General features: G+C 31.8%; 1 protein-coding gene across 1 annotated transcript; it reads right to left on the minus strand.

Annotated features, from left to right (window-relative positions):
* Positions 1 to 9,871: 9,871 nt before the first annotated feature.
* LOC127732091 (exostosin-1-like) lies at positions 9,872 to 100,599 on the minus strand. Its single transcript, XM_052241145.1, has 9 exons — positions 99,548 to 100,599; positions 67,601 to 67,675; positions 66,402 to 66,528; positions 51,143 to 51,262; positions 21,979 to 22,230; positions 20,010 to 20,108; positions 19,225 to 19,314; positions 17,021 to 17,181; positions 9,872 to 16,024 (listed from the first exon to the last, which is right to left on the minus strand). The coding sequence occupies exons 1-9, from the start codon at positions 100,447 to 100,449 to the stop codon at positions 15,661 to 15,663; spliced, it is 2,190 nt and encodes a 729-aa protein (XP_052097105.1). The 5' UTR covers positions 100,450 to 100,599; the 3' UTR covers positions 9,872 to 15,660.
* Between the last annotated feature and the right edge of the window lie 5,491 nt (positions 100,600 to 106,090).

The raw sequence follows: 106,090 nt of genomic DNA on the forward strand, positions 1-106,090 counted from the left end.
TGGAATGTTGCTACATAGAAATGGAAAGTTCACAATTGGGAAGCTGAAATCATCTCTTTTGTCGTAAAGTTTTGTTTTCAACCGATCCTCATTGTCAATTTCTAGATGGAAGTCAAGATATGAGGCAGATTTAACTGTATCTGCAGTATCCTTTGTCTCAAGTTCGATGGGATAGATTCGTTCAACATAGTCACCAAATTTTGTATTATTTAGTGAGAGAACATCATCTATATAGCGGAACGTAGAGTTAAAGGATATTGCTAACTTCTTATCTTTTTTCCTAAGATCAAGATGCACAGGTTCGTATGTACTAAGAGTAAGGTTTGTGGCTTGAACACGGCCACATTTGTCAATATCTTATCATTAACCTTAAAAACAATGATATGGAAACAGGAAGGAAGCAAGGTATCACCAGCCCAGTAGTCAGCACTTCGGTGTTGGCATGAATATCAATTATATGGTCATTTTTATAAATTTCCTGTAACAAAACTTTGAATTTTTCGATAAACTAAGGATTTTCTTATCCCAGGAATAGATTACCTTAGCCGTTTTTGGCACAACTTCTGGAATTTTGGGTACTCAATGCTCTTCAACTTTGTACTTGTTTGGCTTTATAACTATTTTGATTTGAGCGTCACTGATGAGTCTTATATAGATGAAACGCGCGTCTGACGTATTAAATTATAATCCTGGTACCTTTGATAACTATTTGAATTGAAAAGACCAAATGAATTTCTATATTTGATTCACTTTAATCGGTTTGTGCAATTCTGTTGTGTGGATCACTTACGAATCTAACATCACTTATATTATGTATATGAAACTATTCATTTCCTTTTATTCTTGTAATTAAACTAGATCAAGTACATGGACAATCTTGAATTAAACCACTTTTCAATTTTTATATTCAAATTTCCCACTAAGATCAATTGAAACGATTATAAACTAAGATGCTTTTACCACATGCGATGTACAATTTTGTACAGTCTTTGTTGAAGCAAATATCCTGGGTCCGCGTTATTTGTTTATCTACAACTATGTCAGTAAATGTTCCATCTGGTCTCAGTCTACACACACCTTTATTATGAGCAAAAACGTACACAAATCCTTGATTATCTATTGCTACTCCATGCAGCCTTATGTTGTCTTGTGGTTTATATGTATATAAACAGATTTTCACCGTTGACTGCCAAACAACAAACGACCTCATTGTCGCTGTAATAGATATTTCTATCAAATAAGATGTACCACGGTGTTAGTTCTTCATTATATATTTCAATAGAACGAATGTAGCTGCCTCTGTGATCTAGTAGCGATATGTTCCCTTTCGTTCCGATAAACAAGTTTTGATTGGATGCAGCAATCCCTCCTAGTCCACTTTTCTTTAAATATACTTTATTTAAAAGTTTCTTTTGGTCAAAGTCTATAAATTGTATGCAATCTTGTAAATAAGATGTAACTACACCCATATTTTTATCTGGAATAAGAGCAATTTGCCCTCGTCGGAATTCAATGTTAAGTTGATATTTAAATTTTACCTTATTGTCATGGACCATAATTCTTGAATCAGACAAGAATGAAGAGACAGTCGTAATAAGTTCGTCTTTCTCGTTTATTATTATTCCCTTAATAACATGCCGCATATTTCCTATATCCATATCTTGCTTATGAATAAAGGATGGTAAACCGTGATGTTGTCCAAGTGGAATCTGCGGCTGGTGCATTTTTGGTTGGACAAAAGTAATTACAGACGCTTCTTCCTTTGTTTCAATTGTTCCAATAGACGTTATAGTTTCTTGAAGTATGTTTTGATTCAGTTTAATTGTAGATCGAATGGCTTGTTCTGTCATGGTAATAAGTCTTTTTGCGAAATTATCCAGAACCCTTTTGTAACCATGAACAGCAATGAACGCTTGTTTTTCAGATCCATGTTTCTCAACTATATCAAAATTATCCTTTTTTTCGTTTGTCATCCTTTCAACATCCTGTATTTCATTAAGCATTGCTTTAGCGTTTGTTACTATTTTATCTGTTTGTAGTTCCAGATCATTTAGCAGTGACTTCCCCAGGGATTCGATGTGACTGATCGCGTCTTCTCTCAATCTTATTATTTCAATTTTGACTTCATTCGCCTGTTTTTCTATCCTCTCAATTAAGGTGTGTCTGTCGTTTGAAATGGTGGATGTAGTAGTTAAAACGTGATGTATGAGTTCAATAGCCTCGTCAAATAACTGAGACTGTTTTGCACCTTTACATGCTATGTCAACTGACAAAACTTTTTGGCAGAAGCGGTGTGTTTCTACTCGGCATTCTTTGCAACTTAAAGTATCATGGTCGATACAAAAATATTCAAAAGGCAATTTGACGTGTTTTGAACAGCATTGGTCAGGGATAGTAGGATGATCTGGCTTGTTGTTAATATCAATGAGTTCGTGCTCTTGAGTTAATGTTTGGACGCGATGGTTTTCTGTACATTCTAAACACAATGCGCCTTTACATGTGACACACCAATGAGCGGACATATTATTCTTACCAAGTGCTTTACACGGTTCACATGTAGCGTCTTCCATTGTCTAAAACATAGTTATACAGTTATTAAGCAAATTGTTTATATTACTTGATCCCGAGAACAAGTTATTACCTCACCACATTGTTAATTATTTAATATCGTTTATGGCTTTTAAGAAAAAACAACTCGTAAAGGCATGGAATATTATTTTAGGTGGTAAATGTTGTATTAAAAAAGTCAAGATCAAAAGTGACCTAGACTTAAAACTTGCTCTCGCTTTTTCTCGAAAACAATTATAAATGGAAGTAGACACTTAACGGTATGAAAATAAACATTTCTTTGTTTATTCTTTCGTTAAAGGAGTAAAGTCTTGCCTTTTTCACAATTCAGATATTATTTTCTGACTTTGTATAATCCTATGTGAAAATTTTAAACACTAATGAAAAACTCAATTACCAAACTTTGGCCTCTAATCTTTAAAAAATTGCACCATTTGTCGATTCTACGACCAAGCAAAAGTTAAAGTTTAAACATTTGTCTAAACGAAAAACCATGATTTAGTCTGCAGTTAGGATGGTCAATCAAAGTTGATTATTTGTTGGCTTGGTCACTCCACTATTCAAATGATACGATCACCATTTATCAACATGAAACCGAAATTGTCTGATGACTCGTATTGATAAATGGGTATGAGTCGATATCGTAAGTAGTTTGTATCATAGTGACTTAGAATCTTCAACATAGATCCTTCTCACTACAGCCCTTGATATTCATTTAAATTTCCATCAAAGGTTATGCTCACTTTGACCTTTGAACCATTCAATTTGTTATGGGATAAGCTCGAAAACCGTGACAGTCATAGAAAAATTAGATGAAATGTTTTGCACGTTAAGCCAAAACATTGTCAAGCTTGATCCAAAAGCTACGACCCCTTCGTAAGAGAAATAATTCGAATCAAATGTTCCAAAAGTATAGTAAGTGGTCATTATTCGGAAAATATTCGTCATAAGGGCTTAGTGTCATCATTGGACCTTGATAACATCAAATTGTCAAAATCATCAGACATTACTCTACTGGACCTTTTTATGTAAAATTGTGTGTAACCGTAAAGGATTAAATGGTAGAAATAATTTGCGACCTCAATCAGAAACTTGATTTCGTTTTGACGGAAAAGGTTCAATCGACCTTTCACTCATTGAAAGTTCCATACCAAAAATGCATATATGGCCTAATGTAAACGTGTCGAGCTACATATATCGATACTTTTGCTCTCAAATTAATTAAATCGCGTTTTAAGTCTTCGAATTTGGATTTCAAAGACTTTGTATGAAGACATTACATTAATAAATACGAAAATACTTACGTATTTCTTTAAAAGAGAGGTGGATAGAGAAAATGTCTATTGAAATATATAAGTTGGAGACAAACTGACAACGCCCTGGCAACAAAACACGACAAAAAAGACAAATGCAACATAAAAAACAAAAGAACCAATCAAAAATCGGATGTGATCTTAGGTGCTCCAGATGGATAAGTAGATGAGAGAATGGTTTGCTTGAATCAGAGTGGGTTTATTTGTGTGCAAAATATGATATATCCACCCCTAAAACAAGATATTTATATCTATGTTGGCCATTCTGTTTTATGAAACAAAGTCAATTTCTAGTTGTAAGCCAAGAAATGAGGAAGATTTAATTGCATCTGTAGAATTCTTTAGTTCAAGTTTGATTCGATAGATACATTCAACATAGTCACCAACAATACTAGTGAGAGGACATTAACTATATAGCGGAACATGAAGTTTAGGTATGATGTTAGCTTCTTTTCATTTGAATTAGGTAATGTAGTAAGATGGAAAGAAGAGGTTTGTTCAAAGGGAATTTTTATTATTTGTCGTAAACACGTCCTCCAAACGTAACTTATAAGTTGTCAATGAAAAGAAATCAAGCATTTTGAATTTTGTCATTTTCAGAGAATTGTTTGCTTGAATCAGAGTAATTTTTTTCTTTTTTTTTTTTTTTTTTTTTTTTGCAAAATATGATATATCCCTCCCTAAATAGGGAATACTTATGTGAAGGGTAGAAAATCAATTTATTTTTTATACAAATGCAAGATAAAAGAGACGTAGATACTTTAACAGATTTTAGATTTCTTTTAGTATCCACATCTGATGATTCACTTAGTATCAAGAGTAGTTAGTTTAACAATAACTCTAAAGCCTGGTTTTGATGTTCTAAAAATTTATGTTAATAGTTTGAAGATATTTTTGGAGTACTTTGAAGACCCAGCTAGCAATATAACGTTGTTTGTGAGGACACTTATGTAAAAGAGGGGTCGAAAGATACCAAAGTTACATTTAAACTCATAAGTTGAAAATAACCCGAGAACGCCATGGCAAAAAACGAAAACGACCAAAAGACAAACAACAGTATATAAAATACAACACAGAAAACTAAAGACCGAGCAACACGAACCGCACCAAAAATCTAGGTATCCAATACAGGGAAAGAAGATCAAGTTCTCCACAGATAGAACAGTGTTTACCATATTTTAGAATGATTAAATCTGCCTTTGTTTTAAAGTTCTACTGGCAACAGTGAAGACATCCGATTTTATCCCGAGAATGTCTGTTTTCTTTGATAAAGTAGCAAAATGTCTTTTTTTGTGTAGGAATATCTTGTCAAACTGAACAAACTCATATCTACGACATTTGCTATTAAATGTATAAGTAAACTTAATAATTAACTCTTCAAAGAAACCTAGCATCATTGTTAGCGCTAAGAGGTACTGTAAACAACTCTTTGTGCAATTAAATATTCAAATTTTAAAAAAGCTTTCACATAGAACAATTTTGAAGGAGACTTTGTAATTTCGTGTTTACAAAAGTACCTAGTTACCAAATATTTTTTTCAGATCAAGAAGGTATATATATATGCTTTTACAAAAGACTATTCTGAACACAAAATATTTAAATATGTGAATCTATAGAGTTCATTGAACAAATATGTTTTGCAATGCTTCTGGTCTAACTAGTTCCTTCGCACGTTAACATATTAATAATAGTTAGGTTTATCATTTTGTAATTGTTTTATTTTAATATTATAGTAATACAACACATTTTCTGAAATCTGATAGTCATTAAAGATATTTCATTAGCCTACAGATCACAATTTTAGGAAACGACAAAAATATGTATAATACATAGTATACATGCGAGCGTTTGTCAAGAACATAATAGAGATATCGTTCAAGACCGAGAGTTAAAATCATTCCTCAGTAAAGGACCTAAATATCGTCCATCGTCAATTATTAATTGGAATGAGTGTCGTAATATCATCCACGACTCACTCCATACTTACTGTTTGAAATGGATAAAACGGGAAAAAGCTGACAAAAAATCTTTGGACTCTTTTTTTAATTCAGTAATGAACATAGTTGATATACGTATTCAACATTTTAAAGAACATTTTACTCTTACCAATAACCACAATAAACCTATTTCTCGTATCAAACATAAACTAAAAGAACTAGCCAAGGAATTTGTTTTTGTCCCGGCCGATAAAGCTGCTAATAATATTATTATTGTTTGACGTAAATTTTACATTGAGGTTCTGAAAAAAGAAATCACCAATTCACCAACATTCCAACTGACTCCATTTTCAGAAAACGACATCTGTAACAAACATAAACTTTTAGCTACCGCTTTACAAGCAGAACCAAATACACGAAAGTCCCAACTATGTATTGGCTTCCAAAGCTACACAAAACACCTTACAAATATAGATTTATTTCGTCTTCAAGCCATTGTTCCACTACTAAATTGTCTATTCTTCTTACCAGTACACTTGGTACAATCAAAAACCTGATAATAAATTGTTCAAATAAGGCCTTCGAAAATAGTGGAATTAATTACTTTTGGAGTGTCAAGAACTCGTTGGAAGTACTTGATAAATTACATGCATATATTGGTGATTTTGAATCTGTTCAAAGTTTTGATTTTTCTACCCTATATACCACATTGCCTCACATTCTCATTAAGAAAAAATTCACACACCTAATTAAATGGGCATTTAAAAAGTCAGAATGTGAATATATATGTTCAAACTCTTTTAGGTCATTTTTTAGTAGCAATAAACAAAAAAACTATGTCAATTGGACATGCTTTATACTATATATGCCCTTGAATTTTTACTAGATAACATTTTTGTTCGCTTTGGAGATTCCGTATATCGTCAGGTTATCGAAATAATTCCAATGGGGACTATCTGTGCACCACTTATTGCGGACCTTTTTTTGTATTGCTATGAGTTACAATTTATGACAAAAATCAGCAAAGACCCATCGAAACAACATCTGATACACAAATTTAATAATACTTTTAGATATTTGGATGATATTTTGGCTCTCAATAATGACGACTTCAGTATGTATACTAAAGAAATTTATCCTGTTGAACTTACTTTAAATAAAGCTAATACTAACAATGACCACTGCCCTTTCCTCGATCTTGATATCTATATCATTAATGGAAAGCTTAATACTAAAATATATGACAAAAGAGATGATTTTTCATTTCCTATCGTTAATTATCCATTTTTAGATGGTGACGTTACCTTGTCACCATCTTACGGTGTTTATATATCTCAACTTGTACGATTCGCTCGTGTATGTAACAATGTTTTAGATTTTAACGAGAGAAATTTATGTATTACTGAAAAATTATTACACCAGGGTTTTCGATATCACAAACTAGTCAAAACATTTACTAAATTTTATCATCGGTATAAGGACATCATTCGTAAATATAGCTCAACATGCAGACTTCTTATACGTTCAGGTATTTCATATCCAATTTTTTATGGAAATATTCTTTATAAAGCACAAAAATGTCAGTATTCACCTCTGAAGCTAACAAAACCTTTAAATAGACTTCTTAAGAAGGGATATAGTTACGATACTGTTGTCAGGTCATTAAAGATTGCATATTTTGGCGTTAATATTGATTCACTTATAGGGTCTTTGCATCGGCACTAAACACATTTATTTAAAAACCAGTTGTTGGCATGACACGGGTTATGTTCTTCTCATATATGTTATGATGGTATGATACTAAACCCCTAACGGGAAGGATTGTGCCTGATATTCATATGATGAAGACTTAATCTTTCAATCAGTTTAATTGAAGTCTGGAGCTGGCATGTCAGTTAACTGCTAGTAGTCTGTTGTTATTTATGTATTATTGTCATTTTGTTTATTTTCTTTGGTTACATCTTCTGACATCAGACTCGGACTTCTCTTGAACTGAATTTTAATGTGCGTATTGTTATGCGTTTACTTTTCTACATTGGCTAGAGGTATAGGGGGAGGGTTGAGATCTCATAAACATATTTAACCCCGCCGCATTTTTGCGCCTGTCCCAAGTCAGGAGCCTCTAGCAACAATTATAGTTTTGCTCATCCAACATGCCACTGGAGAGGACATACTCGTCTCTTACCGACAATAATAGTTTCGCTCATCCAACATGCCAGTGGTAGGGACATACCAGTCTCTGACCAAAAATAATAGTTTTGCTCATCTAACATGCCAGCAGTAGGGGACATACTAGTCTCTAACCAAAATCAATAGTTTTGGTCTACCAATATGACCATGGTAGGGGACATACTCGTCTCTATCTAAAACAGTAGTTTTGCTCATCCTACTTGCCAGTGGTAGGTTTTATACCAGTCTCTAACCAAAATCAATGTTTTTCTCATCCTACATGCCAGTGGTTGGGGACATACCAGTCTCCAACCTAAATCAGCAGTTTTGCTCATCCAACTTCCAGTGATGGGGACATACCAGTATTTAAACAAAATCAATATTTTGCTCATCCAATATGCCAGTGTTGGGGACATACCTGTCTCTGACCCAAAATAATAGTTTTGCTCATCTAATATGCCAGTAGTAGGGGGCATACTAGTATCTAACCAAAATCAATAGTTTTAGTCTACCAACATGCCTATGTTAGGGGACATACTCGTCTCTATCTACACCAACTTTTAAGTATATACTAGATTGGAAAAGTATGTGCGCACTAAGGAACAACTTTATTTTTGGTGAGATTATTTCAATATATATAATAAAGCTTCTCTTAAATTATACTGTTGTTTCTTGGCTGCACACAATGTTTCCACAATGAATATAACAACGGAAAACTACATAAATTCAGCAGATTTCTTCATTTTCATAATTGTGACGTCATTACATCAAAAATCTTATGTAATCATTTATATTTCTTAATATTTTACATTTCCAAACATAATGTGCAAATTTTAAATGCTGCATTATGTACTTACTCCATGATACTATTAAATGTATTTGGATGTCCTGCATTTATAAGACTTTACAATTTTTTCCTCCTGCTTGATCAAAATATTTCTTTCTTCAAAGTTTGGAATTTCTTTGAGAAAAACCATAACCTCAGAGTTCAATGGTCATTCCTTAACTGAAAAAAAACCCAATACGGATTGAAAAGTCATTACGTGTTTTCGATGCAGTTAGCTGTTCATCAACACAATTTTGCTATTTCATTTTAAGCATCTGGATTTTGTTTGAATGAATGCATTTATATATGTAATGTTTTCAAGCGAACAAAATACATAAAGATAAGCCCAAACACTTATAAATGCATCATATAAGCTGCATTCATGTATAATTTGGGATCTTCTTGAAAGCACTGTCACTAAGACAATTTGAAAAAAGAATATTTTTCCGATTTTTTCTATGGTTATTCTATGTAGAAATAATGAAACACATAGATTTATACACATGAAACCTACACACTGTTGTTGATTGCTGTTTGTCGTATATATTTTTTTTTCATTTTATCTTATCTTACTAAATCGTGATGTTGGTTTTGTCAATTGAATTATTTCGCATTTTGTCATGTCGGTAACTTTTACATGTTTTATAGGTTGTTATTCAGTATGAGCTTTGCTCATTGTTGAATGTCGTACAGTGACCTATGTTGCTTACACCATAGATGCATAAACACATAGATGAAGCTCAGCACCGACTACAAAGGTTCTATGTGCTTTTAATGGCTTTCAAATTAATGTGTTTTCATACATTTTTAGGTTTTAACTTTTATCACAATTGAACATTACTGAGTTGGGTCTTGAAAAACCAATTGTGTCTTATTCTGAATATAACCTAATTTATTAATTGCAAAGTTTTGTTTTGGATTTCTTCATGATAGACAATATTGGATATTCATGATTTGCTCAGTTTAATTTTTACTGAAAAGCATATTCTCATAATGCAATCTTCCTTAGTATTCCATAAAACGTGGAAAAAAATACACAAAAAAAAAACACATTAAGATATCAATATATTCCAATTTATTACTGTAAATGTTCATCACATACAAAATTTTTAATAACAATTACAATAAAATTTTAATAGTTTGTATGAAAGAAAATATTACCAAACATTAATTTAGCAAAACTGCCAAATCACAACTTAGTGTGGACAAAGTTGTGATTACTATGTCAGAACAAAACAAACATCTATTTCATTACCATGCCAATTAGAATTTGTAAGCAATAGATGCTCCTTACATAAACTTATGAATACAATAGCTTTCTCATATATCAACTCATCAAAGATACCAGGCTTAAAATTTTATACGTCAGACTGGCCTTGCGTCTACAAATATTTCATCAATGAGTGACTCTGGAATTAAAAAAGTTAATAAGGCCAAAGTATTGAGGACCCAAAATTCTGAAATTCTTTTTGGTAAATAAAATGAAGTCTGCTTAGGCAAGATTTCAGGTGAATCTAAATTACCAAAATAAAAGACCATTCTATTTTAGATTACAAAATAAAGAAGTACTTTCATGTCATTATAGCAATTCAAAAATGTTCTAAATCATTTGAAAACTATCAATCTTTACATTTAAAAAAATATTTATAGATCAGGGAAAAAAAGTAAAATTTTATCCTATTAGATTTTAGAATTCAGCGACTTAAATGTGCTTTAGAAGGGAAAAAATAAATGCCGTGCTAACAGTATCAGATTACAAAGTTCAGTGAACTGTGGAATATAGGTCAAAATACTAATTTAGCATTTATTTTTAAAAGTTCACATCATAATAAGTGTGTAATAGGTTTCAAGTTGGTGTGACCACAATTCTATGGAAAACTACCTTAAACCAAAACTTAAACCTGATACAGGACAGACAAGCCCATAGATCTGCAAACAATTCCCCCTTCTATTTTAGTTAGGGCATAATAAAAATAAAAGCATTGTTTGTTGGACTTTTAAAATCGAAAAATCCAATAATGCTATCCCTATTATCTGTAAGATACCTTCTCTACCAATAAATTATGGTGATAAAATATCGTTAAGTAAATGCTTTTTCCCCTTTATATTCAATACATTTCAATATTAGGAGGGGCTTTATACTCTCAGTAACATTTCTTGAATTCAAGTTTGAATAAAAAAAATTTAATGAACTGTATATAAATTAAATTAATAAGCATCAAATTATTTTCAATAGTATTCTAAATATGTGATAAAAAATATGACATGTTTATTTGTTCATACAATCTCAATCAAATCAAAAAAAAAAACATATTCACACTTAACTATCACAAATTTATTGAAGAAATCAACACATATGAAGTTTATAGAAGAATCAAAGATTTGAATAGTGAGACTTGTTCCTCATGATGTTTTGATTTTTCTTATTTACACTAAAATAAGAATCTTAAATAAAATCTCATAAGCAGCAAGCACAAATATGCATTATTAAAGATCTAGATATCTAATAGAAAACCCTAAATAATAAAAAAACCAAAGGATATGGGGTATCGATCCATGACACAAAATCAGTACAAATGACTGTGTAACTAAGAAGTAGCCCAAACCAGCACAATTAAAATCTTACACTAGACAGAAGATTTGGTGCATCTCAAACATAATTATTTAAAGATTCTGAATAGTTCTTGAAGAGTATTTTCCTAAAAATAGAAAGTAAAAAATAAAATTGACACATTGTTTATACTATATACTGGATTCAATCTGCTAAGTTCCTTAAATTTTATAAGATGGTGACGACAAATTCTCAGTTTCTTCTTCAACCTTAAGTAGAAACAACTTATTCTGAAGGTTAAAAAAAAAGCCTGCTTTCAGAACAGAATAATACAGAAATGTATATATTTTTAAGATTAGAAAGCATAAACAATGAAAATATAGCGCAAGTTTAGGGAATTATGGTGCCGTTTTGGTAAGTAGGCAATCGGTTAAAAAAAAGAGTTTTATATTTGTATGTATAAAGTTTTGAAAATAAAGGGTATTTGTAATCTAAATGTAAGTACTGCAGAACACTTTCAAGTAAGAACACATTTCTATACTGACCATAAATACTGATTATAAAGCTTATTAAATATTTATTGACTGTATAATACCAGTAATTTGCTATATTGTACCTTCTATTGATTTCAAAGAATTCAATTGACTGTGCTATGTCAATGCTGAATACATAGAGTCTATAAGAGTTATCTTTATTGGCATTGCCCGATATAGAAAGCATCTATTAAATTTTGGAATAATAAATAATAGATAGTTTTTAGAAACTCATGGTTTTTTTCTCTCTCCAGATATCAGATAAGTCAGTAGGATATATACATTGTACAATCCATTAGGCGATCTTATATGGTATATACACAAGTATGCTTTCATCCCATACACACTTTTTAATACATTACATACAGTCAATGACCATATAACGCTTTGTGTGCAACATAATAATATGTTTCCATAAAATCTACGACTTTTCACAGAATTTTTCCAAAATTTATAATTTCACCTGCAATATCATCTTCGGATTCATTTCAATTGAATATCAAAGAATTGCATACAATTATATACTCAGAAAAAAAGAAAGCATTGCAGTATATCAGGAATTATATTGTCACGAATATAAATTTCATTTGCACTATGTCAGAAACAGGATATAGACATGATAGATATCATGCAAGCCAAAAATTTTGTTTTCAAGATATGTATAAATAAATTCTAAAACATGTTAAAACTGTGCCAACCTAAGATAGACACCATTTATTAGGTCAACATATTTTTCTAGAACTTAAAGTTTCAAAATATACATTTTTTTTTCGAGGAACTTATAAAAATATAACAACAATCACAGGTATATTTTTTTATTATCAAACTATGCTTTCACAAAGATCACATTTAATCATATATCATATTCACTCAACATTAATCACTTATTTTCTCTCATTAACATTAAATTTATGCATAAATAATGAAATGTGATAAAAATGTTAAATCATGCAAAAATGTGAAAAATTTGTAAAATGTGTAAATGATATTATGTGAAAATAAAGAGTATAAAAATGTACTTCTATTCTACAAATATTCTCAACAATACATTTTAGAGTCAGTCTTTATTTAAATTATACTGACTAGCAATATTTTATTAACAAACATTCAATATTCAAAACAAGAATATACAATTTAAGTTTATGACCATTTCCATAGGTGGTTAAACTAGAGGTATATGACTTGAAAATTTGATACTTGTAAAATAATGTCCTATTTTGTTGAAAAAAAAATATGTGATTAAAATAAAACATGGTCAGAAAAACCAAGCAAATTACACATATTTAATCATGTGATAAGATGTACTACAAATATAAAAGTGTAAAACTTCTCATATGGGATATTTGCAAATATCTCTTCTTTATCAGAAGATAGGAATATTTGTTTTATCAAACTGTAAGGTACTTTACCAGCAAATGCTTAACTTTAGTCATTTTTTCCAACTAACTTGCTAACCAAGGGGAGATAACTTAACTTATCTCTATAAAATCCATATGCTATTTGTTTCTTTAATATTAATGGTTATTTATTTGTTGAACAAATTGAGATAAAAATACTACAAAAATTTAGTTATATTGCCACATTATAACAATACATACTTTTACAAATTTCTTGTCACAATAAATAGCTTAAGGATGTTCGCTCCTCTATTTAAAAATAACAAGCTTTTTAAATGACTGTTATAAATTGATAGTATATAAATAACTGAAATTAAAAAGCAGAAAAAAATTATAGGTCCGTGACCTTGTTTTCGAGATATAATCAATTAAAAATTTGGCGGGAAATGATTCTCTCTAGATTTTTCATACATTTAACATTGGCGCCTTTTTTCTTTCAAAAACTATGAAAAAATAACAAGGATTTTATAAGATATTCATAAATGGTTTGTCAAACTATATGTGTTAAAATTATGAACAGAAAAGTAGGGGTTAGCGGGAGTTTTTTTTTATTGTCACTACATGGTTAAAACTAGGGGATTCCGAATATCTGACAAAAAACGTCAAAAACAAGAGTAGCGAACATCCTTAACTATTAATATACAAAACTGATAAATACTGGCAATAACTATAAATCATCATCTTCTCTATTTATCAGTTCTCCTTTCAGATTTACATGGATAGTATGTTAGATAGATTTTTTTAAAGATAAATAAAAATTGATAAATATACACTGAAATATAGTTCTATCTTGAGTAAAAAAAACTTACCACACAATATTCTTGATGATAAACAAATGAATCACTGTTTTCCGAATTCTTTTATGAGTACATTAATTTCTATGTATAATTCCATTTTAAAGCATGCAAATGAATACCTTCCACAACTTGATAAAGACAGTTACCGGGGATTCACAATATAAAATAATCATTACTATTTACATACAACCTTTGTTATGAAGTGGTTTTATCACTTAGGCTAGAAAAAATGAAGTTCAAGTTTCTCATACGTACAATTTTTTTTCAGCCGAACAGCATTTTTTTCCCCTTTATTCCTTGCCATGCAAAGCATATTTTGTTGAAATAAAGGGTTTGTTTTACAATACAAAAATTGATTGTTGATGTTTAAAACCATTTTCAGCCTAATTGGCTATTTCAAGTTAGCCAGTTCTATCGGTGGAGGACCGCAGACCTAAGGCATGAAAATGGCATTCTTAGTCAATCAAGATAAAAGTGATAGCCCCTTGCAATTAGAACGGTTAGAACTCATAAACTCAGTGCAGACTTGCTAGTGGTCACAGCAGAGGACTACTTAGACTCGGACAGCAATCAATTTTAGGCAACAACAATTAATTTCTGCCTATTTGTAGAAATTACATAAAGTAAGTGTTTTAGCATTTTTTCATGTGAAAATAAAAATTGGAAACTATATTACACAAAACATAACCGTTAACTATCATCTCTTCAGGAGTAAATGGAAAATTCAGGAGATGGTTGAGAATGTTACTTAGAAATTAATTTTATCTAGCCTTATAATGTGATACTAAGAATTAGTTAAATAAAATGATTACCATATACACTATAAAATGCCCAATTGCCATTTGATGGCTCTGAGACTTTCTTTATACAAATAATTAATTCTAAATTGAAATTACAATCTATTTTGTTCTATGCATGACTATTCTTGAGATTAACTAGTTACAGAGGATAACAATTGTGTTAACTTTAAATCATGTGGCTGACATAACACAGGGATCACCACAGGCTATTTAAGGAGGGTGCTCTTTAATATTTGAATTTAGCACCATCCTTGGATTTCCAGCACCGTCTTGGATTTTTTCAGCCAAAAAAATAGATAATATCATTTAAGTTTGGAAACAAATTTTTTATCAGTATGATTTTCATTGATTTTGAAAGATTAAATTTGAGATAAAAAAAATTTTATCAGAAATTTAAGACGTTTGCATACACTTTTTAACACACACATATATGTGTACTTAAATCATTTCAAAAGCTCAACCCTCTACTATGTTTCTGTGGTGATCCTTGTAATAATTATCTAAGATTCTTTCAAATATATGGAGATGCCCTTGATTATATTAATTTTACAATACTGGGTAAAGTCTGCATTTAACAAATTGGTCAAGTTTAATTTTTTTTTGTATTAATGCTATACTGTTTTATCAATATAAATGCCTTTAGGATAATGAATTGCACCAATGGAATATGAAATGAAAATATTGAAATAAAATTCTTTAGAAGTCAATTTTTATTGGTGATATTGAAGTAATTTTAAAAAGAAGTATTAGTAATTCTAAAACCAATCTGTCATATAACTTCTATTTGACGAAATTTCTTCCGTAAGTTTGATACTGGATCCTTGAACAACACAGGGTCCATTCGAACTTTTGATCGAATGAGAGGCATATATCCAAATAACTGGACAAAGTGAGCCAAGCAAGTTTGTCTCTGTGAAAAATGTTGTTGATCTAATGAAAAGGAAGTTCTTGTCCTACCACTACTTCCCAGCATGCTTTCTTTGTAGATTTTCCTATGAGTCACTTTGATTGGTGGTTGTTTGGTCACATGACTGACTAGAAAATTCATAAGTATATCCTCACAGTTCTGAGATTGGTCCACAATTTGAGTGAATACAGTACTAAGAGAGTTTGTATATAAATAATTATAATACCTGAAAATAAAAGACAAAAATATGTAAACAGACAAAAATGATAAGCATTGTCTAAAAACCAAATAATTGTTTGTGTTTATTTTATTAAAACAATGCACAATATCAGTAAATATGCCTTAACATTGGAAAAGTCTTCCTCTATTTCTGTTATTATCAAAAATGTTTCTGTAAATATTACAATAATTAATCTCAAATTTTATTTTTGCCAGTATATGAGAATATGTGGAGAAAATGTATTTATCAAAATCATGTTGTGGGTTCAATCCCCAGCGGGGTCAAACCAAAAACTTGAAAATATGGGTTCATATTCACATTATAATAACATGTTCTTTCCTGAATATGTATTTAATTTGTCCTTGGCACATTGAACAACCAATCATCATTTTTTTCTAAACAAGGAATTTTTCAGACCTGCCAACTTTTCTGTTTTATGGGGATATACCCCATGAGAGGTGTTGATCTGACCCTTATAAAACTCTTATTATTTAGACTAAAAAGAATTCAGAGGAGTAAACAATACATTTTGAACACATGTATACTCATTCAAAACCATACTATGACATGTATAGGTATGCATAAGGTTCTCCTCATGTGCTTAAAATCCACCATGGAGATTTTGAAAAGTTGGCAGGTATGATTTTTGCTGTGTCATTAAATCTTTAAAAATAAACGATAAAGGAATTGACACTTTCCTTTACTTTTTATTTTTCAGTTAACTAATTCATCTCCCTGTGATTTCTAGCTTGTCAAGCATCAAATGAATCATGATCTAAAAAACTTATCAAAGATACCAGGAGTCAGTTTCACAAAAAACTTATGACTAAGATTGATCGTAAGTATACTGAATTGTTCATGACTTACGATCAATTTTAGTCGTAAGATTTTTAGTGAAACCGACTCCTGGCTTTTAACTATGTACTTTAGACAAGCCTTTTGCCTATATTAGACTCACCAGTGGCACACATTACATGCCAAATAAGTATAAATCTTAATTACCTATGATAAACTGCAGCACCTGTTAAAATCATTGAATATTCATTACTATATGTAGATGTGTAGCTCCAGCGATTTTTTGTTGTATCATAAAAATGTTCTCTCGCAGGATAACCAACAATTCTGTCTGGAAACTCTCTCCATACACCAAAGGCAAAGTCAATCTGTGGAAACAAAATTACAGAACTTGAGTGTTTAATTTCTATTGTTATGATCAACTAAAGTAAAATTGTTGTTTTTTATGCTGGTTTTCATCTTTTTTATCTAAAATGCTCCATCAATCTTTTCGAGGGGGAACAAATAAATCACACCACTTTTCTCTTATATGTTTTCATCTTTACTTCTTTGGTTTTTTTGTAGACAGCTCATTGAAATTTTTTTTTTCTATTTGAAACTTTCACCAAAATCAAAGAAAATTAATTACAAGACTATTCAGTATGGGTTTTCTCATTATTGAAGGCTGTACGGTAACCTATTTGCTCTTGTCATTTGAACTCCAGTCGATAGTTGTCTCATTGGCAATCATACAACATCTTCTTATTTTCAAATTGATCATTATCTCCACTTTTTGACAAAAAAATGTATGAAAATGGTGACCTATAGTTGTTAATTTATATGTCATTTGTTCTCTTGTGGAGAGTTGTCTCATTGGCAATCATACCACATCTTCTTATTTTTATATATACATGTACAATGTTTTTTTGACAGTTATAGTGATGAAGTTTTAGAGCATCAATGTACCACAACACAAGGGAAGGTTGAGATTCGGCATAAAATTCAGAAAAAGACAATCTGATGGACAGCAGCATGGTTTATTAATTCACTCGCTGGACCATGATCTAGTGGGCAGGCCCTGATAAAATTCATCTAACTGATATGTACTGATAGTATTGCAACTTTACATAAAATATCATTGATCTTTCACAAGTAGTTCTTATCAAATAGACTTAAGCAGAAAACTTAATATTGATAACTCCTAATTAATTCAAAGTCACTGGACCATGACCTAGGGGTAAGGGCCTCGAAATAGTTGTGAAACTGATGTGAACTGATAGTAATGCAACTTCATACAAAATACCATTGATCTATCACAAGTAGATCCTATCAAACTAACTTAAGCAGAAAACTTAACATTGAAAATGGCAAATTAATTCAAAGTCACTGGACCATGTCCTAGGGGGCAGGGTCTCAAAATAGTCGTCAAACTGATATGTGCAGATAGCAATGCAACTTCCTACAAAATATCATTGATCTATCACAAGTAGTTCCTATCAAACTAACTTAAGCAGAAAACTTAACATTGAAAATTGCTAATCAATTCAAAGTCCCTGGACCATGACCTAGGGAGCAGGGCCTCAAATGAACGCCAAACTGATATGTACTGATACTTTCGTCGTCGGCGAGACTAGTTTAACCCTTCATCAAATTCCTTATATATATTTTTCTTTGCCCTAAGGGAACTTAGAAGTATGTCCTAAACAATAGAGAAACATGTATATTTTGGGGAATTAAAATAACTGTCTTATTTCTTTTTCTTCTGGGAAGAGTTTGTTTATAATTTCCACATTAAAAAGTCTGTATCTTGGGAAATGCTACAATTGTCACCTACGGGAAAAACATTTATTGGGAAAACATGTATTTAGCAATTTATAACAACTAAGGGTTACAAGAAAGACCTGAATCTTCCTCGTGCTCTGGTAACAAAAACTTAAGGAGTCACTTTTAAAAAAAAATAGTTTTCACTTTAAGAAGCTCCATGAAAATAATTTATTGTCAGTATAAATGTAAGGTAAAATACTTATTAGAACGGTTTTCATTTGCATTGAAATTTTAATCAGGAAAAGTACCAAAGAATTTTAAATTATGAGTAACTTCCCTATAGTCACATAACTGGCTTTTTCACAATAATTAAGAATAGCAAAATTTGACTGTTGAAATAGATCTAACAAACAGAAAGTTTAATAGAATCTTATGAAGTAAGCTAGCGACATATTGTTAAATAAAATAAATTTTTAGGTGACATGTCAAGCAATTTTAACAGATTAATAATGAATCAGAGGATGATCTCAAAATCTAAGATTTTTTTTTATATTTTATCCAAGAGTTAAGGACTTAAATTCTATAATAAAAATCTTTTACAAGATAACTGGCCACACATTTCTTCCTTTTTGCATCAACTGAAATAATAAGTTATCCCCCTGACTTACCTCATCTGTGGTGATTAAGGCATCTTCATCTAAACTAAACACTGCATCTGTCTGTACATCTGGGAAAGCTTGAAATCTGTCACTAATTGACTGAAAAATAACAGAATCAACATCATTATGAAATTACAAATTAAATTTAACCAGGTTTAACCCACCATTTTCTTCAGAAAATGTCTGTACCAAGTCAGGAAATAGAAAGTTGTTTTCCATTCATTCTATTGGTTGATATAGTCATGCGTTTGATTTTGTCAGGTTTTATGGACTTTCCCTTTTTGCATTAACCTTGGAGTTATATATATATATATATATATATAGTGTACTTATTCTTGTCACAAATCTTCTACACATACTTCACACAACCTTATACAAATGGAACAGCACTTTCATTGACGTTCTTCATCTCAAATTCATAGTAAAGCCTTCAAAACAAGAGCCAAAGATTAATTCTAACTGCAAGTTCAAGGCCACAACTAGCACTGATTTCAATGAACGTCTTTTTTTCACTTGTTTTCAATTTCTACAAAGTTATCTACACCAGGTATGAACTTTTATCTGTTTACACATTATTTGGATGTAGTATGGATTTTTAGTTTTTTTTCCATATTGTTGTTACATTTAGAGGCTTTTGTTCTTGATGCAGCAAAATGTTTGTATTTTTGGCTCCAATACTATTGATCAAGTTAAGCATATCTGTTGAAGGTAATTCCTGAAACATGTGACAAGTGTATTAAAATCAGTCATACAATAATACTACTTTATACCATTATCTATTCACATTAATTTACCTTTATATTTCTAGTTTTGACTAGTACTGGTACACCTAAGTTTCCTGGCCATTTTTGTGCAGGCGGTGGGGCTATATCACAGTGCCATACAACTATCATCTGAAAAACAACCATTCAATGATAATAATAATATTTTATATCAGATGAGTCTACTCTAACATGTATTTAAATAAACAAACAGTTTTAAAAACAGACAGAATATAATTAGCTCACTTGACAACAGATAATTTGTTTCCAAAAAAAAAGTACATTTTCTTATCAATTATTAATAGTAACTGTGAAGAAGGTTCCTAGAGATGCTTCATCTTGTTAAGTACTGCATGTACTGCAAGTCCACAAATATTGGATAACAGAAAAAAACAAAAATTGAAGTTTACATCCACTTCATTACAACTCTGGTGAATAGTTTTTCATTGGCAATCATACCACATCTTCTTATTGTTATATTTATATATAAATTTGAGTATAATTCTCATCAATGCATTTAAGGATGTACTTATGTGAAATTAAAAAAATCAAGAATTTAAAATTGATACTATAAGTCAGAAGAGCATTATAAGTTAAGGAACAAAATAAGCTAACAATATTGATAGGTTATGGAACTCCTTTTCAAGATATTTAATTTTTTAAAATAGCAGGAAAGCTTAGGCTGACTCGGACTTTTACTTTATATTTGCATTGGTATTATTTGGGTCTCAAATCGAAAGAAATCTAGAATCTGCTTAAATTTTGGTAAATGACCTTTTATGAGCTATTGAAATCTTATATGAAAAGAAAAATGGGTGTTATGAGGCAAAATGTTTTACCCTGTCTCGTAGGAAAAAAACCAAGGAGTCCGAACATCTGACACAAATTCCTAAACCTGACCTAAGTACATCCTTAAAGGTGAAAACTGAGGAATAATTTATTAGTGATTGCAGGTAGAGAAAAGTTTGATTTGTTATTCAGAAACTGATCAAACTTCAATTTGTGTTTCTGCAAAGTACACAAATCAATCATTAATTATTAGTTCCTGTAAACAAATAAACCAATTTCCTTGTTCACATTTTCTATACACTGATTCTTTAGCAAGAGTTAAAATAATTTTGAACAATCACAATTAGTTCATTCGAATAATATGTTTTAATATCAAAGGAATTTCCAAACAATTTGGTTTGAATGAAATCTGAAATTACAAATCACTTTTTACCCATAAACCTTTAAAAGTGAAATATAAAAAAAAATGATAAAGGAATACATTTGAAAACACTATATTAACAAGCATTCTGAGAGTATTGCATGGCAATACATAGTCCCCTACCGGTTAAAAAATAATTGTATAGGAACAAAATGCTAACGTGATCTATAACTTGTCATGGTGTAACTATATAACAAATATGAAGTCAATATCTTCAAGCATGACAAAAAAAAGTGTTGAAAACTGATTATTTAAGTGAATTTTCTAAGTTCAGGGACCATAACTCTGCACTCATACCACATCTTCCTATATCTACATAATCATCAGACCTGAACAAAATTTGAACTTGATCTATAAGTTGTCATGATAAAACTAAATACCAATTATCAAATTATTATCTTCAAGCATGATGTCAGTAGGGGACTAATAAATGTTTTCTAGAGCACCACAATGTTGTCTACATTATTTCAGTGTGAAATTAACACTATAAAATTTTGACTTTATATCAGCTGTTTCTAAAAGATGATCTGAGATATGATTGTGACCTAACATTTCCCAGTGTTCCTGCCCAAGGTTGGTGGTTTTTTTTCCAGCACTATGATTTCCTCCACAAATAAAACTGGCTGCCAGGATAAAGCCCATAGCGCTTAAAGTCATGTTAAACACCAAAAATCAATCAATCAATAAAATGTGCTTACTTAAGAAATGCACACAAGTACAGAGATCATTTCTTAAAGAAAATACCTTGTTCATTTTGTATCATTGTGTCTTGTAAAAGTTAACAAACTATACCTTATGTACATATGAAGATTTAGCAACAGTTCTGATGAGACGAAACAATGGAGCAGACGACAGCATGACAGGTGATGTTGCATAGATAATGGCAGTAAACTGATGCCCAGGACTGGTCCCATTGTCAGCATAATAGAATGGGTACTGTGATTTGGAGGTTGAATATTCTTGTAGCACAGACAGAGCACCTGGGAAATTGTTCCACACAGCTAGAGATCTTGCCAAATGTTTGTTCACACGATCTTTTACAATCTGAAAATAAATAAAAATTATTTTGAAATATATCTTTCTGATTGTATATCATTATGAATTTCAGCATTTTAACATCATTTATTTTCATCTAAAATAAGGTTTTCGAAATGATACTAATATTTGTAATAAATTCCAGGGCATCTATTTGAATGCTTGTAAGGAAAGGAGATAGCTTCACAGATTTCTAACAAATTAGCAAGACTAATGAAAACTAATGTCTCACAGAAGTCTTTATATTTAGGCAAAAATCCACCAAGTTGTTATTTCAAGTATCTCATTTATTTATCAAGGTTTGTTTTACTTTTTCATTTCATAATTCTATGACATCATACCTTAAGAAGACAATTTGTTCACATAAAGATACATACATGTATATAATTAAATTTGGAAAAAAAATATCTCAGTTATGTCCCTTTGACCACTACTATCTAGATTTATGGGTTGAATATACAAATTTCAAAAACTGCTTTGGAACAATTGTAAAACTAAAATGTACAGGTGATAACATCTAACATTATAAAAAGTCTTTCAGTTTTTTTCTATTTTGTCACAGTAAAAACCTTTTCAGTAATCTCCCCCTTAGTCTCTTGTGAGGGAGGTAAAAATCTCCCTCTTAGTCTCTTGTGAGGGAGGTGAAATCTCCCCCTTGGGACTCTTGTGAGGGAGGTGAAAATCTTCAGCTTTGACAAAAAATCTATTGGTATCCTCTTCCATCATTTGAGTTGTTTAATAGTATTTTCTGAGATTGATTTTCTCTGAATTGCAAAACATTTCCTTTTTGCATCTCATCAAGAACGTTGTTTTAACTAATTATATTTACGCAAAGATAATTCACTTTTATATCCTTTTGTGCCTAAATGTAAAAAATCTTGAATAAAAAAGGTTGTTATCTCCCCTAAGTTGAGTTCCCCCATTTTTTAGTTAGAAAAGAAAAAGTTGGCAGGTTTGCATACATCATACAAATACAATACTATCAGGTGTGAAACACTTGTCCTAATTTAACCAATGTGATTTATACTGAAATATCTGCATTATAGTCATACGTCAGACATGACAATCATCTGTAACCAATTTCTTGTTTAGGATCCATAAATTCACACATTTTGTTTGAAGTTAAGTTAAAAAAACACATGTATGTACATAAATATTTGTTATGCATCAATTGTGCAATATTTGAACCAAATGTGAAATTTGTTGTATTGAATTATGTCAATATCTGTGGGTATCTTGTAAAAGTGAATTAACATCTCTCTGGAAGAACCTTTTAAAACATCAACATAAATAATACTTCAATTGCAAGATTTGCTTTTCCAATCTGTAAAATTTTGAACGCTAGTATTTGACTTTTCTACAGGGAAATCAATTGAAGGCGTATAATCAAAATTTATTCTCAGAAATGATTTTTTAATACATTATTCAGAACCTACAACAAGTCCACTCTCAGCAAAAAAGATATATAAAAACAATTTGATAAATTTCCTCATTGGTTGCCTTATTTATGACTTTCAAAAGCAATTGAGAAGCAGGCAATATGACATTGCAACTGAATTTTATTATTCAAGAACAGAGAATAACAGAATCACTTGTTAACAAAATATGACGAACCTGTTGGAGAATGTATAAATCGGCTAAGAATTGGTGAAATATATTGATGAATTAAATTGAACAGTCAAATTAAAGTTGGATCTCTTACTCACGATTTTCAATGATTCTATTCCATTATTTTGGATGTTGGGAAGCAAAGTGACATATTTGGATTTAATCAGATTGTAGATTGAATGACAGAATTTTCCCCCATTGATTGGCAAAGCTTCTTGAATTCTGTTTTGAATACAGATTTAATTTGTTATAACAATAAATTTACAAAAGCTGACAGATGTCTTCACAATATATCAAGGTCCTTAAATTGTTCTAAAATAGATAAATATTCAAAACAGAAGCTATCTGCCTCATCATTAAATTAGCAAAAAAACTTGCAAAATATGACAAACACTGACATTAAGTTTTCTCTGACTTGGGACAGGGACATAAAATATGTGGCAGGTTAACCCATCTGTTTGGTTAAGACCCATCTTTAAGAATTACAGTAGAACATAAACATACAGGAATTGGCACACATGATTCCAAATTCCCATCATCCTGTATGATACATGTTGTAAAACACTATGCATGCATCACAGTCATATCTAATACTACAGTCAAGCTTGACAGTCATATCTAATACTACAGTCAAGCTTGAAATTATTGTACAGTGAAGTGGTTATTTTTAATGAGTTTTAATTTCACCATCTCTTGGGCCAAATCAGATGCAGTGTTTACTAGCTTTAATTTTCCACTTTTCTTGTCCCTGATTCTAATGTTCAAATCAAACTTTTGGGATGGGATAGATTTGCAATTTTAATTCAATTGCGAACTAGCCAAATAAACACAAAAATTTTGGAAAGTTCCAACTTTACAGTATCTCAAATGGATGCATCCACATAAAATCTAACAAATTAAAATCCCTTTTCAAAATGTTTTCTACAGATGCCCTATGTCAATTGTTAACCTCAGTTAACCTGCTGCCTCCTTTTTTTTCTTCAAATTACCCCCTCTAAGCATTTGTATTCTAACTATCAGAATTATTTTCTAAAGATTAGTACAAAAAAATGTAATTTTTTCAACCAACAAATGCAAACAAAAATATCTCTTTAACAAAAATTATTAAAATTTTGTTGTTATTACTACAAACTTAACCCAAAACAGAATATTACCTAACTACTCTTCCTAGCTACATCAATAATAACTGTTAGATTCACATTTAAATAATGGTTTCAATTGGCATTCTTAATCGACTTCAAAATTTTTCAAAATGTCAATTTCTGTAATCTGAGCAGACTTTTCCAAGACAAGACAAATGCCAGTATAAGAAAACAATTAATCTTTCTGAAACATATAATGTTTGAATAGAGTATACTATTTGTTTGCACAAAACATTCTATTTAACAGCCATTTTAAAAGAAAAATGGGTTTCTGAGAAAACTATAACAATATTGTGCGGTCGACCCACATTTAATTCTTTTAAATATTTCTATGGACTGTAGTGAAATTTTTCCTCCTATATTATCTGTTAATATAATATTTTTTTAGTTTTCAATCATTTTTGTACTGAACTTTTCTGCAGCTCAAATCATCAAATCTCTGCCTCTTACAAAGCCCACCTTTAAACAAACAACGTGTAGAGCAGCATATAGAATCGACCTCTTTGTACTTAAAGTCAAAAACAAAGATTTTCAACTTCACATGATTAAGCAGAGCTCAAAAAAAAATCTGTCACTTATATTTTAATGGCATTCAACAAATATTAGCCTCTTTGTACTTAAATCAAAAACAAAGATTTTCAACTTCACATGATTATGCAGAGCTCAAATAAGATTCTTTAATGGCATTCAACAAATTCTGCTGTACAAAAAAACCTTTACCGTCTGTTTGATGTTTGCCTGATATCATTAATGGCAGCCATTTATTATACATAACGTTCATATGCTGATCATTACGAAACATTTAATACAAAGTAAATTGTGCCTTCTTATTTAATAACGCCATATTCAAAGTCTGGTTCCTGTCCCAAGGGCCAGCGCTGACACACGCCAATAGAGCATCAACACATAAAAACTAGGAACATCAACTTTTATCTAGTTATAACATGCAATAATAAAATCCTTCTTAAAAATCTACAATTTATTTTCAAAGATAAAACAGTTTTTCGATATGTCTATTTGTTAAAAAAGTATTCAATAGGGACATAAAATGTCTATCTGATTTTTGCTACTGAAAATTTAACTATATTCTGTCAGGAATAAATGGAAATGTGAAATACATGCCAATGATGCAGCAAACCCAAAGCATAATAAAACCCAAAAAGACATCTGGAAATAATTATATTGGTTTCCATAAAAGAAACATCTCAATTTGTGACAAAGCTTGACAGACTGATAAATATATCAATTTCTTTGTAAGTTACAAGCGACATTACTTTTGCATTTAAAACATTCAACTTTCACAAGAGCTCAACAAGGGGAACTGACACAAAAAGTATACTCGTCTAATAGATAGATCGTTTTTCATTTAACTTATTTGAGTAAGAGTTATTTCCCTTCGATGCACAAATTCCTTTATAAATCAACCAAATTTGACTTGTTCTACCAACCCCTAGACTTTAAAAAAAGTTGCTTTCTGGACAGTTTTAATTTGTTTAAACCTTGTATAACTCATTACTTACTAAGGATCTAATAAGGATCTCTAATCAGACATGCTTGAACCACATGGTTTAAATTTGTATATATATATGCCCTCCAAAATGGGAGTCAAGGAGAATTCCAATATTATATTCAAATCATGTCAATTAAAAACTACAATGTATTCATGTCAAATGTTTTGTAAGAATAACCTCCCATAAACCAACCACAAAACAACTCTAAAAAGTCTTGGTAGATTAGTTGTCTCGTTTGCAATCATACATCTCCTTATTTTTATATTGCAATCATACATCTCCTTATTTTTATATTCCAATCATACATCTCCTTATTTTTATATTCCGTAGAAACTAATAACTTTTGAAAAGTTTCATGGCATGAGAACTAAGAAGTTAAAAGGAAAAATTCAATGCATCCAAACAAAAATTTCTACACCTGCAAAAACTATTTAACCTATTGTTCAGAGAAACAAGTCTTTCTGTCTTAATTGGCTCATACACAAAGATCTCTGGCAAATTATAAAGAAGGTGTAGCTCAGGAATAAATGTCTTACAACAAACACCCAGTTTTAATTATTCTGTATCTGTATAGGATCTGGAGGGTTATAAGTCACATGTACGAGGGTCTGGATGGTGGTCCTTCATTTCTGTATTCTTTAATTTTTTTATGTCGTTTTTCTCTTTCTTTTAATATATTTTTTGCCCATTATTCTCTATTCCTTACATTTTAACACCCCATTATTCTCTACTCTCTTATAATTTTGTTTTGTCTATTTTTCTTTAATCTTTATATTTTTGACTTTTTTCTGCAGTTTGTGGTCCATTATTCTCTATTCTGTAAACCCCTATCCAGACCCTCGTAAATCACATGTATGAAGTTCCAGATGAGTACACTCTGATATAAAACATCCTTCATCTGTCAGACATGTCAAGAGAAGCATGTGAAAAAAGAATCCTCATTGAATTCTTCACACTACAATCATGCTATCCCTTGGACATTGACAGAAAGTTGATCTCTAATCTACTGTGATTATCAAGTTCAAATGAAGTTAGGAATTCAATTGTCTTTTTCTAGTTGAGGGCAATACAAAACGTAAGAAAAAACATGTGAAAACTCATTGGAATTGTTCTCTCTGTAATTCTACTATCCCTTGGATATTGACAGAAAGTTAACTTCTAATCTCCTCTGATTAGCAAATAAGGAATTTATTAGAGGGCAACGAATACAAAACATAAGAAATAACAATGTGAACACTCATTAGAATTGTTCTCTGCTGAAATCATATGTTTTTAATCTAACTAACCCTTGGTACAAATGTAAATGGCAGAAAACTGAATTTTTGTGTGATAAACTAGCAGTACAGGAATTCACAATGTCAATGATTGATGAAACTAGAGGCTCTAAAGAGCCTGTGTTGCTCACCTTGGTCTATGTGCATATTAAACAAAGGACACAGATGGATTCATGAAAAAATTGTGTTTTGGTGATGGTGATGTGTTTGTAGATCTTACTTTACTGAACATTCTTTCTGCTTACAATTATCTCTATCTATAATGAACTTGGCCCAGTAGTAACAGTGGAAAATATTTTGTAAAAATTTACAAAAATTTACAAAATTTATGAAAATTGTAAAAAATTGACTATAAAGGGCAATAACTCCTTAAGGGGTCAATTGACAATTTTGGTAATGTTGACTTATTTGAAGATCTTACTTTGCTGTACATTATTGCTGTTTACAGTTTATCTCTATCTATAATAATATTCAAGATAATAACCAAAAACAGCAAAATTTTCTTAAAATTACCAATTCAGGGTCAGCAACCCAACAACGTATTGCCTGATTGGTCTGAAAATTTCAGGGCAGATAGATCTTGACCTAATGAACAATTTTATCCTCCTCAGATTAGCTCTAAATGCTTTGGTTTCGGAGATATGAGCCAAAAACTGCATTTTACCCTATGTACTATTTTTTAGCTATGTCGGCCATCTTGGTTCGCAGGTGGGGTCATGGGACACATTTTTTTAACCTAGATACCCTAATGATGATTGTGGACAAGTTTGGTTAAATTTGTCTTAGTAGTTTCAGAGGAGAAGATTTTTGTAAAAGATTACAAAAATTTACGAAAAATTGTTAAAAATTGACTATAAAGGGCAATAACTCCTTAAGGGGTCAACTGACCATTTTGGTCAAGTTGACTAATTTGAAGATCTTACTTTGCTGGACATTATTGCTGTTTACAGTTTATCTCTATCTATAATAATATTCAAGATAATAACCAAAAACGGCAAAATTTCCTTAAAATTACCAATTCAGGGGCAGCAATCCAACAACGGGTTGTCCGATTCATCTGAAAATCTCAGGGCAGATAGATCTTGACCTGATAAACAATTTTACCCAATGTCAGATTTGCTCTAAATGCTTTGGTTTCAGAGATATAAGCCAAAATCTACATTTTACTCCTATGTTCTATTTTTAGCCATGGCGGCCATCTTGGTTGGTTGGCCGGATCACCGGACACATTTTTTAAACTAGATACCCCAATGATGATTGTGACCAAGTTTGGTTAAATTTGACCCAGTAGTTTCAGAGGAGAAGATTTTTGTAAAAGTTAACAGACAACGCCGGACGACGGACGCAAAGTGATGAGAAAAGCTCACTTGGCCCTTCGGGCCAGGTGAGCTAAAAATGAATTATTAAAATTAAGCCCGCAAAATGTTTACTTTTCTGATCAGAATCCTTCCTTCTGTGGTTTCATTTATTTTAGTGGGTACCAATTATGGTGGAATGAGGAATAAATTATAATTATAATTTGATAAGTTATATCTATCAGGAGATAAGAAGACATTGCAAATCTCACTCTTAATTGTTTGGCTCTTACAAACTAAAGCTAAAATTCCTAAAAAAATTCCATTACTGCCAACTATATTATAATACATTGTATATACCTGTTATTATTTTTTTTTTCGTTTATTTTTTTTTGGGCATAAATCTGCAGGCTGTTTAAGTTTTCTTGTTTTCTTGTTTTACATTTGTCATTTCAGGGCTTCTATAGCTTACTATGCAGTATGGGTTTTGCTCATTGTTAAAGGTCTGTATGGTGACCTATAGTTGTTATCTAATCTCCATCATTTTATCTCTGGCTGAGAGTTGACGTCCCATTGGCAATCATACCACATTTTCTTATTTTTATAGCAAAAATAGTTCAATACATTCCCTAATGGACAACAAATAACCGTTGACCACCTGAGAGATATGAGATCAATATAGTTTATACAGACCATTGGATTCTAAAGTTGGAGGAATGGCTAATCCCATATAAATCTATCATGCAGTAAGCCACAATGTCACAGAAAGTAATTAAACAAGAAAAACCTTTAATGTCTGAGAGTTGTAAAATTAATGGAGAGACTTTCAGATTCCATTACATGGATAATGTATCTTATTATTGAATCCAAGTTGTCCGATTGATCATTTTGTCACATAAGATTGGACATTGTGTCTTTTAGAAAGTCATCAATTTCATGCTCTTAGATTAGCTGTCTGGTATTCTTTGAGCAAGTCATCAATGTACTTTATAAAAGGGAAGCAAAGTTTTTCCATAGGATTGGTTTTAAATCAAAAGTACCTTGGAAGATTTTAGTCATCAATGTACTTTATAAAAGGGAAGCAAAGATTTTCCATAGGATTTGTTTAAAATAAAAAGAACCTGGAGAAATTGATCTGATCCTGTTAACCAAAGTAATAATATCTATAAGCAGATCTTAAACTGGAATCAAGAGTTTCAAAGCAAATTGACCATTGTCCAACAATCAAGAATATTCATTATACTGTAGATTCATTATTATTCGTTGGAGACCAATTTTTCTGGATTTCACAGGTACAGCCACAGTGGAACCACGAATTTAAATGTTCAATGGATTAAAAATGTTCTACAGGAATATATGCAGACTTAATGGTCAATACCACGAAATCAAATATCCACCAAAATGCAAGTTTTCATCAATGACAATCCACAAAAATTGGTACTCACGAAAATAAATGAACCCACAGTAATCTACAGAAGAGATTGAACCCATGACCTCCTGTTCTCAAGGAGAACCACAAGGTCAAATATTTGAAAAATTACAAAGTCTCTTTAGGTTTGTCAGTAGACATTGGCAAAACTATGAAATCAAATATCCAAGAAATTGCAATTTTAAACAATCCACGAAAATTGGTACCCATGAAAATAAATGAGTCCACAGTAATTCCAATTTCAATCCTTGTTTTGTCCCTTATAATCACCAAAGAATCAAGATAATTGTTCTATCTGAATTATTCAAGAAAGAAATAATTAGAGATTTCAAATGAATCTAAATATTTCCCTATACAAGACATTAGTACATCAATAAACTGTTATTACCTTGCCATGCATACAAATTAGAAAATTTATAATTTATTGTGCTAAGAATATATGACTTAATCAGATCAAAGGGCTTGACTCATGTCTGAGGATTAAAGGAAAATATCATATAAATCTTGTTGACCTCTGGCAGTAATAAAAAATATATATACTGACTTCTCTTCCTGTTTGACACACACAGAAACAGGAGACATTAAAGGACCTGTGTTCCACAAATATGGGCACACCCTTGAACTGCATCATAATTCACTAAATGTTTCAAATGTTGGAAAAGAATCTTATCATTTAATGTAAATCTCCCAATTAAGTCCTATAATTCTTTTTTCGTGTGACTAATTTGAGTCTCTGTGTAGCACTTTAAACAAACTGCAAATGAAGAGTCACAAATTTTAAATCTGGATTAGACACTAACATTATGACTGTAGAATCATATTCAATTTCCTTCATAATTATGAAATAATAACTAAAGTATTGTCTGTCATATTGAGTTTTCATACTAGAATTCTACCATAAAAAAGAAATTTCAAATATGCTGAACTGTCAATTACAATTTTAATAAAATGCTTCGCTGGGCGCAGCTTGATACGACCGCAGAGGTCGAACCCTGAACAGTTGGGGCAAGTATGGACACAACATTCAAGCTTGATACAGCTCTGAATTTGGATTGTGATTAAATATTTGACACAGCATAGGTTTCTGACACAGAAAGAATGTGGTCTAAGAACTTCAATTTTTTTAATTTACCTATTATGGTCCAATGTCCAAAATCAAAATACATGGTTAGATTCAGCATATCAAAGAACCCCATATATTCAATTTTTGTTGAAATCAAACAAAGTTTAATTTTGGACCCCAACTTGGACAAACTTGAAAACTGGTCCCATAATCAAAAATCTAAACACATGTTTAGATTCAGCATATCAAAGTACCCGAAGAATTCAATTTTTGTTAAAATCAAACTAAGTTTAATTTTGGACCCTTTGGACCTTAATGTAGACAAATTTAAAAAACGGGTACCTAAATTAAAAATCTAAAAACACAGTTAGATTTGGCATATCAAAGAACCCCAATAATTCAATTTTTGATGAAATCAAACAAAGTTTAATTTTGGACCCTTTTGACCTCAATATGAACCAATTTGATAGCGGGCCCACAAATAAAAAATCTAAATACATGGTAAGATTCAGCATATCAAAGAACCCCATATATTCAATTTTTGTTGAAATCAAACAAAGTTTAATTTTGGACCCCAATTTGGACCAACTTGAAAACTGGGCCAAAAATCTAAAATCTAAATACATGTTTAGATTCAGCATATCAAAGAACCCCATATATTCAATTTTTGTTGAAATCAAACAAAGTTTAATTTTGGACCCCAACTTGGACCAACTTGAAAACTGGGCCCATAATCAAAAATCTAAACACATGTTTAGATTCAGCATATCAAAGAACCCTAAGAATTCAATTTTTGTTAAAATCAAACTAAGTTTAATTTTGGACCCTTTGGACCTTAATGTAGACAAATTTAAAAAACGGGACCCAAAATTAAAAATCTAAATACACGGTTAGATTCGGCATATCAAAGAACCCCAATAATTTAATTTTTGATGAAATCAAACAAAGTTTAATTTTGGACCCTTTGGACCTCAATGTGGACCAATTTAAAAACGGGGCCCAAAATCCAAAAACTTAATACACGGTTAGATTCAGCATATTAAAGAACCCCAAGAATTCAAGAATAAAACCCCATTGAAATTGATCAAGAAATAAGCAATTTATACGAAGTATCTTCTTTTGCACAATACTGTGCAATTGAATATTTCTTGCTATTGCGCAATACTGTACAATTGACAATTTCTTGCTATTGCGCAATATTGTGCTATTGGATATTTCTTGCTATTGCGCAATACTGTTAAATTGAAGATTTCTTGCTATTGCGCAATACTGTGCAATTGAAGATTTCTTGCTATTGTGCAATACTGTGCAATTGAAAATTTCTTGCTATTGCACAATACTTATTATATAATAATTTACACATCCTGTTTGGTGTGTATCTCCTACCATATCATTATCATTTGCTTTTAAATATAAATCAGAAATAACCAACTTAAAATGGAAAATTTTAAAAGAAAAAAAAAAGGAAAAAAAGAAAAAAAAAAAAAAAAAAAAATCCCCCCCCCCCAATTTTTTGAACCCCCTTATGATTCATCACCCCCAAACTCAATCCCAGCCTTCCCTTTGTGGTATGGTACCTTGCAGTACAATTTCAGAGAGATCCATACACTTGAACACAAGTTATTGTCTGGAAACTAGAAAAATGCTTATTTTTGGCCCCTTTTTGGCCCCCAATTCCTAAAATTTTGAGGCAATTACCCCCAAACTCAATTCCAGCTTTCCCTTTGTGATATGGAACCTTGTAGTACAATTTCAGAAATATCCAAACACTTACACACAAGTTATTGTCATGAAACTAGAAAAATGCTTGTTTTTTGCCCCTTTTTTGGCCCCTAATTCCTAAAATTTTGAGGCAATTACCCCCAAAATCAATTACAGCCTTCCCTTTGTGATATGGAACCTTGTGGTACAATGTCAGAGAGATCCATACACTTACACACAAGTTATTGTCTGAAAGTTACAAAAATGCTTATTTTTGGCCCCTTTTTGGCCCCTAATTCCTTAACTGTTGGTACCATAACCCCCAAAATCAATCCCAACCTTCCTTTTGTGGTATTGAACCTTATGGTGAAATTTCATGGAGATCCATTCACTTAAACTAAAGTTAGAGTGCGAAAACCAATGTGTCTTCGGACGACGCCGGACGACGACGACGACGACGACGACGACAACGACGACGACGACGACGCCAACGTCATACCAATATACGACCAAAAAATTTTTAATTTTTGCGGTCGTATAAAAATTAAACTTTTCATACTCATAATTTTCTGACAGCCATTGGCATTCTGTACTACCCATTTTCAGGATGAGAATCTGCTAGGACATTTTGATGGTGAGTAAATACAACATCTTTACAGAATATTTTATATTTTGTGTACAGATAAATCCATCAAAAGATAATTTAAGGCTTAAACTTCTCATAAATAGCAGATAATTTCTAGAAATCCATGTTTTTTTTCCTAGAAAATTCTACAGAACCAGATGTATTTCTGTCAGTATGGTAAAGTTTTACTGTCGTCAGCATGCAACAGTATTTTATCTTGGAGCCTGTTTTATAAATATTGACAAGTTTATTTCAATTTTCTAACACAACTAGTTGACATGAAGGGAATTTTGAAAAAGAAAGAAAAAATAGCTACTTATGCATCAACACAACATTGCTTTTAGCCTGGGATAATAGTTCCAGTTTTAGCTGACGTTTATGAGGCACAACAGAAATCTATTTGTAACCAAAAAAAATTTCAATGAGATATCATTATGATGTAATTTTGAAGTATTGAGCCAATTTTGTGTATCCCTGTACACCTAATTTTCTATATTCAGGTTCATCAGAATTCAATGAAGCCTGAGTATTCTATATTTTTTGGTCCAATGAACCTGACTTTATCCTTTAATATTTAAATTCAAAAGCCAATCCCAGTATATTCAACAATTAGCCATTAGGCCAATTAAAATTAATTGATAGATTTTCATCCCTGCCCGCCCCTCTGAAATCGTTCCGCCCTGATTTTCTTAATTTTTACAATTTCCGGACTTTGTTCATTTCCGTTACCGGTAACCGCCGATAATTTCGCTTCATTCAAAACTTCCTGTTTCAAATTTCGGTTTTCGTATTTCTTTGAGTAATATAAGTCGACATATTCTTCTGCTCAATGATGACAACATTATCTTCTGAGAATATAGATTGATTACTAGAAGGGCATGAAATATTTGGGTTACGAGTAATAGGCGGTGTCCTTAAGAACGCTTATCGCGGTATGTCACAAATTTCAGTGAATAGAAAACCGTGGGTTTTTTTTATTTATACAATGACTTTGTGTCAGATAATTTGGACTGTACATGATATCCAAAGCGCAAGAATCATGGAACACATTGGTACAAAAACATGACTGGAATAAAGTTATTGACACAAGCACGAACATGTGCGATTTATGACTGTATATTAAGTACAAAAAGTCGGCCAACGTACAAAATGTATTATAGCAAGCACTTAGATTTACCCCAAGGCTGTGGTTTTTGTTGACAAACAGCAAACACCCTCTGTCCCCAAACCGTCAATAGAGTCATCAAAAAACTTTTTCTTTTTGGTTCAGTTCATGTTTTGAATTGTAATTATATTTGCACCTTGCAAAATAATCTTAAAAGCATCAACCCTAGTATTTTCAACACAGTTTGAGTTTTCATTTCACTCTGTACTCATAATATTTGATTGATTGTTGGTTGCTTAACGTCCAGTGGCAAATATTTCATGCATGTTCAGGACGAGAATAAATTAACAATAAATGTAATAGGTAGGTCCTGTAATAGAGGCCGTTTGGAATGAAGGTCGGGGTAAATTTGGACTGCCAAAGGAAAATGAGGGTATAATGGATAGGGGAAGAAATTTAGCCTTGCAACAGGCAACCTACAAACCCTTCAAAGAGTTGTTGCAAGGCTTCTTAACGTGCAGAGAGCATGGCACTCTCTCTACAGGAGGCATAAGATTTAACATCCCCATTCTGACGGGACGTGGCTGCCTACTTGATATATCCTGCATTATAGCCAAACTGACGCCCCACTTTGGCAAGGGTTTTACTGCCAGTCGGAAGAAGACCTGTAGTGACCATATTTCTATTCCCCAGTCACCCTTGGGGATCATATTTGGGCTGCATATCAATGCATATGCTTTATTTTATGGGCACAACAAATCATAGCTTAGAAAGCAAAACAAATTTGATCTAGGTAGTCTAAAAGAGAACATTTCTCCATGTTTTTGCTATTTACTAAAAATTGGTTTTTAAAGCGGCAATTACATGTAGGACAGTGGTTGCCAATCAGAAATATCAATTTAAGAATTTAAAAAATAATGCAGAATTCCTTATGTATACATGATACAAGCTTATTATTACCCTTGAACATGAACAACACATCACAAAAAGGTTTAGAGGGAAATAAAAATTTAAAAAATAAAATCCTCCCAACCGCCCAATTTTTTTCAAAAATATGGATGAAAATCTACTAATTAATTTTAGTTGGCCTTACCTAGTTTTGCTAAACTATATAAATCTTACGTATGGTTAATAACAGGTTTGAAAGCTTTTTCCTTATAAAGATTTATTTTTTGGGGTATTTGGTGTGAAAGAGGAATTTAATGAAATTATTATTAAAGTATGCTACAGGTGGTGGCATGCCTGGCATTTTTAACATCTGTTCCTTGATTTCCTAATCCTAGGATTAATGTATAGAAGTTTGTAGTATTGAAAAGTAAAATCATACACTGTAGAACTATCAATTTTTCTTTGTAAAGGTTGTGGCATTTAATATCCTATTTTTTAATTATTTTTCAGTGCTAAAAGGAACTTACTACACAGTAATATTATAACAACTGGGGAGTAAATTTCAAAGTTGATCAAAAGTGACACTTTACATCAAGAAAATGTCAAATTCCCCAAGACATCAATTTGTCTTGTAAATTTTTCCCTCTGAAAATAATCATTGCAATTTGTCTAATTCATGGTCCCGTCAGTTTCTTCAAAGAATTTAATACCCACCGAATGAAAAGATTATTTTTGTCCAGTTAAACAATTTTTTCCAGTGATGACTTCATTTGTTATCACCTTCTCAAACTTAATTAGGGATAGTGTGAAATGTCTTTCTGGTCTTAAACTAATACTAGTGGACATAGTAACTGGAGACCAAATCATTAATCAAAGTTATTCTTAAATAAATTATAATAAACCACAAGGGAATATGATTTCAGGGAAAAATAGATGCTGTGGTCTTGCAATTAAATACTATAGAATTAATATAATCTCCTCTATTCTCATATTTTACTTGACACATACAGCCAAAGTTGCATTTTTCTTTATTTTTGTGTCTAATTCTTGCTCTTAGGTTTTTTAAGGGCCAAGATCAAAAGCAAACAAAAATAGTTTAAGGAAAACCTTTGGAAAATCAACATTTTAAGACTTTTGATGGTGGTCGCCATCATACTCTCTATTAAAATAGAAGTCAAAGGTCGTATGGTGACCTGTTTATATCCACTTCATTTCAAGGATGTAGTTAGGTGAAATTAGAAAAATCAAGAATTTAAAATTGATACTATATGTCAGAAGAACATTATAAGTAGGAACAAAATAAGCTAAAATTATTGATAGGTTATGGAACTCCTTTTTTGAGATATTTGATTTTTTTAAAAAGGCTGACTCAGACTTTTACCTTATATTTAGCATTGGCATTATTTAGGTCAAAAATTGTAAGAAAAAAAATCTAGAATCGGCTTAAATTTTGGTAATGACCTTTTTATGAGCTATTGAAGTCTTCTATGAAAAGAAAAGTGGGTGATATGGGGCAAAATATTTTACCCTAGTGTATCTTAGGGAAAAACCGAAGGAGTCCGAACAGCTGACAAAAATTTCTAAACCTGACCTGAGTACATTCTTAACCATGGTGGATTATTGTTGTCCTATTCTATATCTAACATCTCTTTATTTTTATATTGGTGCCATTAAAAATGCCAAAAATGGTGGGCATGATCATTGTGTAACTGTCCCTATCAAAATAGATTTGACACCATTTGTTAAATAATACTGTTGAAAAGAGACTGGACAGTAGCATAATTTTACTTTACAGATACAATGTAATGGTCAAGGTAAATAGTAAGTATCAAATAGCCAAAAAACCTCACATCTAGATAAGAATTTGTCTTACTTTTCATAGTAAAATTCCAGCTGGATGATCTCTTTCATAGTTTCTTTTTTGCTGATGTTTAAATTATATCAATATTACCTAACAAACTTTTGTAAGAAAAAAAATAATGTTATAAAAGATTAGATAAACTAGACACAAAGTAAAGTCATTAATTCTTTGATCGTATGTAAAATATTCCTTTGATTCTGAAGAGAAAATCATTGATTTTTCCTTTCAAACCATCCATCTATACCATAAAATTATACATTAAAGCTGCAATCATATTTCACATTCAATTTGTCCTGAAACATTAGTCAAACCTTACTTTTTCATATAAAATAAAATGCTCACAGAACTTATTATCTAAGTAAAAATAAATTATTGTGTCTTTGTTTAGTTTTATTTAAAATATCAACTTTGTTGATATATGTTAAAGTAGACGCAGAAGTAAAGACCATGGACTTCGTCACAAACACAAATTATTTCAAACTATTTTTTTTTTTAAATGTGCTTTTATATGAAATATGTAAAGAAAAATTGTAGGTGACTGAATACAATTATGACCATGCACTGTATATTCTGGGCCAAAAAATTGTTTAATGACATCATAAACATCCATTCATTCTACATAACACAGGCAAGATGATTACAAGAAATTTCAAGGCGTTAATTAAATACTGTAGATTCATTAATTTTCCTGGATACCAATTTTCATTGATTACGGTTGATTTTGTGGTTTTTACCCAAAGTCTGCATATATAAACCCTTGGTAAATATATGTACTTTGTTGCACATTTAAATTTGTCGTTTGACAGTATACCCACGAAATCCACAAAAATTGGTATCCAATGAAATCCATAAAAATTGGTATCCCACGAATCCACAAAAACTGGCATCCCACGAAATCCACAAAAATTGGTATCCCACAAAATCCACAAAGATTGGTATTCCACGAAATCCACAAAAATTGGCATCCAATGAAATCCATAAAAATTGGTATCCCACGAATAATGATGAATCCACAGTTAACTGTTTGCCAATTTTATGTTACAATGAAAACTTTCGCAATATCATTATATATACAAAATAAGGAGATGATCAGGCATGATTGCCAATAAGACAACTAATCCACCTAAGTTCAAACAAAGTGGATGTAAGCAATTATAGGCAACCGTACAGCCTTCAACAGTGAGAAAAGCCCATACCGTATAGTCAGCTATAAACAGTACCGACATGAAAAATATGAAACAATTCAATTGAGAAAACTAACGGCCTAATTTATATAGTTCCTTTTTTTGCTCTATACAAATTATTTTATTCTGGAAACATTGTTATTTGAAAAGCATTTTCCCCAAGGTTATCGGTTCATTTCACCAAGCAATGTACAATTCTAAGTTGATGAATTAATTTTATTCTAGAAAGCCAAACAGATCAGTTCTATTTATGTAAATTTGCTCCCTTTTATTAACTCTTTTCTCTGGAGGGGTGTAAATATTGATCATCAGGTTTATGAAATTACTTTATTCTCAGCAAAACAAAAGACCAACTAGAATGGAACATATTACAAATTAATTATGAAAAATTAATAGATTACTTTTTTTAATCCTTTCTGCAGTTTTCACTTGTTTTTTATGAGTTTTTATCAATATAATGCTTATGAAAAAATGATTTTTATATCTACAGATGAAGTATGTCCATCTCACAGACAGCATCTCTGGGTATTGTAGGGGTGATAAGTTAAGTGTGCAAATTATTACACTTTGAACTCAAAGCTCCTGCTAGAAAAGGGGATAAAGACTAGGTAACAGGTAACAGATATAGCGTCAATTGGTCATCTGAAATACTTAGAGCTTTAATTTCTGGACAGATTTTTCCTACAACCTTTGTTATTTGACTGATCCAAGATATATAAGGGAGAGTACTCAGAAAACAAGTTTTTAACCTTACAGTCCTCACCTTGTATTAAGTGTCTGTCACAAATCAATAGTTTTGGGGTGGCAGTTTTGTGCATTAAGCTGTTTTGGAATTATGGGTAATTTAATTAAACAATGAGAACAAACCAATATAAAACGCACTTCAGTACATAGAGAATTAACACCAAGTCTAAATTTTGATATCAATTTTCTATTATATATAATGTAAAAATAAGAAGTGGTATGATTATCAATGAGAAAACTATTCCCCAGAGTTCAAATGATGTAAATGTTACCAAATATAGGTCACTTTTCTGCCTTCAACAATGAGCAAAAACCATACTGTAAAATAAACTATAAAAAGCCCCAGCATGACAAAACGTAAAACAATTCAAACGAAAAAGACCAACAGCTTGATTCAAGTTAGAAACAATAAACCAAGAACAAATATGACAGACAGCAACCAATGACAACAATGAAAATAAGTACGCCACAATAGGTCTAAATGTAAATCACCATTCACAGACATTTGTCCCAAGCACATTTACATATAAAAATCCTACTGAAATCTAACCCCAAATTGAATTAATTTATAGGATTTAATCTGGACTATCAATTCAAACTTATCAAACACTGGCATTGATTTTAATCAAACGTCTGCCAATATAAATGCTAAAACAAGGATTAATTCTTCCATGAATCAACCAGATGACTGATTTGAATGTATGACACATTCCAAGAATCCGCTTGCCCATTTTTTCAATATCTAATTAAATTCAGAAGTGCTAACATTATGCATAAATGCACAGCCATAGAATTCTATATTTGTTCTTGGAATTTGACTCATCCATGTTCAATCAGCTGTTTTGAAAATTACTGAAATCTATATAAGGTAACTTAAAATATCTGCAGATATGAATTTTGAAAGTAATAAATATATATACTTTCATTAATCAATCTGATATTATTTAACAGAGTAAGTAATAATATATTCATACTTTAAGATGAAGTAACAATAAAATTAAAAAGAATAAAATACTTCGCTGAGCGCAGCTGGATACGACCGCAGAGGTCCAACCCTGAACAGTTGGGGCAAAAATGGACACAATATTCGCGCTTGATACAGATCTGAATTTGGATTGTATTTAAATATTTGACACATAACAGGTTTCTGACACAGAATAACTGTAGTCAAAGAACTTAGAATTGGTTATATGATTTGAATTTATATTCAATTTTTTGCTTTTGTGCAATACACAATGCTGTTGCGTATTGACCCCCCCCCCCCCTCCTTTATTTTGCAAAAAAAAAAAAAGTATTTGAGGAAATTTTCTTTTTAATTTCTGAAATCTGAAATGAGAAAACCCCCCCCCCCCCCAAATTTCTTTTTTAACACCCCCCCCCCCCCCCCAATTTCCAATGGAGTTTGCAACCATAATTACCAATTTAAATACATCCTAAAAGTCTTAAAATAGAAAATGACATACATAATCATGGCTAAAATTAATATTCCTTTAATAGTAACTTCTAAAAGTTAATTGACAGCTAATCACCTCAAAGACAATACAACATCTTTATACATAATTTAAAAGCAATGTAAGAGAGGTAATCCAATTTTTATTTATACTTTAAATGTATTTGGATTACTTCCCTTACACTGCTTTTAAATTGTCCATTAACCAGGAAACCCTTGTTTTTTCCCCTTTTTTGCCCCTAATTCCTAAACGGTTTGAGCCATAACCCCCCAAAGTCAATCCTAACCATCCCTTTGTAGTATGGAAATTTGTGGTATAATTTCAGAGAGATTCATACACTGTTCCACAAGTTATTGTCTGGAAACTAGAAAAATGCTTATTTGGGCCCTTTTTTGGCCCCTAATTCCTTAACTGTTATTACCATAACCCCCAAAATCAATCCCCACCTTCCTTTTGTGGTATTGAACCTTATGGTAAAATTTCATAGAGATCCATTTACTTAAACTAAAGTTAGAGTGCGAAAACCAATGTGTCTTCGGACGACGCCGGACGACGCCAACGTCATACCAATATACGACCGCAAAAATTTTTTGCGGTCGTATAAAAACCACAAGCTGCATTATTTATTTTAACTGTTATATTAAAACATTTTGTTGATGCAGCAGCATGTGCATCTGACTCACTGAAGTGTTTTGAGATGCTTTGTCAGGAGGTGCAATCCAATAAAACGGAAATTACAATAGCTATTTAAGTAGTCCATTAATAGCCAATCCATGACATCTTACAATTAGTCAAGTGTCCACACTTAGGTCTGGGACAAATATAAGTACAGCAATTACAAAATCAAAGAACATCTCAAGTAAAATCCATAATCTGGGTATTTTTGTAATCTTTTTATTCCTTATTTTGTTTGATGCAATAATGAATTGTTTGATCAAAAGTGTCATTTAGATCCACACAGACATGAGGAATTACTGCTACTATTATAGACCTACAAGAACATTTATATAGTGTCCTACATATAAAATAAATGTGCAAAAGGAAACAGAATTATGATTTCAAATATCAAATAAAATGTCACAATGTAATTTCCAGCTTTTAAAATACCCTTCATCTCCCATCAAACTGTTTATTTTTCTGAATACTTTTTTTTTAATGTTTAACATTTTGAAAGTTTATGAGAATATCATATTCTAATACAATTAGTTTGGAAAGATAATTTTTATTGGACGTTGACAAATATTTTTGAGGGTTCAGATTTATCGTTCTACCAGTCCATAACTACGGAAAGCCACCATTTAGAATTCCATTTTTTGGTATGTAATTTCTCAAAAAATAAACAAATAAGTCACATTTTGTGCCTCAAAATCTATCAAAACAATTCAGAAGTGTACGAAAAGTGTAAATACCTCTAGTGTTTATGTTTGACATTGGGAGTATACCTATGACGTCACATTGTTTAGATGCCAAAGACGATGTAATAGTTTCACAGATTTTTTCATTTAATTTACAGTTGATACTGGTAGACTCAATTTGTGACAGTAAAATCTACGTTTTACGAAGGTCAAGCTTAAAATACAATACAGTTATCTCCTAATTTTACAAAGATGAAAAAGAATTACAAAAAATTAAAGCAATTTGCCTCATGTATGGGTCAAGCCTTTGAGTAAAATTATTAAGAACAATTCATTTTCATACTCTGAATGAAAGTTTTCTCTAAATCTTAAAGAGATGGCAAAATTACCAGTTTTAACATTGATAAGTGAGGGTCACTTAATTCCATGAAAATGCAATACACCTTACAACTAGGAATACTAAATTTCAATCAATGTGATGTAAAGTTGCTGAATACCTGCAGGAAAAAAATTCAATATATGACAGTTCTATAGGTAAATCATTGATGGCAGATACTCAGATTATCCAGGAAAGATAAGGAAAGCCATTAAATCTTTCAACTCACCAAATGCCACATTTCCAATCATTGTGATACGCTGAGAATCATAGAAAAATTGTTTCAGAATGAAGGGTGATCTCAGTATGTTGAGAAATAAATGATTAATTCTCCGTACTCATGTTTTACATTGAACAAATATCTTTTTACTAATTTGTCACCTGAATACAGAAAGAATACAAAACTCCTCAGGATCTTTTCCTTTATTTGTGTAACAAGATTTGACAATGAAAGTAGTGTGTTTGTCGGTATCAATGTCTGAGGTATTACTATTCTTTTTAAATCACCCACAATTGTGAAAATAAGAGAGCTACCATTTGATTTTTATGTGGGGGGGGGGGGGGGGGTTAGGATGAAAAATGTTGTCCTGCATTTTTTTTTAGTTGTAATCACTGTCCTGCCTTTTTATTTTTCACTCTATTCGGTCCTGCCTATTTTTTTATTAATTTATCCTGACTTTTTTTACATAAATTGTCATCCTGCCTTTTTTTTTGCCAAGTTGCTCATCCTGCCTTTTTTTTTTTACTCAAAACTCCTGTCCAGCCTTTTTTTTCAAATTTCATCCTAGCCCCCCATAAAAATCAAATGGTAGCTCCCTAAGTGTACATGGAAAAATACAGATCAGATGATTGAAAAACATTTGAAAATAATTTCCTTCAATTAATTTGTCGTCCTAACTAAACTGCAATACATATATATATATACATATCTGTTCTGTTTTTCTTTTATTTCCTTTTACAACTTTTCAATGTAAACTTCATATTTAATGTTTAGAATATGATCAAGAAAAATGTCAAAACAACATACGAGAATTTTAACAAGTAGAAACCATATCAGAACTGATCTTAAATTTCTTTTACAACAGGAGGAAACCATATAAATAACTAATTTAGAATTCTGTAAGGCTTTTTATATTTTATATGTTCACTATAAACAGATTTAAAGCATTTTTCTTGTATAATTTCACAGGTTGGTAAGCTGACCTAAATTATACATATTGATTCCCATATAATTTCAACAGTTTGAACAAAAACAGTGTTCTTTTTCTAATTTTTATCCATTTATAGACATCAATTAAATCTGTTACAAGTACACATGAAAACTTCCACTGAATTTAATACATATCTAAGTATGTAAGTCTATTGAAAAGCTCCTTTGGGGTAAAATTAAGTAGCTTTTTTGCAAAGCAAGATTTCTGACCAAATACATTCTCATTGTGGAGGGGCAACCTAAATTGCAAGCTCTTCTCCACCCACTATTGTACATGCAACAAAAATAGATCTATACTGTAATATTTATTGTAGTAGATTAAATAGGAGGAAAAGATAAGGAAATAGGAGATAAAGAAAGGAAAAGTTTTACTGCAACAAGTACAGATCTATACTGTCATATTTATTGTAGTAGAATGTCAATAATCTGGAAGGAAAAGATTAGGAAATAGGAGATAAAGAAAGGAAAAGTTTTACTTGATAGTCTACACTTCTTTAAACTTCATGGAAGGGTCTTTAATAGGTTCACTTCATAATTTCTGAGTGGAAAGAGTCAAACATACCTACCACATGCTTGGTATATTCAACTGTCTTCATGAAAACCATGCATATTTTTTATGCCACTATTACTTGGTCAGAAATCTTCAGCTTTGCAACCAATTGTTATCAAATACCTCAATGGATGGTTATGGATCTACTGTGATTTTTTAAGTAGAAAGAGAAAAACATAGCTACCATGTTCTTGCTATTAAATTTTCTCCACGAAGACCATAAAAATTTCTTATGCCAAGTTGCACCCTTTTATCACTGAATGGAATTTGTAAACATTAAAAGTGAGGCACTATTATAAAACTGGTAGTTGTTTTTGTACAGGGCATGAATTCAATTTATCTTTAAGTAAAATCTACAAACTATAATCTTCCTTTCCCTTCATAAGAATTTAAGCCTCTTTTTTTTTATCTCCTGCACAAATAAACCAAGCATTATTCTCCAGGTGTGGAAATCATTCACCAAGTTATGCAATGTGTTTAGCTTGCATTTCAAAGTCAATTACCTGAAAGTTGGAATAATAAACACAGCATGTGTTCACACTTTAAAATCTTCACAGTAGTTTGAACATGGATGTCGTTTATCTTAAGTACTTGGCTTTGATAATGTAAATAGTTTGTAGGAGATTGGAATTCTTTTTCTAAATAAAGGACAGGTGTTTAAATTTATTTAAATTAAAGTACAGCTGACCTTCTGAACACTAAGTTAGTAGTTTGTCTATATAAGGCCAAGACCATTAGAAATTCAGGCTCAGCAAAAATTTAACAAGAGGCTGTCAGAGTGACAGCAAACCGGATTTCCTGCAGAGGTCAAACCCTGAATAGCTGAGCTAGTATAGACACTACATTTAAGCTTAAAACAGCTCTGAATTTGGATTGTGATTGAATTTTTGACACAGCATAGGTTTGTGACACAAAATGAATGTGGTCAAAGAACTGAAAAATTTGAAATTGGACATTTACCTATTATGGTCAAATATCCAAAATTTAAGTACATTGTTAGAATCAGCATATCAAAGAACCCCAAAAATTCAATTTTTGATGAAATCAAACAAATGTTTAATTTAGGACCCTTTGGACCTCAATGTGGACCAATTTGATAAAGGAGCCCAAAATCCAAAATCTCTAAATACACGATAAGATTCAGCATTTCAAAAAAAAACCCATAAATTCAATTTTTGTTGAAATCAAACAAAGTTTAATTTTGGACCCTGATTTGGACCAACTTGAAAACTGGGCCCAAAAAATCCAATATTTAAATACTGATTTAGATTCAGCATTTGAAAGAACCCTATATATATTTTTAATTTATGTTGAAATGAAACACAGTTTAATGTTATCCATATACTTATTAATTTTCTGTTCAAAGGGAAATAACTCAAACTGAATAAATGATAAACAAATAGTTCTCTAAAATTAGATATGATGTAACCATTAAAAAACAGTTCTATAAAATTAGATATGATGTTATATATTTTCAAATTATAATCAATAAAATTAGATATGATTTAACCACTAAAACATTGTTAGAATCAGCATATCAAAGAACACCAAGAATTCAATTTTTGATGAAATTAAACCAAAATCAATTTACCAAAGAAAAGAAAAAAAAAATCCAAAATGTCATTTATCATAAATACAATGTCTTTTAAAAATCTATGAAACTTATCTGTTTGTGTAATCAAACTTTATATATATAATTAACCATTTCTGTTCAAAGGGAAATAACTCAATCACATAATAAGTACCACTTTTGACTATTGGAAAGGGATATAACTCAACAACGAGAAAAGCTAAAATCCTGAAAATTGAACTTGACCTTATAATTTAGTCACAGGAAATTTGAAAAAAATTTGTCAAAGCATTTTCATGATAATGAACGGACACTGTTTGGCAGCTGCCCGCCCGCCGTACATCCCAAATCAATAACAGATTTTTCCTTCGAAAATCCTATTAAAACTCTGGCAAAAAAACTGCATTACCTTCAGACATACAACAATTTCTAATCTTCACATATAAGTATAAAGAACGTATTTCAAGGATGCTTTTTTAGATATTTGTAACAATTTATTTTTGTACTATTCTTCTACCTGCAAAATCACTCATCAGAATAAGTTGGTTAACTGTTGAGTATATATTTCAGCACTGTCAGAATATACACTTATCAATTTCAACAAAAAATTCAACTAATTTGTTAACTGACACTGAAAAGAATTTTTACCACGTCAACTTGTTTTATTTTTTATCATAACAATTAAATAATATAAAAAATAAGCATAAATAATTTTCCTTTTTATTTGGATAAAGCTATTTATTTTGAGAAGATTTATAAATATATACAGCTGGTTATGTCATTAGAGATTCAGATTGATCACTGATTTCTACCATGATGAGCTAATTGAATGAAAAGATTTACTTGGCATCTCATCAAAGAAAATTGTTATAGTAAAAAAAATCATCATTTGACTTTACAAACACTTAAATTCCAAATGCCAAATGATTAATTACAGCTAAATGCTTCAATACTTTCAGTACAGAATTTCACTATACTGCAGGCTTAACCAAGGTCTTTTCAATCTGGTACCAGGCTGCTTAAACTTTACAACAGTAACATTTACATTGCTTATAGAATTTCAAAGTTTTAAAATGTTGGTATATTGCAAAATAGTCAGGTTTTTCTACTAATTAAATTTATTGCTTATCAAATAGAAGCTCTATTTATGATGATATATTTGTTTGTGCATGTAATCAGGTTATTGCCAATATAATTCATTAATTGTGGTTTGCTTAGTTAACTTCCAGTGGCAAATATTTCATGCAAGTTGAATAACTCAAATGTGGATTGACTGGGATTAAATGTGGACTGCCACTGAAAAATGAAGGCATGTTGGATAGGTACAGACATTTTGCATTGCAACAGGCCACTAGTTCTTAGGACATCTCATAGAGCTCTTGTAAGTGTTCCTTAACTTGCAGAGAGCATTGCAATCTTCTCTTCAATAGGTATCAGGTTTTACACAGTGGATTCAAGGATCGGAAAAAATATCATTTTTTAGCTTGAAATCTTCACAAAAAATGTTGTCTTTCTCATTTGCCTGTATTTCCCCCTATTTTTAACAATTACGGCCACTTTTCTCAGACCAGTGGATCTGCCCCTGTTACATTCCCATTCAGACTAGTAGCGTATTTACATATCCTCCAGGATCAAATGGACACCCTTTTGATGAAAAGTTGCACTGTTAGTCAGAAAACTGAGTCAAATTTCTACACTCTGAGTACCCTGCTAAATTTAACTTGCAGAATCATTTTTGGATGAATCAGCATATATATTTGGAATATTATACTCAGAATTTCTTTTACCAAATCATTAGAGAAATAAGTCTTACATTTTCACTCAATTAATGATGACATTTATCCATTTACAAAAGTTAAATTTTGAAATTCATCTATCATTGGTAGGTCATAACCAGATGTATTTTGGTACATCTGTATGTGCTAATTTTTGTACCATATCTAAGCTAATTATTCACAAAAACCATGTCTTTCAAATAAATTACATAATTTCTAGATTTTTGTTCAATGTCTACCTGTTACAGATATCACCATTATTCAAATTAAGGTAACTCTTTGTAGTAAATTAATAGATGATTAACAAATGGTACCAGGAACTTAAATCAGACATTTCAAAAATAGGACTATTTCCTGAAATTAAGAAATAATTGAGCTGTTAAAACAATTATTTTTATAATTCGTTAAGTCGTGAGACAAAAATTGTTTTAGACATGAAATCATCTGAGATCACTTCCATGTATTATTACTTTTCATCTACTCAAAGTATTATATAATACGTGTACGTTGAATCATATAATTTTGAATTGACTCTTTTCAGCAATTTCATGTTTACCAATTTGTTATTACATAATGAGATACATGTAGTATATATAAAGCTTATTTTTCTTGAAAAACATTTTTAACGGTAGTAGGTTACTAAAAATGCCATTGGTTTTTTTTCAGCTGAAAATAAGTGAATTTTTAATCATATAATTATGCTCTTTCATTTTCAGGGATAAAATAAATGAAGATTTTCTCCTCTAATTATTGATACTTTCTGGTAAAAAGTATGAAAAAAACTAATACATGTTTTTTACCTATAGTAAATACATTTACCAAATATTCCTTTTAACATTTTAACTATATCTATTCTCTCATTAAATAATTCAAAATTTAGTGACTATGTTGAATGCCTCTATCCCATGGAACTTGAGATAAAGGATACAACAGATACAGTTAAGTCTTCCTCATATCTTGATTTACATCTAGAAATTGACAATGAGGGTCAGTTGAAAACAAAACTTTATGACAAAAGAGATGATTTCAGCTTTGCAATTGTGAACTTTCCATTTCTATGTAGCAACATTCCAGCAGCTCCTGCATACAGAGTATATATCTCCCAGTTGATACGATATTCCAGGGCTTGTATTTCCTATCATGATTTCCTTGATAGAGGGTTGCTGCTCACGAGGAAGCTACTAAACCAATGATAGCAGATATGTTCCTAATGTCGTAACTACAATCCCGTCCCCTTTTTCTGGAATGTTACCTACCAAATTAGACTTATTACCGGGTTTGTACTAACATGAGCAACACGACAGGTGCCACATGTGGAGCAGGATCTGCTTACCCTTCCAGAGCACCTGAGACCTCCCCCAGTTTTTGATGGAGTTTGTGTTGCTTAGTCTTTAGTTTTCTATGTTGTGTTTTGTGTACTACTGTTTTTGTCTGTTGGTCTTTTTCTTTTTTAGCGATGGCCTTGTCAGTTTACTTTCGACTTATGAGTTTGAATGTCCCTCTGGTATCTTTCGCCTCTCCTTTATATATGTCTTTAACTCGAAGTTTTTTAATCATTTTAATTACAGTAATGAATAAATTTATTTTCATTGTATAAACATGAATATGTTTACTAACTCTTTTTTTTAATCTAATCTTATTACATGTAATCAAAAGGAACCTAATAGAACAATTTATGACTTCACAATCTTCCTGTAAATAATCCAATGATTAAAGAAGATTAATTAAATCATCACAACTCAATAGTCAATGTGTGTGGCTCTGACAAGGGTTACAACTGCCAATTAAAAACAAATGTCTGGCATCCCCAGGTTTCTGTCTTAACATACTACTGTAAATTCAGAAATTATTGGGTGCATTTATTATTGTGAATTTTGAAGAATAGACATAAATGCGAGATTAATTATTGCAGGATTTCAGGAAAATCTGCATACAGATATATGGATCAGCAAATCGCATTATTCACATTCTTAAAAACCTCACAATTATTTCTGAATTTACAGTAACTTGTAACACCATAAAAAGCCAAAAAGCTGACTTAATAATATGCAACATAGATATTTTTTTAGACTATTAAGAATTCAAGTCAAATTTATATTATTTTATTTTTTGTTTGCCCTACTACTATTATCTTTTATCTAAAATATATGTAAAAAAAAAAACAAAGAATAAAAACCACACACAATTAAAAACAACCAGACAATTTTAATATACCTGGATTACAAATATGAGAAAATATTTTCAAATACTTAATTCAATGGCTACAACAAGCAGACATTTATTGAATTACAAATATATTTATCAAACATTTATCAAACTTCAAAAGTTTTAATTATGACATAAATTGCAATGCTTCATAATCGTCTGCAGTTAAATTATATGACAGCTAAAAACGAACATCTATATATTCACATCATATTAGTTTTGTCTGCATTTCATTTTTTCTTTGAGCTATTAAACCTTTAAAAAGATATTAAACCTTAAATATCTTTTTAACTGACAACAAGCTGAGATCATAAAAACTTTAATACCTCTTTAACTGCCAACATGAAGACTTCTCTGACAAATAAATCAACCTCATGTGTGTAGAACCTTTTGTGCAAAAAGTGCAGATGACCTCCAATAATGCATAACAAGTTTACTCAATTTTTAGTGAGAAAAGTTTATTCAGCAATTTCTGCTTTCCTGCTGTCAGAATTTATTCCACATCTAGGTTGGACATACAGTGATTTGTAAACGGGACCAGTAAAATTCAGATATGGTCTAGCATACCTGAGTCTTATCAGTCGCTCTGTGCTGTGTATTTGTTGTTATTCGAGAGATATTAAATTTCTTAGATTTCAACTGTATAGGTGTACAACTAATTTAAATGAACAGCAAGTTACAAATTTTCTTTAGACTTGTGTTCAGACTTTGGCTAATCCACCAAAATCACCCCCACCCCCCAAAAAAAAAATGTTTCCTCTAACCACGAAAAAAGGGTTTCCACAAAAAAAAATCAACTAACACTAAAAAAGTTTGTATTAAAGTCAAAAAATGATAAATGTTTTTACATTTGTAATACATGTACTTCTTATAGCTAATATTCAACGTCGCAAACAAGTAATGTCCTGGAAAAGGGTCAAAAGTTTGTTTCAAAACTGAATTCTAGCTTCGGGAAAAGACTTTCACTGAAGAGATATATCAAAGTATATATTTACAAACCTGTAACACAGTGTTTACAATTTTTTCAACAGAAGAGAAATACGTCTCCCATAGGAACTGTGTTTGTTGTTTCAGCGCCAGAATCTCTGGAACAGACAAGGATCGTACAATGGATGGAACCTGAAAAACATGTAAAACGATTAAATAATATTTGCTTTTCATGTGACTACTATCTAACTGATATATAAGGGAGATAACTCTAAGTTTTTCACCGATAAAAATACTTCACTATCTCCCATGAAGAGCAATGTACTTGCATAAAAATTTCTAAAGGTTACAATACTGCCAATCTAAACATCACCTAAAAACAAATGTATCTCAGTGTGCAAGTCTTTGAATATTAGCTCAACCACCCAAGGTTAAGATAAGAACTGCTCTGAGTAAAACATACAACGGGTATTGACAGGAAAATTTCTCACAGAGGTTATTTTTGCTTATTTCAAGATCATATAAAATGATTATCCTCTTCATGCAAATCAACAATATTAATGTGAAGTCATTTTCTTTTTCTTTTTCTTTTTCTTTCTAACTGATATAAAAATAAGAAGGTATGGTATGTTTTTTATTGAGACAACTCTCCACCAGAGACCAAATGACTTAGAAGTTAGCAACTAAAGGTCACCATAGGGCCTTCAACAATGTGCAAAACCCATACTGCATAGCAAGCTATTTTTACTGAAAACTGTCATAATACTGGTTGTCAAAAGACATTATCTGCCCTTGGCTCTGCAGGTGTCAATATAATGACAAACAATTAGTTATAGTAGTAAATTTGAGAAAGAGGTTACAATTTTTTTTTTAAATTATTAGGAATAGACATGTACAAATGTAGCTAGTCTAAAATTACATGTATATGTATCATCTTCCATAATTTTTTGGGGAAAATTCAGAGATTTTATATTATCATTTTCCAACTGTAATAAATCTTATGAAATGGGACATTCCTGTAGTTTAACCTTCCATCAACTAAATAAATAATATACTTGAACCACCCCCAACTTTTAACTACAGGTAATTAAACTTAATCAAAAGTAACTGCTACAATTGTCCATCCATATAATTGACCGAATTAAAAGGTTAAGAACTTACTCTATTGTACTAGTAGACCAAATCATTACATTAATTATCAAAACTAAACTGGGAGTTTACTGACGGAATGGAATGCTTTTCTAAGCAAGATTAATATACCAAACATGAAAGAATTTAACGTGTAGGGCATTAAGGCGGTTTACCTTTCAGTCCTTTTATCAAAAGATCAAATATGAAAATTGGCCTAAAAAGATATCTATTACCATTATTAGAATTTACATAAATAAAAATTGTATCTGATGAAATTAAAAGTTATATGAATGCAGATACATCTACTTATTATTTCTCTTTTCATTTTTTTGCTTTTTTTTGGGGTTGCTGTCCCTTTGATGAAATTTCCCAGATCTCAATTTATCTAAATGTAAATATCAAGAGAATAGTTTAAATAAAACACCTAAGAATCTGATTTTTCTACTTATCAATGAATACAATTCTTTTGAAATTTTCCTCTTTGAAATGCAAGAATTATTAAAAATTCTACCAATCTTCAAATAATTTTTCTTACAACGATCCCTGACAAAAAAACTTATCTCAAATGACAACAAAAGCAAAATGACCATTATAGGTCCATGGATCAATTGATAAAAAATCTTCATTAACTGAAGGTTGAAATCATCTACAATAACAAAGTTTTCACAAAAAAAATCAACCAAAAATCTCAAACTAAAACAGCTTTCAATTTAGGACAGAGAAATTACAAAACAACAATTTATCTTCTCGTATCTGTTGATTTGGAAGTTTCAATTACTAAGGATAATTAAAATAAAAAAACAAAAATTGATAATACAGGGAATTCATAATTATTTATATGTAAAACCTAAACATTTCTTATATTTTCTTGCTCTATAATATACTTTATTTTGAAATCCGAATAAATTAACACATTTTAACAGTACGTACACTGGTCCTCAAAGTTGTACAAGTACTTAAAATTTGACCATTTTTTTGTCAATTCATCATCATTGTGTCTGACCTACATGTAGTTATAAGTCCTATACTTATCTATTTAATGTGAGGATATTTTAATGTCAAAGTCTACCTGTTTCTAAAGCCCTATACTTAAATTCTGTCAAAGGCGTGGGTAATAAAATAAGTATGTAATCGTCTGGTCATTATGACATGTTCTCAAGAGTATAATGTCACCAGTCTCCAGAGCGGTGCCTGACCCTTGACTCAAGTACTTGTTCAAGTAGTATAAGGAAAAGCTGCTCCTTGTGATAACATAAAGAAGATAAATAATTGAATTTCTCCAATTGGTGGACACTTTTATACAACCCTCAGATGCTTAAAAGTAATATACATGTTCCTGATGAGTCTCAAATTGTCTCGTGCCAGATTTCAAGTGATGACTAATGGGTAACTACTTATCAATGATGTCATAATATTGGTAACTAATTAATTATTATGTCATATTATTGGTAACTTATTAATTATTATGTCATAATATTGGTAACTAATTAATTATTATGTCATGCTATTGGTTACTAAGCTTCTAAATTCATTATAAAAACAGTGTCCTTCATATCATTGGGGTTTTGAAATAGTATTCATAACATTCTTTAAGTACCTGTCCTAACCCAAACCAAAATCACCAAAAATAATTTCAATTTAAGCAGCCAGGAGCTTGTTTATTATCTAGCTTCAGTCTGCCAGTATTGTTTATAACTTTCTCTCTATCTGTTATAGTTTTCAATATAACCTGAGCAAAACTAAGAAATTGTTAAATATCATTTAAGGCAATAAATGTTGACCTCTGGACTATAATTTCTGTCATGTTGACTTAATTTTTAGATCATTACAAAAAGACAACATTTTGACAAAGTAACATAAAATGCGACAGCAACCAAACAGCTCATGAAATACAAATCAAATATATTGGTAAACAAACTATCACCCTAATACCTCAGTTAAAACAATCAAAAGATATGTGTTGTCAACATAAAATTCCTTAATGGACAAAAAACACTTAGATTGTAAACAACCACTGCTGAAAATTATGACTACAAACCTGTGGTGGGGTTAAACCTGAGCTATAAGCTTAAAGAAATTAGGCCTTCTAAAATGGTCATTAATTTTCATTACTACAGCCCCCACAGCAGGGTGTTTAACAGGTGTGATCTTTAACTTAATAATTTATTAGATCCTCCTTCTGGGTAATATGACAATGTACAGGTGTTAAATACAGGTATATATGTCACATTATCAATCAGTATGTATCATTACTTACAAAGTACTCAAGAAGTACAATTAAAATTAGTGTAGGTCCGAGGTCCTGGACCTCTCTTTTCTGGTAGATTTTTTTGAATTAAAAAAGTCAAGGACCTTCAATTCTTTACACTGATGCTTTATACATGACCTTTGACTTTCTTAAGGAGGACCTTTCTCTTAAAAATTCAAGTGGTCCACCTTTCATTATTTAAAGCAAAATTTGAACCCCTGTACAATTGTATATTGGCAGATTGATTGATTATTGCTTGCTTAATGTCCAGTGGCAATTATTTCATACATATTCAAAACCACTATATAAATAACAAATAGCTGAGAGGGTGATAGAGCAGACTGTTACCCCGAAAAAACATCGTTAACAGCGGAGAAGCCAAGGTTGACAATGTCGTTTCGAGGGGTAACAATCTGCTCTATCACCCTTTCAGCTTTGTGTTATTTACTTTATTATACTGAATGTTCTGTTATTGCTGTCTGTTGAATTTCAAATTCAAAGCAATAAACTATGACCTCTTGTACATAACAATCATCCCTATTTAGTAAAGCGCACAAATGATCAATCGTCTCCGTGAAGGGTAATAGAGTATTTGCCATGGGATAGAGTAAATTGTCTCTCTCATATTAACCAATCAGAATCCTCCATTTTTACATGAAGTATAATAAAACAAATTATCAACTAATCCAACAGTTACGTTTGAAAGGTAATTTTGACTCCTACTCAGTCTCCTGGAAAACAAGGGTATGTTGGATAGGGGCAAAAAATTTGCCCTGCGACAGGTCACCTATGGACCTATCAGAGTGTTGTTGCAAGGAATCTTTCACTAGCAGAGAGTGTGACACTTGCTACACATAAGGCATGGAATTTAATGTCCCTATTCCTACTGGATGTTGCTGCAAAGTTCATTATAATTCCTTATATAAACAGTCAAACAAATTCCCTGATTTAGTAAGGGTGTTACTGCCCAAAATGGGAGAGATCAAGGGATTTACCATATTTCTATACCCCAGTCAACCCTTGGCATTTGTTGCTGATAAAAGAGTACATGCAATACAAGTATGATAAGACATCGTTCAACTAGTCATGAGGACTTCAAAAACTTTAGACTTTTATTCAAAAATGTTAGCCTTCCCTTATTCAGATATGAGCAATGTTTTACTGCAGAAATATTTAAATTCTTGGAATTCAAATTTTGTGGTTTTGTCTCTAAATCTTATCTATTTGGGATTAATTTTTCCTACTTTCCAGTTTGCGAAAGTAATATGCTTTATAGGTTAAAATTTTGTTTGGTTTATAATTTCCTGGATAACGAAATTAAAATCCTGAAACAAATGTTTGCCTCTGTCTGTTTTTGTCATCTGTGTATACCTATGTTATACAGTAAGGTTCTTTTCCAAACATTTTTTTATTATATGATGTTTTATGTTCTATGTAAAGAGACAAAATAGGTCCTTCATGTTGATAACAGTCATCAATGCCCTCATTTAAGTGTCAAAATTAACCCCCAGTACAATGGACCATTTGATTTAAGGGTCATCTCAAAATACACAAGGTAATACAAATTAATTTAGATAAATAGTATTAAACTTGAAAGTAGACATCTGTAAACAGCTATCTCAGTTAACCTATAGATAATGATCTCTTTGATTATATAACACATTATGAGAAAGAATGATCTTTTAATTAAGTATGTAATAAAAATGAACAGCTTGGGTGATTAGTGTAGGAATTGAACCCTCACCTGAACCCGAATCACAAATCTGGATTAGGTGTCCTACAAATAATTGCAGATGTTCAAAAAATAAAAGTCTGCATTAAATATAGCTCCAAAAGGGCACCTCTGAATTGAATAACAAGGGGATGTGGTATGATTGCCAATGAGACAACAATTTTAAGAGGTGGATGTAGGCAACTTCCATATATCCATAAACTGATCAAATAACCATTGTCTCCAGCTAAGTTCAAATTAAAAATGGCATTTGCTGCTTTTGAAATTATCATTTGTTAATCTCAAAACTGTATCAGTGGTTTATTAATGAGAAGACATAATGATCTATGAATTTGGCAGTCTTTGAATTTTCAAATATTATGTAAAAATCATAGCCACTATCAATTCATGGCTAGTGGCAAATATTTCATGCATATATATGTCAAAGATAAAAAATTTTAAAAACTTCAGCATTGAAAGTTTACACATCATTGTTCCATTCAAGAAATGGATGCATTTTTTTCCTTTATTAGTGTCAGAATTTCTCAAAGATTTCCGTGAGAGAAAGGTTTCACATAGAGATAGACATCACAATTTATAATGTACTTGACACATGCCATGGGTTAATGCTATTGTTTTGGTCTGGTGAAAAAATAACATGGAGAACTGATATGCTTCAATACATAACACATATATGCTGATTCTGCTATTCCTCTTTAGTTTCCACCAACAGTGATTTAATACCCTTTCAACACTCCTTTCTCAAATCCATCTAAGCTTTAGCCTTAAAACATCAAACTGGAGGCTCCATGCATATTGCATGTATGAAATAGTAATGAGGCCTAGTAAGGGTCTGATTAATAAGCCCAGTAAGTTTAGTTCAAAATTTTAATACATTTTCATACAAGGTCCAGTCCTGTGTATAATGCTTCACAATATCATGCATAAACTATCTGTGAAAAACATGACTATAGATACATTTCAAATGAAATAAATTGATCAAGAGTTCCTTCCCTTTCATCGGCATGTTGGAGGGCTAAGTGTCCGCATTCCTTCTCAAGTCAGCTAAAATTCAACTTCCTAAACAATGACGGCTACACTTTAGACAAAGGTCTTTTATGAACAATTTATATTTCGTTATGCCTTACTTAATTTATCATTACAACCTTAAGTATGGATATCTTGTCAAATTTTTATATCACATGTTTCAATTTGGTTTACTCAAATTAGAAATCAACCATTTATCCCTCCAAAATGGTGACAAGGGGAAGTAACTTAAACTCAAATTACGTCATTCAAAACCAATCTATATATTGTCAAGTGAGCTACTCATAAACTGTTTACACAGAGGTATTATGAATAGAATATTTTTTTTTTTTTTTTTTGTGTGATGTAATCATAACCTGTAACAATTGTTTATGCCCTTGCCACAGGAAATGCATTACCATTTAGTCATGCATCTGTGACAAGGAAGACAAAAAACAGATTGCTACAAATATAGGAAATAAATCACTGGTAGCGTTGTGAAGCTTCCCCTTTTGTCAGTTCAAATCAGCTGCTTTACATAAGGAATTATATGATAGACATTGACTTGTGGAAAACCCATTGTGTGTAAAAAAAATATAATATTGAAAATTTCCTGCAGTTCTCAAGATTTAACTATGGGATAGTAGATAAGGCCCCAATTCTAAAGACTTAGGAACAGGTGACCCCTAAATCCATTAAATCTACCCCTATTTTTTTGCATTCCTCTTCAACTATTTGAAGTTTCCATGAGAAAGTTTAACAGTGTGTAACAGATATATTTGCACATTCTTACTACACCAACAACATGGCCATCTTTATGCAACAGTATCACATATATTTGTGCAACAGACAAGATAATACAGATAAAATCATTAGCATCACAAAAATGTAGGCTGAGATTTCTAACTATGATAAAACACAGACAAACTAAATGCTAGCTATTTTATTGTTTTGAATGCTTCACATTTAATCATTTATCATATTATATTTAAAGTTTGGGGAGATTTACCATCTGGTAAAAATAATTGATCATAATGATATAACATGTAAACTTTACATTCTTTTTTAAGTATAACTTTAACTGCAGAACCTTGACATCCAATCCATTATCCAATCCCAATCCAGACAAGGTACCAGTAATACCTCAATCCAGACATTGTACCAGCAATCCTTCAAGCAAGACAAGGTACCAGCATTTTTCTTATTTTTTCACTACTATTTCAGATTTAAGTTGCACAAGACAAAAATGCCATGAAATTTTGGAAAATAACCATGACTCCAAAATTATCCTTTAATATGTTGGTTCATTAATGTTTCTTGGTCCACTGAAAAAAAGTACGGGTTATATAGAAATGTCCACACAGCCAAAACCTAGAGACTGTACCCTCATGTAACTTGTAAAGAGTAATTGACTGGACTTTTAAAGTCAAACACAAAATGAGTCATACGGTCCCGCAATACCCTAATCCAGACAAGGTACCAGTTATACCTCAACCCAGAAAAGGTACCGGTAATACCCCAATGCAGAAATGGTATCAGCAATACAACAATCCAAACAAGGTACCAGTAATACCTCAATCCAGACAAGGTACCAGTAATACCTCAACCCAGAAAAGGTACCGGTAATACCCCAATGCGGAAAAGGTATCAGCAATACCACAATCCAAACAAGGTAACGGTAATACCTAAATCCAGGCAAGGTACCAGCAATTCCTCGATCAAGACAAGGTAACAGCAATACATAAAACCTGATAAAGAACCAGTAATACCTCAATCCAAACAAGGAACCAGTAATACCTCAATTCAGACAAGGTACCAGTAAATAATGCCTTAATCCAGACAAGGTACCAGTAATGCCTCAATCCAGACATGGTATCAGTAATACTTCTATCCAGACAAGGTATCAGTCATACCTCAATCCAGACAAGGTACCAGTAATGCCTCAATCCAGACATGGTATCAGTAGTACCTCTATCCAGACAAGGTATCAGTAATACCTCAATCCAGACATGGTACCAGTAACATCTCAATCCAGACATGGTACCAGTAACATCTCAATCCAGACAAGGTAACAGTAAAACAAACAGACTACATTACCAATCCATTAAATTTTGTTAAAACATATAATTAAGCTATTTCAAGTATTCTCTGATGCATCTTCATTTTAACTGGTTACATAAGTAAGCTATTACATAATCACGAATAAATGAATTTTTCGTAAGTTTGTCCCGACAGTTAAATTACCTTTCCATGATCAAAGAAGTCACCGCAGACATACACATCCTGTCTCTTGTATCAACATTAAAACGCAACCATTTACTTCTAAAGAAACTACATATAAAATATGATATATATGTACACCTGCTTAACTGATATTATTGAAATATAAGCGTTTTTATGTCATAAAATATTATATAAATGTGAGTGTTTAACTGTTAATTTTTGAAAAAAAACAGCATTTTTATGTCTTAACATATTTAAGGTTTTACCTATTATGTTAAAGTATGAGCATTTTTGTTTCATAACATACCACACACATGACACACAAACAGTTTATTTTTTTTTCCCTATAGTCAGGGTTTTACATAACCCTTTTAGCACCAAACTGACCATGGTGTCATAGGGTTTTAAGAAATATAACGGCAAAAGGCTATTCTTTTATAATTATGGAATGAAAAAAAAATATAAATCTTTTGAAAATCTCTTTTAATGATAATGTCTGATTCTCTTCTTCTCTCTCATAACTCTATTCTTTTTCACAATCTCTTTATAAAGCTAAATATTTATAGACATTGAATAGGAAAGAAAGATGAAGATTTACATGTACTGTGTATATATTGCATGTTGTTTGCTCTGTTTACATAAATAAGTCAATTTCATATATGTTTAAATACAATATGGTTATATTCTTAGACTACCATTCAGGATAAATAATTTGTAAAGGGGCCAAAGTTTTTAAAGTGCAAAAACCCTGTTGTATTTTCTTGCCATATATAATTCTGCAAATTCAAACATGTATATATGTAAATCACTCAAAAACTTACATTTTTTAATGAATAAATATTGTGTTATTCAAATATGCAAAACTCAGAAATCATGAAATATTGTTAACAATAAAAGGCCCTGGGAGGCAACAAATTTATACATGTATAATATATAATGGTAAATTCAGTTAACTTACTCCTCTTTTTTGTCATATTATTTGGGTCCAGGAGTATTTATAATTAAGTCTGATCGATAATGTGAAAATCTATTTATTTCTATTGTTAAAAGATAGATGGTGAATTTAAATGGATGAAATAAATAAGACAATAAATAGTCCATCAAGATTTTACTAAACTGAACCTATGACCTGTGGATTGTTATACATAGTTGCTACAGCAGTATACTTTTTGGTCTAAAAATGCATTATGAAATAAACGGAGTAATTAAGGAAAATGGCCAGACATAACATGTTTTTTTTTTCATGTTTACAGTTGGACCACAGGTTTTAGTCTCCCCTGTTTGGGATATTAAGTTATAAATATCCAAGGCACATCTCACTGTATTATGATTGGTGACTAATAATTAGCTCAAGGTCAAAAGAAAATATGCATTGATTGATTCATTGTTTAGCTGTTTGCTTAATGTCCAGTGGCAAATATTTCCTGCATGTTCAGAACAATAGATAAGATAGTTAAGAATCTTTAATTAGAATCTTCTCAAAATCTATCAGGCAAAAAACTTATAATTTGCAAAATGGAATTCTCTTTCTTCACGTACAATTAAAAAGCTCAGAAATATCTCTTTTTAAAGTGTATCTACATGAAAATAAATTTACATATTGGCCTATATTTTAATATTCTAGGTCACTACCAGTAAGTTAATTGAGATGTAACCTACAGACAAAATCAAACAACTAAATGATATGCAGAACTTGAAATAAGATATGCCCAAGGACAAAAGTACTATTATTACACAATCTACCTGATACATAAAAAAAAACAAAACATGACAGAATGATTTCATTGAGTAAGACACATTTTGCAAGTCATTTTAGCATGGTAAGTGTGGTTTCTCATCATAATGTATGTAGTGTTAACTTCTTGCCCACATATACAGTATGTGTGGTTTCTCATCATAATGTATGTAGTGTTAACTTCTTGCCCACATATACAGTATGTGTGGTTTCTCATCATAATATGTGTTGTGTTAACTTCTTGCCCCATACATCAAGGGATAATGAACCTTTTATGTCACTTATGATTTTTTATGAATAAAATGAGATGTTAGGAATATTTCATTGTGACAGCAACCTAATCACTGAAACAACTGAAAGACATTTTCAGAGCTGTCTATATTCTGGAAAACAATGATATTTTCTAATAAAAATAAAATGGGACAAAAAAAACATTACAATTTAGGATACAATATATGAAGATTTCTTACTCTGCCAATAAAACATTAAAAGAATATGTGTTCTATAGGTCATTAAGACGGCAACTGGTTGTTGAGATCAATATATAACGCAAGCAAAAATGTATCTATGATTCATGTCTACATGTATGTATCTACCAAATTTAAGTCAAATGATATTTTATATTTAATCCTCGGAAGATATATGTCTGGACAAGGGCTACTTTCAACATTCAAGGTCTTTGGAATTGAATGCTCAGTATTATATCGTCCTTTGGTACAAAACATTCAATGTTCCATAGGCTAGGGTTATCTGTTCATGAAATAGCCTCCCTGCGGTCAGGACACATTAATCACCCCTTAGATGTTTGCTTAAAATCTATATGAAATAAAATAACTTTACTTTTCATAAAGTTGAAAGGATAAATTAATTCTCTAGTTCAGGTCCATAAAGCTGTAGTTATGTCTTTGTCATATTGCCAAATGATTTTTTAATCCATTCATACCAAATTGTCAACATTTAACCGCCCCTTTTTTTCCTTATCTAAACATCACAATGATAAATTTGTGTTTTATTGTTCATATTGAGTTAAAATTTGATTCCTCAGATTTAACATATAATTTTGTTAGATTATATTTTAAAGAATGCTTGAAATATTATTTGCCAAGCTGTTTTCTTAGCGATCAAGTCCAAGTGACAAATTTGAATTTAACCTCTGAACAAGCAAGATAAAAATCATTCAAAAATTAGATCTTATTCAATTACTGGTAATTCAGGGTATAAGTTTACATTAGCAAATTGTATTTTACACTTTGATTACACACTCACCAGATTGCTCAAATTAGCAGAAAATTTAAGGACAGAATTACTACTGTAAGAAGAATTATGTAAATGTCTGTAATCAAGAGGTCCACAACAGTCAAATGTTTATCAACTTTACTAAGGAAAAGGAGGCACTTTTATATGTAGCCATCTTCACTAACCAAGGGTTATGATCCAGTCCTAGCCAAGATGATCTGTAGCCTAAATGTCACAATGGTTTTCCAGAAAAAAATTTAAGAAGGCACCAAGAAGCCCAGGCTACTTAATTTTAGAGGGGGGGGGGGGGGCGTAGATTTGAGCTGAAAGTGCCCAGAGAGCTGAACATAAATTTTCACATTGTGGCAGGTTGCACTTGCATTTCAGTGTTGTATTTTATCTCTAGACAGTACTTCTGGATGTTATATATGTCGCTTGGCTACAGAACTGTTTTTTCCTTAAGGATTTTTATTGGATGTTGATTAAAGAAATCTACCCTACAAGGGTAACACCTAATCTATGACAACAGACTCATGGACTGAAATTATTCTATTCTGCGAGTAAGAGCCTGAAACATATATACTATACATGCAACCATATTTTGCAATCAAATAACTTTTCCCCTAAGACACCTCACCTAATTCTGTAATGACTGCACAATTTAACTGCATTTTAAAAAGAATATCTGTACTGTTTGATTCCGATCAAAGTAACTTTAATGGTGGGTTAACCTTACATTGTAACATGACGTTATCTGAGAATCTAGAATAAATTTAGATCTCAAGATTATGCAGAGTATGCACAATTATTCACGTAAAAATAGATAAGTTTCCTCTTTTTAATAGCTATAACTTAAGCTTTTTTAAATTTAACAAATAATATTTGAATTCTGATGTAACACTGTATATTGTATTCATTTTGATTGAATCAATTCCATTCATGACTGATGGTCTGGAATTGGGCTTGGTTAAAATAAGGTTTTTTAAATTCAAGAAATAAAATTTTAATTCTTATGCAACATGTGCGCACTGTCAATAGTATAACATTCATTATGATCAGATCAATTCTTTGCAATTTGTCTGAGTCATTTGGTCTCTGGTGGAGAGTTGTCTCATTGGCAATCATAACACATCTTATTTTTATATGCAAGCACAGGCCTTGTGTAAATTATTTTAAATTGTATGTGTTTCATTTTCATTATAACTGAGATAACACTATTGAATTTGAAGATTTGTTGACGTCAATTATTCATTTGTTGACCAGTAGCAAATATCTGGCTCCATTTTTGCCTCACCAGCTACTTCATATTTGGGACCATGAAATCATTAACATTTTAAAAAATATATTGGAAGAATAACAACATACATACATGTATTACCCTCCAAACCTTTTGTAACTAACTTTTATTTTGTAACTTTTCCTACCAAAGGTCGTGGTTCTCACCGGGCACTCCGGCTTCCTCCACCAATAAAAACTGACAGCCACGAAATAGCACAATAGTGTTGAAAGTGGCGTTAAACACCAATAAATCAATCAATATTTTGTAACTAATGTAGGCTCTTAAACAAACATAACATCTTTCTTAAAAGTTAATTAGATCTCTTATAAATTTTTCAATGAAAATAATTTCCTGAATGAACCAGCAAAGCAATGAACCAAACAGATAAAAATTTAATAGATTCAATGCACATGTGTGCAACCAAAAGTGCATTTAGTACAATTCGTTGTCTGTCATTCCACGTGTCATTCACAACTTTTCAAATTAAGATAAATAATCTGTCTCGTGATTCATACAAAAACAGCGTTTTTTTAAAGATTTGAAAAAAATTTGAACTTCAATCTACACTCTCAAGCTGTGCAATATTGTGTCTCAATTTAAACTGAATTCTTTGTCATCAGATAGGTGATTATCATGCTAAATAGAAATACAATAGCACATATTTATCAACAAGAATTGCGTGAATATTTCAAATTTTATGTATCTTTCTTAAATATTTATTTCTAAACATATATGGTTTTTATGGTTTCAATGTGTGAAAATTTCCTTAAAATTTCTAATGAGAGTCATTTTAACATCTATTTAACCTGATTTTTACTGAAGGTAGAATTATTTGAGATTCGTTCTATTTTTACAACAATAGAAGATGAATGTTTAACTTTTTATTTGAAAGCATCCATTTACCTCTCATTGTGAAAAACTGTCAATAAAGTTTAACACCTTCAAAACTACAAATCTTTTTAAAGCTGACACGTCAGTGATATATTTCCCTGTTTTTATGAATGACAGTATACTGTTCAAAAGAACACCTGAATATGTCATAACCTTTATGTAACTTGAGTTTTCAAACTACCACCATCCTTATAATACAGTCAGGTGCATTTGTTTTCAAGAATGTGTCAAATCTACTTTGTAAACCCTGGTAGTTAAGTGTATATATATTATCAAGTTCACAATATAAATTATTCCCTAAAAGCAAATTTAAATGCTGGAATTGAAAATTCATTGCAATATTTAACCAATTTGGGTGTTAAATAATAAAGATTTATCAATTTATAAGGTTGCGAGAATATTCTGCACCCCAAATATAATTCTCCAAACATGGGGTATCATATTTAACAAACAATTTCCACCTGGACACAGAGGCATGTATTATATATGAACTGCACAGCCACCCCCTCAATATAGGTCTTACTGACAGAAGGGAGAGATCAAGGTAACCTTAAATTTATAAATCCCAGACACCTTTGACATGTTTGAGTAGACTTGCTACAATTCCTTTCTTACTAATTTATATTTTTACTGAAAACTGCCAGTATACTGATTGCCCTTGGAGAAAGGCCTTCCTCTGCAGATATCAGTATAATGGTAATCTCTTAGTTATAGCAGTAAAATTGTTAAAGGGACAAAATTGGAAAAAAAAAGAAAATTAGGAAGGGACATGTAGCAAGTCTAACCTTTGAAGTGATGTCCCATGGATGTTTAGCCAATCATAAGTCAAACACCTGTTCACACACCAACATGCTTAATTAAAAGCTATTTCAGGTATATATGTTCTGGAGGCATTCATATAAGTTATTGAATGAACAATTAATCTCTTGTCATACTTGATGTGATTACTACCAGCATCTTTTTTAATGAGCAAGGCATTGACTCATATGTTGGTTTTTTTTTTAAATACATTTATAGATGTAATTGACAAATTTTAAAATAAAATTTGAACACAACCAAGTACATTTTTATTAGACAGCAAAATCATAATGTTCCAGCATTTATAATCAAGAACATTGATTCAAGTACAGGGACCTGACATTTAGTATTGCTCAGAATATATGAACACAATGATTTATCATCGCCAGCTAAACTAAATACCTTTACTGGGACGTGTTTCAAGTCGTGTTTCAAGTCGTGAACATAATACATGCCTGGTTTACACACCGATAACCTCACAGACATTACAATTACAGGGTTATATAAGATCTGAAGGGAATTAAGTGAAGAAATTGGCTTAATCCTATTGTCTATACACAAATTGAATTATATCTACTTCGCGATGGTGACGTAATATTTAGACAAGTACTCAGAAATGTTTAAGGATCAGTCAAACAGAAGCATGCAGTTTTACCAAGATACAGAGACATTTTACCTCTGATTTCACTTTTTGACTCCTTTTAAACTGTCAGTCTGCATTAAAACTTGACAACTGAGCAGTTATCTTTATACTTATTCTGACCAAAGATGATTTTATTTACAAAAGAACAGATTAAATATTTTCCTTTCAAACAAAACCAAACCTTTCACAATAAATTCCTACCATAAAATTCAAATCCTCAATCTCCAACCAATACAGAAATCAGAGTATTTAAAGCTACTGAGAATAAGGAATTATAGGACAATATTTTGACAAAAATTGACTGTAATTTTACCTATAAATTTTAATAGGAGGAGGGGGATCACGCTAGGTGTGCCCCCGTCTGAGTTCGAGCCTGCATTCAATATTCGTGAAATGTTTGATTAACCTACCTGAAACAATAGTCTCTCATCACCCCACACCGCAGCCTTGCTCCAGTCAATGACTTCAGAGAAGGGTAGCTCCCACCCATTGCTAAGTAACACAGGAATACACCCTGCCTGCAGGGCTTCTAAAAATCTGAAAAATACCAGTCAATTGTTTATATATATATATACTATTTGCTGATAGCTTGGTTCTTGCCCTAGACTGTAAACATTTAAAGGCCTGTACACAGGGGGTTGTTAGGGGTACATTTGTGCTCCCTTTGAAATCAATTAAGCACAAGCACTTTCTTTGGAAGTCTTTTTATTTTATCAAAGTTGAAATTTGTTGCTAGTTTACTTGTTTAAAAATGTTCTCGTTCCAAAAAACTTGGGTTAGTCTTTGCTCTTACTCTTAAATAAAGTGTGTTTAGAGGAAAAGCAGCAAATACCAATTTTCAAGTCTTTGGTTTGACCCAGCCCAGGTTTGAACCCACAACCTCCCACACTTGAGGCGTACATTATATCAAAGTACAAAACTGGTATTAATAACATGTAGTAAGTTCTAGAATTTCATTAGAAAACAATAAAATTGAGAATGGAAATGGGGAATGTATCAAAGAGACAACAACCTGACCATAGAGCAGACACCAGCCGAAGGCCACCAATGGGTCTTCAATGCAGCGAGAAACTCCCACACCCGGAGGCGTCCTTCAGCTGGCCCCTAAACAAATATGTATACTAGTTCAGTGACAATGGACGTCATACTAAACTCCAAATTATACACAAGAAACTAAAATTAAAAATGATACAAGACTAACAAAGGCCAGAGGCTCCTGACTTGGGACAGGCGCAAAAATGCGGCGGGTTGAACATGTTTTTTGAGATCTCAACTGCCTGTATATTGTTTTTTTGGTCTTTTTTTATAATTTGTTTTGCTTGATTATATGTAAATTGCTTAAACTTGTTTTAAAACTACATTATAAAAATAAGGAGATGTGGTATGATTGCCAATGAGACAACTATCCACCAAAGTTCTAATGAAGTGGATGTATGCAATTAAAGGCAACCATATGGCTTTCAACAATGAGAAAAACCCATACTGGATGGTCGACAATATACAAGCCCCTACATGAAAACTATGAAACAATTCAATTGAGAAAACTAACGTACATGTAAACTACATGTATTGTCACATGTAATGTGATCATGTATAAGACAATGGTTACCTAAATGATCCAAGTCTTCTTCCTCTCGGCACCAAACAGAAAGTAGCATTGTATAATAACTTCTTATAATCATATCTGTAAATAAAAATAAATATCAATATGATTTACTATTTTCACAGTGATGAAATGTGTGAATCATCCAAGGAAGATAAGTGTCGTCTGCCATTTCCCCAAACATCACTCATTAAAAAATAAAACAGGTGTACAATTTCATGTTATGTAGAAGAATCTGTGTATGTTCGGTTGATTAGACTATTTTCATTTTACCGACTTTTGACTCCGAAGTTTATATTTTTTCAACAGGTTACCTACTCTGTGGTAGGACATCCTGGTACCAAGTCAAGTAAGAGCAAGGTAAAGAAGTAAAATCAAGCTTTCTATCGGTACAATTTTTGGGGAAAATTAACTGCTTCATATTTTCTTTACACGACAAAATCATCAGAAAACCGGAAACTTTCCCCCTCAAATTACACCGATTATATGCTTGATTTTACTTATTTTGGTTGCTCTTACTTGACCGAGTACCATGATGTCTTAATTACCACAGAAAAGGTAACCTGTCGAAAAATTATATAATCCGGAGTCAAAAGTCGGTAACATGAAAATAGTCTATTCTCTCAAGCAATTTTCATGGAGTTGTACATAATTTGTACCCCAGACCTGGATTTCATCACATAATACTCTCAAAGTAATGGATATAATTAGCATTGTGAACATGTATGGATATTTGTTTAAAACTGGTTTGAAATTTAAGAAGAGATGACAAGTCCTAGATTTACATTGTCTCTTGAAAACCAAAACCATTTACCAAGGAATTAGAGGACAATGTTTTCACACAAAATTGACTGTAAATTGACTTTTTTCACATCTTTTTTCTGCTTTAGGGGGAGGGCGCACACTGAGTGTCCCAGGGCTCCATGTAAATCCGCAAATGTATCCTGTCGAGGCAGGTGGGAAATAAAATATTCAAACTAGGAGGATGACTTCATTACTACTGGTTTGAAACATCTTCATTACAAATCAATTATTAACAACTTCTTAAGCAATCCTAATTAACTGCCAGCTCTGATGATATAATCTACTAAAGACATGCTGTGAACAATTATCTTATGGAGATGTCATTGCTTCATCAATTATCTCTCAAACAATCCACGAATGTTATATCATACAGAGTCTTCACTTTCAACTTAGCATTTCTCGCTTCATGCATTTGCAGAAAGAAAACTTAAAATCAATTTAAATTGAATTAAAATCAATTTAAAAATGTTAAGAGAATTTCCTTTCAGTATGCTTTACACATTTTAGAAATTTCATCAACATGATCAAGAAGTTATGGAACCAAAAAGTTAGGAAGTTAAATGCATAAAACATTCATGGGAAACATCAACATCAAAGCCATATATATATTTGAAAGTCCAAAAAACATCCAACCCCAAAAAACCCTTCTGAAGCTCATGTTCTGGTAATACATTTGAATCTAATTCATACTGACATGCATGTCACAACACCAAAAAACTCTTAAACTAATACAAAGATGAAATTTAAGCCTTGATCTAAGCTAAGTATTTAGCTTTGTTACATACAACAAAGAGTCTTTGATATTGAGGCTTTTGATGATTTTTCACTGGAAATCTATAAAATTAATGCAAATACACGGCTTAACAGTGTTCCCCTTAAAACATGGTTTATTCCCTTTACTAACAATTCTAGTATTATATTGTTCAGTGTTAATGTTCGTCAGCTGTATTGGGGAAATCAATGTCATTGAACCTGATATTTGCAAACACTTCAGGCCAGAAAGCAATGATTAATGGCCTTTTGAAGTTGTCATTGGAACAACACCAATGAGAATCTATGTCACTATAACTAATTGTCAGTGACAAAAGAATACATCAATCATCAGCAGAACTGTAATTCTTAGAAGTTGTGTTTTTCAGCAATATCATGGTAATTTATTGACATTTGAGAGACAAATATTAAAACAAACTTTTAAAATACAATGTACATGATATTTGCAGTCCGCACAATGTGACTTAATTTGAAAAAAAAAACGTGTTTCTGGTATGAAAGGAATCATTGTGAGACAACAAAGTATAAGCTGTGGATATAAGAGGTCTCTGACTGGCATGAAGCTAGCATGTAACTATGAAGGGCAAGCCAAATTCAACCTGCTAGCTAGACCAGTTTATTTCATTTGATTGCACTGTATACATGTATAAAGAGCAAGTAAATTTTATGGAGGGAATTATCAAATTTAATGGATTTGGCCATTATTTTCAGATCCCTTTATAAATTATATGGTTAGCTACTGACCCCCTACAGATCTATAGAGGGTTAGTAAAATCCATAGAGATCTCCTATGAATTTTACTCACCCTCTATGGTCCATAGGGGGTCAGAATTGTTGAACTTTTAACTTTGTGGTTTACCTATAACCACAGAATTGGTAGTCCATAAGTAATATCTAATTCAAAGTAGCACAACTGAGAGAAAATTGAGTACAGTGAGTGTATAAGATTTCTTTACTAAAAGATGTTTAACAGTTAATACAGCTTCACCAGTGTACATATTAAGTCACTAAGTCTCTTTCAGGAAGGATAATTATATGTGTATTTATAGCTGATAGGGCCTTAATTAAAATACTGATTAATTTGTTTTATTTCACATATTCACTAGTTTTTTCATGGAACTTTTACTTTGCATTTTGCAGTGACACTCTTAAAAGTTTATATGTTCATCAACTGAGAAAAGATAAAAGATATCCACAATTAACTGTATATATGCTTTTCAGAGGGAAAAAAATAGAAGATAGAAAGAGTTTGTCAAACAATAAGATAAAAACAAAATAGCAGGCAAAATATGTCTTTCATAACTGTCTGGCTGATCAAAAGAAAAATATGGAAAGAATTTCTGTCATTAGATTCCGCCAGCCAACTAAAACCAGAGATCATCTTTTCTTTGTTTTCTTGGCATTTTAATCTATCAGGTATATATATGATATCAATATTTTTACAAGAAAAAATGTCTTTGAAGGTTGGTGGTTATAGGTACTAGTGAAACTTCACCAGGTTTAGATAATCAGTTTGAGGTGTTTATCGATTAGAGACATGATAGATATATATTATTTATGAAGTTTATCAGTAGGTGTGGAGCATGTGCCAGATCAAAGCTGTATAGACAGAAAAAAAATATTTCCCCGATTTTATTTTCTGCTGCATTTGAACTTGGAGAAATAGATTGATTGATTGTTGGTTGCTAATAACATCCAGTGGCAAATATTTCATGCATGTTAAGAATGATGGAGAAATAGAAGATACTTAAAGCTTATCTATTTCACCTGGATTGAAAGTAAAACAAGTTCACTCTACATCATCAGTAAAAGATTCATTTATCCTAAAAAATATTGAACTAATTTTTTTTTCATTTCTAACTTAATGAGCAAAGTAAGAAAAAAATAACATTGTGTGTCGGAAATTTGTGACTCATCGGGCATATCAGCTGTGAAAAATAATGTTCTTCGTTATCAAATTATTCTATAACAATTAATCCATTCTTTCTACTGGGACTATTATACTAACATAATAGTCCCATCTTTCTATAAAAAAAAATTAATAAAAGTAAAAAATTCTAAAGAGTCGACCGACAATCATGATATTTAGTTTCAGAAGGAAAATCATAGCATGACAACAACAAGAAGCACTCGAAGCCCTAGAAAGAACCCTGTGGCAAACAAAAGCAGAAAAAAACATCAGTCCACAAAATAATACACAGAGTAATAATGATTGATCATCATGTACCCCACTTAGATGCTAATTAAGGCCATTCCTACACATAAAATTAGCCCTTTCTCAACACCTAATAAAAGCAAGGTTGAATTACCCACACCATAAGTTAGCCTGGTATCCTGGCTCACTGCTCGACAGTAGAGCTAGGTGGAATACAATAACATGGTTTCGTCAGTTGGATGTTAGAATGATGCATCGTGGGATAGCGTCATTTCTTGACACATGGCTGGAAATATTTATATTGCCACAAATTTATTGAAAATTATTTTTAATTTTGATATGAAATGCAAATTTTGAAAAAATTTAGCAAGTTTAATCCAAACGTTATTGATAAACATTGTGATTCAACAGTTAATTAACAATCCGATCGAGTATATTCCTTATTTATGAAACACGCACATGCGCAGTAATTCAGTCCAGTTCAGCGCTGATAGTTGGTCACGTGGATTGTATTACACCTTGCCCTATCAACAAAGTATTAGATTGGGTCAGGATGCCAGGCTAACCATAAGTTTATTGAAGTTCATGATGATCACATGTCATTTCTATTTAAAATTGGACAAGGTACTCAAGAACTTTCTAAGTATCATTAAACAGTAAGAAATAATCTGTTTGTATAAACAGTGAAATATTTAGAGTACCAATTAAAGGGGGGTAATGTAAATCTGTCTGTTTCAAGTGACGGAATTTTTATCCTGTCAAAAAATGTGATGAAGCTATACCTCTTTTGTTTACTTATTTCAACAGTCAGGTTTACTTGAAAATTCCAACTATTTTAAGTAAAATATGTATAAATTAATCTCATATAGAAAGCTACTATATTTCTTAAGTCAAATAGTGCAGTCTCTTTTATTTACTGTTAATTTAGAAATTATTACGTGCAGTTATTATAGTGAATTTTGAAGAATCGACTAATATTGGATATTAATAATTGTGATTTCAGGAAAATCTGCATACAGTTATATGTATCAGATATCAGAATGCGAGTTCTTAATTATCATTGCGATACGAGACATTCAGTTACATTATTAGCACTAATAAAAAACCTCGCAATAATTCCTGAATTTACAGTACATTGTAAAGCAAAGAAAAATATGCCTGTTTGAGGGTTTCCTTATCTACCATAATTTATGAGAGTCCTATATATATATGCTAACCAGTATTAAAATTTAGTTTTATGTATTCTTCCGTGAATAAAATTATTACAGAATTCAAAGTAATTAGTGGTTATATAAACCTATTTTAGCCTATGAAGATTAACTCATGCTCTTTCTTTTATCTATATTTAACATAAGAAATGACCTTAAAATACATTAAAAAAAAAGAAGTAAACCTTCAGCATATATTTTTCTTTTTATTTCTGAGGTTTGATTTGAATGGACGGGGCCTGGGATCCACTCTAGGGAACAACTGGGGGAAATGACAAAATACTGTGTGATTTATATAATACAAACAGAAAGATGGTGTTCATAGAATCACGTATTCTAAACTTTTCTATCTGTTACTTTTTCACCGATTCATTATTTTGCCTGTGAAGATAGCTGCAGAAGTATTTAGTATGTGCCAAAACCTACAGACTGTAAGCCTTTGATGAGTAAAAATTGGTATCAAACTAGTGAAACTTTCAAAAAAATTGGTCACACAAATAGAAGCATTTCCTTGAAATGGCCTTTTGGACTAAGTGAGAAAGTTTTAGGCACAGACTTAGAAGCTAAACTCAAGCATGCTGTTTTCTGTGTCAGGTACACTATATGGCTGTCTGATATATAATTGCTGTGTCAAAAAAGTTTTTGATTACCAGTAGGTCGAAGTCAAGACATGCATCATATTAAAAATTTATTTTATATCAATATAAGTACATCAATTGACCTCTGGTCACAGTGGTGGAGAGTTGTAAATAAACAGGACCCAATTAGCCCATGTCCCCTGAAATTTGGCTCTGGTTTCTAAGTGACTTTAAACTGGCTATTAGAATTAGGTTCATTTTTTCAGTTGAATATACAATACATTTATGTATACTGTTGTAATATCCTAATCTACCACTAAATGCAACTTTACAGGAGGCCAAAAGAGCAACAATGACAAATCTGTTATTTCCACACACGTTAATATTAGGAAAATGTTTGCATTCTCTTTAAATGGAGTTTCTGTATAGTTTAGAATCCATCATTCCAATTCATTTCACTAAACAAACATTAAGGTCTCGACTCCACCTTAATTTGGACTTAACTTAGTACACCCTTTCACCTCGACAAATGGCCTAGAAGATGTTCACCTATAATAAACAGTGCTAACACTGGTAGACCTATTTGGAAAATGCCCGCGATTTTTGGCTAATCTCCGCGAAACGGATAATAATTAGAGGTTCATCGTAAATTTGCTGTATTACAGAATATTATGCATGTTATCCGGAGATTTTCCGTGTCGGCGGGAATTAGCCGTTTGTCCGATAAAACGGGTGTGTATTGAGTCAGTGATAGAACCAGTGATGCGTGAGCGACGGTTATTAATAGATCGTTGTACATAGATGATTATAGAATCCGTTATGCGTGAGCGACGGTTATTAATAGATCGTTGTGATATATACAATGTTTACAGTCAGATTAAAAAATCTATCTTATTTCCCTTTTCGGTCGAGATAAAACGGTGTTTTTGATAATAAAGTTACTTACGATATAAATATCAAATGTTGTCATTGTTCATTAAAGAAAAATCTATTTTAATGTGACCAATGAACAAGATGAATACATGTGTTATCTTTGCAAAAGACAACTACAATTTTTTTAATATATGAATGGAAATCGTATTTACGTTAAAAAACGTAAACTAATCTACTATTCATGATAGATTCATAATGTGAATCGATAGTTTGGGTCAGAAACTTTGTTCTCACTTTAAAAAATTCTTCACAATTGTCATGTTTAGAAAAAAAATCAGTCCTTGTACTTATAGAGTCTCCGGAAGATACCGTAATCGGGCAGGATGTCAAACTGATCTGACACTTGTCCTAGTGTATTTAACACCTGCTGTGATATTGCTTGTGCAATACCAGTGGAAGGTCGTAAATCAATCTGTACCCGATTGATCAGAATTTAATTTTACCTGTACATATATTTAGTCGTTACGGAGGATATCATAGATACGTGTTATATATTGTATTGTAATTAATGAAGATAATTTAAATATATTATATAATAAAGACCTATTTGCATATAAATCGAACATATTCATTCCAACCAAGAAGGTTTGAAATTGAAAGTTTTCAACAAATTTTGATAAAATCTTTCCCGTAAATTACATACGAGTCATTGGTTTATAGTTACACATTTGTAACCCTTCTAACGTCTTATTTCTTTGTGCTATTAAAAGAACTCAAAATTTTCCATATCAGATCACATTTCGTACGAGTCCTAAAAATTATAATTGAATAATCTTCTATTTTCCTTTCGACACCACGTTCCCCATAGGAGCCTCAAGATCTAATCATACCTGTCAATCATTAGCCACAAGTTGCTCCGCCAGATAGATCACTCGTGCTTTCTATTATGACATCGTTGAGAAGTTTTTGTAAATTGATTTGTGATATAAATAAAGTGATGTGAAGTTTATTTTACGGCCGATCAAAATTTGATTGATTCGATTTTTCTTTTACACAAAGATGTTTTTTAATATGTCATAAAATACATGGAAATAAAACATTTGAGTTCGTTTTTCCCGTAAATATATTCAATAAACCAAAATTTATTTCAAAAGGTAAACATTTATAATAATTACAAAGTTATAATTTGATTTTTATTTAAGTCGGTTAATGGAAACAATAAAATGACAACGTCTTTGCAGAAATATTAATCCAGACATTAACGTACTTAGACTGTCCATTTGTTCCACTGTGTAGGACAATTTATTCACGAACTACATCATTAATAATTACTAATATAACAGTTGCTGAAATGTAAGTTGTATATTATTTATTTTTTTACAAACATGCGTTTTGGTTCCGTTCAGATTTGCTATTACAGCATGTGTAGATTCCTTGATTTTCATCTAGTTTCAGTTATATATATACTAGTTCCAGTCAGTATAGGGCTAATCATTTTGCCTTCCAACAAAGTCAACAATTTAGCATCGGACGTATACGTGACTGTTGTCCTTTTAAAGTTGGCTATACAATATTGGCTGTGCTCATTGTTGAAGGCTGTACAGTGACCTATAGTTGTTAATTTCTGTGTCATTTCTCTTGTGGAGAGTGGTCTTATTGGCAATCATACCACGTCTTCTTTTTTTATAACGTACCCGTTTTAATAGCAATGTTATATTCAAAACGGATGAGAAAACCCCATGGATGACAATTATCTATATCCATGTCAAGTGGGGTTAGGTAATAGGAGTGGAACTTATTGATTATGTATGTTTGTGAGGGTCTGGATAGGATTTATAGAAGAATAGAGAACACAAATGGACAAAAAGTGCACAACATATATAGGACCAGAAAAGTAAAAAAAAATAGCTGCCAAGAAAATAAAGAATATAGAATAATAAGAAAAAAAATATGAAGAATAGAGAAAAACAGATGACTAACAAATTAAAAGACAATAAGGATTGAAAGACCCCTCCCCCCCCCCCCCCCCCAATATTCAAGACCTTCGTATGTGTTCAAAGAAAATCTGCATACGTTATAGTTCCTTGCTATAAAGTTACGTTCTCAAAGGCTTTTAAGGATTATGTACCCTTGTGTTGATTAAATGCTAAACATATGGATTTTTTTTTTAGAAAATCCACAGCTTTTCCCTTGTACTGTCATATTTGGCGATTCGATGCTTTATTGATGAAGGATTATTGCATTCAGTGCTAGCAATGATTTTTATACGACCGCAAAAATTAAAAAATTTTTGGTCGTATATTGGTATGACGTCGTCGTCGTCGTCGTCGTCCGGCGTCGTCGTCGTCGTCGTCGTCCGGCGTCGTCTGGCGTCGTCCGAAGACACATTGGTTTTCGCACTCTAACTTTAGTTTAAGTTAATGGATCTCCATGAAATTTTACCATAAGGTTCAATACCACGAAAGGAAGGTTGGGATTGATTTTGGGGGTTATGGTACCAACAGTTAAGGAATTAGGGGCCAAAAAGGGGCCAAAAATAAGCATTTTTGTAACTTCCAGACAATAAGTTGTGTGTAAGTGTATGGATCTCTCTGACATGGAACCACAAGGTTCCATATCACATAGGGAAGGCTGTAATTGATTTTGGGGGTATTTGCCTCAAAATTTTAGGAATTAGGGGCCAAAAAAGGGGCAAAAAACAAGCATTTTTCTAGTTTCATGACAATTACTTGTGTGTAAGTGTTTGGATATTTCTTAAATTGTACTACAAGGTTCCATATCACAAAGGGAAAGCTGGAATTGAGTTTGGGGGTAATTGCCCGAAACGTTTAGGAATTGGGGGCCAAAAAGGGGCCAAAAATAAGCATTTTTCTAGTTTCCAGACAATAACTTGTGTTCAATTGTATGGATCTCTCTGAAATTGTACTGCACAAGATACCATACCACAAAGGGAAGGCTGGGATTGAGTTTGGGGGTGATGAATCATAAGGGGGTTCAAAAAATTTGGGGGGGGGGTTCTTTTTTTTTCTTTTTTTCCTTTTTTTTTTCTTTTAAAATTTTCCATTTTAAGTTGGTTATTTCTGATTTATATTTAAAAGCAAATAATAATGATATGGTAGGAAATACACACCAAACAGGATGTGTAAATTAGTATACAATAAGTATTGTGCAATAGCAAGAAATTTTCAATTGCACAGTATTGCACAATAGCAAGAAATCTTCAATTGCACAGTATTGCGCAATAGCAAGAAATCTTCAATTGCACAGTATTGCGCAATAGCAAGAAATATCCAATAGCACAATATTGCGCAATAGCAAGAAATTGTCAATTGTACAGTATTGCGCAATAGCAAGAAATATTCAATTGCACAGTATTGTGCAAAAGAATATACTTTGTATAAATTGCTTATTTCTTGATCAATTTCAATGGGGTTTTATTCTTGAATTCTTGGGGTTCTTTAATATGCTGAATCTAACCATGTATTAAGTTTTTGGATTTTGGGCCCTGTTTTTAAATTGGTCCACATTGAGGTCCAAAGGGTCCAAAATTTAACTTTGTTTGATTTCATCAAAAATTGAATTATTGGGGTTCTGTGATATGCCGAATCTAACCGTGTATTTAGATTCTTAATTTTTGGTTCCGTTTTCAAATTGGTCTACATAAAGGTCCAAAGGGTCCAAAATTAAACTTAGTTTGATTTCAACAAAAATTGAATATATGGGGTTCTTTGATATGCTGAATCTAACCATGTATTTAGATTTTTGATTATGGGCCCAGTTTTCAAGTTGGTCCAAATCGGGGTCCAAAATTAAACTTTATTTGATTTCAACAAAAATAGAATATATGGGGTTCTTTGATATGCTGAATCTAACCATGTATTTAGATTTTTGATTATGGGCCCAGTTTTCAAGTTGGTCCAAATCGGGGTCCACAATTTAACTTTGTTTGATTTCAACAAAAATTGAATATATGGGGTTCTTTCATATGCTGAATATAACGGTGTATTAAGTTTTTGGATTTTGGGCCCCGTTTTTAAATTGGTCCACATTGAGGTCCAAAGGGTCCAAAATTTAACTTTGTTTGATTTCATCAAAAATTGAATTATTGGGGTTCTTTGATATGCCGAATCTAACCGTGTATTTAGATTCTTAATTTTTGGTTCCGTTTTCAAATTGGTCTACATAAAGGTCCAAAGGGTCCAAAATTAAACTTAGTTTGATTTTAACAAAATTGAATATTTAGGGTTCTTTGATATGCTGAATCTAAACATGTGTTTAGATTTTTGATTATGGGCCCAGTTTTCAAGTTGGTCCAAATCGGGGTCCAAAATTAAACTTTGTTTGATTTCAACAAAAATTGAATATATGGGGTTCTTTGATATGCTGAATCTAACCATGTATTTAGATTTTTGATTTTTGGGCCCCGTTATCAACTTTGTCCACATTGAGATCAAAAGGGTCCAAAATTAAACTTTGTTTGATTTCATCAAAAATTGAATTCTTGGGGTTCTTTGATATGCTGAATCTAACCATGTATTTAGATTTTGGATATTGGACCATAATAGGTGAATGTCCAATTTAAAATTTTTAAGTTCTTAGACCACATTCATTCTGTGTCAGAAACCTATGCTGTGTCAAATATTTAATCACAATCCAAATTCAGAGCTGTATCAAGCTTGAATGTTGTGTCCATACTTGCCCCAACTGTTCAGGGTTCGACCTCTGCGGTCGTATCAAGCTGCGCCCTGCGGAGCATTTTATTTTAATTGAGTTATATATGTTTAAAATATTATAACAAAAATAAAATGCTTCGGCGCTGAGCGCAGCCTGATATGACCGCAGAAGTTGAACCATGAACAGTTGGGGCAAATTTTGACACAATATTCAAGCTTATTACTGTCTGAATTAGGATTGTCACAGGGGTTAAAAAAATGTGTTACAGCTCACTAGCCCAGGACTTATTGGTAGCAGGATTTTACTAGCCCTGTTGAAAGAGCTGCTAGCCCATCAAAACTGACCTGCTAGCCCGAGTATACCTTTCAAATTTAGAGTGGATGTCCCTTGTTTTGAATCCGGCATTATACACGGTATTTGATTAAATAAATCAAATGAATTTTTGTTTTATTAATTATAACAGGGATCTCTAGACATCTTTTTGGATATCCCTTGTACTATGGGTTGTTAAATATTTTCGGGCACAGAAAACATGTTCATTGATATTGTCATGTTAAACCAGTGGTTCAATTCGTATATTTGTTGTTCCCACATACAAAGCAGACTTTTTATCAGCGAGATCGGGAAAATAACGGCAATATTCACAAAACATCATCTCTTGTTTATCATCAGTAACAGTCGACCTTGCCCATGGGGAATCTTTCTGTCAATGACACTTTAAATGTTTTTTTCCGCTTTTCCTGGTCGTATTTGGCATTTTTTGGGATAAATGTTCAGCCTCATTACCCCCTTCATCTACCGTTTTTCGTTTTAAAACTGACAAAGTTCCTGTGGTGGCCGTACTAAAATGTTTAGAAATAATTTGTGCATGGTTTCAAGCTCAAATTAACAGCTGTCCGACAAGACAGGTCAATATCGATCATTACATCATACAACCAAGTACCATTAATTGAAAATCTCGGCATAAGCAATGTACAATACCCCCTGTACTGAGAAATTGATATTGAAAGTACGTGAATTGCGATCAATACATGATACCGGTCCACCCAGAGTTAGTTGTTCTATTTTTAAAACATGTACAAAATCGGTTCAAATTCTTGGAATCCCGGATGACGTACGTAATTGAATCTGATTGGCTAAGATAGAATAGCGATGAGGGGATTTTCCACTTACTATTTTGGAAATGCCAAGAATTGTTTGTTACTAGTCCGTCGGGCATATTCGGTTACAAGTTTTAATTGACCGAAGTGTAAAAGTCTAGTCCCGGGCGTCGGGCTAGTGGATTTTTTAACCCCTGATGACAAATGCAACTATGCATGGAACCTATAGAACACAGAGTCATGATGATTAATTTATTATGAAAGGAAGAGAAGCGACTAACAAAATGAGGTCTTCTCGTTTAAGTAGTATAGATAGATAGATACTATAAGTCGGAGAAGCTTTTGTAAAGAAACATAACAAGCTATACACAAATTCATAAACATCACATAAGTACATCCTTAACCAGGCTATATATCAAGTCGACAAACATTGGAAATGAATGGAAAAAAAAAGGATGAGATGTGAACAAAAAAAAACATAAATTCCCTGCTACATACATAGATTGCTTTAATGCATACTTATGGTCGTGCCTTTTTCTCTCGATTTTATGTACGTATATTTTGGTATCACACAAGTTCATGATTTTTCTCTGACTGTTTATAACTGCGTTACACTAGATCCAATGATTCTTATTGATTTTAACTTTAATTTTCACAATTTGTGCATGTTATTACCTCACTGTCCAGGTTGGGAGAGGCCCAGTCCTATCCTATAAAGCAAAGGATATGGATTTTCTCAGTCTTACATTCCAGGATTGGTGACCGCATGAGGGTTGAGCTATCTCAAATAGGTTTAAACCCTCCTCATTCTATGACTGTCCTGGCAAGTCAGGAGCTTGTAATTTTTAAAGGTGTTGTCTTTTTAATTTTTCCAAATTATGTCATGTCAGGGCATTTTATAAATTCTATATGGTATGAGTTTTGCTCACTGTCTGAGAAGGGCCGTACGGTGTCATACAGATCCTTAATTTCGAGTTCTTTGTTTTCTTTTTAATTTTTAAATTGATGTCCAGTGACAAATATTTCTCGAGTCATGTCATTCAGGCAGTATATATAAAAAAAAATGAAAATTGTTCATGCGAGTCGGTAGGAAATAGACTCCCTACACTCTTGTTTTAAAGAATATTTATTTTATTCAGTTATCTTGAAAGACAATATCTACTGCAGTTAAATGAAGTTGTGATACTGAGAATTTGACTGATTAGATTTTATTTTCAATTGCCAAAGTGTGAAGTGGTAGAGCCCATTTCTGTAACCTTTATTTGTTGCATTCTGTGTGATAAAATTTAGTAGTTTTGAACCTACTGAGATTTTAATAACTTATTTTCAAATGATGGAACCTTATCAAAATGTTTGTCAATTAAGATAAATTGAACATGGTGTTAACAGTCAGCAAACTGTCACACAAGAAATATATTTAATGTCCGAGAACATGTAAAATAAACTACCTTTGTGAGGACATTGAATAAAATGTGTCGCATATTTCTCAACTCCTCTTCGTGCCATGTCAACAGAATTTTAATTTATACCGTCTTAGATGACAATTTATCAGAGGCTGCTTCAATGGTATATATGCATAATATAAACTTTATACATAAATCTCATTTCGAATGTTGTCTTTTCGTCCTCCAACATTCTTTGTCAAAATCCGGGATTCGCTCTCGACTGTTTTGGAGTCAGAGATACATCTTACCATAGATGTAAAATTACATCTATAACCTTACACAGGTACACTGGCTAGTAAAGGGACAATAAACGGAAGTATAAATTGCCCCAGGTATTTTAAGTCGTATATTGAGTGTAATGTGTACACCGCCACGTGTGAGTGATTTCAAAGATAATCAAAATGGTGTAATTCATGTAGTAACTTCCATGCAGCTACGCATCATCGCACGTAATATTGGACATCGCAAAAAAACTAGAATTTTTTATGTGCCTTGTTAGATATTTAAAATGATATAACATCCAATGAAAAAAGAAATGTTTAAGATGGATATTTCTGATTTTCTGGTGAATTAAAAATTCCATAGAATATCTGAAATGATTTTAAGGAGCATGCATCTCGTTTATCTGATACTAAGTGAGTACAATAAGTCAACGTGTTAGTCGAACTATTAGTGTGTTTTGTCTTAAAATGTGTAGCCGTGTTATTTTGTTCACAGAACGAAGGGCAAATTAAAATTGAAACAAAAGGAAAATAAAAAAATAAAAGTTATTACCGTACCATAAGTTGACAAATAATAAAAATTAAATATATTAATTACCTATTCCGGCACATATGAGTTCAATTTATTAATCCCACAAGGGATACCAGCTACCAAGGAGACATTTCATATATCGGTACTCAAATCACTTCAATATTTTATTTCTCCGCGTGTATACCTGATGAAGTCTCGATTATTTTACAAAGACGGAGTAAGGATTAAAAAAAATAAAGGAAGTAAAAAATATATCATTTATAAGCTAGCACACCAGTGGCGGATCCAGAAATTTTCATATGCACTGACTGCCTAAGAGGGGGTCGCTTCAGTCATGCTTCAGTGATTCCCAATACATGTATAATCAACCACATTTTTTTTCAAGAAAAGGGGTACCTGGCCCCCTCTAAATCCGCTTCTGTCACACTATTCCATTAGTACTTTAAAACTTCTTGCACGGTGAACTACTATTAAAATTAATTCGTAACCAGTCACTTATGCCCACCCCCCTTTCACTTATTTTTCATGCTCATCTTTTCCGTTTGTAGGAAGGGTCTAAAATGCCTTTAATTTTATGTTTTATTATTTATGAATTAAAGAACAGTTTCATTTAGAGTTAAAACTATGTCCGACACTCCCTTTATCTGAAAAAGCTTTCATTATTTAATAAAAAAAAGTTTTATCTTATCTTATCCCGTTAGTATAGAAAGTCCCTTTAGTCTAGATTTTTAGTTTATTGAAGGACCTTATTGTCTGATTTTAAAAATATACCTTAAATTGTAAAAATATTGGAATAAGCTCTCGCCGCGATATAGCATTTTTGTGCTAATGCAGCGTAAAGCAAACAACAATCAATAGAAAGTCCCTGGATTAACTTAAAATGGTCATTCATTCTCTCTCATTGATTATCCCAGTTTATCTAATCACTTGACTATGCACCAATACCCTAAAATTTCATTACACAAGGACACCTGTGGTACAGCAAGGATTCGTATATATAAAATTTAGTTCGTTGTACGTTCATGGATATTCATGACATGTGACCATTTGTGTGCACTTAGAACTTGACGGTCATCTTTCTGACCATCGATCAGATCGTGCAAGGGCTGTGTAGCCAGTCAAGGTCCTTTCAAAATTCCATATATATATCTGACCATCTACTCGCGCTTTAGCCTAAAGAAAAGACACATGTATTCTCGGATGACGTAAGGAGAATTAGTATTTGTAATTATGATATTGTTATTATATAAAAAAAAAAAGAAGATGTGGTATGATTGGCAATGAGACAACTCTCCACAAGAGACCAAAAATGACACAGAAATTAACAACTATAGGTCGCCGTACGGCCTTCAACAATGAGCAAAGCCCATACCGCATTGTCAGCTCTAAAAGACCCCGACATATTCATATTAATGATCCACTCTTTGAAACCTAACCTTAGTATGACGAAAGTGCTATATATAACGAAAACAGCGGAGAAATGGATTAAATAGACTTGCTTTATTGTATAAACTAAAAAAAGGTCGGAGTGGAACTAACCACGAAAAATTCAGTCTCTCTCCGTAATCGATCTCTTCTATATACTTGTTAATAAAATAATCGTAGATCAGCGGAATATAACGACTGAATTATTCGGGTAAGTGAAACAAGTAAATAAAAGTCAAAAATAACCATATGTAGTTCCATAAGGAGGGATCTGGACAGCCTGCCCCTAAATCAGCCTCCGAGTTGAGTCATACGTATTGACCTTTCTTGGCGCACACACGGTTTTCATTGCCTATGTGTTTTTTTGTACAAATAAATAATTTGATAATTAATATGCCTTCAATCCATTTTCTTGAGACATATTACACGTACATGAATCATGAATTTTCTACGTTTTTATAATTTTGAACACATAGTATGCCCTGGGATCTGACCTGAAATATACATGAAACATTGAAAATTCACGATAGTAAGGTATATAGGAGCAACATTTAAATTCAAAAGGTTAAGGGTTTGTTCTGAGTCGGAAATAATTCGGAACACAACGTTATTCCCCACTGCCATACACCAAACATTTTTTTCTTGAAATAAACGGTATGGGGAATTCTGGAATTCCGATTTTTTTTGTCAACTGCCAGACCACAATATTTTTTTCTCTCATCAAATTGGGGATCAGAATATGATCAGAATAGGCCTCCAGATTTCTTTTGGAAAATTTGGTGTTCACCCCAAGAACCGGGTTGGCCACAACATAACAATTTCAATTTTATTTACAATTTACACGGTGTGCATATGTTTAAGTATGTTTAAATGAAGATATTTGCATATAGTTTAGGACTTTATTCATTATAGGTTGAAAAATACAGGCAAAGTTCAGATGTTTATGAAGTGTTATATATTTTGACTTTTGTGAAACCTTAACAGAATAGACAATTGGGGCAAATCTGATGAAAAAAAAAACGAAAATTCCTAGTAACAAAAAATTAACCCACATAACAGCAATTGAAATCTCCTCCCCAAGAAATTGTACCTCAGGACCTGTATAATGCTGGAAGTATTTTGATATGCCTTTGGAACACCCTTTTAAAAAATTGGGTTCTCCAGGCCACGGCTTAGGTAGCACTTCACAGTTAGAAAATAAAATTAAAATTGAGCCACAGAATGTCTGATAATCTTCCAATCCTGGCCTTCAAATACAATTTTGGTTATCAATTGAAATTAACCTTCTAGAGCCTCAACCTAACGCGCACAATAATGTCAATCATTACACATCAAATTTAACCCTAAATTGACATTCCACAATCGGTCAGTAACATCACCTGTGTTTATAGCTACATGATGTTTCCCGCCGTTGGAAGATCTCAGTGACACAATTGATAAAAATCTATTTTTAACATCTCTATTGTGAGCGAAATTTTTGACGTGCATCATTTCATTATTAAAAATGTTCGATCTACATTTGTTGCAGTCTAAAATTTAATTAAAAGAAACGTAATATCATTTCTTTTTCTTTGGCAATTATAGTAAATTAATCTCATCCCGGAATGTATATTCACTTTACCATTAGACCTGAAAGTGATTTCTAATAAATGAAGAAACTGTGTTTCACATTAAAAAATTTAAGAATATTACCGCTCAGGCATATTTATTTTATTTTAAGATGATTGATTGTTGGTTGCTTAACTTCCAGTGGCAAATATTCCATGCAAGTCCGGACAAACTTAGTTTTAAGATCGCACTTTCAAAAATCATTGTAAAACAAAAATGATCAGAAGAACTTTTATTCATGTGAAATAACCGTCCAATCTTTTAAAAAGAACTTATTTACATTTCAAAGTGTAACAGATTAGTTTACAAGACAGGCATTGACGTTAAATATACAATTCCTTGTATCACAGATATAATGGCTATTATATCTATGCTTGTATACATGTACGTAACTTTCATATCTTTTAAATTGAACTTTTTTGTCTAAAAAGACAACCCACGAGTTTGCGAAATCGAGTTTGAATGCACTGCATTGTGTGTAAATACATATACATATTATGCAACGACGGTCTGACTCTATGTATTACCAGGGTTGCGTTCAATATCGTAGCGGCTACGTAGTGCTATGTAGATTTTTACTATTGAACGTGTAGCTATAGATAAGCTGCTACATAGATATTGATAGCAACTACATAGCCGCTACGATATTGAACTCAACCCAGTTGACCCCTGATACCAACTAAGGTTACTAAAGACTTTCCCCTGGCCGTTCATTTTATTTTTGTTTCAATAAACGGTTCTAGAAGCAATTAAATGATCTGCGGCCTCTGACATATAATTAAAAAAAGTAACCATCTAATCCCCAGATATATATAATCTGTTTCTCTCTAAATTTACAGAAACATTATAGGATATATTTTTGAAAATTCCTTATATCTCAAATGATTATAGTTACTTTGTTTTTAATTCTGTAAACATCTATATATCATAATTTGTACCACACTACAAGGATCTATTAATAACCGTCGCTCACGCATAACGGATTATACAACGACCTATTAATAACCGTCGCTCACGCATAACGGATTATACAACGACCTATTAATAACCGTCGCTCACGCATCAGTGATTCTATCAATGACTCAATACACACCAGTTTTATCGGACAAACGGCTAATTCCCGCCGACACGGAAAATCTCCGGATAACATGGAAAATATCCTGTAATACAGCAAATTTACGATGAACCTCTAATTTTTATCCGTTTCGCGGAGATTAGCCAAAAAACACCGGAGTTTTTACAAAAATCGCGGTGATTTTCCAAATAGGTCTGCCAGTGTAACAATTCAGATATCTTTCCTATCTAAATATTTTTTCAATATTTTAACTCAAGCATTAAACTTTTATGTAATAGCACAACAAGCATTGAACAAAGACGATCATTTTGTTAAATTCCTTTTTAACCATATACATATGATTTAACACACTGGAAATAAGATTGTATCAGAAATCTTATAAAATTTTAATGCCCTGTTTGCAAAATAAACTTTGTAATTTTGTTTTATTACGCCATTGGTATAAAAATTCTTTTTTAAGCAAATAAGGAGAAAAAGTTTTTGATAACGACCATTAAATTTGTTTGCCATGTGACATAAAGGTTTGATTTACAATTCAACAATGTAAATATAGCCAAGAAGTTTTTTCTTTCACACGCCTTCGAAAGGTAAAAATATCTTATAGACTTATATTTGCCTATGATAACCCCAGATACACCCAAGGAAAATTTATGTAACATTGGCAGTCTAATTTAATGAATGATGAAAATTGGGTTTTTACAAGCAATAGGATGGTGTTAAATTTATACCTTAAAGACTATTAAAGTTTGATATTTCTTATCAATCTCAGATTTAATCCAAAATGATTTCAAAAATGATTAGTTTCCTTGAATAATGTACTGTCAATTCAATGACCATATCTATATATAGTAGACTTCCATATTCACATCATGTAGTATGCATCTGTACTTATTTATAGTGTGTCTTTCTATGTTGTGATGTTACACTATTGTTTCAGAAAAAGGGTGAAGGTTTGGTACCATTAAAACGTTTAAACCCGCTGCATTTGTTTGCACCTGTCCTAAGTCAGGAATCTGATGTTCAGTAGTTTTCGTTTGTTGATGTGGTTCATAAGTGTTTCTTGTTTTTTATATAGATTAGACCGTTGGTTTTCCCGTTTGAATGGTTTTACACAAGTAATTTTTTGGGGCCCTTTATAGCTTACTGTTCGGTGTGGGCCAAGGCTCCGTGTTGAAGACCGTACTGTGACCTATAATGGTTTACTTTTATAAATTTTGACTTGGATGGAGAGTTGTCTCATTGGCACTCATACCACATCTTCTTATATCTAATTATCCAATATCATGAATATATACATGTATATACAACACTATACGTTGTCTCTAAATATAAAATTGAATTGTACAAGGCTTATATAAAACATGAATAATTATGAGGCTTTTTTTTTAATTTGCCAGCATTTCTATCCTGATTCGAGCATAGAACAAAAGAAAAAAATATTTGAGGCAATGTATATATATATTCTTTTTATACTGGAGCTCTTAAAACTGTTATAAATGAAGTACTTTGGATGAAATCAGCAATTTTGAATTTGAAGAGGACAACTTAAAATTCCATAAACACCGAGTTCTTTAGAGATTCCTAGATTTAACTGATTCATAGAAACACATGTCACAAACAAGGCATTATAAGGTCAGTAACTGTATAAAGACATCAGTTAAGATGGTCAATTCATTTTGACTGTGCAAATACATGTAGTACATGCAGTTGTAGTATAAAATCTCCTACACCTATACATCTATCATAAACACTGATAGGTCATTCACACTAATCTATTATAGATGTCCTTAAGTGGACCTATAATACTATATATATTATATTACCTCTACTTCCAAAATATTAGATATCAACTACCTACTTTCGATCAGTTAATGACTTTCTTCCTTTTTTTAACAATGTTCATCCTGTGTCATGAATGTCTAGAATGCCATGTCATGTTTTTACATTTCACTTAATCACTATTCATCTTAATATTTCCTGTACTTAAAAGAACAGTGTCTGGTTGCATATCAAAGTGCTGACGCTATGCTACGTATACATGCCCTATGTACATTGGTGTCTATTAATGAATCACCTGGTTATGTTAGAAAATCAACTGTTGTCTTTTAGGAAACTCAACCAACTCCTTATTTTCATACCAAAACACTATATATGTATAACCATGGCAATATATTATTACATTCATTTGACACTAACACTTAAATATTACATTTGTCAGACAGTGAAGCTTTAATATTACATTTGTCTAACAATAATGCTTTTATATTACATTTGTCATTTCTTCTTTGTATCAATCTGATGAGTTAAGCCCTTTTCAACTGATTTTTATAGTTTGTTCTTATGTTGTACTGTTACACCGCTGTCCCAGATTAGGGCAGGGTTGGAGCCTCCCAACATGTTTAACCAGCCACATTCTTTATATGTCTGCCCCAAGGCAGGAAATCAGGAGCCTGTAGTTCAGCGATTGTCCATGATTTCATATTTGTTTTTCCTAAACTGTTTTGTTATAAATTAGGCCTTTTATAGCCAACAATACAGAATGGGTTTTTCTCTTTGTTGAAGGTTGTACAGTTGCATATAATTGCTTACGTCCACTTTATTTGAACTTTGATGGATAGTTGTCTCATTGGCAATCATACCACATCTCCTTATTTCTATAATGATGCTTTAATATTACATTTGTCACACATTATGACACTTTTATATTACATCTGTCTAACAACTAGCACTTTTATATTACATTTGTCTGACAATGACCCTTTTATATTGCATTTGTTAAATAATGACACTTTAATATTATATTTGTCAGACAATGACACTTTAACTTTACATTTGTCAGACAATGACACTTTAATATTACATTTATCTATCAATGGTATTTTTATATTTGTCAGACAATGACATTTTAATATTACATTTGTATGACAATGACACTTTAATATTACATTTGTAGGCAATGACACTTTTATATTACATTTGTACAATCACACTTTTATATTACATTTGTCTGACAATGACACTTTTATATTACATTTGTGCTGGGGTTATTACAGTTAGTATAATAGTCCCAGATTTCTATGACAATGACACTTTTATATTATATTTGTCAGACAATGACACTTTACTATTACATTTGTCAGACAATGACACTTTACCATTACATTTGTCTGGCATGATCAATGCTTAAATGCAGAGTTACTCAGATCGCCTCCATATAAAAGCTGTTGCACTAAGCCTCTTATAATCTTCCACAGATCAATAAATTCTAAGAGAAGATGTTACAAATAAAATTTTGATTATTTCCAATTATATTTCACAAAGTTAGATTAAAAGCATTTTAAGTTTTGATCTGCTGTTTGAGTACGAACAGATATGCCAACTACTCCCACATTCAGAAAATTAATTTACTTATTAAACCCACATGCATAAATTTCAAACACTTTATCCAGGAAGATAGGAACTTAGTCATAAACCAGAAATTTTATAATTGATTCCATAAATTGTTAACGCATCCTGAATTCTAAAAGCATATAAATTCAATTAAAACTTTTTGCATTTGCTACAAAACTTTATATTCTGATAAATAAATTCTCAACGTGTCACAGATGTTGAAATATAAATGTACACTGGAAATGTAAATGTACACTTGAACTGTAAATGTAAACTTGAAATATAAATGTACACTTGAAATGTAAATGTAAACTTGAAATATAAATGTACACTTGAAATGTAAATGTACACTTGATAAACTTGAAATGTAAAACATTTATACAAACCAATTTCAGGAATTATATACAGAACCATGCCAAAATAATTGTTATTAGTACATTCTAAGGAAAGCAGATGGGAGGGTGTTATCAGACAGACAAACCTAAAATTATCTTTCACATATAGTGTGTTTTGATTTTGAAGGGACAAGGTGTGATAATGGCTTAATTCAGTCTATTTTTTTTTAACTCGTTGATCATCTAGATCTGTACTTTCAAATCTTAAACTATATGGGAGTTTTTTCCATTCTCCTGTTTAAATTGTAAAATTGATATGTGGAACAAATCAAATGACACTATGTGTGCAAAAGAAGACACAATCTATAAAAGCATAAAAGTTAATATCTACACATTTATGAATGTCTATTTTATATAACAGACAGGCCAATGATCAATGATGAAGGATAGCTGTTTAAACGTCCAGTGACAAGTTAAATGCATACTCAGGACAAGAGCATGTTTATCAGATATGAATTACTAGAGGGATATGCTTCGATAGTATCTTTAATTCGCTAGCTCACAAGGCAACTTTCTGCAGGAAGACATGTCACCTTAACATGACACATTATCCTGACTCAGGGCGGGCCTGTCTTTTCTCTTTCTACTTAATGTGGCATGTTTAGTGGAGAAGCAGCAAAAAACAATTCTCAAGTCTATGGTTTGACCTGGTCAGGAATCAAATCCAAGAAATTCTACACTCGCGGCGAGCACAATACCATGAAATCATGGCAGTTGAAGTTGAAGACAGACTGAGGCCATAAAAAGAACATATTGAACCCTTCCACTTTTTGATATTTCTTTATTGTGTAAAATGTCTATCACTGTTTATTATTGTTTATTGCTTTGTGTTATTGTTTATCAAAGTGTACAAACATTTTTTAAACATCTGTCACCCTCTGATATATTTCATTTATTTCTGAATTCCCTGTCGCTAATCAAGGTGAGACATCAACAACACAGAAACAGTACACCAACATTTATGTACATTGTAAACCAAGCTTTTTCTTTATATTTTTTTTTTAATCTTTTGTATGATCTACACACATGACACATGTCTACAAGTTCTTGTTTATTTACTAAAGATTACTGCCAGCCTTCTGGAGCACCTGAGGTCTTCAGTTGTTGCAGGATTCTGAACATTTTGCTTTTTTTTAATGCTCGTGAAAATTTATATAATTGGAAATTTGGATTTATCCAAATTTGTGCTCTTTACATAATCTATAATCATGCTTACAACTAGATTCTTTAATTTATTCAATAGTTTGCTTTTCATCATTTCATAAGAGGAACACACTCAAGTCAATGCAAGTGCTGTATTTCTGTCAATAGCTGACAGGAAATAGTTCATTACCAACATGACCAAGGTTTCTTGATAAATGTTTGGTCAATTTCCCATGTTGTGCATGCTACATTTATCACAAGATTGGCAAACAAACAGCAAAATGACTCACACAATTCAATTTAGAGACCTTATAAGCTTTCAATGCTGAATGAAATGGATTACTAGTATGTGGCTAAACCTGAAAAAAGAAATGCTGAAATGGCTGCTATTTAATAATTATACCATCTTAATTCTGTGAAATCGACAAAAATAGAAATGTGATGTAATGACAAATTTATCTCAGCATTGGCATTATATAGTATTTCAACAAATTTATGCTCATGTCTTTGTCCTTTGTCTTTATGGACAGTTGTCTCATAAACAATATATATATCTTATAATCTCCTTTATCGTTTTGTATTATTTATCCAAGGGGAAAAGGGGGGGTGGGCAAGATGGGGTGCATAGACCTTATCGCTATTTGGAAAGCTGCGATGCTTAACTCAAGAATATGCAACACTTGAACTATTGACGTCATACAACAATCACTTTTCCATTGTGGCGTCAGAAATTTTCTATTGTGACATCAAAATTTTACGGGAACCTTTGTGATATCCAGTAATGGCGGACAAATAGCGATAAGGTGTATTAACAGGTTAACATTTTTTTATTTTGCTCAAAACAGTAAATTAGAAATTAGTCAATAACAGTAAATAACAGCACATATATATATTTTCAAAAAAACAGATAACAAAAGTTGAAAAATGCCTAAAACACCTTAATAACAGAAAATATCTTGCCGGGCACCGGCAAAAAATTACAACAAAAATGTGATTAAAATCAAATTTGTTTTGTTCTCTCTGTAAGAATTATGAATTTCAAATTTTATGGAAACAACCCAGTCTCTTTCATTCATCCATCTTAATTTTTATAAGAAAAATATTTTATGACTTAAAATTACAAGAGAAAAGTAAAAAATGAACTCTATTTTTTTGGCTAGTTAATAATCATAATAATGATACATGAGTATCATGTATATTTGTGAGTCATATATATATATAAAATTGAGAATGGAAATGGGGAATGTGTCAAAGAGAGACAAAAACCAGACCAAAGAGCAGAAAACAGCTGAAGGCCACCAATGGGTCTTCAATACAGCGAGAAAATCCTGCACCCAGAGGCATGCTTCAGCTGACCCCTAAACAAAAATCATTCACAATCCCTCCCGTTAGGGGTTTAGTATCCCTCATAAAATATATGAGAAGAACATAACCCGTATCATGCCATATGCATCATCCCAATGAAGGAAAATAATTGTGTGATTAAAGATTCATATGTTTAATATCGTTTTCTAGACTCCCTTCTTTTCTCTTACTTGTTTCAATATCAAATACCTCACTTGACAGATTTTGTTATTAATTTGTCAAGATTCACATCAAGACCAGAGTCAAAGATTCAGATTTAATCCTGCTCAAAGCCCCTTTCAGTTCTCTGTCTTTTTATATATTACATGTACATTCGTTCACACTTCACATGTATATTGTTTAAGAATGTATGTTGACTTCTAGAATTATTCTTTTGTGTCATTCGGTTGGAGTTTCCTTGATGAACATCACTCTCCCCTATTTATTCATACATTGTACAAGGATCAAGGTCATGACCCACATTCCAATACATGTACTAAATCCCCTTCTCTTATAAACCTAGTTACAGAATACATAATACTTCACCTGACAGACTGACATGTCAAGGCCTTTTATAGCCGACTACAATGTATACCATATTGGTTTTTCTCATTGTTGTCAGAAGGTACAGTGACCTATAATATCCACTTATTTGAACTCTGGTGGATACTCGTCTCTGACATAATATGGGCCATTCCATTTAATTTCTGGACAGGGGGGAGTGGATGGTTACCTTGTCAAAGACCGCCATAAGAAAATTTTCAGGCAAATTTCAATCCCTCAGATGCTTGGCTTACAACCCCTGTGATGCCAAATTGTGCCATCAACCCCTCATTTTTACATATTTAGACCAGAAAAGACCCCACAGAAACAAAAACATCAGATATATTATGAGCCAATCGATACCCTTAAAAAATGACTTTTGATACCCTCAGAAAAAACCATCCACCCCCTTTTCAGTTATTAAATGGAATGGCCAATTGATTGGCAATCATACTGCATCTAATGTGATTCACATATCTGACTTTGTCAACCTCAAATAAAAGATTTGCTTGTCCTAGTCTCTAGATCGTAACAGAAGCAATATACATACATGTACATGTATATATGAGGACACCTGCATTTTTTTCATGATTCACTGTATCAAAAGTGCCACTAAAAAAACTTTTGGATAAGTAATCATTTACAGGCATAAAACTATGGTAGATTCAGACTCTACTACACCCAGTAGATTGGAAACACTCAACACAAGAATGTCTTTCTTTTTTGGCTATCCCCTAAGATCAGAGGTTAGCACATCCTTCTCTTCCAGGCCCCTCTCTATTCTTTGTTACAGAAGCAAACCCCTCACTTAACAGGCTGTGTAATTAAATGGCTGTGATTCACATGTCACTCTCCTCCAGACCCCTCTCTATTCCTTGTTACAGAAGCAAACACTTTACTTGACAGAATGTAATCAAATGGCGGTGATTCACATGTCACTCTCCTCCAGACCCCTCTCTATTCCTTGTTACAGAAGCAAACACTTTACTTGACAGAATGTAATTAAATGGCGGTGATTCACATGTCACTCTCCTCCAGACCCCTCTCTATTCCTTGTTACAGAAGCAAACACTTCACTTGACAGAATGTAATTAAATGGCTGTGATTCACATGTCACTCTCCTCCAGACCCCTCTCTATTCCTTGTTACAGAAGCAAACACTTCACTTGACAGAATGTAATTGACAGAATGTAATTAAATGGCTGTGATTCACATGTCACTCTCCTCCAGACCCCTCTCTATTCCTTGTTACAGAAGCAAACACTTCACTTGACAGAATGTAATCAAATGGCGGTGATTCACATGTCACTCTCCTCCAGACCCCTCTCTATTCCTTGTTACAGAAGCAAACACTTCACTTGACAGAATGTAATTAAATGGCAGTGATTCACATGTCACTCTCCTCCAGACCCCTCTCTATTCCTTGTTTTCACTTGACAGAATATAATTAAATGGCAGTGATTCACATGTCACTCTCCTCCAGACCCCTCTAGACCTCTATTCTTTGTTACAGAAGCAAACACTTCACTTGACAGAATGTAATTAAATGGCGGTGATTCACATGTCACTCTCCTCCAGACCCCTCTCTATTCCTTGTTACAGAAGCAAACAATTCACTTGACAGAATGTAATTAAATGGTGGTGATTCACATGTCACTCTCCTCCAGACCCCTCTCTATTCCTTGTTACAGAAGCAAACACTTCACTTGACAGAATGTAATTAAATGGCGGTGATTCACATGTCACTCTCCTCCAGACCCCTCTCTATTCCTTGTTACAGAAGCAAACACTTCACTTGACAGAATGTAATTAGATGGCGTGATTCACATGTCACTCTCCTCCAGACCCCTCTCTATTCCTTGTTACAGAAGCAAACACTTCACTTGACAGAATGTAATTAAATGGGGGTGATTCACATGTCAGTCTCTGTACTGACATAACTAACAGAATAAATTGTTATCTTTTACCTTCTGTTTTCATTTAGTTTGCTATAAAACTGATTTATTACAAAAGGTTTGAACAGGTAATGAAAGAGTATTGCTACTGTTTGATGGTGTGATGAAAATTAATTCTTTGTACATGTATATGCATAATTTGTAGTTGACTGATGCATGTATTGTATATATATATATGCCTGCATTGCACAAGTTACATGTAGCAAAAGCAGTCATTCCCAAGGTCGCAGGACATTGGGCAAAGTCAAGTAAAAATTGGTTTGGTCTATTTAAGTGATATGCATTACTAGACCAAATGACCAGTAAAATTTTTAATTTTGTCCAAATCATACATGTATGTGTAAGTGTCCTGTAAAAACAAGCATTCTGAGAGTATTGCATGGCAATACATAGTCCCCTACCAGTTAAAAATTCATTGTATTGGAACAAAATGCTAACATGATCTAGAACTTGTCATGGTGTAATTTATATAACAAATATCAAGTCAATATCTTCAAGCATGACCAAAAAAAGTGCGGAAAACTGGTTATTTGAGTGAATTTTCTAAGTCCAAGGACCATAACTCTGCACAAAATCATCAGACCGAAACAAAATTTGAAATTGATCTGTAACTTGTCATGATAAAACTATATACCAATTATCAAATCAATATCTTCAAGCATGACGAAAAAAAGTGCGGAAAACTGATTATTTGAGTGAATTTTTTAAGTCCAAGGACCATAACTCTGCAAAAAATCATCAGACTGGAACAAAATTCACACTTGATCTGTAACTTGTCATGATAAAACAATAAACCAAATATCAAATCAATATCTCTAAGCACAAAGAAAAAATGTGTGGAAAACGGATTTGCCAGACTGACGGATGCACAGACAGACAGATAGACGGAGTGCAAACCTAAAGTCCCCTTCGACTAAGTCGGTAGGGGACTAAAAAGAGTCTGGTCCAGATAAGATGAATGGTTTACTGGACCAAATGTCCAGTTGATTTCTCAAAGCCTTGGGAACCACTGCAAAAGCAGAAAGCATGGACCTGAATTTCCTAGCATTAGTACTGTATCTACACAATGCACCACATCCCCTCTGACCTGTCTTATATTCTCTGAAAAACAATCCTATGTTCAATCAACGCCACCCCAAAAAAAACGTATTTGTAATAAACTTTTAAAATATTAGATACATGTATAGCATGTATATAAATTTAGCAGTCTGCTTAAAAAAAAAAGTAGAAGACCAATTGATCATTAGCCAATTTTTTTATTGAATAGTAAAACTCCAAACTTGTGAGGTTTGAGTAGAGGCTATATATTGTCAAACAAAATTTATTAACCATTACATAATACATTAACATCTTCAATAATGATGACATTTTTTTTCAAGGAATTATTGCATGTACATGTACATGTATTTAGAAATTTTGTACAATTTAATCACAAAAGGACTGTGATATATATTTAGATAAAACATACAGATCTATACAATTTATGAAAAATTTGCAAGTTTCTTTATTTCTTACATGTCTAACTTATAATACACTGCCGATTCTAAAAACTGTGAACTAGTATCAAATTTCAATATTTGTCATGTAAATATTTACACCATTTTGTTGATGGTCATATTGAAGTATTTGTTTTTCCAGACTGACCAACATGACTAATGTACACTGTGCCGATTTGAATAAATGTCCAGTCCTGGATGATCAGTTCCTTGATGACATAGTATATTTGTAGTACATGTATATATATGCATGCATAGATCTACACAAGAATTTATGAATTTTACTTTTTTCAAACCGTATAAAGTACACATATTTTGCATAAAAAGTTATTTACATGTAACCATTGTAACACTGGGGAAACATGTCATTCCTGTATATAACTAATATTTGTATGTCCATGTATTAGAATTTTCAGAGTGATTTATTAATGGAAATGCATGTGTTCATTATTGTACAAGTACAAATGTATGTGCAGCTGATTCATTTCAATTGAGAAAAATTGAATTTTGTGCTTTAACTGTGTCTTGTCAGTCAAAATAAATATATACATGTACAGTATAAGCCAACATTATAATCAAACACTGAAAAAGTCAATTTAATGGGGATTAAACCAACCCAAGATACATCTACACATGCTAAAGGTGAACTTTGAATAATATTGGTATTTTTCAGCAATAAATACAATAATACATGTACAACAATGTAGGAGTATCTAGACTAGCTCCTTCATCATGATAACAGCTTCTTGTAGAATCCTAAGCCAGACTTAGTGACTCTGCTGTAAATACATGAATTCTTATTCATTTCTTCCTCTCACAGAAAAAAAACAAACATGAACTTCATTATAAATTTTAAATCTAAAATAACCCAATTAGGTTGCATATTTTCTGAACAAATCCAGACTGGAAACTTGTCAGATTTATTCTTTGGGCCAATATAATCTTTCCTTTGATTTTTCTATTAAATTTGAATAATCTCAACCTAACTTCACACACTTTACTTGTGTCAAAGAAAATTAAGTTTTAAATACTTCAAAACTGAAGTCAAAACTACTTAACTAAAGATTCGGCTTAATATAGTTATAGTATTTAGCATTCAAAATGATTCAATTGAGAATGTCTACTGATAGTTTTGGTTTAATTGGTACGAGAATGTCTGACATGTACATGTAATTTTTTAAATGTACATGCATATATGGGTAAAGTTTTTTTCCGAATATGGTTCTGTGTCAAGCAGGTCAAGTAGTTCGTACTCAAATTCACAAAAAAATATCTTATTTTGCCTTTTGAATTTAAATTTAATTTTTCATATTTTGAATTATTATGTGAAACATGGAAAATAAAATTCCCACACTGAGTATAAACATGATAAATGACAATACAATATTTATAAGTTATAAATTTTCCTTTCAATCTTGAGATCTGATATCAACTTCAACATACATGTAGTGCAATTTTCATTTTTAAAAAGCCGTTATACAGTTTATATTTTTATTGAAGCTTCGAATTCGTCAATGATAATTTACAACTTCTTTTGTAAATTACTTGTAGTAGATACACCTTGACGGTGTTAGCCCGAATGGGAGTATCTACATGTAATTTACATGTAATTTACACCACGATATTATTGTCAATGCAGAATGATAGTTTTCAAAAATTTACATTGTAGAAGGGGGGTCTTTCAGCTATTTGATCATACAGTGTACATGTATGTTATTGAAAAGCATGATGAATGCAGGGTATCCAATTTCATTTAACATCTTGGTGTAAGTATATTAACAATACCTGTAATGAGGAAATTTCATAATTCTTATTTTTATCTTGCCCACCTTTCACTGGGAAAACCAAATTGTTGGTTTATGAAACCTTCTTTTCATTTTTGTGAAAATCATGAATTTTAGAAATGATGAATAAACATAAAACAAATCTTTAAATAAAAAACACAGCAAAGCATTAAAAATTAAACCAAAAAAAAACAAATTAAAATAAAACTAAATAAATTAAATGCAAAATTTTAAAACCAAAAAAATATATCAATAACATTTCTTTCCGATTCAGTAAATGATTTCTATGTTTTGTGTTCTTCTTCGATATTTCATACCCTATCTACATTTATCATTAAAAAATTTATAAGGAAATTGAACAAAATTTTAATTTGAAGGTATGTATATTGATGTATTTTTCAATACTATGTCTGTTGATTTCTAAGCCAAAAAACCCTTACTCTGGCCCAGCAGCCAGACTTGTAAAATTGCTTTCGGGCCTGTCAAAATCATCTCTGCAGCCTATAGCTACTGCCTACAGCTGCACTTTTTTTACTTTGTATCAAACAATTGTTTTTACAAAGTCTTCAGTACATACATGAACTGACATTCTATACTATGTACCATGCATTAAATTGTTAAAAAATGTGTAAACTGTGGATCATGGCAATTATTGAATTAATTTGTAATTATTAAAACAAGAATCAATTCATTAAGGACAAGTTCTACCTGATAAAATAAACATTTATTAAAATATTTCAAGGCAATTTGGTCCTAGCAGACAAATATCAAATCCAATATGAATATTCAAACATTACATACATCTATTATCTTTCAAATTCCATCAATTATACCATGTTCCAATGTACATGATGTATAGGAATAAATAAAAGATGTGGGGTAAACATGATTGAGACAGCAACCCACTGACACAAATTTAACCAAAAGACGTGCTGTAGAGGGACAGGGTAACAAACTGTCTTCAACAATAGTCAGGTGCCTATACAACATGTAATAGGTATGAATGTCCGGTAAAAAAGAGTCTGGTCCAGTTACGAAGAATGATTTACTGGTCCAAATGTCTAGTTGATTTATCAAAGACTTGGGAACCACACTGACCACCTCTAAATTGTCCTAACCTAATGAGTTATGGTGATACTTAACAGAATCTATCAAAGTTCTGCCCTCAACAGAATGAAACAAAGTATTAAGATATACATATGACAACCCCAGAATATGTCCTGACATGGTACATGTATGTGGTGGAGTTAAGATCGCATCCCTCCCGATTTAATCTTGATCAGTCAATGTCAGTTCTAAATCTGTTCTTCATGTTTTTACATTGTACTTAACAATCACAGTTCATGTAATATTGTACTTATAAATCTTAGTTCATGTTATTGTAATAATATTTTACTAGAAATCTTAGTTCATGTAATATTATTTTTAACTTACTTGTCATATTCTTCGTTATCAACTTTACATCTTGTATCATTTAATTCCCTTGCCTTCTTCTGCCAGTTTTTTCCATGTCTACATGTAGTTAATAATATTATATCCTCTTTGTTATGAATATGGTAGAGTGAATTTCTCGTTTCTGAACCGATTCCTGTTAGATATCTTTTTCCTTTAAATCCTAATAAATATTCTCGAAACGGTGGGATGTTGTTTATAGAGTTATACACATAAGCTCTTTCCCCACCTATCTCGGGGAGTTCTTTGGCAAATAAGGGAAACGATATATCGAATCCAGGGCGGAATTTGAACACAGATAAACTTGCTTTGGCTATCATTGCCTCACCTATATCAAAATCCAAACTTTCTATATAATTCGGCCATGTTCCTGAATATAAATTTAAAACAATATGATTTTTACCATTATTCCATAAAGATAATTGGTCCAATTTCGATTGGATGTCTTTGGCGTAGTCTTTACTAAGGGTATCACGATCTAATGTATCAATGGATAAAATGAATACACATGCTTGCTCCGGGTCCAATGTATAATATATGGAATTTTGAATGGTCCGTAAGATTTTACTATAGGTTTCTGAAACCCTTTCATGAATGGGGTAAATAAAAACCTTAAATCCAAGTTTACACTTATTGAAATCAAAACAGGTTTCCATTCTACAACGCTGTTTTTTCGACTCAGATGCGGTTTCCCTTCTTTGTTTTGAGGACAAGTGCAAATCCTCCTCAAAGATTTCATCTTCGATATCAAAGAAACTGTACAAATTTCTTTGAAAAATTCTTCCATGGTGTGAATTTTTATGGAGCTTTGTACCCAAAAAACACAATAAACATATGATAATTCCAAGAAGAATTAAAAGAAAATATCGCTTTTTGGCCTGCATGGAACATTTGATCCTATTACTCTAGACTGTCATTTCGAATCAACAAAATTTTACCCAATTTCAAACCAATTTTCAACGAAATCCATTAGGAACGAGAAAAACACAAATCCATGGTGGCCGCCATGTTTACGTCAATGCATTGTGATAAGTTGAAAGGTCAAGCGGTAGGGCTCCTAGTGGGGAATGTTGTGTCTTAGTCAGTAATTAGATTATAAAATTACCGATGAATTCATTAAAGGTGATAATCGTTTAATTAACCCCAATATACATCAACTGTTAATCTAATCAACACCTAATATATAATGCTTGCGGGATTAATCGTTAATTACAATTAAACGGGCACCTGTCGCTTCGTATTACCGTAAATGTGGTAATTCTCGTACCATTCTTTTTAATGGTCTACGATATAATAATTTGCTAAAAAAAAAAAATTATGTAATTACAGCTCAATATTTTGACATGCATTTGTGATAAAAAAAAACAACTTAAGTATCTTATATTTTATATAAGATACTTAAGTTTTTTTTGTTTTTTTTTTTATATATATATTATATATATATATCACCCTGACATACTTTTACTTAGTAAATATAATTAAGGTGTCTGGAGTGCATCCTGTCATATCAAAATGACGAAGAATTTAATTTTATTCTTCTGCTATATTTATTTACTACTAGCTTTAGTCTTGTTTATCTGACAACAATAACACAAATAGAATGAGCTACATGTACCTTAGTGTTCTTTTAGTGGCCTTAATCCGGAACGTTAAAATCGTAACGCCTAATGGCTGGGACTAATGTATCCCAGCCGTTATGGCAGTGCTGAACCTCAAATATATTAATTCAGATGATGTTCATTTTATGTTCTGTTTGCTCTAAAACATGAACTTGAAATTCAAGTTAAGACAATGAAACACACACCACCATGTAAAAATATTTTTTTTAATAATTTATAATTATATCTTGATCGTGTGATTCTTAGAATGATGTATTTCCCATTTAGTAATAGTGGTAAACAAATAAATCAAAGTTTAAAAGCTCAATATCATAAATATATGACTGAGACATAAAAAGTTATATAGGAATCCAATTAACGTACATGAAGAGTAACTGTTTGTTAGATTGTTTTTTTAATAGACAAGCAACTTAGATAAATCAGAGACATATAATACAAGAGATTCGCAACTCTAGTAGAGTCTATATAACAGCCAATGAAATGACGTGGCCACCGGAAAGCCGATTAATCCGATGGATTTATGGGTAATAACCCGTATTGTTGTGTAAAAGGTTCTACGCCTCACGATTTTTCTAATGGATAATGCCGATACCTTTCACAGCTAAAGCATGCAAGTATATTTAAAAGTTACAAAAAACTAATTCTAATAATTTGTTATTGATAAAATGTGTTCAAATGATGATATTAATCAAATACAAACAAAGTTAAAACTCGGCCCATTTCACTTCACCTATTGCCGTAGAAACCATTTGATCTCCCAATTTTTTTCTTAAAACTTGAAAATATGCTAATAAATATATAATTTTATGGGCCAATAGTACTCCCAAATGATGTTTCGTGAAAATAAGACTATTTTCGTAAAATTTGATCCAACAATGTGGCGATTTTTTCTGATTGATACCCGAAATTTTTTATTAAACTGGCTAAATATTGAAATTGTTCATGGACAAATTTCCTTAAATCAGTCCTTCTTTTTTGTGCACTATGAAATTTATAGCCTGCATTTTGTTAGACATTTTATTCATTTTTCATTCTGTTTATAGCAAAGTTGTTTATTTTCTCCTATTCTGAAGTCATTGTTTTTTCTTCTTTTTAGGGTGCCAAAGATGAACGAATGCAGTAAATTTACAAAAGGAGTAAAATTTTCCTAGTAAAGGAAACCTTCTGCCGGTCGTAATATTATGAATGAGCTACATATGCATCTGTTGTCGTTTCAGACTACGCTTCTCGTTCAAAACATGAACCTAATTCATTTTTAAATTAAAATCGTATTGAGGACATTTCAATGGTGACTGCAAAAGATATATATATATATATATATATATATATATATATCAAATATTGAACGTTGTTTTCAATTTAGACTTTTATATATATATCAAATATATATATATATATATGATAATAAAAGATTTTATTTACACCAAGGATTTGTATATGTATACACATAAACAATCTTACTTTTAAATTGCCATCTCTTTACCCCAGTATAAAAAGACAAAAACCGCTACAAATGATTAAAAGACAAAAACCACTACAAATGATTGTTTCTCGGAAACAAGGTTATAAAATACTTTTTAAATAGTGTCTTCCGTGTTGCTTTGATGTATGACCTGTGCTTTTTTATAGATTTTTTGTTGCTTCGAGGACACACATATCCATCTATGTATGCAGTATTGTCAATTGTTTTTGTTGGTGGGTCTCTCGCTTATGTTTTCGTCCTTTTCACTATCAACAAAGAGTTCGTTATCAGTTTATTCAACTAGGAGTATATCTAAGTCGTTACTATTAAGATTGTCATCCCACGAAATAAAATCGGAATTTTCCATATTGCGTGCACATGAATGAAGCTTTATTCAAATGAGAAATTAATTGTAATTTCTTAAATATTAATTCTCAATACAGACTTCGAACATGAAGAAACCATAAATTTACCGACAATCATTTAAAAAAACAACTCAATGCAAGCCTATATGATAAAACTGTCAAACAACACTTAGAAATCAAACATTTACCGACAATCCTACAGAAAAAAAACTCAATGAAAGCCCAATAAATGAGGAATATAAAAATAAATAAAATTTTAATAATTTATAAATATCAAGAATAAAAAACAAAGCCTATCATGATTAACAATTAATTAACAAATAAATTAAGTTTTTTTCCATATCAATTAATTATACATTTTGTGACTTGTATTTTTGGAAAGAGTGTGGATACCTGTGGTGTGACAACTTCTTGTTTACAAGGTGTCAATTAAAACTCATTATTTATAACATGTTCGTGATTTACCTGGTCATCGAATAATTTAAACCTAATATACATGTCACACTGTGAAATTATGTCTCCGAGACAGGTGTATATTCAATAGAACCCCATTATGTAACTATCAAATAAAATGAACTCTGACACAATTTATCAAGTGTTAATTATTTAATATCAGTTTTTTTTTAATACAATATCAAATTATGTCTCTTTTTCAATTATACAGATCTAAAATCAAAATTACATTAAAATAAAAAATTATATAAGTACTCAAATTATATTTAATTAATTATGATAAATTTAACACTGAAACAGTTTATGTTATGCTTAAACATTCGTCCTTACTTCGAGTACTTTTAATACTTTTATTAATGACTTTATTACCTAAGGAGATCTCGCGAGGTTTAACTAGTGGCCGCGTGTTATTACGGGATTTCGCCGAGTTGCGAATCTCTTGTATTATATGTCTCTGGATAAATAAAGCATCCCCTTTTAAAGAGATTCCACTACAACCAATGTACTTTTAGAAATATATCCTTATACTTCCATTGGAGATAGACCATTGATTTTTTAACTTTGTCATATCTTGTACTGCTGGGTTTGCTAAGAGTTGTTAATAGATATAGTTCAAACCATGCAAACCATTTAATCATAGTATTACTAAGATAATTTTGATAATAATTATTGAACAGCAAAGCTACACGAGAAATAGTGAAGATACAACACTATAAAAATATTTTTCTCTGAACTGACTAGATGAATAAGCCAATATAATCCGATGGGAGTGTGGAGATAGAACAGTGTAGTTTTGAAAAAAAACTTGTAGAGTGTAGAAATGTTGTATTATAGTTGTATAGGGAGATAGACCATTGCACTTGGATCTCAAATATATAGCTATCTCCATTTTTATCAAAAGTGGACATATAACACTATAAGATTCACACGACGATTTGTTAGCTGTTATGAGACATGGGTACGTCCATGAGACCGCAGTTCAACAACACAAAAAACACAAATTAAAGACATTTAAAGGGCAATAAAATGAATCGCCCCAATTCTAGAATTTAGACTACATACTAAATGAAAATATTAGGATAAATTTCAACTTTCTGTGTTTCTTTCACATGTTCAAGTTATAAAGATGTAAAACCTGCTTGAATTTAAATATACAACAAACATTATTTTTTGTGATTTACCATGAAATAGGGTTATATGGGTTATGACATGACAAGACAATATTGATACAATTTTGCATATGTTACATGTTTTTGTTCGCTATTTGAATGTTTTTCTTGTCGGATAGGTTATTTGCCTAATCCCTCAAAATGTGCGCCATTTTTTTTTAGCTTTCTAAAGGGATCGATAATTTTGTGATATTTTGCCATATGTTTTAGAAAGTTTGCTTAATGTTTTGAGAACCTTTTTTACATTTAACATGTAACTGTAATTTAATTAAAAGTTCAAGACTTTTTGAAATTAGCAATGACGTAAAACAAATTCAAACAAAACTGACCCTCTACATCTTTACCCAAATCAGCAAACGTTACTCTTTCTAAATCAAACATAAATAAAGGCGATCGTTGTCCTTTTTAGTCTAACCCTTCAAATTTCTCTCGCTAATCTTTATACCAAAATTTGACAAACGGGATAACTTTTTTTTCTTTAGAAGTCTTCTTCAAACGTAAATGTTTCTCTCGTTATTAATTTATTGTATACCTCTTTTCCTTTCTTTTCTCCTTAAAAACATTAACAGTTATCACGGTTATGATATAAGATTACCATTGCGTATAAGTTAATGTTAGGTGTCAGTTTTATTTTGGGATGAAGAATAGGATAAAGATTTAGGATAAGTTAGGATAAGTTAGGGCAAGGGTTAGGGTTAGGGTTAAGTTAGGGTTAAGGTTGGGGTTAGGGTTAGGGTTAGGGTTAGGGTTAGGGTTAGGGTTAGGGTTAGGGTTATGGTTATGGTTATGGTTATGGTTATGGTTAGGGTTAGGGTTAGGGTTAGGGTTAGGGTTTTAGTTAGGGTCTGGGTAATTTCGGGGTTAAGTTAGGGTTAGGGTTTGGATTACGGTTCAGGATAGATAAGATTTAGGTTATTATTAGGGTTATAATTAGGATTAAGATTGGGATAGTCTAAAATGAGAGTAGGGTAGGGTTAGGGTGTTAGAGTTGTTAGGGGTTGATTAATCGAGGAGTAAGAAGTGGTTAAGGGTATAGTTACAATTGGGGATAAGTTTAATTTATGGGTTTGATGGTTGGGTTAAAGGTTGAAGGGTAAGGGTTAGTGTTAGAGACAAGTCAGAGTAAGGTTTATTTTGGGGTTAAGATAGGGTAGTGTCAAGTTTGGGTTATATGGTTAAGGTAATTAGGATTTAAAGTTAATGTTAGAGTAAGTATTTATTGTAGTGTATAAGGGTAATTCTAGGTAAAGTCGGGCTAGGGTTAGCTAGGTTTTACGGTTAAGTTTGTTTTATTAGTCGAGGTTAAAGTTAAACGGATTTGAGTAAAAGTTTGAGTTCAGGTTGAGCGTTAGGCTTTCGGATATAGTTTTTCTATATGTTAAGGCTTCACAATACATTAAATTGGGTATACATTTATTTTGTTATCGTTTTGACAATGCATATATTTATACACTTTT

This window comes from Mytilus californianus, unplaced genomic scaffold (assembly GCF_021869535.1).
Source record: "Mytilus californianus isolate M0D057914Y unplaced genomic scaffold, xbMytCali1.0.p SCAF_22, whole genome shotgun sequence".
NCBI lineage: Eukaryota > Metazoa > Mollusca > Bivalvia > Mytilida > Mytilidae > Mytilus > Mytilus californianus.

Bases quoted from the DNA above. Each gene is read 5' to 3' on its own strand.
- LOC127732091 (XM_052241145.1), bottom strand. From the start codon at position 100,449: ATGCAGGCCAAAAAGCGATATTTTCTTTTAATTCTTCTTGGAATTATC. The intron at 66,529-67,600 runs GTAACCATTGTC...GGTATTTTTCAG, and splicing joins AGAAGACTTGGATCATTTAG to ATTTTTAGAAGCCCTGCAGG. The intron at 51,263-66,401 runs GTAGGTTAATCA...CATGTTTTTCAG, and splicing joins ATGAGAGACTATTGTTTCAG to GTTCCATCCATTGTACGATC.